The sequence below is a fragment of the Saccostrea echinata genome, unplaced genomic scaffold, assembly GCF_033153115.1.
Source record: "Saccostrea echinata isolate AGI-Se365-2 ecotype Australia unplaced genomic scaffold, CSIRO_AGI_Sech_v1 ptg000057l, whole genome shotgun sequence".
Classification (NCBI taxonomy): Eukaryota; Metazoa; Mollusca; class Bivalvia; order Ostreida; family Ostreidae; genus Saccostrea; species Saccostrea echinata.
In genome coordinates, this window is record NW_026889806.1 from 1,375,001 (window position 1) to 1,487,770 (window position 112,770).

At 33.4% G+C, this 112,770-nt stretch overlaps 4 protein-coding genes across 8 annotated transcripts; 2 read left to right on the forward strand and 2 right to left on the reverse strand.

The window, feature by feature from the left end:
* The first annotated feature begins 3,160 nt into the window (after positions 1-3,160).
* On the forward strand, positions 3,161-18,691 carry LOC133174241 (uncharacterized). Of its 2 annotated transcripts, XR_009719097.1 has the most exons (4): positions 3,161-3,509; positions 14,111-14,261; positions 17,006-17,145; positions 17,598-18,691. XR_009719097.1 is itself a non-coding variant. In XM_061309320.1 (3 exons), exons 1-3 carry the CDS (start codon positions 3,419-3,421, stop codon positions 17,124-17,126), a joined length of 363 nt encoding a protein of 120 aa, XP_061165304.1. In that variant the 5' UTR covers positions 3,161-3,418; the 3' UTR covers positions 17,127-17,261. The 2 variants fall into 2 exon arrangements, 1 of the variants encoding a protein (XP_061165304.1); XM_061309320.1 differs by lacking the exon at positions 17,598-18,691 and having other exon boundaries at positions 17,006-17,261.
* A 44,687-nt stretch (positions 18,692-63,378) lies between these two features.
* On the reverse strand, positions 63,379-72,717 carry LOC133174352 (high-affinity choline transporter 1-like). Its single transcript, XM_061309460.1, has 9 exons — positions 72,536-72,717; positions 71,948-72,055; positions 70,564-70,719; positions 70,064-70,212; positions 68,728-68,853; positions 68,048-68,201; positions 67,764-67,871; positions 67,572-67,678; positions 63,379-67,389 (listed from the first exon to the last, which is right to left on the reverse strand). Exons 1-9 carry the CDS (start codon positions 72,708-72,710, stop codon positions 66,880-66,882), a joined length of 1,593 nt encoding a protein of 530 aa, XP_061165444.1. The 5' UTR covers positions 72,711-72,717; the 3' UTR covers positions 63,379-66,879.
* Positions 72,718-80,431: 7,714 nt separating this feature from the next.
* On the forward strand, positions 80,432-81,748 carry LOC133174394 (histone PARylation factor 1-like). Its single transcript, XM_061309525.1, has one exon. It carries the CDS (start codon positions 80,432-80,434, stop codon positions 81,698-81,700), a length of 1,269 nt encoding a protein of 422 aa, XP_061165509.1. The 3' UTR covers positions 81,701-81,748.
* A 6,130-nt stretch (positions 81,749-87,878) lies between these two features.
* LOC133174382 (acyl-CoA 6-desaturase-like) lies at positions 87,879-111,346 on the reverse strand. 4 transcript variants are annotated; one of them, XM_061309509.1, is made up of 13 exons: positions 111,262-111,284; positions 106,785-107,006; positions 99,176-99,325; positions 98,669-98,815; positions 95,866-95,967; positions 93,762-93,821; positions 93,249-93,314; positions 93,072-93,132; positions 92,079-92,155; positions 91,790-91,887; positions 91,356-91,532; positions 90,445-90,570; positions 87,879-88,401 (listed from the first exon to the last, which is right to left on the reverse strand). In XM_061309509.1, exons 2-13 carry the CDS (start codon positions 106,962-106,964, stop codon positions 88,341-88,343), a joined length of 1,305 nt encoding a protein of 434 aa, XP_061165493.1. In that variant the 5' UTR covers positions 106,965-107,006; positions 111,262-111,284; the 3' UTR covers positions 87,879-88,340. The 4 variants fall into 4 exon arrangements, with proteins under 4 accessions (XP_061165493.1, XP_061165492.1, XP_061165494.1 ...); XM_061309508.1 differs by lacking the exon at positions 95,866-95,967 and adding an exon at positions 95,233-95,334 and having other exon boundaries at positions 111,262-111,283; XM_061309510.1 differs by lacking the exons at positions 95,866-95,967; positions 111,262-111,284 and adding exons at positions 95,233-95,334; positions 110,850-110,905.
* Between the last annotated feature and the right edge of the window lie 1,424 nt (positions 111,347-112,770).

Below are 112,770 nucleotides of genomic sequence, written 5' to 3' on the forward strand. Positions count from 1 at the left end.
GTTAAATTCCTTATTGCACATAATGCATTTAATGGATTTAGAAATTAATAATATTTCTTCCAATCGATGAAAAAAAAAAGAAATAAATCTTTCTCATTTGTTGATATTTTCCACTCTTTTGTCAAGGTGCGTATTTTGCAAAATTTCTTAATTATTTTACTAAATGTATCGTGCTTAATATGAATCTAGTAAATAAAAATATTTCTTCCAATCCTTGTTGTCTATCGTAATTATGCAAATAGTACAATAGTTAAATGTTCATGAGTAAAAAGGAAGTGATGGGGTTTAACATGTCAAAAAGTAGCCCAACAGTAAACTCTTAGTGCAGGAAATGTGTATTTCGTAATTTGGTAGACTATATATTATGAAGCCCAATATTATGAAGCAGAAAGGTTTTCTATCAAGGTTCAGAAGCAAAGAAGATTTTTAAAGTTTGCTTTTAATCAAGAGAATCTATTTCTATCCCAAAAGTCTTCAGGTTTAAGTAATTAAATTTAAACATTTTTTTCTTATTAGAAGAAAAAAACTAAAATAAAATGATCAAAAGGTCTACAAACAACGATTGATGCTGAATAACATTTGCTAATAGATAACAATACAATTGGTTAAGGGCATTTATTGGAAATATTGGATGTCAGTTTAAACATGAAAGGGAGTACTGAGGAATTATAAATCTTTTTTAAATCACTAAATCAACAGCATCAATACACTTATTCTTGGTGTATTCCAAATTGTAACTGTCATCAAATGGCATTATATGCGTTGTTTAAAGCTTTACTATTTGACATTCAACTTGTAAACATGTAACCTTACCTTCATCATTGATTGATACATGTAAATGATAATGCCAATGATATGAACATTTGTTTGGGAACTTTTACCCAACTTTGTATTTTGTTACCTGTTGGTATCTGGTATTAATCAGGATTTCAGATATCCAAAAGGGGGGGGGGGTATTTTTATTTTTATTTTAATTTCTCTTATGATATTACTTTTTGTTGAATTTAAAAAAAGATGGTTTACCCCCAACATCTCGGTTTTGTGTACAGTGAGAATAAAGGGGCTACTAAACAAATGTCAATGAGTACTGGTCTCATATGAAAATCGTTCTGCCTCGAAAAACTTCCACCTTGAAGATTAACTATTAGGTGAAACTTTCAACCCAATAACATACTTTACAGAAACTTATCTCCAGACGATTTACCTTATTTAAATAAAGGGATGGTTTTCAAAAAAAAAAAATAAAGGATTTCTCTGACATAGAAAGTCATTGCCCCTTTAAAGAGTTTTTATATAGAATTTTTTATAATTATTTTAAAATTTAATCTGCACAGCTTAATGGTTATACCAGCTTTGATGTTCAGGGGGTTTTTTCAATATTTGTTTTGTTTTCATGATATAGGAGATTTATCACAGTTCGCTATCTTAACCTTACAATTCTGTAAATATGATAAAGCCGTTAATCAAGCAACATATTTTTCGGGAATCTAGGAACATTTAAAGTATACTTTTAATAATATCACTAATGCATTTTTTTGTATACCTCATTTTGAAAAGAAAAGCAATGCATCTATGGGTGATTTAAAAAAAAAATACAGAAAAGATCGTTTATTTAGTTATTATTTATTTACTGTTTAAAGTTATTTTTCTTTTATATTGTCTGTGTTATTTCATATTTACCAATCATCATATAAGAATGATCCATTAAATTATATAAATCATATAATAAATAATTAAATAAATTTAAGATTATAATTATATAATACAAGATAAAAATCGATTCCTTTTCAACTAGACTGTGTACAAGTTATGTCCTAGAGATATAATATAAAAAAAAACTTTCAAAACACGGTTGATACCCCAGTTTGTTATATTTATTTTAAAATTCGATACCAAAACAATTACGATAGTGTAGCTCCAAATTTCACATTTGTCACATCCAGGAACACAAAGTTATTATAATGAATTATTGGATGTATGCATTTATTACATTTTCAACAGTGCAATTCTGAAATTAAATCCATTGAATAAAGAGGTGATGTTTTTGAAAGTGTTAACGCAAAACACTTCTTGTTGTAAGATAGCCAGATTAAATAAATTCTAAAACTATTGTTTCTCCAAGTTGTTGTCAATATCTATGCTTACAATTTTCAACCTCACATTCGCTAGGCTATCACGTCTCGAAAAAGTTAAATTATGACGTCACGTCCTACGACACTGCGTTGAAAAAATCGGAGAGGCAAAGGAAATCAAAGAAAATGTTATTAACAAAAAAATCAAATAACTGTAGTTGAATATTGAATTTATTTCACAAGTCGGACAGGATTTTTTTTTAAATATCTTAACGAGTGCTTCGCCACTTGTGAAGTTATTTTAAAAATATCCTGTTTTACAGGTGAAATAAATTTCATATCAAACTATAAAATATTGGATATTCTCTATTTATGGTTCTTTCTATAATTATCAAGGTATGGTGCACACAACATGCACCTATATCAAAAGACTTTTGTGAAAAGGTTAAAAAGTTTCTTTGATAGTCTCCTGTAAAAGGATATTAGTTGAATATATTAATATGACTACATAAAAAACGGATTGCAGAGATGAAGGAAGGTTTTGCATACGAAAAAAAAAGTAAATGGAAAACCTCTTTACCCTGGAAAAGAAAATCTTCCGGGAAACTTTCCTTTGGGAAAGGTGTACTATATGGCATTAAAAGTTAAGCTTTCTGCAATAGATTGGAATGTGCATAAAAAGCTGTTTAATTACACTCGCACGTTTATATGGCTGGTTTGAAATTATTTTCTTTCCTGATCCCTTTGTGCAATTTTCTGTAAAAAAAAAACATATAATTCAAATGGTAGACCATTTCAAAGAGATATGGGTTCTACAAAATCTGTTCATGCTACCGAATCGGTTCACAGAAGAAATATTTAAAGCGTCAATTATTTTTATTCTATGCAAAGAGAGTTTGAAGATATATTACAAGCTATATTTCATTATTTCAGCATCGATAATCCAATGAAAATTTTATTACCAAAATCGTCAACAATATACTATGTTATCGTTGATGGCATTAGCTGACAACATTTATCACACAAACATCTGCTCGTTCCTAATTTGCTAGAATCAACGAAGCGTATTACGCTCTTTGATCAGTGAACTTGTTTATGAAGTGAAAGTAGTAGGAGATCCAGAGAGAGGCTGGTTAAATATACAGCGACATTAAAATAATATCTGAAGTAATTTACTTATCTCTTTCTGGATTAAGTACGACACTTCTCCCTTCTGTATTTAATCATTCTGTCAAGCCCGCTCTCCACTAGACCCAGAGAATGTTCATTACTCCATTCCTAAAGATTCTCTTGCTAACCAGATATCAAATGTCCTGCAGCAGCCTTTTGTATATCGAAGGATTATCATGCATGTTTTGATCTTGATGTTGGTGTGCCTAGACATTTCGGTGTGGATTGTATACAGTAGTCACCAGAATCCCTATTACAGACATAGAGGTGAGTGGATTTCAAAAGTCTGTTTTCATCGTTTTGATGCCAAAAGATTGTAATCAAAGCCATTCTCAAATTAAATTGAAGAATTGTTTCGAAAATATACCTTTAATAATCGATATTTTTCTTTAAACAATTATTTTCATCTTAATAAAATCGAAGGAATATTTATTGAAAACTTTTTTAAAGACCAGTTTGAAAAACTTCTTACAAATTGCGTAATTAATTAGTAATCACCAAACACCTGTGGCTTTATTAACATGGACATAACTAATTAGTGAAATGAATGTATACCGATAATCAGAAATGCATGTTCAGAAATTCTTCAAACAAATATGAATACCTGATTCCAAATGCATACACCCTATTTTACATTATTACACAAAATATACGGTCAATATACGTAAAAAGGTAAACTGTATATTATCTATTAAAATCTTGTAGAAGTGTTGAGTAACATTTTTTGGATATTAAATATTATTGATATTCTTATCCTTAGACATCATGTAAAACTTCATTGTTTTAAAAATTCATTTGTTAGCTTAATTCAAAACAAATTTATATATTTTTAATTGCTTTCAAACATTACGACCTACAGTGCAGTCCCTATGTTTTCCATACGTAGTTGATTCAGTGTGTTTTTGACAATAATGGACTTCTCTAATATCAAATTAGACACATTAGATTTCTAAAAAGGATCCCTGTGTATTCCGAGCAAATTATTTTAATGTCTTCTTTTGACGAGAATTGCTAAATGCTTTTCTTTCTTCACAACATGCGTGATGAATTCGAAATAAAACTAGCTGACAGCACCAAAGAATGGCGTTGATAGTCATTTCTAACAAAACAAAAGCATTAACAAACTGGAGTTTTACCTAAAATTGTCAGAGTTAATGCCTTAGTTTATGTCTATACATCAGTTAGTTAAAAAGTATGCCTATGTTAGGATACAATACAAAGTTTTTGTTGTCAAAGTGTTGGATTATAGATGAATTTAAACTCCAGGGTGCCACTGGAAAAAATATGCTTTATTTTTAAGTTAAGGAACAAAAATAGCAAACAAATAAAATTTGGTACTCTTGTCATCGATTATATAATTGTGTATTTTACAAATATAATCTGAAATTGTTATTCATTGGCATAATGTAGATGACTGAATTATTATATTATTGAGTTGGTGATTATATTATTTTATTATAGATTCAAATTGACAACATTGCTCTTCCTCTCTACTTTAAATCATGTGTGAGTTGTCGACATGCATAAAATATTTCATTTATTTAACCGGCAGATATGTTCTACATAATTTGTAGAATTTCGTTACCATGAGATCACTTCTTTATATATTTATCTGACAGACAAAACTTTTTTCTACTGTAGAGGCATTTCATAAGACAAAGCGTGTTAAGCCACAAAGTCCTTTTTTTCTTAACATTTTACTTCATTTACAAAGAATAAATTTGATAAGTTCCTATTTCTAATAATAAAAATCAGTATAAAGGAAGAAAAAAGCACTAAATTCTTTTGGCATTTTTTCACGACTTACTTTGCATGTAATTTTTTACTAAGGTTTCAGGAAATAAAGATACATTTTCTGGAGTTGTAATATCTTCTGGAATATTTCTTCTTCTGTGAACTAGAAAACGCTGACTATTCGTTATGAATCCTTATATATTACCATTTTTATCATGCATGAGTCAATAAGGTGCTGAAATTTATGTACATTGCATATCAAATTAATTGAATATTTAGCCAACGAAAAGGATCAAGTTCTTTATTTACTTTTTATTTTGAAAATCAACATTATATTGATCGAATTGATAAAACTAAGTATGTGTTAAGGTCACCGGCTAAAGATATATAATGCAAGACATACAGAATGCATATTTCGGTTAAACACGCTTACTTTATAGTGTATTTTTTTGTGGAAAAACTTTGTATACGACATAACTTGATTGGATTTGCATTTAATTTTCAATTGAATACTTCTGGAATCATTATACGGATTTTTTTTTATTTTGGATAATCAGTAATAAGAAGCTCGATAATGCAATTAAAATAAAACAACATTTATGTATTGTTCTTAATTTGCTGTAACATAGGCACAATGAGCGACAACTCAAAATTTTGTAATTTTTCGTTTGTTTGTTTGTTGTTGTTGTTGTTGTTTTGTTTTTTTTTTGTTTGTTTGTTTGTTTGTTTGTTTGTTTGTTTGTTGTTGTTGTTTTTTTTTTTTGTTTTTTTTTTTTGGGGGGGGGGGGGCTGAAATAATTCACGTGTACATCAGACGTACTGAGAAACTTTGCTAAAATAATTTGACGCATACCTTGTATTTGTTTGCAGGTAATAATTATGCTACAAATATCCTAAACGCCATACATATATTAAGAAATATATACTTATATTAAGAAATATATCACACATACCACGCGTTTATTTTTGGGTGATTTTCAACCGATCCAATCATTTGTCTATGACGGATTTAATACATGAATATTTTCGTTCTCCAAATTGACGCAAAAAGGCGAAATTTATTTTTGCCAAAAAAAAAAAACAATTGTAAGGTATATTAGGATTTAGTTTTTTATGTATGACATCGAAGAGATGTGAACGACCATCAACGACATAAAGTGTAACTTGCAAAGGTGGATAAAAATCACTTCATAAAAATAAAATCCAGGATACAGATAGAAAAAGCATGCTTCTTCCTGCTGCATTCTTTAAGAAAAACTTGGTCTTATCCTAATCCTTACTCCTATTTGTCTTCTATAATGTGATAGAACTTAAACTTTTCATTATTTTCATATAGATTATATATTTTTCTTTAAATTATTACAAAACATATGGTCTTTTTGCATATTTAATGAAAATATTAATTACTGTTAAAGACAAATTTCAGACACGTACTGTCCTACAGCATATTCTAGAAGTTATGTAAATCAGATGTAAATTCTCAAAAATTACAAAGAACTTTAAAACAATTTATACTCCAATTTCTCAGAAGTCAGTTACATCAAAACGACCGACTTTTCTACACTTTATACAACCATTCCTTACGATAAATTAAAAAGTTGACTTTTTGAAATTATAGATAATTGCTTCTTTAATAAAAATGGGACTCAGAATTTTCCTACCTTGTGATTGGTCGTCAATAAAATCACTTCTACAAACAAGTACTTTGAAGTTGATATATGAAGGATTCTGGAGTTCCTTATTGACAACATTTACTGAATATGTAGTCTTAGGAGACCAGATCTTCCAACAAACTGTTAGAATTTTGATGGGCAGTAAGTGTTCTCCTTTATTAGGCGACCTGTTTCTATATTTATATGAAGCAGAATTTATTCAGAAACTTCTACCTGAGAAGAAAAAAACAATTGCTTGTGGCCTTCAACTCGACATATATATATATATATATATATATATATATATATATATATATATATATATATATATATATATATATATATATATATATATATATATATATATATATATATATATATATACATATATATATATATATATATTATCGACGACGTATCATCAATAAAAATTAGTTACTTTCATTCATATGTCAACTTGAAATAAACGACACCACAGAGTCTGCCACATCTGTTTCATATTTGGGTGATTTACTGACAACAGACGATAAGGGCGAACTAACAACTAAATTGTGTGACAAACAAGTTGATTTCAACTTTCCGATCGTCAACTTTCCTTATTTATGCAGTAATATCCCGCCATCACCTGCATATTGTGTTTACATCTCCCAGCTTATTCGATACTTAAGAGCATGCTCCGAGTACGATCAATTTTTAAACCGAGGTAGGCTACTGACAGATAAGTTGATGTTACCGGGATTTCAAAAACCTCGTTTAAAGTCAACATTTCGTATATTTTATGGTCGTTATAATGACCTTGTTAGCAAATATAACCTATCATTGAGTCGTTTTGGCCGACTAATTATATAATATATATAATCATACTAATTGTTAGGCCTTTCTTTTTATACCGAATTTGACTACGAAATGTTCCGTCTACCTGATCAATACACAGGGCCCAAGGCGGATGTGACCCGTCAACAGGGGGTGCTTCCTCCTCCTAGGCACCTGATCCCACCTTTGGAATTTCCATGGGTCCGTGTTTTATGCCCTCTTCAAAGAATTGTATTGTTTATAGATTTTTTGAGATTGATTACTATTCGTTATATTCACATTTTCATCTTAAGGTAATATTTAAAGGGCATCATTACACAGTCGTATTGTCACTTTGTACACTGTACCTTTAAAATCATATAAGAAATAAATACACTGAATAAACCAAATATTTTTATCAAATTAACTTAACAAATATAATCTTTATTCAATATAGTGTGTGTGATCGTCTTTAGATGTTATCTCAAGTAATAGCTACTATCTTTAAGAAATTAAAACTAACAGAATGACTGTAAGAAATGTCTTTTTTTTTTGTTGTAGTTTTAAAAAATGAGAACACATTAAAATGGAAATGGCTTCCGTATACACTCGACAATTGGGACTCTTAATAAATACACAAAGTTTTAAAAATCCACATCAATCACAGGCTATTTATAGCATGACTTTTCTTTCAACCTTATGCGCTACTCATTTATTTCCTATTTAAGCACGCTTTCCTCTTTAGTGTTCTAATAGACTTACTACATTTTATTATATTATCCATTTATTCTTCTTTAAATTTGCATTTATTCTTTTGCTGATCTTTTTATATATTACATTTTGCCTGCAATGGAAATCTCAATAAATAAGAATAATTCTTTTAGGATTTGTATTTGTTATTTGTTTTTGTAATTAATCTCATAGAATAATAGCATACGGGTAAATTCCATGGCTGTGCATCATATATTTCTTGTGGAAACATACTTTATAACGTTATCGAAAGTTGCCTTATTTGACATTTAAACTAAACAAGGATCTATTGTACTTAATTACAAGTGAATAACGTGCAAAACGTTGATTGCAAATTCAAATCCTAGAGAAATGAAATGTGTAGATAACGAACGGTAATCATGCTGAAAAGTCCAATTAAACAATACAAAGTGTTAGCGGAGCAAACATGGACCTCTTAAAATAATCAGAGTAATGAGAGAAGTAAGCATCCAATGTCGACCGGTTACACCCGCAGTGTGCTTCTTATCATGATCGGGTAAACGGGGAAGTCCGACTATTCAGCTTGAAAATAATGGCTTCATAATTGAATCTGCATAATTTTGACTTTAAACCAGATTTTCAATACCCTTGTATCATCAGCTAATTTGTCAGTTGCCTGCTTCGTTTTAGATATTGTTTGTACATAGCACATCGAATCAGCTGGGAGACATCAACCCCATATGCAGGTGATAATTGTATTTTACTGCTTGAACACAGGAAGCTGGGGACAGAAAAGTTGAAGTCATTCCGTTTATCATGAAGTTTAGTTCTTAGTTTACCATCAATGTCTTTTTCTAACAAGGTACAGAAAAAGCACACTTGTAACGAAGTGCCAGGAGTGAACGATTTTCTTAATTCGTAATTCGCTTTATCTGTTAAGTTCATAATATATCTCAGGAAGCCACAGGAAATTAAATCGTCAATTCATTATAAACGTGTTCGCTATGAGCAATTTTTACTGTATTGAAAAGTGTAACAGATGTGCCAGGTTTTGCGATTTATCTGACTTCGACTTCAACGGTATATTTCGTATTAACGTAAGAAGATAAGGAATATTGTTAATTGATAAATACCTAAATGTCGAAATTGAAGTCTACAAGAAAAGATTTCTTCTTGTAAATGAATTCTGCTTCATAAAAATATACAAGAAAAGATCTGCTGATAATGTGGCTCAATAAGTTCCAATTGGAATTCCAACAGCTTGTTGAAAGACCTGGTCTACAAAGACTACGTAGATACAGTGTACTGTCAATAAGAAACTTCAGCATCTTTCTAACATCAAAGTATATGTGTGTGTAGGATCAGAATGATTTTGTACAAAGTAAGTTTGTAGATGACCAATAACAAGAAAGGAAAAATTGCAGGTTTTATTTATATATTTATTTATTGATTTATTTTTGAAGCAGTTGTGTCTGATGTCAAAAAGTCTGTTTTTTTAATTAATCGTTGGGAATGCTTATATGAAGTGTTGAAAAATGATACATTTTGATGCTATTGATTTCGGCAAAATTTTGTTATTTCTAATTTTCGAAAATTTCTATGGAGTTTTTTTTTTTGGTATCCATATTTAATTAACACCACTTCTCGAATATGTTTTTTTTTACTTTCATCCATAAAGGGTTTTCTAGAAACCAGCGCCTCACGAAAATTTCGCTTATGTGCTACCTGATATCTATTAGACGTAACAGTTTGCTAGCAAATAAAGTGCAGGATCCAATAATCTGCAGTTCCAAACGCTTCCTGCCAGCATGGACTGCACGTAAGTCTGGCTTCATCAATAACCTGTATCTCCTACACATTCATTTGAACATTCATATCCAAGTCATACCCAACTTTAATCATAAATCGACTGCTATGAAATTAACAATTTTTTTGTTTAATAAAGTAAGTACCTGTATAGAATGCAATACAACATACACGTACAAGTGTACACGTTGGCCATTACGTCTAGTACAAATATTTGGAAAATATTTTATTTAAAAAAATATTCATTTACATACTGCCATCACAGAAAAGTTGCATTAGTCTTTCATTTTTTTCTGGAGCTAATTACTACATTTTTTATTGTTTACAAAGTCGGTAAAAAGCACTAACTCTCCATTTTGACAATGCAACAATTAACCTTCAAAACGTTCATTGGTTGCCGGGGATGGTACCGAACTAGAAAGTATATAAATACAGGTACTGCATTTGTCATAGTCTTGTTAAGTCCTGTCGACACTTCCTAATTTGTTTAACAAGTAGAATATAAAACACTACAAGAACAACATGTTAAACATGCCCTGAATTTTGTGTTCCATTAGTCGTATCTGTGTTAGATATATGTACTTACAAAAATAGCTAACCATAAACGACTTTTAATTACATAATTATTTATTCACATTACATGTCTGTCACATACATCACTCACTAAATAAATGATAATTATTCAACTTGTATAGTTCTTCTCAGCTTCTACTTTCTACCACTAAATCGCATAATTTTGTGAAATTTGTAAGCGACCGTTTTATGTTTTGCCGTACCTAAGGTGTTAAAGGATAATTTCGGCAAAATTAACGCCAACAAAGAAGAGTCAAATGCAACATTAGGGATGAAGTTTAGTCAATGTATTAGTTATATGCATATTAGAAAAGAAAACAGAAACGAACATGTATAGTAAGATATATCAATCTTGAAAAGGAATCAAGGTTATCATAACCTCAGGAAAACATATAAAAAACAAGTGTACTTTATGTGCAGTATATGTAGGAGTTATCTCTGTAGATAAATAATTCATGCCATTACAGTTTGGACAAATGAACTGCATACTTTCCTGAACAATAGTTTATTAGTTATTTAATAACAATTTCGTTACGTAATGTATTTTCTTAATATTTGCACAAGACAGTATTTGTTAATTCAATGCCAGGAGGACTTAAAGACTTTTATCATTCTTTGTCTATAAAGACGATTTCAAAACTCAATCTGCTACCCCATTCGTTGCTGTTTGTAGCATGAAATATGAAGATAACGAGCAATATTCAATCTCGAAAGTCCAATGAAAGCATACAAATTTGGAACAGAGCAAACACGGACCTCCAAATTTGGATCAGGTGCCATGGAGGAGTGAACATCCCTGCCGACCGGTCACATGAATAAGTATGTAAATAAATATCAATGTAGAAGAAGGCAGACCATTATGAGTAAATTTAGGACGAAACATCCAAAAACGAAACAGAAAAGAACCTACATTTGTGGTCGAGATATTTCTGGAATATCAATAAGAGCTCGATTTCAGGATGGTGTGTTCAGTTTTTTTTTTATTGTTCTTGAATATTGTGATTATAATTAAAACCGATAATGCTGATGCATCCATGTTTTTAGTAACGTTCTTCCATGTTCTGTAATGAAGTGAAATGACAACACTCTTCTTCATATTGAATTTTTTGGGGAACCTCCAGTCACATAATTTTAATCAATACCTAAACCTTTCTGCCAATATCGAAAAGACCTGTCTTTGAAAATGATTAAATAAACATGCCGTTTGAAACAAGTAATGGAACAAACCCTCGATACCTAGCACCGGTTATTGTAAGCAAACTAGTGGATTATTACCATATATATTGAGAGGTGTTTCAAATCTGCACGGATAGTCTAGCATGGACTGGCGTTTTGTACAATTTTTACCTTGGAGCTCTCAAGACTCTCGAAGTATATTAAGAACACCTCAGATGATATCATGAGGGCTGTTTTACAACCGTTGTTTTTTATAACCTTTCAAAAGTGTCAAGAACGTTTCGATTCATTTCCATTTGAATTGAATGTGCGAATCGGTAGACGACAGGCAATATTATTCATTCAATCATTTACTTGCATTAAGAACACGAGTCAATTTACAGATCCTATTTTCTACGTCAAACGTCAGTAACTCTGTTTGTTTAAGGTGATACGTATATCAGTTCCAAAGATATAAGGTGTGAAAGACGGTTAGAAAGACATCCCAGCAAAGTAATCCCTAAGTTTCCTTCTGCATTGCAAGCGACAAAAAGAAGGGAAGCCTCAGATTTTAGGCATTTAAATTCCTAGAGTACTGCATTTGTAAAGTAGTTTTGGAGTATTCAATCTTATTGATGTATGACACTATAATTTCACTACATGAAATGTGAAAATAACGAACAGCAATATTGCTCAAAAGTCCAATTAATTAATACAAATTTAAAGCAAAATAAACATGAACCCTTGAAAACATCAGATATAGGATCAGGTGCCATGAAGAGTAATCATCCCCGTCGACCGGTCATATCGTATTATGATTGGGTAAAATCCTTAACCAGTTCAGTATAATAATAAATAAGGTCATATCAATTTGAAGGAAAAGTTAGTAAACATTCGACCTAATGACAGATTGTATTTGCAAACAAGGTCATTGTATTAACCACAAAATTTGCGAATATTTAACAAGATCAACTTATTTGTAAGTGGGGACATCCCATGCGTACTACATGTTTAATTATATGTAGAAAACAATAACCCACAGACAAAAATCACAATGCCTCCAACAATTAAGCTTAATTCATGGAGTGATAAGAGTTTGATTTGGATTCATTTATTTGGTTTAATTTCAATCGGGATTGGTGCAAATTAGAAAATAACAAATTTTTCTTTAACTTCCCAATTTCATTTCGATTTCTTTCAAAATATAATTGTTCAACAATCATTTTCTATAAATAAAATGGCTCTTGAAGATTTTGAGCTGAGCTTGAGATAAAAGCTACAACAGAGTCTGACACATCTGTTTCATATTTAGATATTTTATTAGAAAAAGACGTTAATGGTAATCTAACAACAAAGCTTTATGATAAACGTGATGTCTTTAACTTTTCAATCGTCAACTTCCCTTACCTATTCAGCAATATACCCCTATCACTCAGTTGATTCGATACGCCAGAGCATGCTCTACGTATGAACAATTTCTATAACGAGGTAAGTTATTGACAAACAAATTGATGAAACAAGAATATCAGCAGTCTCGTTTAAAGTCATCATTTTGTAAGTTCTATGGTCGATACAATGACCTTGTCAGCAAATACAATCTTTCATTAAGTCAAATGCTGACTGACTTTTTTCATACTAATTGTTAGGCCATTATTTACACACTGAATTGTCGACGGATTTTTCCGTTATTTCCCGATCAAGACAAGGAGCACATGGCGTGTGTGACCAGTCGGCAGGGGATGCTCACTCCTCCATGGCACCTGATCCCACCTCTGATATCTTAAAGGTCCGTGTTTGCTCTGCTCCTATTTTGTAATGTTTAATGGACTTCTGACCTCGAAAACTGTTCGTAATCTCCACATATTTCATCCACAGATTTAAAAAATATATCAAAAGATGTTGATTTTCATATTCATAAATATATATTTATATATTGAAATTCATAAAATGGCTACCTGTCTCTCCTTGCCATAATTCATTAGTTTTTACCATGCATTGATTAAACGCAAATTGTAAGTTCTAAATTGTCTTATTTGCAGCAAAAATATTTTCGTCATTTTTTTTAAATACCAAATAATTCATTTAAAATGATTAAAATATCATGTTGGTCTTATTTAATGCTGAAATTATATGTCAACACAGATACTTTAAACATCCATAAAATAAACTTTTGGTGTGCTACTGTAGCATACCTCCTTAATAAAGTGAAGCGTTTCTTCTAAAATCTGTTATTCATGTCTGATACGAAAAGAATTATACATTTGCCTTATTCGACTGTCACAAACTGAGCAGTTCTATACCCTAAAATAATGGTAAAATTTTAAACACATTGAAGTTTCTAGTTAAAAGATTTGCAAAGGTATTGAGTCGTTTGGGCCGGGCCAGTAAAAGTCATAACTACAAATAATTACACTTTTAACTCTCTCATGTTGTTCTATTTTTCAGAGCCACCCATTTTCCGGGGCATTTCAAACCTAACACAGCACTTTCTTCATCAAAGGACCTTATCCACTATTAGTCCAACAGTCATCAGACCTTCCAGTAAAAAAGATACCATCACTAGACCTACAACGGCAAAAACGAAAATAAACGGCATGTAAGTAATATAATTAAATCAAAATCAGTATTTTACATAGCAAAGAAAACATACCATCGCTAGACCCACAACGGCAAAAACAAAAATAAACGGCATGTAAGTAATATCATAATTAAATCAAAACCAGTATCTTACACATAGCATAGAAAACAAAGTTATATTTTTCAATGTCCACATCTGTCCGAACAGTATGACGTCAAAATTTAATATTAATACTATATTCAATTCTTTAAACTTTTATTTTTGACCAATCCTTTATATAGTTTTCAGTGAAAACTTGCAAATCTTGGATATTTTGTGTCACTTATTACTCATTTTTGTACAACACCCCAAAATTCCAATGCTTATGATCCATCCGGTGAAATGACGTAAGTAAAACACCAGAATTTTCATGGTCTGTATTGATAATAATTGTTTTTGATGCCTGAAAAATAGCAGTAGCCCCAAAACTATATGTTACACAAGTACAGACCGACTCGATGGGCATATGTCCAAGCCCAGGTTCAGCAATTACCTTCTTTACATGCATTGTAAATGTCTCAAGCCAATTACCGGTACTTTACCGAGTTCCAGCTTAAATTTAACCATGAATGTGTTTGTGGTCGTCATTAGAAACAATTTCTTGGTAATTTAACAAAATATACCTTACCACACAAATGAAATGGTACCAGTTCGTACGACTTTGGCTCTAATAAATGTATATAAAATGTATCTTTTCTGTCATTCTAAGAATGTACTATAAACATTTATATTTAAAATAATTTACTTAAATAAAGTTAAGTCTGTTGAAGCTGAAATGTGTTAAATTGTTATTTCTGCATGGTTTACTGCATTATTACACCAAATTTTAGCTAATAATTAAAACGAAGCACAAATTATATATATTTGGCATATCTGGTTTAAATCTTAAGCTATCTGCCATATGAATTAAAATATCATTTATCAAAAAATTAAATCTTACTTGCATTAAAACAATAACAGACATAAAGTTTAACAAATCAATTTTTTGTAGGTTAACTATTAGTAAATGAAAACAAGTTATGTACACGTGTTGGCTTTTGAAGGAATGCGATTATTTGCCGAAGTAATATTTAAGTAATATACACGTTATTTAAAGCAAAAAGCTTATTTTGGTAACAAAGGCAATAATCACGGACAAATCATGCCATGTCACAAATCATGTCAAACCAAATTTGAAAACGACATTTAACAAGTTTGCTAAATTCAAAAAAACATGTCTATTTTATCAAAACTTAATACATGTATTTATCTGGTAAAATAACCCAAAAGTTCCCATTCCTATTCGGTGACTTTCTGAGATGTTATATCATATGATACACGAGGAACACGCCTAGAAAAAGACACTAATAGAAGTCTGCTTTTGTTGTTGCTATGGAACAATAGCGTTCTCATAAGACATACGTAAGAAAAGAAATAATCATGGAGATGAATAATGCGTTAAACTTGACAGTTCATTATGAGAAATTAATACTTAAAGACCTTAAGAACTTTGTTAAAATACACCCTATGTTAACTTTCTTTAGTGTCCACGTCTCCTTATTTCAAGAAATTCATAAAGTACATATAAAAATGAATACTACTACTTATATATATATATATAGAGAGAGAGAGAGAGAGGTGGTTTTATTAAATTCGAGATGGACAGAAAAAAAACAATTTATATTCAACAGAAAAAATAAATGGGAGTAATCAGTGGTTAAAAATTAAAGACTTTCAGAAGAAAATATCAGTTGGAGGGGAAAAACCGGGTCTTGAAATGGTTACACAGTTAAAGAGATGCAAATGTGAATACAAAGACGTTTCGTTCACAAGCTAAATTAAGAGTGCATAATTGTATTATTAGGTACGTTCTTCATCAGTAATTACACTTGACACGTACATAAGATTGTTATTCACTATGCATATATACGTATAAGTACTCCCACGCCTTAAAAGTGGGTGAATATAACAATTATTTCTTCTTCACTTTGTCCTTTTCAAATGCACAAGTCTACCTTGCCTTTTGTTATTTTATGCACTCCCAATTTTTATTGATCCCCCCCCCCAAGATGTGCTTCCATGGGTTGTGCCTTATGACTTTTTTCAAGGATAAATACAATTTCAAGTCTCATTTAAACCCCCAAAAAAGACAAAAGATCATTTTTCATCATGAAAAATAATTATTAAAAAAACGTGCTGCAGCACAGTGATATATGACAAGAATGACAGGTGTATAAGATACATTAAGCAGCCCTCATTATGAACCTTAAATAAACTTCTAATTGAAAAGAAAAGTAAATTAATTGTAATTAAACAGCCATATGTATGATTTAAACATTAAATGCTAGACTTAAAATTATATTACCATAAGCTTCCATGACTTGGTTTTGTATTTCCGTGCATGCCTTTTAATTCATTTAATTTTAATTAGCATATCTTTGGGGTCTTCATGTCAGGTTCCATTGGAATGAATCTCCCTTCTAATAAAAAGACATTGGATAAAGCAGCAAATTAAAACATAGGAAGTAACTTTTTAAAAGGAGTTAATATAATAATTATAAGTTTATTTTAAATGACGACGGAATGTTTCAGTGCGATTTCTTTAAAGTGTTATTCATGTTTGATTTTCTGCTCTTTTTTTCTCCATGACGTTTCATTCTAAAAAAAAAAATACTTCTTATATTTGTAACAGTTTGGGGAAAAGTTATTTGTTTTACAAATGATATCATTTTTGACTATTTCAGCATAGTGCGAAACAAGAAGGACATCCTCATAATAAAAATGTGCCAATATTTTCAACATAAAAAGACAATCACCTGGTTTTACAGATACTTCTGTATTCGAGATTTTATACCTATTTGGTGACATTAACCTTGAATTAGAGGTAATCATTTCATTTAAGGTACGTTGCAAATATGTTCCATTTAACCTTGATTATGATGTTTTATTGTGAATAACAATTTTTGCTTGTGTGACTTTACCTAATTTTTCCGGGATGAGATATAGGTTTTAATACTTATCATAACTATAACTATTTATAGACTTCGTTCATGTGACATCGGTAAAAAAGGGCGGGTAACGTCGTCTTATTGCAGATTTATTTGTCAAGTAAAAGAGTGATTATTACAAAATTTATTTTCACAAAAGCAGACATTTTAAAGCTTGAATGACTTTCAGAATCGTAAGTGATAATGTGTATTACAAGATAAATAAGAAAAATGATAAACAAATAAACACATAATTACAGGTATGTGTTTTACCTAATGAGGAAATAATTATATTAATGAAGGGGCATCTCGCTCAAAGTATTTTATTGTTAAAATTCCTCTTTTTCAGATTCTTTTGGCTGTATAAATCACGATTTTCCAGCAAAAGTCCTGTTAATTACTGCACGAGGCGGAGTAATAAAAGTATGTACCATGTACAGAGACATTAGTAATTCACAGTGTGATATTTGGTTACAGCAGTGTACCATTGCATGTATGCATAACTGCAGCAATATGAAAATATTGAAGGTGTGGTGTTTATTACTTTTGACATTGTTATACCTCTGTGAAATCATCCAGCTATTATAAAACAATTTCTGACTATAAAGGTACCTTTCAATGGTTGTTTATTTACAAACTTTCATTACTAATTCATTGTCCAAATATATTTGGATGCATTATTTATTTCGGGGTGTGAATAAATGCTTTACACAGCAGACTGGATTTACATACTTTGCGCATATCACGTTTTAATAAATTATTGACACGTTTCTTCAGAATGATTGCATAGCACGGATGTTTGTGTTATTATATAACTATTTGCATAGGCAATGCATTCAATGATATTTTATTATGTTTTTTTTTTTTCAAAATAATGCAAAAACCGTCTGTGAAAATAATCTTTATGCACAATTGCAGTATCACGAATGAATTAAGTCTTTATTGTCTATCAATTATCATAAGCAAGGAAAAGGTCAGAAGAACACTGTATAATGCCATTTCCTTTTCTTCTCAATGTGATTTTTAAGACGCCTTGTAAACATTCATGCTCAGTGTGACTGCACGATTCTTGTCCATTTTTTTTATTTATTGTGAAATATTTAATTTAATGATATTCATGATTTGAAAAAGAGTGTCAACAAAGACTATGAATTTTCAGAAAGAAAGTGAGATGGAAGGAAAGATTTCTATTCTGTCTCAAACATTTTTCGTATTAGCAACGAATGTCTATGTTGAAAATACTTATCAAGCAGAGATATTTTTAAAGAAATTTCTGGGCTCTTGTAAAATAAAACTTTCCCCTTTAACTTTATACTTACATGTATATGCATGACAGAGGTTAGAAGGCTTTTTTATAAAGTTCCTTTGTTTAGGCTATAAACTTTTGTTTTTTGTATTTTCTAATTTAAAAAATTGTTGATAAGCTACTATATGTTACTAATAAGTCCCTGAAAATTGTGTGATTTACGAAAACGTGACTTTTCATGAGTCACGTTTCAGATAGAATTGTTTTTGTCATCATAGATAACTGAATAAATGATTTTTAAAATTTGGATACAATTTTGTTTCGTTCCATGGTAATGTTAGGAAAACAGAAGAAATCTTCATCATTCTTGATTATTTTGATTTGATTTCGACATTTTACTCTATCAGTCTTTTGCACAATCCTGTGGTGTAGTTGATATAGGTCTATATTCAGTGGTACATGTATGATGATTAAAAGGCACAATCAGAATATTGAGCTGACTCAACTATTCACAAAGTTCTGGACGATAGCAAACCCAAAACATCGTATCTTATGCTTTCTTACGACTAGCGAGATAGTTTGTTTTCAATACAGGATGATGTTGAATGTGTTTCGCGTGTTTACACTCCGTCTAATTATTCTTAATCCCTAAGAGCTCACTATCTATTCATGGATTCCATGATTTAGTATTCAAGAATGCACAAGTTTTTAGAACTTGTCTCTAGTCCTTTGGACTTACAAATCACAATAAAATACATGTTTAAACTAAACCGAACCAATGTACCTCCATCTTTGGAAACAATAGAAACATTTTTTTTAATTTTTTAACCTTTTTTATCTTTAGTAGTTTTGCTACATATAATTAATACAACCATTTTTGTTATAAATGTACAAGTGTTTAGAACTCATGTCCAAAACCTTTGGACTTAGAAATTACAGCAAGAAGCACATGTTCCACAACACTCACATGTCATCTTAACCCTATTTTTCTTCATAAATTTTTTTTAAAGATTCATTCCAGGCTTTTAAATCCATCAAGTGTTACGGAAGAAAATAAATACTTAAGTTCCCTTAACATTTTCCCTTTTTTCCCATTCATAAATTTTGACCTCATATTGTGGCCCCAACTTAGCCCCAAAGGGTAATGATTCAACACACAACATTGGGAAGCTCCACTATCCATGACAAACGGGCCTTGCTGTTCTGGATTATGTAAAATTCAATCCCCGATTTTAGTTCAACACTAACTCAGGATCGATAATTTGAAAACGAAAAAATCACACAATTTAGGAATGTTTGCAAATCAATTAATGTGGCCCTTCTAGTGTAAATTTTGTTTTCAATTGCAGTTTCCTAAATATTCATATGTAAAACCTGATCCCCTGTTGGAGCCCTACCCTATACCCGGGGCCGTGATTTGAACAAACTTTTATCTGCCCTACCTGAGAATGAATATGACTAATATTGGTGCTGCTGTCTTAAAAAATACTTATAAACGTTTGATCCCCTATTGTTTTTCTATTTATCCGCCAGGGGACATGTTTTCAAAAACTAAAATCTATAAAACCCTAGGAAACTCGCATTTCAATATGACTGATAATGGTGCTGTTGTTCTTGGGAAGATTTTATAAGATTTGAACAAACTTGAATAGATACTCTGCCAAAAGTTATCACTTAAGTTTCACCTTTATTGTCCTGTGGTTCTTGAGAAGATATTTTTGAAAAGACCAATCCCGTTTTTGCCTTTTTCTGATTATCTCCCTCTTTCAAGAGGGATTGACCCTTTATTTAATCACAAGGATGTTTTGTGTCATGTTAAATGTTGAAAATGGTCCAAGGGCGTGGAAGAAAATATTGAAAATGTCAAAAGTAAATGGACAGACAGTCAGAAAAACTACGACAATTGACAAAATTTTGATTGAAAAAACTCACTTGAGCCTTTAGCTCAGCTGTGCTAAATAAAACATGTTTAAACCAAACCAAATTGCTCATGTTTGGTAGTTTTGTACAATATTACACAAATTATCAAGTAATTTTTTTCATAAAGATAAAAAAAAATTTTAATCGATACGGAATTGTTACTATTGCATTTGTAGTTAGAACTTCTTTCTCATTTGTCTTAAAAATTGCAAAAAAATATGTTTAAGCTAGACTGAACCAAAGCCAATTTTTGCTCATTATACAAATATTTTACAAAAAATCCCCAATTTTAATTCTTTTTATGGGTTAGTTAAGATACACAAGATTATTGCCTTTATAGTCTTGTATTCATCCACATTCCAAGTTCAAAACTTGTATTTCTTACAAATATTCATCCATTGTTGCTTTTTTTTTACTCTTTAATCACTTAAAAAAACCTCCTCATTGCCAAGATATTGCTCATCAAAAACGAAATATTCCTGTCGATGTTCATCTTCCCCTTTCAGTTATAAAAACCTTAAATCACTCATTTTTAAATTTTGGGGCACCCCTTTCTTCCGTTGGCGACAAAATTTCATAAAGATAAAAAAAAATTGTGTAGAAAATTATAACGGATGGTTGGTCAAATATGAAGAAAACTTTGACATTTGTTAGAAAGCATAAAAGTAAAAGGTGGATATTGTAATTCTGTATTAAACAGTTGAGTGAAAAATGTGCACCATCTGTCCGTCTCCAGTAATTCAGAAGTGAGAAAAGAATTAGATAGATTATATTATCAGTATGTACTAGTTCTGACTGACAAAGCCTATAAGAACAGAGTCTTTGTCTGTAAGACTGGCGAGGAACTTAGATTTTATTTTATAACTGGTTATCAAACATATTTACATGTATAGTTCCCTTTCAAAGGAAGAGTGAAGATTCCCCGAAATCATATGTCAGTTTTAAATATTTTTGATATTCCTAGCAACTTTTTATACGATTCTGGATTCAAAGACTTAAATATCAGTGAAGGAGAAACTTTAACAGTATCGTGTAAAATCATGTTTGAGAAGTGCTGTTACAGTATTCAAAAACTTAAGCAGTTTTAGCAAATTCGAAATCACAAAACTTTTATCAAAATTAGCAAAATCAAGATATGACTTTTCAGCACTTTATACAACAACTCCGTATGATGAATTGAAAAAGATACTTTCAAATGATAAATAATTGCTTTTTACTGCTTCTTAAATAGTCTTAGATATCTCCTGTATTTTAATGATTTTGCCAAAATATGCTTCTTTCTTTTATATAACATTTTTTGTCCCTGTATGACCACATGAAAATTATTTCTGTCATTACAAAGTATAATTTCTAATTTGTCGATAATGATTGAGGCTTTTTATTGAACAACATGATGGGTATTCTTATATACTATGTATTAGAACAACCTAAAAGGAAATGAACTATCAGTACAAATTTGGTCAAAGCCGTTAGTAACGTCATGGAAAGAAATGCTCATTTCACATTTGCAGAACTATTGAAAGCAGAGTTACGCGGTAAAAAAAGTGAAGATATTGACGATTTACATGTATCTTGATACTTGAAAAATTGTTAGCAAACTAAGTAAAAAGTGGTATAGAAACTTTTTAAACAAATGGATAAGGCGCCAAAGACTCCGTGTGAAATGAAGAGGCGGTGTATTTTTGAGAAATTGTCATTTGTCTTTAAGTTGATAAGAGTACTCCGAAGTGACAAAACATGTTGCTTTTAAAATAATGTAACATGAGTTTATAAAATAAAATAAACCTACACACTTAAAATTATTATTTAAAAAAATATTTTTTTTTTTTTTTTTTTTTTTTTTTTTACATATGACATTGTGTTAATCTTAAATTTCTTACAAATAATATGACAAAGAACAACATTTCATACGTCTTTTTGAATGACTCTTGTATGCTAATAGACCTTTACAAAGAAAGGTATATCCCTTTAAATTTAATAACCTAGCAACTAGTGGATTTTCCCTTATAAACTATTACTAAAACCTTTTCTTTATTATATGGTTACATTTCAACTTATTATAACTTTTTTTAATGTAGGAATAAATGTATTGCTTTTCAATACTTTGTTCTTTGTTTCTATGGTGAATACCTGCATACACAAACATTTTCTCATCAGAATAAGATTTCGAGTCTTCGACTTTCGGTAACAGTCACCTTCATTTATATATATTGTTGCTTATTTAGAAGTGGGGCTTTAAACAAATTCCAAAATGATATTTTTCAACCTTTGGAGCATGTAACCATGGTAACCAAGACACATAACAACCCAATTTCTTTCCTGATGTAAGCTTATGGTGTAAAATATTTTTATCAGAGAGAGAGTTCGAAGAAAATTCGTGACTATGCGTGCCATGGCTCAAGCATTGAGAGTTATAGTCATTACAGAAAATGGCTCTTAAAATTAATTCAGTCAAGGGTTCCAAAGTTTTATCCCTGATTATGCAGAAATGATTTTTTATTCATATGAAGCAGGATTTATTCAAGAACTTTACATTAAAAAGAAGAAGTCTCATGCAGAGGCCATCAATTCGATATTTATATCGACAACGTTTTATCTGTTAATAATATTCAGTTTGATTATGCGTTAATTTGATATGTCCACCTGAAGTCGATATAAAAGACACCACAGAATCTGACAAATGTGTTTCATACTTGGATATTTCACTAAAGATTGATTGCAAATTGACAACTAAACCTTATGACAAACGTGGTGACCTTTTTTATTGTCAACTTCCCTTATTAATGTAGCAAAACACAATTATCACCTGCAAATGGAGTTTATGTCTCCCAGTTGATTCGATATTGTTCGCATTGTTCAATGTATGAGCAATTTCTACGAGGCAGGCTATTGACAAATAAGTTAATGATAAAAAGATGTCAACAATCCCGTTTAAAGTTAACAATTAGCAAAATCTATGGTCGATACAATGGCATTGTTGGCAAGAATCTGTCGTTAAGTCGAATGTTGACTGAAGTCTTCCATAAGAATTGCTTAAGGGGGCCGACTGGGGTTTTCATTGCGCAATGCTTCGCGCAGCATAGTAAAATAAAGCGTATCTACCCTTTTAACGCAACTATTTTTACCTAATTTATAAAAATTTACAAGTTTAGGAAATCTCAAATCAAAAAATTTAATTACGTTTTAAATAACTGCTTTTTGACGATTTTTCAAATGATGGGTAGATAGACGTCGTAAGAATGTGTTTTTGACGTTATGAATACTTGGAGTTCTTTCAGCGGGATCATTAATTATGCCATAAAATAAAAAGTATAAAATATATGCTCTTGAAATTTTAAACACAAGAAATTGAGAATCTAACAATCATTTTTATCATTTTTATGTAAATCTGTGGTATCTGTCATGTTTTGTTGTACTCCATAAAAACAGGAAAATGTCATGAATTTTGAGATGCCCCCTCTGGAAACCAGACGGTAGAATTTTGTGTTTCTTGCACAAAATGTTCAATTTAATATTACCCATCTTACAATGTAATTTGAGCAAAAAGTCTGCAGTAGCATTTGTATAATTTGCTCCGAAGTGCGAAAAATGGTATTTTCCTTTATAATTCTATAGTAAATGTACCTGTAGTTTGAGATGGTCCCTAAAAAATAACCAGACGGTAGATTTTCAGTAAACTTGGCATGTATACTGAAGTCAATGTAAGGTACATATGCTATAAAAATAAAGAGTCTCTCTATAGTAGTTTTCACACAATAAAACCCAGTCGGCTCCCTTAAGGAATTTTCCCTTTTATCTGATCCTGACAAAGAGCACACGACGAGTGTGACCAGTCGAAAGGGGATGCTTACTCCTCCGTGACAATTGATCTTACCTCTGTTTTCAGAGGTCCGTGTTGAATCTGCTCATAACTTGTTTTGTTTAAATGGACTTTTGAGAATGATCACTGTTTGTTTTCTTCAATTGCAAATTTCATTTTTAACCACCGAATAAGTATCCCTGCTGATAGACAGTATGTCCTCGAGGATACTTGTCGTTTAGTATTTATGCAATTGTGAGTAGCACACAGAATACTATTAACTAAAATATACTGGCTGAGGCATCACCCAGTATAAAAAGGCGTTACTCTTTGGGGTCTATAAGAGACACAGACTCTAAAAGTTCGGCTGGTGTCCCTCGGATCGTCCTTGAGATATTGAACATATGTCCTATGTGCAGTCGACAGATAACCAGTTTCGGTATTAATCCAATAATCCATCAGGGCTCTAATGAAATTTTTATTGGTGTCTAAAATTACTTTATAAGTCGACAAATTGGCGACCATTTTAAATTGAAAATCAATATTTTTACCAATGTTTTTTTCTGAACAGGCGAAGATATTAAAAGTGGAGAGAATCATTTTTTTTTAGCAATTGACATGTCTTAAATTGTGTTTTCTTTGTCACGTTTGTTTTTTTTTCAGCAAACGCACGTGCGAAAGAAATTTCGCGTTGCGCTAGTGCACACAGAGCTCAGGTAGACCAGATAAGAAAATAGCTGCCCCAAGTAATTTTTGGCTCCAGAAAATAGACAATTGTGAAATGTAGTAAATTCGAGATGATGTGGTGAATAGTTTATCAAGTTTAAAATTCTCGCTCATTAAAGATATCGTTTACACATTGGAGTTAGGTCGTAATGTATCCGTACGGGTGAATATTAAATCTTGAAGTAAATTATGTTAATATTGGTACTAAATATTATTATAGTTTAATAGTTTATTTCATGAGATGCAAGTTAAGTAAAAAGAAATATTTTACTAGAAAAAGACGTTAATGGTAATCTAACAACCAAGCTTTCTGATACACGTGAATTTTCAATCGTCATCTTCCCTTAATTATGCAGCAATATACACTCATCACCTCAGTATAGGGTTTATATCTCTCAGTTGATTCGATACGCAAGAGCATGCTCTACGTATGAACAATTTCTAAAACGAGGTAATTGATTGACAAACAAGTTGATGAAACAAGAATATAAACAGTCTCGTTTAAAATCATCATTTCGTCAGTTCTATGGTCGATACCATGACCTTTTCAGCAAATACAACCTATCATTAAGTCAAATGCTGACTGACGTTTTTCATACTAATTGTTGGGCCATTATTACACAAGGAGTACACGGCGGGTGTGACCGATCGGCAGGGGATGCTCACTCCTCCATGGCACCTGATCCCACTTCAGATGTTTTAGAGGTCCATGTATGCTCTGCTCCTGATTTGTATATTTTGAATGGACTTTTGAGCTTGAATACTGTTCGTTACCTCTATATATTTCATCTACATAACTATAACTATACATGACCGGGGGAGGGGGCACAGATACCTTTTGTCCTTCCACTTTCAAAAGTACAGTCAAACCTCGTTATCTCAAACTCGAAGGGACCGAGAAAATACTTCGAGATAACCAAGCTCAGAATTCGAGATATCCAGGGTAAAATACTTAAGGAATGAGCAGTTGGGACTTGAAAATGACTTCGACATATCCATGGTATTCGAGATATCCGTGTTCGAGATACCGAAGTTCACCTGTAGAAGGGTCACTAGACACCCCCTCGCGTGACTACCACCATGGGCCCGTATTTTGATTGGCTCTTAAAGTTGGCGTCTAGGAAAAATTCGCCTGACCACTAAAAATTTGCATTGGTGGCTATTTTTTTTTACTTGCAACCAGCTTGTGTCTAAATTTTAGAGGTCAAATAGAGGCCTGTCCATATGTCCTTACAAAAAATTGAATGATTGTAAAGTTTTAGTTAGAGATTTATTTGATGAATCCTTTTGAATATTCTGCAAAAAACTGCAAAATGTGATATTTTCATTACAAATTGTTCATCTATATGTCATTTCACTGGACAAAGTTGGACAAACCTTAGGAACAGCTGAACTGCCAATCTTCTAATGTTGTCTGTAGAATTTACTCTATTGTTTTGTGTATGTCAATGAAACCAAGAGTTCACTAAACAAAAGAATATCTGGGCAGGGATTTCAAATTAACAACCGATGTCAACAGCTTCTTTACAAACATTTTGATTCCCCTTACTATTCCGTTTTGTCGATGAAAGAATTCTTGAAAAAAATGTCACACAATAAAAGCTCATCCTTACCCACACTTTTCCGCAGACAATGATACTACTGGATAAGGAAACTAGGCACTGTTTTTCCATATGGTAACAATGTCTATATGTTGACAATGTAGGGAAACGTTGCAATGTGAATTAAACAAAACACACAGATTAATAGTGGTCATGGACATCGGTCTTACAATAAATCTAATATACCTAACGTCTCTTTTGAAACATAAACATGAAAAGGCTTAAAAAAAAGTCCATACTTGGATTCTTAAATACCAGAATACAACTAGATTCTATGATTATGGATATTGCCAATCATAATCCCCGTTCTCAAGAATTAGCAAGAAATCCGCCTGTTCCTGTAAATTACATTTGCCAATAAAGGAATTGTAAAATTCCACTATATTTCATGTTAAAGTCCACATCTTATATTTTTTATCAATATTCATTGACTATTGCTTCCAGATTTTTTAATCACAAAAAACACTACAGTGCTTAGATATCGGACATTTCCTTCTTCTCCCTACAACTATAGTCCTACTGGTTATGTCATTAATAGTGACGTGAATAAAGTTTACAATGAGGACCTTAATGCATTTATTTTTAAAGGGCCAAAATTTAGGCAATCCCGATCATTCAGCTGGCGACATTTCATAAATTTCACGAATTCTGTCGAAGATTACGCCTGACAATTGGTCAAATATAAAAGAAAAAGACCTTCACATTTTGTCAGATTGGAATAAGTTTATTCACGTCACTATTAATGACGTGTCTTGATTTTTATCTTATAAAATAAATATTGAAATTTCGTTGCGGAGCAATATTAAATCTATCTATCTCTTAATCTTCAGAAGTGAAAACAGAATTAGATAGATAACTGGATCAATATGCACTGGTCCAGGCTGACAAAGTAGGTAAAACATAGTCTTTCTGTAAAACTTTTTTATCACAACTGCATTTTAGAAGATTAACTGGGACTTAATTCTACAAGTAGTAATCCAAAGAATAGTAATAGCTACCTTTCCAAGTAGGAAATTCCTCAAAACCTTATGTCAGATTTGAATATTTTAGATATTCCCAACAACCAAATTGAATTTAAAATACAATATCTCCGTATTTCATATCTATACTGGATTCCTAAACTTCATAAGTATCCTTACAAACAAACATACATAGCGGGTTCTAGTGAATGTTATATCAAGCATCTTTCCCTTCTCCTCACGAAAATATCAACAGCTGTGAAGGAGCAATTTCAGAAGTACCACACAACAACATATTCGAGAAATAGTATTAATCAGATGCGGATACTTAAAAACTCCGCGAGGAACTTTCAGAAAATTTAAAATCACAATTTTTTCCCAAGATCAATAGCATCAATACGCACGATTTTCTACGCGTTATACGACCATTCCCCACAATACTTAAAAGACCTGGCTTTTTGACATTATAAAGAACTGCTTCTTCAATTAAAATAGAACGCGTAAAATCTACATACCTTGTCATTAAGCATCTGCAAACTTTGTTAAAAACATTTTAATTCTATACACAAGTACTCCAAGGTTGATATTGTAAAGATGCCTGAGTTTTTCATTAACAATATCTTATTATCATTCATAATATATATGTAGTTTCTGGAGACCAGTCTTCAAAAAATCTGTTGGAATTCCCGTGTGTACTAATGTGTACCATTAGCAGACCTGTTTGTGTATTCATACGAAGCAAGATTTATTCAAGAACTTTTACATAAAAAGAAGAAGGTTCATGCTGTGACCTTCAATTCGACTTTGGAGTTTAAGTTCCCAGTTCTTTCGATATGCAAGAGCATTTTCTACGTACGGCAATTTCTGAAACGAAATCGAGACAGGCTACGACAAATAAATTGATGATACAAGGATATCAACAATCTCGTTTAAAGTCAACATTTCACAAATTCTATGGTTGACACAATGACCTTGTTTGCAAATACAATCTTTTTGTTATGTCGAATTTTGACTCATGTCTTTCATACAAATTGTTAGGCCATTTTGTCACACAGAATTGTCTACGGATTTTCCCTATACACGACAAGTAGCACACGGCGGGTGTGACCGATCAGCAGTGGATGCTTACTCCTCAATGGCATCTGATCCTACCTCTGTCCATGTTGACTCTGCTCATAATTTGTGTTGTTTAAATGTACTTTTGAGAATAATCACTATTTTTTCTCTCTTCGCAGTTCGTTTTAAAATGAATAGCCTGTCTCGGTTTTCGGTTTATAAATTGCTCGTACTCTCAGAACATGCTCTTGCGTATTGAATCGACTTAGAGACATAGAAACCATGTACATTTGATGACGGTTTATTGCTGCATAACAAAGGGAATTTGACAATAAAAAGTTGAAGTTATCATAAAGTTTAGTAAGTTGTTAGTTTGCCATCATAACTACTAATTTTCAAGTATTTCATAAATAAGCCAATTCAGTAACTTTAAATTTTATAACTGAAGAAGACAGACTATGAAATCAAGCTTTAAAAAATGCAATCATATTCAATGCAAAATATTCAAATGTTTTTATTTAACGTTTTTCTAATGTTATAGTAATGTGATGGAAAGTGTTTATTGCGCATCTTTCATCCATTGCAAAGAAAATTTGTGTTCTTGGTTACTTATGAAAATAACATCAACAAGTGAATATGCGATGCACAAAAAATTAGGTACCGGTGATACATGTTCACTGCCAATGGCATCTTAACAGTGCAAACTCCTTCATTAACACATATAAACATACTGAGTAAAAATAGTCGTGTTCCATAGAAGTGTCATTTCATCCCAAACTCATTTCCATTTGTCCTTCTCATCCTGACATGGCCATATATTTTCCAGGAACTGACATATGATATATCATTTAAAGAATGTACATGTACATTTTGACTTACCGTATAAACCTTAACATTAATTAGGAACAAAATAAAATCTTGCCATGGAGTTCAACAGGTTTGAGTCGTCTTAACATTTTCGTTAAGATCCAAGGTTTTCTCGAAGAATGTAACTGAATTGTTGTGATATATCTGTTTAGTTCCTTTTTTTAAGGAAATAAGATAATCAAATATTCTGTTACACAAATCTGTAGAGTTTGTGCAGGCTTAATTATTGCTAAAACAATATTTTTAAGGAAATTTCCTTATCAAACCAGTCTTACTTTTTTTCATCCTCTCCAAATCTAAATAAATAAATCCAAAAACATGGGAAAAAAATGAAATTTCCCAAAATAAATACACATTTCCTCAAATTTTACCATGGAACAAATTCATTTGAACCTGAAATTGGCAAAAATTAAGATATGATCAAATCCCTACCTTTCACTGATTTGGGGTATCCCATGAAATCAGAAGAGGGGAGTGTTTTTATAATTAAGAGTTCATTTTCAGAATGCTTCCTTAGAGCTTTTATCAGCCATGGCGGGCTATTTACTGCAAACTTAAATTGTCAGCAAATGAGACAAGTTAACATAAGAATTATTTCATGGTGATATACAAATCAGGGATTGGGCCTGATTCTATGTCACTATATAACGTTCCAAAAACAGCTTCAATGTCCATGAGTCACAAAGTCACCTTCTCCTTGAATACACACGTTTACATATCATGTTATGGGTTGGCACATTGTTTAATGTTTAAAAGTTAGATAGTTCCTTCTGTTTATTCATATATTTAAACAGTAAATCAAATTCAGTAGTCAAGTATGCTTTCTAGAATATTTTCCTAAATCATATCATTAAAACTAGAGCCGAGCTCGTTGCAAAGCAACGAGTAGGTCTTCCGTTGGAGCAGTGACCTTGAGTCAAGGTCATGTCATATCATAAGGTTATAAGCAATCTTGTAAGAGGTATCAACTAACAATGTTTCACTCTGTAGTAAAAAGGCGATAAAGAAATGTATGTGACCTTGAACTTGTCCAAATGACCTTGCGAAAGCCATGACACACTCTGGTTATGAGCAAACCCCATCTGTGTATTACTGACTTCTCAAATTCACACATGTTCATACAGTCTATACATCCAGTCAAAATATCTTATCCTTAGTGACCTTGAACTTGAGTTTAGGCCATGTCACACTCTGCATGATACCAACAATGTTTCACTAGAAAAAGACGGTAACGAATTTATAGTTTTTCATTCAAACTCATCCAAATGACCTTTCATAAAGACCTTAATACACACTGATTAAGAAAAATCCCAATCTGTGAGTTATTGACTGGGTAAGGTCAGCCATGTTCTTTCAGACCATAGATCGAGTCAAATAATTTATCAGGTTCCACACAATGATTTAAGGATTCATTGTGAATGTTTTTGTCCAGTTTGGATATTGAACAAGACGTGTTTGTGAAACACTGATGCCCCGGTATTGCAGCTTATGGCAAAGGTTTAAGTTTCTCAAATCCGTATCCAACTCCAAGGTCAAAGTCAAGAGATAAAAAATTATGTTACCCAAAGGAAGATCTCGTCTCAGTGAATATAACTGTGAAATATGAAAACGCTAAGACTAACTATTGAAAAGTATGGCAAAGATTAATTTTTTTTTCATACTCAAGTCAAATGTTAAGGTCAAGGATAGATTAACAGTGTCCAAAGGAATGCCTTGTCACAAGAAATACACATTGAAATATGAAAGCCCTAGCATTAATTATTCAAAAGTTATGGCAAAGGTCAACGGTTTTTTTTTTAAAGTAGGTCATATCCCAAGGTCAAGGACAAAAGTCAAAACTGTCGGTACTCAAGGGAGGGTCTTGTCACAAGAAACACACATAAAATATGAAAACCCTAACACCAACCGTTGAAAAGTTATGAATGAGATTAAAATGTTTCAAAGGTAGGTCAAACTCTAAGGTCAAAGGTAAAAAGTCAAAACGTTTAATTTTTTTTAAAGTACGTCAAACTCCAAGGTCAAGGTCAAATAGTAAAAATTGTTGATATCCAATGAACGCCGTTGTCACAAGGAATACACCTGTGAATGTGAAAACACTAGTCCCAACCGTTCAAAAGGTATTGCCAAGCTTAGATTTTATAAAAAGTGGGTCAAACTCCAAGGTGAAGGTCACAAGGTCGAAAATATTTATTCCAAAGGAAAGGTCTTGTCACAAAGAATTTCGGATGTGAAGTATGAAAGCCCTAACGCCAACTGTTCCAAAGGCTAAATTTTGCATAGTTGGTCAAACTAAAAGGCTGTAGAAAGGATAAGAGAGACTCCGAGATATTCAATCAAGTAAACTTATGATATTGCAGATCAAATAAAGCATGAGCTATAAGAGCAGGCACGTAACATCAGCCCCCCCCCCCTTTTCAGACCTAACTTTTTACTTTAGTAATGTTCATTGAAAGTCCTGTTGGCCCCACTTTTTGTTGCAGTATAGTCCCGTTGCCCCCACCCCCTTCCGCCGGGAAATAGGATTCTGGGCAATTTTCCTTTTTTGGTTTTGGTTGTGAAGTCTTTTCAGGTAAGTTAATTTTTTTTCTCTGGCTCCCCCCCTTTCAAAAACGACGCTACGTCCCTGAAAAGTAACATGTAGAGATGTCTGTCCTGGCATATATAGAGAGATTGTCTATCAAATGGCATGTTCAACGCAATAGCAGCAATAAGAAACTCGCCGACAGTTTTTTTTAAATTCCAAATTGCTTTTTAATTTCTACAGATATTTATAATCCTTTCAATGTATGTTCGTGGATTATAGATGGAATAATTTTAGTTACATGTCAAGTTTAATTTTATGGTGTTTGTGCTTTGTAGGAAGGATTTGCTAAATACTTATAATTTTCTATGATTGTACTGCAAAGTAGATACATGTTTTAAAGCAGAGCTGCCGCTCAAGAATTATTTCTGTCGTGTAGATCTAGAGGTCTTTGTGTATATATCATAGGTAAAAGTACCAATACCGAAGATCACATCCCTTCAAAGCTATATTATTCTTGTTTATTACGCCCCTTGCAGTAGCGGATCCAGGAATTTCATAATGGGGGGGGGGGAAGCAGAAGGCAGGGGAGGGGTCGGGGGCTGCATTGAAGCCCCCAGTGGGTCTATGACAAAGCCCTGGTTGGGATCCAGGGGCGAAGCCCCCAGAAGTTGACAAATTCTTACAAATAAGAGATGTTTTTTCCTTGATTTTAGGATAATGGACATATAAGTTCTACATACAAAAAATTCAAACGGAAAGGGGGGGGGGGGGGACGTGCACCCAGCGCGCCGGCCCTGGATCCGCCTTTGCTTTTTTTATTTTATACAATGTAGTTATGCACCCCACCAACCCTGCTTGTGTTCAAGATGCTTCAGTCGTTTGTTTGCATTATAACTTAACAAGAAGTCCGTGATTTTTTGTGTGAAGTTTAGTTTTTAAAAATCTGAAAATGACAGGCTAAAAGGATATGTATTATTGATGAAAATAATGAAATTGGTAATCAAAGTTCAAAATACATGTGCGGTGGCGATATTCAAAATTTACAGGAAGTCGTTTGGCTTTTTAATACACTTAAAGATGTGGTCAACAGGAAAGATTTTGAATGGTTTGATAAATACACACCGTGCATCACAGAGTTGACCAATATGAATGCATTATGATCAGGTCACGTGGTAAGTACCTCTATCACAATAATTGACACGTGGAGCACCTGAATGGATTTCTTATAATTAATTTAAAAATTTATTTTTAAAAAAATGAAGATATTAGTTAATAAAACTGTAATGGTTTGGGTCGTGGATATCGGCCTGGGTAGCTCAGTCGGTACAGCACCTGACTAGTGATGCAGGGGTCCCGAAGAAAATTAAAGAATATTTGTTAAAGGTACATGTTTAGTCAATCAGATTAGAAATACAGCGACTATCAGAATTTCGGGCCGTAAAAAAGATCTGACTTTGATTAGATTTTAGGTGTAGGCGAATGGTGTGTACTGAAGGGGTTAGTTAATTCATTCAAGATTTATTACATTGTTCGTTTGGACGAAGGCTTCATAAAAATGTACACACTGCCTGTACAGGTACACATCAATGAATGTTCGGATTAATTCAAAAATCGGCGGACATTAATTTATTTTAGTTATCTAAAGGCAGTGTTATTTCCAGAGACATTTATATTTTCTGTTTTTTATGTCTCGGATTTTTCTTTTTTGTGATTTACCGGTTTACAAAGGCCTGTGTTTTAACAGCTGTTCATAAACGCTGTCAATTAATATATGATCAGAGAAAACGAGACATCTCCCGGTAATTCATTTCTTATGGAAAATATATGGATTGACATCTTAGTATTTACCTGTGTAATTACGATGTTACAAACCGTGACGATGACTGGCCAGGAGGACTACCCGTTATAAAAACAACTCATGATCAACTCAGCGGACCTATAATTCACTTTAATATATGCTGTAAAGCAATAAAGTCATTTCAGTTTAACCGATATTTTATTGCAAAGATAATGGGGAAAAAAAAGACTTGGGATTTAGAATTTTTCTGTATTTCAAACGCTCGATATGCATATATTTGGGGCGCTCTTGCATATGCACTTATACAACGTGCATGTTCTGTACTTGCATGCTTGTACATTGTATGTGTCCGTTAAACCTTAAGAGAGCTGATAAATGTGTTCTGATTTTCAGAAAAAATAATGGGAACCTATAAATAATTACATGTTCATCATTTTGTTCGCATACAATAACAAGTTTAGTAGAAAAAAATAATTTGTTCAGGGTTAGGTGTCTAATAAATTTGTTATATTCAAATACAGTTACGCATGTATGTCTCATTCTACATATTTTGGAGGCGCGTGTGAATGTGGGATTTTGTATTTCCATGTATACTTATAAAACGCTCGATATGCGTATATTTGGGGCGCTCTTGCAAATGTATATATACAGTTGTACATTTTAAGGGCGTCGACAAAAAAACGTATATTGGATTACATACATGTACATTTAAGTTTCAAAAGTTCCATTACTAGTAGGAATTAATTAAGGTAACATATTTTGAATTTTATTTTAAATAAAACAGACAATTACCTCTATATAGAGAAATAAATTGTTTATAAAAATAACTATGCAACTTTCCTGTAATTCAGCGAATAAAATATTAAATAAAATGCACTAGCGATTTAATCAAAGATATGAAATAATCTGAAAGATTCAACATATTTTTCCGCTCATGACTTAGTTTACAAAATGAATTTGGAATGGCCATTCTATGATTTGTTTTGTGTATGACTAGGTCTCTGGATCACACGCCGATTGATCCCCGGTGACCTCCTTTGCCACGCGCTATCGAGGGAGGTGTTACATAATTGTAAACACACAAGGTGAATGTAAAAGGCAGGCACTTAATGGCTGTGAATAGTCTATGCTTCAAAGTTATGTTTTATTTTCTCACTATATTGCTTGTTTTTATACGATAAGAAGAAAAGGTTATCTTTTTTCCCTTTTTTTTATTAGACTGGTTTATTCGACTTTGAAAAAAATGAAATAAAAGGAAAAGTTGTCAAAAAATAACTTGGAAATAAAGCACAAAACACTTCAAAAACCTTATTCTAAAGAATATTAGCATCTAATGTAGCCGGATTTATTATTTATAGTAAGTTTATTTTAGTTACACGCATGAAGAGCTCTCGTTTACTTGCTGAATGAAAACAGTAACCTGTATATGGGTCAAGCTTCTGGCGCATTTAAAACACAAGACTCGAACAAAATAACAATTTCATGAGATCAATAAGATGTTAAAGAACAACTTTTTTACCGACAGCCATTTCGAAATATTTACCGTTTTTGAGTTATAAAGCAAAAATTTTAAAGGGCTCCAGATCCCTAGTTTTAGGGGCCAGCCCCTTTTTAGTGATGTCAAATGAAAGGCCTTAAAATTGTGCACAACTTTTATTCTACATGTCTTATCAAAATATTTTTAGTTTTAAAGATACAAAGGAAAATATGTGTAAATTTTCGCTCTTTTAGGCGTTCTAATATTTGACTCCTATATAGCGCCATTTTGAATACAGAAATCGAAAAACAAAACCCGATGTGCACAACTTCAATCCTTCTATTATTTAAATTCGGTAGAATTTCTGCTCCAGCTTTTGTAGTCTCGGAGCCTTTGTCTGGAAATGAAGACAAGTAATTTTTCATTTAAAGGGAAATAACTCAAAAGCGGAAGTGACTTTTTGACATGTTTGACAGCATTCCGATAGAGTTTTGTAACGTCTATAAACCCTGCAAATTTGAGCAAAATCCGTTGAGAAATGAGCGAGATATGAGGTCTCAAAGTTGGCGTCTAGGAAAAAGAAGAAGAAAAAAAAGAATAACTAGAGCGAGCTCGTTGCAAAGCAACGAATAGGTCTTCCGTTGGAGCTGCGGAAGGAAGAAGTGACCTTGAGTCAAGGTCATGCCACATTCTAAAGTTATACATGTAAGCAATCTTGTAAGGGGAAGCAACTTACAATATTTCGCTAGGAAAAACTGTAAAGGAATGTACGTGACCTTGAACATTCCAAATGCCTTGCGTCAAACCATGACACACTCTCGTCATAAAACCCAATCTGTGTGTTACCGACTTGAAAAGTTGAAAAGTTCACAGTGACACGTCATGTTCTTTTAGTCCATACATACAGTCAAAACATCTTATCCTTAGTGACCTTGAACTTGAGTCAAGGTCATGTCACACTCTGCAAGATACCAGCAATATTTCACTAGTACAAATACGGTAGCGAAATTACAGTTTCTCTGTCAGTGACCTTGACTCGACCAAATGACCTTGCATCAAGGCCATAACACACACTGGTTAAAAGCAATCCCAGGCTGTGAGTTTCTGAATGGATAAGTTCAGCCATGTTTTTTCAGATCATACAGCGAGTCGGAATAATTTGTTAGGTTCAACATAATGATTACAAAATTCATTGAGAATGTTTTATGCCCAGTTTGGATAAGTAGTAAAACGTGGAGATTGGTCCTTTGGATGAGACCGTATAAGGTCTCGTGTCGGGGTAAGTGCTAGCATGAATAGGATCTCTCATGCTATAAATATTGAATTTACCCGCGGGTGGCAGTATATACTGACAACCGGTAAGTTCAAAATTTACAACATGACAGATCCATGGCACTTGATTCTACCTCTGATTTCAAAAGATTTGCACTGTTCCTGATTTGTATTGTTTGAATGGTCTTTTAAGCTTGAATGCTGCACAGGTGCTTGTGGACAGGACACCCCCCCCCCCATATACACCCCGGGGTCCAAGAATATTTTTATTCGTCTTTTTCCATAAATTAATCTTCTAGTACACATTTACAATGTATTCCATATGAAAAATCCATAAAAATAATGTAGAATTAACGTTTTATTAAAAAATCATACCCGCGGTATTATGAAATAGAGAAGGTAAGTCTCTTCCATTTGTTAACACCGGACCCCTCTTGGATATCGGGTCTAAAATATCATATACCTACCACATGTCACCAAAATATGTTATTATATCTTGTTTCGGTAGATATTTTTGTCTTTAATCGTCCTATTTAAACGGAAGACCTTAAATAGTGTCTGTGGCTGTCACTATTTCGGTGTTTTTCAGAAACTTGATCGTAGAATTAGTCAAAGTCCACAACTGGACAATAAACTGATAAATCGGCTACAGTATATTATCTGTTCACAGAAACGACATATTGAAACTGGGGAAAAAAAATAATCCAGAAGCAATTCATTTCATTGAAATTCTATCATGAATATTTTGTTTTAATCGATGGACTCGATAAATCAATAAACTGACCGAAGGAAAAACGTTGCACGTGCTGTAACATTCTGTACGTTTTTTTTTTTTATTTTACATTCTACTTGCATAATACATGTACATGTACATGTACATATATATTAAACAGAAACATAAATACCAAACCCGTCGGCATTTAAAAAAAAGTAATAAAACATAATTTAATTTGATCTATTTTATTTCATTTAAACTCTATTAATTTGTTTTAAAAGTTGATTGATCTTTCTCCTTTTAATATACACTCAGGGTAAAAAAAAAAGTATATATTGACTCGCATAACTTTCATGGTTGTAGTTACATTTGAAAATGAAGAAATAATGAAATAATGAAACGTTGAAGGGACTGGTGTGTTGTATGGCTAGACAACGCCTTGCACATGCAGAGAAATTTACCACAGGTTCTCTAGGACAGGTGTGTGCATGAAACCCCTAGGGCATACCGTTTCCTGCTCTTGCTCTGCTAATCCCTATACACAGGAAATGATCGCGACTAATACTTAATACACAAAGAAACAGAATATATTCAAGTAAACTTGGCATTGATTTTTTTCTTGAGTATTATTGAGAATAATAAGTTTTAGTGATATACCCCCCCCCCCGTTTTAATTGTTTTGTGAAGTTCATCACCATGCACATTCCATCTTCTGTAATTGGAGAAATGTTTAAATTAAAAACAAACCACTGTTTACAAAAGAAGTAAATATCGAGGGGAAAAAAATTGTTATATTTTATTGATATCTTTTATAACGTTCACGCGCCCACTCACTGCAAACGCTCACGATGGAATATTACAGCTTTCCGGTCATTCGACAATTTCAGGGAAATGCTTGCACATTAATACAGTAAAGTGAAATTATTTAAATGAATTATATTGTTCTAAACTTGGTAAAAAAAAAAAAAAAAAAAAAAAAAAACATGAACAGTATATAGATATATTTTTTTCCTCATAGGAATGCTGGAAACTGTTAATCGGAACTCGCACTGACTATTGTTTAGCACGTGTATGTAACATTGCAGTTCGCATATAATTTGAAAAGAGTAGTTATTAGAACTTATATTTCCGACATTAAAATTTGTCACGTTAAACTCTCAAATGACTCAGCTTATAAATAGTTTTCTTGATACTATTCAAAAAAAGATGTCGCTTTAGTATTAATATATAACTTAACAAAATTAATAATAATAAATAAAATAAAATAAAAAACGATTAAATATATTCTGCTTTACAATTTAAATTTTTTTTGTTCATTCATTATTTTCACCTTTTGCGAAATAAAAGAAAATACTTTCATAAATGTACATACACTGCGGGATTTTAATTTGTTTTTTTTAAAGAGGGAATTTCGCAAAATTCCTGTTCGGGGAGATAACTCCCGTTTGTTTACGATACTAGTTGATCGATGATTTAACCGCGGCGGGGACAGGTAGGTGATGAATTTCCCGCGGAGGGAACGCGGTTTACCTGTCTCACCTGGTCAAATGTGTTTATACCGCGACGGGGCGCGGGAAATACGGGATCCGCGTTGCCTGTACTGCACATGTATAGTCAATCAGATTAGAAATACAGCGACTATCAGAATTTCGGGCCGTAAAAAAGATCTGATTTTGATTAGATTTCAGGTGTAGGCGTATGTGTGTGTACTGATGGGTTAGTTAATTCATTCAAGATTTATTATTATAATATTGTTCGTTTGGACGAAGGCTTCATAAAAAAATATACACACTGCTTGTACAGGTACACATCAATGAATGTTCAGATTAATTCAAAAATCGGCGGACATTAGTTTATTTTAGTTATCTAAAGGCAATTAATGTTATTTCCAGAGACATTTTTATTTTCTGTTTTTTGTCTCGAATTTTTCTTTTTTGTGATTTACTGGTATACAAAGGCCTGTGTTTTAACAGCTGTTCATAAACGCTGTCAATTAATATATGATCAGAGAAAACGAGACATCTCCCGGTAATTCATTTCTTATGGAAAATATATGGATTGACATCTTAGTATTTACCTGTGTTATTACGATGTTACAAACCGTGATGATGACTGGCCAGGAGGACCACCCGTTATGAAAACAACTCATGATCAACTCAGCGGACCTATAATTGACTTTAATATATGCTGTAAATCAATAAAATCATTTCAGTTTAACCGATATTTTATTGCAAAGATAATGGGAAAAAAGACTTGGGATTTAGAATTTTTCTGAATTTCAAACGCTCGATATGCATATATTTGGGGCGCTCTTGCATATGCACTTATAAAACGTGCATGTTCTGTACTTGCATGCGTGTACATTGTATGTATCCGTAAAACCTTAAGAGAGCTGATAAATGTGTTCTGATTTTCAGAAAAAATAACGGGAACCTATAAATAATTACATGTTTATCATTTTGTTCGCATACAATAACAAGTTTAGTAGAAAAAAAAAATTGTTCAAGGTTAGGTGTCTAATAAATTTGTAATATTCAAATACAGTTACGCATGTATGTCTCATTCTACATATTTTGGAGGCGCGTGTGAATGTGGGATTTTGTATTTCCATACGCTCGATATGCATATATTTGGGGCGCTCTGTATATATACAGTTGTACATTTTAAGGGCGTCGACAAAAGAACGTATATTAGATTACATACATGTACATTTCAGTTTCAAAAGTTCCATTACTAGTAGGAATTAATTAAGGTTACATATTTTGAATTTTATTATGAATAAAACAGACAATTAACTCGATATCGAAAAATAAATTGTTTATAAAAATAACTATGCAACTTTCCTGTAATTCAGCGAATAAAATATTAAATAAAATGCACTAGCGATTTAATCAAAGATATTATGAAATAATCTGAAAGATTCAACATATTTGTCCACTCATGACTTAGTTTACAAAATGAATTTGGAATGGCCATTCTATGATTTGTTTTGTGTATGACTACATGTAGGTCGCTGGATCACACACGCCGATTGATCCCCGGTGACCTCCTTTGCCACGCGCTATCGAGGGAGGTGTTACATAATTGTAAACACACAAGGTGTATCTTAATGGCTGTAAATAGTCTATGCTTCAAAGTTATGTTTTATTTTCTCAGTATATTGTTTGTTTTTATATGATAAGAAGAAAAGGTTATCTTTTTTCCCCTTTTTTTAGTAGACTGGTTTATTCGACTTTGAAAAAAATGAAATAAAACGAAAAGTTGTCAAAAAATAACTTGGAAATGAAGCACAAAACACTTCAAGAACCTTATTCTAAAGAATATTAGCATCTAATGTAGCCAGATTTATTATTTATAGTAAGTTTATTTTAATTACACGCATGAAGAGCTCTCGTTTACTTGCTGAATTAAAACAGTTACCTGTATATGGGTCAAGCTTCTGGCGCATTTAAAACACAAGACTCGAACAAAATAACATTTTCATGAAATCAATAAGATGTTAAAGAACAACTTTTTTAACGACAGCCATTTCGAAATATTTACCGTTTTTGAGTTATAAAGCAAAAATTTTAAAGGGCTCCAGATCCCTAGTTTGAGGGGCCAGCCCCTTTTTAGTGGTGTCAAATGAAAGGCCTAGAAATTGTGCACAACTTTTATTCTACATGTCTTATCAAAATATTTTTAGTTTTAAAGATACAAAGGAAAATATGTCTAAATTTTCGCTCTTTTAGGCGTTCTAAATTTTGACCCCTAATTAGCGCCATTTTGAATACAGAAATCGAAAAACAAAAACCGATGTGCACAACTTCAATCCCTCTATTATCTAAATTCGGTAGAATGTCTGCTCCACCCTTTGTAGTCTCGGAGCCTTTGTCTGGAAATGAAGCCTAATAAATTTTCATTTAAAGGGCAATAACTCAAAAGCGGAAGTGACTTTCTGAATTGTTTGACAGCATTCTGATAGAGTTTTGTAACGTCTATAAACTCTGCAAATTTTAGCAAAATCCGTTGAGAAATGAGCGAGATATGAGGTCTCAAAGTTGGCGTCTAGGAAAAAGAAGAAAAAACTAGAGCCGAGCTCGTTGCAATGCAACGAATAGGTCTTCCGTCGGAGCTCCGGACAGGACAGAGCGACCTTGAGTCAAGGTCATGCAACATTTTAAGGTTATAAACAATCCTGTAAGGGGCATCAACTTTCAATGTTTCAACAGTAGAAAGACAGTAAAGGAATGTAAAATTCCCCTGTCAGTGAACTTGAACTGTCCAAATAACTTTGCGTCAAGCCATGACACATTCTGCAGCTGGTTAAGAGCAAACACCATCTTTATGTCACCGACATAAAAAAAAAATCACAGTCACGTATTCTTTCAGACTATTCATCCAAAACATCATATTCTAAGTGACCTCGAATTTAAGTCAAGGCCATTACACACTCTGGATGATATATTTATCATCTTTTCAGTGAAATGCAAATGCATGCAGGTTTTTCTATTACAAAAGTATAGACCTTTTTGTTTATTTGTTTGTATGTTGTTTAACGTCCCTTTCGAGAATTTTTCAATCAAATGGAGACGCCACCATTTGCCGATGGAGATCTGCAAATTTTGACCTATACTCGGCACACATGGCCATTTAGCAGTGAGGGATCTTTCTCGTGCCAGCACCTACTGCCAGACGGGACCTCAGTTTGTACGGTCTCATCCGAAGGATCAGTCTCTGCGTCCCACAGTGGGATTCGAACCTGCGACGTAAGGATCAACTCCATAATCCACGACTCTAGAGCAGACACTTTTACCACTGCGCCACTTGGGCGACTAGACCTTTTTGAATTTTACACTTATTATATCAGTGACCTTGAACTTGCCTAAATGACCTATGTTAAGGTAAAAAACAACCTTTGAACAAATTATGAGCTTCCAGTGATACCCAATGACAAAGATATACCTGAAAAAGAATATTGCACTTTTCTGTCAGTGACCTTGAACTTGCCAGAAAGACCTTGGATCAAGGTCAAAACACATTCTTGGATCATAAGCAATCTCTGTATCAAGTAAAAGCTTCCAGTGATTTTATATAACAAAGTTATAGTATGTGGGAAAAAAATAATATTTATCTGCCAGTGACCTTGAACTTGCCGAAAAAACCTTTGTTCAAGGTCAGGAAAACCCATCTCAAGCAATCTGAGAAAAAGTTTCCTGTGTTCCTCCCACCCCTTATAAATTTATAATCCAGGCACGAATTTTGCCACTTCTTCTGCCAGTCTAGTACTATGTTATCTCAAACCGGTGGATCATAAGCAATCTTTGTTCCAAGTATGAGCTTCAAAAGTTATAACACATACAGTAATCTTACAGTTTTCTCTCAGTGACCTTGAACTTACTGGAATGACCTTGGATGAAAGTCATGTCAAACCCTTTAATTTTGTCATAAGCAATTTCTGTATCAAGTATGATACTTGCTATTTTTTTCCAATGACCTTGAACTTGCTGGAATGATGTTGGATCAAAACCATGACACACCTTCGGATCATTAGTAATCTTTGTACCAAGTATGACCTTCCAGTTTCTTCATAACAAAGTTATAATATCCTTGGCGAACTATCACGTACAGACGGACTGCTAGGCAGACGGACATTGTGATTCCAAAAGACTCAAAACACCCCAACCCCAAACCCACACACTTCGTTTGGGAGGATATATAAATTCCTTTGTTAAATTATGAACACTCTTTCCGGCCCAAACCTTCTCCCTGGAATCAATATTTGAAAAAAAAAATGAATGTATGCTATGTTGGAAATTTTCTCATTCTAGTCCAGGGATTCTTGAGAATACTATTTTCAAATGACCCCATGCGCGGATCTAGAGGGGGTTGGGGGCAGTTAAATGTATATACTAAACAAGAGGCCCATGGGCCACATCGCTCACCTGAGTAACTTTGGCCATGCTGTTCATTACCAGACTTCCCCCCTTGTAATACCTATCGTGGCCCCACCCTACCCCCAGGGGCCATGATTTTAACAATTTAGAATCTACACTACCCCAGGATGCTTCCACATAAATTTCAGTTTTTCTGGTCCAGTGGTTTTTGAGAAGATTTTTAAAGATTTTTCCTATATATTTCAATGTTAAACTTGAGATTCCCCCTATTGTGGCCCCGCCCTATCCCCGGGGTCATGATTTGAACAATTTAGAGTCTACACTACCCCAGGATGCTTCCACATAAGTTTCAGCTTTTCTGGCTCAGTGGTTCTTGAGAAGAAGATTTTTAAAGATTTTTCCTATATATTTCAATGTAAAACTTGTATTCCCTATTGTGGCCTCGCCCTACCCCCGGGGGTCATGATTTGAACAATTTAGAATCTACACTACCCCAGGATGCTTCCACATAAGGTTCAGCTTTTCTGGCTCAGTGGTTCTTGAGAAGAAGATTTTTAAAGATTTTTCCTATATATTTCAATGTAAAACTTGTATTTCCTATTGTGGCCACGCCCTACCCCCGGGGGTCATGATTTGAACAATTTAGAATCTACACTACCCCAGGATGCTTCCAAAAAAAGTTTCAGCTTTTCTGGCTCAGTGGTTCTTGAGAAGAAGATTTTTAAAGATTTTTCCTATATATTTCTAAGTAAAACTTGTATTTCCTATTGTGGCCCAGCCCTGTCCCTGGGGGTCATGATTTGAACAATTTAGAATCTACACTACCCCAGGATGCTTCCACTTAAGTTTCAGCTTTTCTGGCTCAGTGGTTCTTGAGAAGAAGATTTTTAAAGATTTTTCCTATATATTTCAATGTAAAACTTGGATTCCCTATTGTGGCCCCGCCCTACCCCCTGGGGTCATGACTTTAACAATTTAGAATTTTCACTATCCCAGGATGCTTCCACGTAAGTTTCAGCTTTTTTGGCCCAGTGGTTCTTGAGAAGAAGATTTTTTAATGACCCTACCCTATTTTTGTCTTTTCTTGATTATCTCCCCTTGTAAGGGGACTTGGTCCTTTATTTTAAAAATTTAAACTCCCCTTCCCCCAAGGATACTTTGTACCAAGTTTGGTTAAAATTGGCCCAGTGGTTCTTGAGAAGAAGTTGAAAATGTGAAAAGTTTACAGACGGACGGACGGACAGACGGACGACGGACAACGGGTGATCAGAAAAGCTCACTTGAGCTTTCAGCTCAGGTGAGCTAACAAGTAAAACTGACCATGCCCCCCCCCATTAGAAAACACGGACCCTTCCTCGAAAACGCGGATCTGTGTTAAAATGGTATGAAAAGTCTTAGGTATGAAGCTTTAAAAGTCAACGACCCCCCCCCCTCCCCCATACACACACACAAACACACACAAGAAATAGGTTTTTCACGTTTGGGAAAAGAGTTGTTTTTTTTTTTGGCTCGTCAAGAAATTTCTGGGTTGAAATATTTTTTATTGGGATCCCCTCCCCTCCCCTCCCCTCCCCCCCCCCCCCCTCCGTGGAAAAAAATTCCTTGATCTGCGCCTGCACCCCATCTAATTTTTTCTACATGTATCCGTTAAAAGAGGATGTGACCCTTCATTTGAACAAAACTTTACCAAAAATATTCTGTGTTAATTTTCGTTGTTATGGTCCAGTGGTTCTTGATAAGATAAAAATGAGAAAAAGGATGTATTCACTATTACAAAAGAATTGACCTATAGGAGAGAAAAATTTCCCGGAAAAAGTGACATTTAAAAATCAATCTTTATTTGTTGTTTTCTACCGTATATATGTCTAAATTTTTCAAATTTGAATTTTACAACTAAAATTTATTATTTACAACTTCAGAATAAACCTCCAAAGTTGGCCGAAACACCATTTTGTCCGTTAAAGCGTTGATTTTTGCATAAATTTTGGCCTAGAAGTCCTTCAGGGCAGGCCTGCCCCTAAATAAAATTGTGAAATTTTGATAGGTTGGGATGTAAGGAATAATTTAAGATAGGATTTTTTTAGGGGCACCCTGCCCTAGGGTCGAAATTCACAAAAAACCTACAAAAAATAAGTAAACTTGATTTTGACAATCTGCTTCAAATTTATACCGTTCAATTTTGTAGTCACAATAGCTCATTTGATATATGCGCTGCGCTGACTTTTTTATATCGTGGGTACTTTATTTTTAAAGTCGGGGGTTCGAATCCACCTGTTGCCACACTTTTATAGTTTTAAATTTTTGCCTTTTCAAAGACTATTTTAATTTTTTTATAGGCTTGTGTATGTTTCTTCAATTATCTATCCTTTATGCATTCCCATTTTTTGATATAAGAAACACTAGAGAGAGATCAAATCGTAACAGTCCAATATACAGTTGTCAGTCAGGCGGAACAAGTCTCAGTATAGCACACATTCCCCGAGGACAAGAAAAACTCACTCTGTGTTACTCGATACAGGTATTCTCGGCAGCATTGAGCTGCGATGAATTTCAATTGTATCTATATTCCTTAGAATTTAATCACATTGCTTTTATTCTGTCTGTGCTACTAGTGCTTGTCTGGGTTACATGTAGTACAAGAATGTTACGTATTGCTTGAATTATTTGAGCTTAATATATTTAGAATAACATACATGTACTTTTGTTTTCAGTCAATGTTTTAAGATCTTAAGTTTTGAAACAGTAGGGCTACATATATCAGTAACTGTACTCCCTTGGATTTCATTTAGGCCCATATGATTTGCACACATTAATTGCATGTTTTTATTATATCCAACGGAAATGTGTTGTAAAATAAATAGCCTAGACATAAAAAACAGAGTTTCAGAGACAGTAGACATTACCATTATGTACAATGAGAAGTAAAGAAAAATATCATTCAATTGTTACATTTGGAGATAACAAACTCAGAATATCAATGCTCCTCCTACCTCTACTCACTAAAATAAAGATTTATGAAAAACAAATTGTTACATGTATTCAGCCTAATGTCATTAATCGGAACGGAAATCGACAAGCTTTTTGTTGAGAAAAAAAACCAAGCCCGGGACTATAGGTCAGATCCCTATTTATATAGAAGTGATCCTTTACGAGTAGCTTTAGAACAACAACGACGATAATGCTTATATACACCATTATAGCAAACAAAGATGAAGAATTATGAACAGCAAAAGCTTACTTGGGTTTTTGGCTTGGGAGATGAGATACTTATTAAAAATTGAAATTATTTTGTCTTTTCTTTTTTTTTTACAATCGACGGGCCTGCATTTCAAAGAGAGAGAGAGAGAGAGAATTTCTAGCTAGGTCTTTGAATAACAGTGAGATCGGTTCAGAAAACCAGGTCCCTAAGAATGTACATGTATATAAAATAGGCAGTGCCTTTCTCTCGGAATTCATCACCTGCTTCTATAAAGCTCCATCCTCACCTGTACTGACATGTACCTGGTAAAACCAACCGACTGCGAAGGAAAACATTCTATTTATTTCGAGGATGGGGGTTTACGTATAGTGATGAGAGGAAATTTATTCACCTATACGTTCATTAAAAATGACAGATTGCTTCTGAGTATTTGTATACGATCGCACGACTTTCGTGTTAATTTATAAAAAGTTAGATTATGAAAGCAAAGAACTAAACTAACATTTGTAGATGAATTAAATAATTAATTAGCCGTTTATAAGGTTTTTTATACATCTGTAAGAACCACTTTATTTTAAAAAAACAAATAATCGTCCTATTATTGGCGCCCATGATATATTAGACTACATGTATGTGTTTAAATAAAACATAATTCAGATATCGACATCCAAGAGAACAACACATTCTTTTTCAGTGGCGGAAACAGGAATCTTGAAAAGGGGGCCCGACCAGTTTTGTGTCAGATTTATTAAATCTTGTGTATATTTTGGATACAAAAGGGGGCCATGGGCGGATATAGGATTTGTGATGGGGGGCGTGGATAACTTCGTTCAGGCAGGGGGTCTGGGGGCCGCGTTAAGGCCCCCAGTGGGTCCAGGGCGAAGCCCTGGTGGTGGTCCAGGGCGCGAAGCCCCCGGAAGCTCCTGGGTTTTCGTGAATTTTAAGAGTCAGTAAAACCAGACACAAAAATAGTTGTATTGATTACTTCCTTTACACAAAAGCCTATAAGATATGAATTAAGTTTGTAACTTACAATACTCTAAAGTCTTTGTAGGAATTTCACGTCTGCTTAAGAATAATGTACAAATTTATTAATCATTTGAGAATTTTTATTTCAAATTTACTCTTGAGAAAGCAGAAACTTTGTGTATCTCGGAACTTCGTGAATCTACGAACTTCTTGTATGTCACAAGTCGCTCTGAATCATTATTATTTCAGCAAGGATGCTAGTCAATCTGATATTTGTATGTAACTCTAATGTTATTCCAAAGAGTGTTGTTTTTTTTTTTTTTAAATTCCATTCACTGACCTACACATGTATCTCCACCGCAGCCAACGAAACAATATAAACAAACACGCTGTAACGTGCAGTTCCCTTTATAGCAGTATGAAATAAACGAAGCACAATGATACACAAAGAATATCTGAATATTGAAAAATTAAATATTGCAACGTTTGTTTTTATAAGTATTATACATATATGACAGATACACTGTAGGGTAGGGTGGTGTAATTTCGACCGATTATTTTTTTATATTTAGATTTGTTCAAGTATGTCACTGCCTATTACATGTATTACGCTCAACATTTACTGGATTATTTTTCCTTCGGAATACCTTTTATTGTTCAGATTACATTGTGTTATATGTATTATTCGTCATGATATAAAATAAATGTGTTCGATTTACAAGATATGTGTGTTGGGTAACTTCAACTGCACACGGGGTATTTTCGATCGATGTGCAAATATAAATGAAATTATTCGCGTCATCTCTAATTAAAAAAAAAATACATATTCTGTTGTAAAACATAAAAGATTGTGAAAAAATGCTGACAAAAAGAAAAAAAAGCAATTTTCAAAATGTACCTAATTTGAAGACATTAAGTGCACCAGGTGCCTAGAGACAAATTTACCGATTAATCAAGGCATGCTACAAATATATATATGCGCAGGCATCTAAACCGCATGTAAACAAAACAGATGATTTTTTCACGGTTATAGAACTAGTTTCTACGGAGTATTCTTGTACATAATATTAACCTAATACTTTTTTATACGGATGGTGGTCATGATTTTTTTCTGGTAACAAATAGCATTGCGTCATTTTCATTGGTCGAACTGAGTTACCTGCTGACGCCGTATTCATGCAAAGGGTAACTTCGGCCGATTTCTGTTCAGCTGATTTGCATTTTATTTGTAAAAACTAAATACTATAAATTTAAAAGGTATGAATTTAAGTTGCAAATTTAAACATAGTTGATAAAGTTCACGCCAGGAATATCCACTGTGTCTTTCTGTATATACAAGATATTTTTAGAGGTGATAAACTGATAATTCCCCGCAATGGTTTAAAAATACTCGTCCGTAATTTTTCGGGCGATAAAGTTTCTTCTTGGATGTAATTTTCCAGTAAAGAAATAAATTTCGCCTATTATTATCAACATTGATTTGTATATGAAAAATGCATTTTCTTTCTGCATAAAATAGATGTGTGTACACTATAATGGGTTATAAACAAATTATTTTAAGGTATTTATGAACAGTCGAAATTAACCAGGTGGTCGAAGTTACACTCGTCTGTGACCATCCTAACCTATATCCTGACGTTAAAAAAAAGTCTTGTATCTATGTAAGTAAATTACTGCATAGTTACACCATTTGATAAATAAATACATCAATCAGTGGATAGGTTTGTAACGTAGACCTTCTGATTTTAAATTCATTTATTTACCTCACTCGGCACACCTCGGCCGATTCGTACCGCATCTGCATGGATGAAGGTGACGGAATCAGCCGAGGTTTCCCGAATGTTATTTACCTTCGACCAGCCTTTAAATATTGCAGTATTTTTCTTTGCATCATCATAGGAAATTGACAAGTGCTGTCTACCCTTCAAACGAAATCGGGAGACGTTTTCCGCTTTGAATAATTATGAGATAATATTCATAGCCTAGGGAATGCAAGGTTTTCAGACTTGATTTTTAAGAAAACTGATACTTGGTCATAAAATAAAATTACCATTTTTTAATTGACCATTTTTTATAAAACCAAAGTATGGCATTATTAATATTAGTCATGTCATATTTTGAAAATTTTAGGGGGGGGGGGGGCGTGCGCCCCCAAGCCCCACTTAAATCCGCCAGTGGGGGCAGGCCCCCTGAACTTCCTCTAAATCTGTCAGTGTTTTCTTTCATTATACGGACTTGCAGAATAAGCGAAATACTCCAGACATTTAATAAAAATCTCAAACCCGATCTAAAACGCGTTGACAAAGTCAAACCAGACGGTTTTAGTTTTCACGGCATTTTTACAGTGATATGAGAAAAGTCGGATAATTGCTTTTAATTTTAAGAAATAAAGTTCGGCATTTTTCAACCTCGTTCGGTATAATATAATTTACAGATAATTTTTTCCGTTAAGGAGGAACACATGGACGAAGGATAAAAAAAGAGGTATTCTGCATGTACATGTACACATCATTGCTATAATTGTGTACTCGGGATTAAACCCAAAATCCTTCGTTACATTGTATTTGGGTATAATTTTCACATGTTCTCAGGCGGATAATCATTTATTTTTATCTGTCTAAAGACAATAATTTCAGTTAATAGAGAAATGTTTTTATTTCGTCGTTTTTTTCCCATCCTTTGGGTTTACACGTTTGGTTTGTACACAAAAGCGTGTGTTCATATACCGCTGTTTCTACACGCTATCGATGTGATCAGGGAGAACATGATATCCTCCAGCAATTTACTTCTTATGAAAACACTCAACGAAAACATATTAGGTGAAAATATATACACCCATTAGTATCTTAGTACCTTAGTATCGACCTGTTTAATTGCAATGTCACCAACCGTAACGATCGCTGGCCAGGACTTGAATATAATTTATTACCGTTATTAAAACAACTCGTCAGCTGAGCGGACCTATGATTTAAACAGTAAAATAGGGAAATTCCAGAGTTCGAAGTGTATTTATTTTGGGCGCTCTTCCGCATAAACAAATTAAATCGCATTTACGCGTACTTACATGCACGTACCAATAATTTGTGTCATGGGTAAATTCAATTTATTAGATGAAATAAAACAAATGCATAAGATTAACCTTCCTAAACAACACGTTTTTAAAACAATCTATCTGATATAACTGACGGTATAAAATAACAAAGAAAATAAAGGGTTTGTGTTTGTATTTAATTTAAAATGAGAACAAATCTTAACCTGTCAAATAACTTATAAAACATACTTCGTTTTCCAGACACTAATTGCCATGCGTAATCTTCACATGCACTGACCAAGAGGTCACAAGTTTGAAATGTATGGCTTCTCATTGCGTGAGTTTTGTCAACACATGTCGGAGTAGACTATCTAAGCCAATTGATTCCCAAAGAAAACTGCATAGGAAGGGTTCTTTTTTGGTACACTTTTTAACGGGTAAAATTCATTCGACGCTCGATAGAATTTTCAAATACAAGTGAAATATTGAGGCGGTTAAGTTACATGCATCCGACCTAGTATTTTGTATGCAATAATATTTTAAGTTAGGAAGAAAATAATACAAACTCAAAAGTACTTAATTTTATTTTCGATTTTCCTGACAATTAAAAATGTGACCTCTACATACAATTATCATTTTTAATTATATACATCCTGTTTAATGTTCATGAAAGAAATAGCAACTCGTTAAATAATAACATTAGAGAGATAAATAAACTGTTTCTTTAATACGCAAAGAAAGTGGTCTTTTCGGCATTCAAAATGCATTGAATTTGAAGTGAATAAGTGAAGGGCACTTAAGACTAGCTGATTAAAACGAGCGAGTGATAATTAAACAGTAAGACGGAATCATATGAAAGATTCGAAATGATTTTAAAGTAATTTTCCACAAAGCGCAATTATCTCAACAATGCAATGTTTATAAGAATAAATATGCAACTTTCTTGTAATTGAGCGAATAAAATATAAATCGAAATGTACTAGCGACTTAATCAAAGATATGAAATAATCTGAAAGATTCAACATATTTATCCACTCATCACTTAGTTAAAATGTATTTGGAATGGCCATTCTATGGTTTGTTTTGTGTATGACCTTAGGTCGCTGGTTCACACGCCGATTGATCCTCGGTGACCTCCTTTGCCACGCGCTATCGAGGGAGGGGTTACATAATTGTAAACACACGAGGTGAATGTAAAAGGCGTGTACTTAATGGCTGTGAATAGTCTATGTTTAAAGTTTTGTTTTATTTTCTGACTTAATTGTTTGTTTTTATATGATAAGAAGAAAAGGTTATCTTCTTTTCCCTGTTTAGTAGACTGGTTTATCCAAATTTGAAAACAAACGAAATAAAAGGGAAAGTTGTCAGTAAATAATTTGGAAATAAAGCACAAAATACTTCAAAAACCTGATTCTAAAGAATATTAGCATCTAATATAGCAAGGTTTATTATTTATAGTAAGTTTATTTTAATTACACGCATGAAGAGCTCTTGTTTACTTGCTGAATGAAAACACTTACCTGTATATGTGTTATGCTTCTAGCTCATTTAGAACACAAGACTCAAACAAAATAACATTTTCTTGAGATCAATAAGATGTTAAATAACAACTTTAATTACGGTAGCTATTTCGAAATATCTACCGTTTTTGAGTTATAAAGCAAAAACTTTAAAGGGCCCCAGATCCCTAATTTTAGGGGCCAGACCCTTTTTAGTGGTCTCAAATGAAAGGCCTTAAAATTGTGCACAACTTTTATTCTACATGTTTTATCAAAATATTTTTAGTTTAGAAGATAAAAAGGAAAATATGTGTAAATTTTCGCTCTTTTTGGCGTTCTAATTTTTGACCCCTCTCTAGCGCCATTTTGAATACAGAAATTGAAAAACAAAAAACGATGTGCACAACTTCAGTGCTTCTATCATTTAAATTTGGTAGAATTTCTACTCCAGCTTCAGTAGTCTCTGAGCCTTTGTCTGGAAATGAAGCCCCCTAAATTTTCATTTAAAGGGAGATAACCCAAAAGCGGAAGTGGGTTTTTGAAATGTTTGACAGCATTCTGATAGAATTTTGTAACGTCTTTAAACCCTGCAAATTTGAGCAAAATCCGTTGAGAAATGAGCAAGATATGAGGTCTCAAAGTTGGCGTCTAGGAAAAAAAAAAAGAATAATAAGAACTAGAGCAGAGCTCGTTGCAAAGCAACGAGTAGGTCTTCCGTTGGAGCTGCGAACAGGAAGAAGTGACCTTGAGTCAAGGTCATGCCACATTCTAAGGTTATAAGCAATCTTGTAAGGGGTATCAACTTGCAATGTCTCACCAGTAGAAAGACAGTTAAGGAATGTTGTTTCTCCGTTGATGACCTTGAACTCGTTCAAATGACCTTGCATCAAACCATGACACATTCTGGTTATAAGCAAACCCCATCTATGTGTTACCGACTCGACAAGTTAACACATGTTCTTTCAGACCATTCATCCAGTCAAAACATTCTTTCCTTAGTGACCCTAAATTTAATCAACATAGCCGTAGGAACCGAGGGAGGGGGGGGGGGGCGTGCCCCCCAATAATTTTGCCGATATATAGATTACTCTAGTAGACATAGGTACTATAGCTTGTGCCACCTCAATAGAAACGTCTGATAACCTTCTTTTTTTTTTTTTTGCTTGTCAAAGAATTTTTGGTAGTTGGTGACCTTTTTTTGCTTGTCAGGAAATTTATGGTAGTAGTGCCCCCTCAACTGTCAACTGAAAATGTATGGCTGTGCCCCCCCCCCCCAAAAAAAACCCTGAATTTGCTTCCTATGGGCCTGATCAAGGCAATGATACACTCTGTATGATATCAGCGATACCCTTTTGTGTGTTTCGCAGTTGACAAGTTCACAGTTTGCATTTATTGCATGATAGTGAGGGAGACATGAAGATTTCTTCGCCCATAAAAAATCATATTCCCCGAGGGCAACTTGAAGATTTCTTCGCCCATGAAAAATCATACTCCCCGAAGGCAACGCCCGAGAGAAATATGATTTTTCATTTGCGAAGAAATCTTTATGTCTCCCTCACTATTATGCAATAAATTGTTTATAATACCGAATTAACCAAAATGCAGGAATTACAAAGGAGATCCAATGAATAAAGCAAACATGCATTTGATGAGAACGATATGAAAGAGATGTAAGTTACAGGTACACCAATAGCCTCGTTTCATTAAAAAAAAAAATCCTACGTGACAAGTTTGTGTGATCACACCAGTAACATTCAAACACCATTACATTTTTACACATTTAAATCGACACAATCAATCAACGATAATATGCTGACGGTGCGACCGTTGGGCGAGTGCATTGTTCACTTAATTTTAAGATCCGCCTCTTCAAACAGCACGAGACATTTGGAACGTCTAGACTGTGACGTCTCATGACGTATGTTAGCTGTATTTCCATAAACGAATTTTGAAAAGTGCAAACATTTTAATAAAGAACGTTTAATCTAATATCTGTATGCAATTCCATTAATTAAGGTGATTTTTTGGGGTGAATTTTAAGTTGTTGTTACCGCGCGAACGAAGTTAGCAGCGTCGCTATAAACAATCTAACTCCTCACTCGTTTAATTGTGACGTCACAATCGTGAAACACGACGTTTTGTTGCAGGGCAAACATGATGGACACGTGACTTTCTCGGCCAATCAAATTCTATTTTACTAGTGATTTTTCACTTGTAAGCTAGTTTTCACAGAGGTATAATAAACGTTTTTTTTAGACCATACATCGAAATAAATTATCATAATTTCTATAGTCGTAATTTATTAGGTTCAACTCACTGCTTTAAAGGATCATTGTAAATGTTTTATGCCCAATTTGGATACTGAACCCCATGTGATTTTTGAAACACTGATGCCCCCATATGGCATCTTATGGCAAAAGTTAAAAGTTTCTCAAATGCAAGTCAAACTCCATGGTCAAGATCAAAAGATAAAAAAAAATGTTATTACCCAAATAAAGGTCTTGAACAAAGAATATACTGTGAAATATATACTTGTATGAAAGCCACAGCAGCAACAGTTTAAAAGTTATGGCCAAGGGTTAATTTCTTTAAAAGGTCAAACTCCAAGGTCAAGGGAACATAATTGTTTGTACTTGAGGGAAGGTCTTAATTGTTACAAGGAATACACATGTGGTATTAAAAAAGCCTTAGCACCAACTGTTCAAAAGTTAAAACCAAGGTTAAAGTTTTTCAAAAGTAGGACATAATCAAAGGTCAAGGTAAAATGGTCAAAATTAAAGGTATACAATGACAGGACTTGTCACAAGAAAATTACCTATGTAATATAAAAGCCCTAGTACTAGTCATTCAAAAGTTATTGTCAAGGCTAAAGTTGTTTAAAAGTTGGTCAAACTCCAAGGTCAAGGTCAAATGGTCAAACATATTTATACCCAAGGAGGAGACTTATCACAAGGGATACAGATGTGAAGTATAAAAGCCATAGCACCAACTGTTCAAAAGTTTTGGCCAAGGTTATAGTTTGGTAAAATTTTGCGAAAGAGGATCAAACTCCAAGTTCAAGGTCAAGAGGTCAAATATGTTGGTACCTGAAGGAAGTCCTTGTTACTAGGAATACACATAAGAAATATGAAAGCAGTAGTTCCAACCAATCAAATTTTATGGGCATAGTTAAAGTTTTTGCGCACAAAGAGGCTAACACAGTCTAACAGACAAATAGACAGGTGGACAGGACAAAAACTGTATGCCCCCCGGATCTTCGATTACAGTAGCATAATAAAATGTCGGAGTCTTTGGGTTTTCGCATTGGCCTTAAATCTGAAAATCCAACGGATTACAAGGTGCATTACGATACGCTTTCACATCATGTTCTATAACCCAGAGCATATTGTCTGCAAAGATAAATATTTAATTCAGTATTTAATTAGCTATGCATAATTACCTATGTTGTTTTAAAAAGGAAATATAAAAAAAAATATTTGTTTTATATTTTTCGATGTAGAGATATACAGAAAATGTTTTCCAATTTTAAGTCCTATCGCAATACACATTTAAAAAAAAGTGTGTGTTGGAGGGGGGGGGGGGGTCATTACATTTTTGCTGGGATTCGCCTATGTATGATCGTAGAGAAACAAAGAGTGGGGAGGGTGCAAGCAGCAACTAAATCAAAATTTACATATTAAAACTACAACAAAAGACTATTTTCAGAAGGTCTGCCCCCCCCCCCCGTACAATCCGTACAACGGACCTGTGAGAAAAATACTGATCCTACATTCAGAGTCCCAGGGCACCAGGAAAGAGTGGCAAAAAGAGAATATCGGTTTATTTCAGTCTATAAGTCGAATCAAAATATCTTTTCCTCAAGAGTCTTCTTTCTTTGAGTTCTTCCCAGTGATCGTGGGGGGGGGGGGGGATCCTGTCCACAAGTACCTGTGGAAATTTCTTGATACATAAACAGAATTTAAAAGCATGTATTAGACATCTTTTGAAAGGGAGAGGGCACGGCCGTAATTAAAAGTTATATAGAGACTAGGAAGGAATGAACTTTCATTAAATTTTGGTTAAGAACTATTACCTAAACTCTTCACTTTAATTCACATTTTCAATTACAGATTCTTGTTTTTAAAAAGCTATACATGTACATTTATATGTATCTATTAGATGCATAAATTATGTTATTAATCATTTTATCTTAAAGGAAAAGTAAAAATCTCAATCAAACTTGTTCCGCATATTATGCTCTCTGATTCATTACTCAACAGATGCTTCATATACATGTAAGAAGGGAAGACTGCAGGTGTGATAAATTCACAGCATGCAGCTCCAGCCTTAATTCCAACTTTGTTCCAAAATATTATTATTCAACGCGAAAAATTAGAATTAGCCGATAGAATTTTGAATCACTTCGGAAATGCTGCCGTAACACCAGACTGAGTTCACAATATCGAGAGATTTTGATTGACAGGTGTAGCGCCGTTGTGCATGGATTTCGTGTAACTATACATGTACTGCAGATTGTGGTTGAAAATAATAAACAAACAGATCTAAAGAAAAGATATTGTATACTGTACATGTATTTGTTAAGAACCAGTTCATTCATGAAACGAATTTAGTCGTATTATGTGGGCCCATGTTAGATTTGGCAGGTTGATTTACTAGTAGAAATTCAATGGACCACCGTCATTTAGGGTATTCCGAATCACCCCGCACATCGCGACTCTCGGTAATTTACCTTACCGCTGTACCTCGCACGACACATGCACAGGTGTGACAACCAAACAGTCATTATTAGTAAGGTCTATACTTATTGCATACAACAAATAAAGAGGTAAACATAATGCGTTAACTAAAAGAATTAATTATTTTAATTCATTAACTTCCTATCCTTTTCGAAGAAAATGCCCGTCTAGAAACGTATTTCTCATCGATGTCGTGGCGTTGTTGGTGGATGAAACATGGCATATAAGGTATCGATAGAACGGCAATTTTATAAGCTTTTGTGAGTATTATTTGTTTTTTATAACACCTCAAAAATATACTAGTTATGGCCGCATTTGTAGCCCCCTACAGTTTCGAACCACGTGTGTACATGCCCCTAGCCAAATAAATTGCACACGCTACATGTATACTTGTTATATGTCAGATTATTATTTTTTTATAACATTGTTTTTCTTAAATGCAAGGGGTATGAAAGTAATGATTTGACAAAGCAAGAGCTATAATAAGACTATCCCGGGTCCCGGTATACACTTGATCAGTGTTGATCAATGTTCATATGTACGAGTACACGTATGCAAATAATTCGATAGCTTTTGAAGATTTCAACATACATTTTTGTAACACGCATATTTGTAATAACCACTTTATATACAAAACAAAATTTCATTCTCTTATATGGTAATATGGACGTCGTAATAGATCTGACTGAATGCTTGACATGCCTGTTTCAAAAACGTTTCCTAAGTTATCTTAAGATATGCCTAAGTTATAACTTTAGAAGTTCCTAAGATTTATCACAGCTGTATCGCGAAACAATCTTATCTAAAAAAAAATTTATAAGTCATTTCTTAAGTTTTGCCTTTAAGGACTAATAAAATAACATTCCCGCTATATACAACTCTCAGTATGGTATATATTTTTAGATTCAAAAAGGAAGGGTGCGAGGATTAGGGATTGCCCCCACTTTTAAAGGATTTGGACACAAGTATGCTTAACTTTGCGAAGTGTTTTGCTAGATCTAAGCATTCACAGACACACCCTTTCAAGCCATCTTCCCTTCCGAGCACACGATATTTGTATTTTAATTTTTAAACATTGTTCTAGGCGTTATACATTTACTTTATTTTGTTCTTATAAGGTATCTACATGTAAATAAAATTTTAAAATGAATGCTTCGTAGCGAACACATGCGAGTTTATATTTTTCAAACAATCTTTGCCAATTACTACACTGCATGTACACGCTAGTTGTTTGTGCGGTGTAGAGCAACAATGTATTTCAACATCGAGGTGCCCGCGGCTCTCTGTGGCCACATGTATGTAAACGAGGACTGGACTACAACACTTAAAGACACAAAGCGGCAGAGACGGATGAAACTGTTTGCTATATTACAAAGACTTGAATTATAGTACATGTATATTTGAAGGAATTTTTATTTATGTTAATGTTTATTTAATTCTATAAATAATAAATGGACATTCACAAGAGTGGTGGTAAAAATAATATGTGCGTAGAATGCGTAGTAATTACAATTATTTACCGAAGCCCCCATTCAATTACAATTGCAGATGAATTAAAATACAACAACACGGGATAGAGCAATACTTTTTTTAAATGTATTGTTGCGTGAACAGACAAAAACAGCGATTAAAATTCAAAATGATTTTTATGCACCAGTGTTTGGAATTAAGATTATAAAAGATCGGTAAAGTAATCTTACTGATTCGATATAATTAAAAACATAACTTTCCATTAATTAATAGCTCTTTGTACAAAATTGACATTATACGCGATCACAAATACTAGCTTTGTTTATGGCCACAGGTGGCTAGTACACTGGTGACCTCGATCAACAGCGTGGGAATCGCGCGTTGGGTTACATAACTAAACATCGAGCTGAACATGGAGACCTAATATGCATACAGCTAATGATCGTGAATTATTCAATGCATACAGTTTAAAATCGCTTACAAAGTTTGTTGTAATAATAAACGTAGAAAGATAGATTTAATATTCTCCGTTTTTGAACACTATTAATCTAATTTAAAAAAGAAGAAAAGAAAGACTAGTTGTAATAAATAATTTAATAGTGAACCATAAACCACGTTTTAAACCTTATTAAAAAGAAAATTAACATTAAATACCGCAGGGTATATTATTGATAGCAAGTCTGTTTAAGTTATACACATGAAGAGGTCTGATTTCCTTGCCGAATGAAAAATGTTACCTGTTTACCTGGCCTGCTTTCTAATACGTATTACGCAATACCCATGGTATACTCGAACAAAACAACATTTTCATTAGATCAAAAAGGTGTAAAAGAACAATTTTGTTCCCAAGATCCAGATCGAAATGTTTACCGTTTTTGAGTTATAAAGCAAAAACTTTTAAGGGCCCAAGATCCCTAATCATAGGGGCCAGCCCCTTTTAAATAGTATAATATGAAAGCCCTTGCAATTATGCACAACTTTTGTTCTACATGTCTTAACAAAATATTTCTAGTTTTCAAGATATAAAGGGAAATATGTCAAATTTTTTGCTGTTTTCCGCGTTCTAACTTTTGACCCCTCTCTAGCGCCATTTTTAATGCAAAAATCAAAAAACAAAAACCGATGTGCACAACTTCAATGCTTCCTCTTTTCAATTTCAAAGGGTTTTGTGCTCCAATTATAACCATTTCTGAGCCTTTGTCTGGAAATGGGAGGCATGCGAAATTCAATCAAAGGGGAATAACTCGTGAACAGAAGGTAATTTCTGAATTGTATTACGGTATTCTGACAGTGTTTTGTAAAGTCTAAAAGCTCTGAAAATTTGAACAAAATCTGTTTAAAAATGAGGAAGATATGAAGCGTCAAAGTTGGCGTCTAGGAAAAAAAAAAAAAAAGAATAATCTTAATCATCACAATCAGTAGAAGGTCTTCCGTTGGAAACGGAAGACCTTAATAATCTTAACCATCAGAATCAGTAGAAGGTCTTCCGCCTGGAGCGGAAGACCTTAAAAAAAGAATAATAATCTTAACCATCAGAATCAGTAGAAGGTCTTCCGTTGGAACGGAAGACCTTAATAATCTTAACCATCAGAATCAGTAGAAGGTCTTCCGTTGGAAACGGAAGACCTTAAAAAAAATCAGAGATCATATCTTGCCTGGAAACTTCATCTAGCATATAAATGCATGAATGTTCATAAAAATACTTGTTGCCTTCTCTTTCTTGATCGTTTTGCTGCTCATAAATCCTTTAATTCATTTAAACTTACTTCAAGACCACATATGGATCAAAGATTTTATCTGAAAAACACATTAGTTCTTAAATTAATAGTCATCCTTTATATTTTTATACATATGTATTTTTCTAGGTTTTCTATTTATTTCTTTTGCAGAATTCCCAGAATTCCTTATCCCAAATTCATACTTCAAACAGTAGTATTTAATACCAATTTAAGTACTCTATTCTTGGGATTTCTCTGCCCATTTTTTTTTTTTTTTTTTTGTTTGACAGTTGCGGATTATGTTGTTAAGACTTATATAATGATTTCATACGAAATTCTGGATATTAAGTGTTAGGGCTTAAGGATCGCACTATGGCAAAAATAAGTTTTTAATTGATGCAATTGTAACTTTATTACTAAGATAACTGTCTTTCATTAATTAACAATTTTCAATTGCCAATGAGTACAGTCATGTTAATTAGTGAAAGACATAGTGTAAGACAGAAAGAGAAGTTGAAGGCATTTGGCTTATGTCCAATTATTTTTATGTTGAGCTCAGGATATGAATTCAAAGTTAAGATTAAGATAGCCATCGTTAGATCTAACTCTTCAGTTTTGATAAGTTTATGGAAAAAAATTTCCAACTGTTAGAATATAAGTCAAAGTGGGGCGTTGGTTCAGTTATTTAATTCAATTGCAAATCCTTTACATTATCAAACATTACCATGTTTGCATATAGTCGAAATATTTAATTATAAAGAAGAACGAAACAAGTGCACTGCCAAATTATATACAAAACAAATATATATGCAATTCCATTAAATTAGTTTTTCACAAGATGTCAAATTTTTTCCATCTACGCATAAAATAAAGCTCAGAAAATTGCACAACTGTTTTGTGTATTTGACTTTTACAGGATTGAGAAATTTATGTTTTAGGACAGTATTGTTTTATTTTATATACATGTAATTACATGCATAGTTTACATATTTCTTTGGGAATCAGTGCTTAATAGAGTATGCCTGCTTCTATCAATTATCGAATGGGTCCCAACTTTCAACTCTATATTGGTCTTAATTTCATTTCTCATATAGAAAGAGTATATATATAGTTGATGTCACTTAACTGTATTTTGTTTTTCTCTTTAGATCTGTGGTGTCAAATGTTGCAATTTTCAGATTCACCAGAACTTTATGTAAGAAGTAAAAATACAGTTGAACATATGTGAGTATGATTCTAGATACTTATATGTCTATGACTAGTAAGCCATTACACGTGTTTTCTTTCTTTAGCATCCACCTATCCTTCCTACAGGTCTACTACCTATTAACAAAAAACACAGAACAGACTTTATAGTCATAAAACATAAAAACGACATCATTCAACAGAATTCGTTCCAGTTTTTATTTTACTCAAAGAAAGATATATATTCATTTTGAATATATTCCAGTAGGATGAATTCATCATGATTGGGCCATTAAGCGGATTTAGAGCATCAAAAAAAAAAAATCATTTTTTTCCGCGAAAATATTTTTTTATTCGGTAGATCAAAAAGTTTTGTTTATTTGATCGAATCGAAATTCACACAGAAGAGGTCTAATGGAGTACGAATTTGAAATGACAATTTAAAGAAAAATACTTTTTTTTTTTTAGATTATAAATAGTCCTGGACATACTTCATTTTTCACTCATATTCATATATCACCTATTTTACAACACAGAAAATTATTATGGTTTTGGGACTCTCTATTTAGAGACAGCCCTCTCTCAACAATGACCCATTTTCACCATGGCTTAGACTCAGTTTCACCATGCATCAAACTGTAAAGCATAAACGCTGGAGCCGACTTCAAAAAAAAAAGTTTCACAGGGGGTGGGTGGGTATGGGATACCCTTTTAGAAAAATTAGACCCATGCAGAAGAAAAACAAAACTTGTATGTACAGTACTTGAACCACAACGCTTGTCATAGGGATAAAAGAATTAACTTTACCTACTAGTATATTCCAGTGTTCCTTTTTATGCCCCCACATCGAAGATTCGGGGGTATATAGTATTTGCCCTGTCCGTCCGTCCGTCTGTCTGTTTGTCCGCAAAAAACTTTAACATTCCCATCCCATAACTTTTGATTGGTTGGAGCTATGGCTTTCATTTTTCACATGGGTATTCCTTGTGAAAAGACCTTTCCTTGGGTACCACCATATTTGCCCTTTTGAACTTGGAGTTTGACCAAGTTTTGCAAAGTTTTACCAAACTTTAACCTTGGCCATAACTTTTAAACGGTTGGTGCTAGGGCTTTCATACTTCAAGTGTGTAATCCTTGTGTCAAGACCAACAACTTTGACCCTTGACCTAGGAGACCTACTTTTGAAAAACTTTAACCTTGACCATAACATTTGAATGGTTGGTGCTAGGGCTTTCATACTTCACAAATATAATCTTTGTGACAGGACCTTCCTTTGGATACCAACAACTTTGGCCTTTGAGTTTGACCTATTTTTGGAAAACTTTTAACCTTGGCCATGACTTTTGAACAGTTGGTGCTAGGGCTTTCATACTTCACATATGTAAACCTTGTGACAAGACCTTCCTTTGGATACCAACAATTTTGACCCTTTGATGTAGCATTTTGACCTACTTCTGAAAAACTTTTACCTTGGTCACAACTTTTGAATGATTGGTGCTTCAACTTTCATATTTCACAAGTCTATTCCTTGTGAGAAGGCCTTTCCTTTGGCACCATTAATTTGACCTTGATGTTTGACTTACTTTTAAAAAACTTTAACCTTTTCCATATCTATTTAATTTTGCTGCTAGGGTTTTACAAATTTCACAAGTATATTCCTCGAGACAAGACCTTACTTTAGGTACCAACATATTTGATTTGCATTTGAGAAAGTTTAACCTTTCCTATAAGCTGCCATATGGGGGAATCAGTGTTTCACATACACATCTTGTTTAAACTTGCTCTCTCACCTACCTTTTAATTAAGTATGTGTGATCTGAACAAACCTGAATCTTTATTACAAATGAATGCTTGCAATGATATATACACTGTACATACGACATAACGTTGACTTTTATTGGCATCCCACAAGAATAGACTTGTATCTGTAATACACTATATGTATTTTGACTTTTGTATTCTCTTTCTGTGGCTACAATTCAGGAAATGGAATTTTAAAAGACTTGAAATTACACCTGGGCAGGATGAAAATACTTGTATACAAGGAAATAATCACACCCTTCTTATCTTCGCCCATGTCACCGGATCGGTTGATTAAGTGGGTTAATTTAAAAGGGGCGAATTCGAAGAAAACAGAATGATCTCTGTAACATAACTGTGTATAAATGAATTTAAGACTGGGCAAAATTGTTTGCAGGTGTGCAAGGACAAAAAAAAAACACTGGGTGAAAATATCCTTGTAGACAGTACAAAGAACACCACTGAGTGAAAACATTCCTGTATATAGTACAAATCAGTAACCTTCTTTGCTTTCTTGCTATTAAATTGTGTTGTTCCTTGCAAAAGCAGAACTGTAGAACTACCATCAATTCATAATTTTATTATAAAATTTCACACCTGTATGTAAAACATAGTAGTTACAAATGAATAAAAAATAACACATAAATATACATATTAACATGTACAAGCCAATAAATATGCCTGTACATGTTTACTTTTTTTTTAAATGCAAACCAAAGACTAGGTCTTTAAAAAAATTAAATCAAGTCCACAAAAAATAACAATAATTCAAATTCTGTAAAAAGAAAATAATAATAATGTCCTGTAACTTAATAAAATTCTGTATCAAAAAATAATGTACCATAATTTGGCAGTATTTCTTCTTTGACTCACAAACAGCTCTAAATCTGCAATTTCACTGCATCAATAAACAAGAGGCATCGGGCCTTGACAGTCACCTGAGTATCATGAGATTCTTAAGTTATGACTTCTTAAGCCCATCTGGAAATTTGGTCTCATGTGAAAAAAGAAACAGTTTGGTGAAGACTGCAATCATTATCCTACTCATTCAGCTTGTCTCCTCGATGTACAGGAGTAAAGAAAATAAATAATAAATTTCTTATATTACTTACTTAGTCCTAAACTGGGCTTTGATCCCTAATCCTAGGGAAACTGAATTTTATAGATTTGTAGACGACTAGTTGCTCACTTAAACTTGCAAACAATCTGCCTGCTAGATTCCATGAGTAAAGAAGATTTTCAAAGGAGTAATGTAATCTAATACAAGAAGAACTTGGTCCAATCTCCCCAGGAAGGCAGAGACTTGAAATTCAAATTATTAGTTCCCTTTTATCCATAGATGCTATATACCAAAGGGTCAAAATTGGTTCGTTCATTCCTCTTCCTCTAAAGAGATTCAGGGAATGTTCAAAAGTTTATGGACAATGCACATTGATCAACAAAAAAAGATAGCAATAGGTCACCTGATTGACTCAGGTGAGCTAAAAATTCAAAAATAGATATGTATACTCTTCATTCTGTGACACTAAGAACCAAATTTAACAATTTTCTCTAATACTTATTTACCACTGATTTCCTTACTTCTACGACTTTAATGATGTCAATGTAGTCACTAAGCTGTCAAATGACAATCTTCACTGAATTCATTCCTAAAGAGTTGCAATATGCTTGTATTATCAGAATCAACAGGGAAAATGTTATATTTTTTAAAGGTAATTTCAGCCAATCACATTGCAGAAAAGTATTTGTTGTACAAGATTTTTAGACTAAATATATAACAATATATAACTTGATGCTAGTATCCTTTTTAACTACATGAAACACCCCTGTAATAAATCCTAGAAATTAAGTGACACTGAGAACACTAAGAAACAATAAAAATACAAAATCTTAATCCTCCCTGATATGTATTTTTCTAGATAAATAAGTTACCTGTATCACTTAATAGTTTTCAAAAGTTTACATTACATCATAACATGACTACAATTGCTGCATTGTTAAATAAAAATAACTAAATAACTGGCATATAATAATTGCAAAAACAGAACACATTGTTGTCCACATTATACATATTAGGCTTATACAATGTACATAAAATAGCCTGACACAAAATTTAAGCTTCCACTTTCTATTTAAAGTAAAATAACAAAATAAAATAAGTTATCTAAAACCTGATCTTGTCTAAATGATGATATCCTATGAGCATAATTGACTATTAGGCCAAGTCTGATCTTCAAAAGTTACTCAGTTATAAATTGTGGTATGGACAAGAATTATACACTGCAATTCCAGTGACCATGACTTTGGCAAAGTGACCGTATTGCAAGATTGTCAGTGTTACACAGCCTCTGGTCACAAACAACTCTTTTTCTAAGCTTAATCTTAAGCTACAGAGCTACAGCCAAGGCAGACTTCTAAAACTTTTGATTTTGACCTTTTAAAAAATTCCCGAGTCAGGGTCAAGACACAAGAGATCTTTATTTCAAGTACATGTATATGTTTTTCTATTACTGTTTTATCCATTTCAGTGTTGAACAATAGTTTAATATGCTTGTGCCCAGTGACCTTGAACTCATCCAAATGACCTTGGTCAAGAGACACCTCTGGTCACAAGCTACCTTTTCATTATTAATGAGCTTCTAAAGTTTCACTGATCTGAAAGTTAAGTCATCCCTTAAATCAGACCAAACAAACCAAAAATGCTGCAGTAGATGCTAGCAAGATCCCTGATTGCTTAATGGCCATAGGTGTCTCATAAAGGTCTAAATGTTCAGTCTTCCACTGGTTATTGTTGGCACCCAGACATAAGTGAAATATTCTCAGATGGATATACAGCAAACAAAGAAAACAAATCAAGTGACTTAAACAAGAGGCCCATGGGCCACAACGCTAACCTGAGTCAATATGGCCTTGTTGTTCTTTGTAAGCAGATTTTCCTCCTATATATTCATATGTAAAGTTTTGATTGTCTGTCATGATTTCACCAAACTTGAACCTACACTACCTGAGGATGATTCCATATCAATATGACTAATTGTGGCTTTGTTGTTCTTGAGAAGATTTTTAAAGATTTTTCCTATATATTCCTATGTAAAACTTTGATCCCCCATTGTGGCCCCACCCTACCCTAGGGGATCATGATTTGAGCAAACTTGAATCTACACTACCTGAGGATGATTCCATATCAATATGACTAATGGTGGCTTTGTTGTTCTTGAGAAGAAGATTTTTAAAGATTTTTCATATATATTCCTATGTAAAACTTTGATCCCCCATTGTGGCCCAACCCTACCCCAGGGGGTCATGATTTGAACAAACTTGAATCTACACTATGTAATGAAGGTTTCAAATAAGTTTCAATTTTTCTAGCCCAATGGTTCTTGAGAAGAAGATTTTTAAAAGATGACACCAAATGTTCACCAATTCTTAATTATCTCCCCTTGGAAGAGGGTGTGGCCCTTCATTTGAACAAACTTGAACCCCCTTCACCTAAGGATGCTTTGTGTCAAGTTTGGTTGAAATTGGCCCAGTGGTTCTGGAGAAGAAGTTGAAAATGTGAAAAGTTTATAGACAGACGGACGGACGGACAGACAGACAGCCGGACAGATGGACTACAGACAAAATGTGATCAGAAAAGCTCACTTGAGCTTTCAGCTCAGGTGAGCTAAAAACTATAGGTGTCTTTTTCTGGCGATACTCCACTATGTATTGCAGTAAGTATAAAAGCTGTACTTTGAAAGTTACTCAAGCTATCCAATCACATAAAAGTGTTGACAGACTCACAGATGGACAGCTCAATAGATAGGCAGGCAGGCAGACAGACAACTAGACAGACAGATAGACACAGTGATTACTACCGAGCCTGCTATCTTGATTCATATCTTTAATGAGTACCCATCTTTTATACAGTCTCAGAAGTACCAAGACTACTACTTATTTACCATGTTTACCACAAAAGTGGTATTGTATACAGGGGAAATTTTTTTATTTTTGCCCCTTTTGCCCTAGACACAAGTGGGCGAATTTATGACGGGGCGAATTCAAAGAAGACAGTATAATTACTTAAACAGAACTGTGACTGGGCAAATTTAAAATGAGGCAAAATTGTTTGCAAGTGTGAAAGGGCAAAAATAACAGAGGGAAAAAATATTCCTGTATACAGTAACCATTTTTATCTACCGAGTACACTCAGCTGGGCAATGAGATGAGTGGGTGGCTGGAGGTACAACTTCCTCCTACATGGTGAGTGTGTGAGTTACCTTCCCCTTCCACTTGTACTGTGTACTTATTATCCTGAGACTTCTTACACAAATACTTTCTTATTAGGTCTGCCAATAAAGACACTATTACCACAGTAATCAAGGAAACAATCATGGCAAACGTTCTAAATGGAAACTGTTGTCCTGAGTTCACATTGTAGAATGGGTACTCTATAAATGGCTGCCAGTCTAACAAGACTTCCCCTGCTCCCATTCTAAGAATAGTTCCTAAAAGGAATCCAGTGATGGATCCATAAACATTGGTCCACTTAATGAAAACAGCACAGAACAGCTGAGGTAGAACAATCACAAACACAATGTCTGCTGCTAGAACAAATAATCCGTAAACAATGGGTACAAACAGAGACACCAGCGTAGCAAGGGATCCCACGAAGAAGATGGAGATGGTCTGTACCCAGAGTGTTTCTGTGTCATGGGCCTAAAACACAACAGAGGTATTGTAAACAGCATCAAAAGTCATGCAATATAAATATTTGTACAACTAACGGGACATAACTCCACTCACAACATTAACACATATCTTTTATATAAAATAAGAATTTAGAATAGATTGTATATTTGACTGTTGATAATGATAATCATCCCTCCATCATATCTGACCTTTTTCCTGATTATTCTTTTGTAAATGTTGTTAGTGAACATAGAACTGGAGCCCAGAATGGAGCTGTCCATGGAGGACATAACAGCAGCCGAGATGGCTCCCAAGCCTGGAAATGAAAACTCGTTAAATTCAGCTATGTTACTTAAAAATAAATCTCGAAACAATGATTCCCGTTGTAAAGGAAACTATACCTAGGACAGCCACCCATCTTGGTGTGAATTCATGCAGAACATATGGCAGTGTCATGCTGGATTGGTTCATTGTCATAGGAGAGGCTCCTAGACTGGTGTTGGTCCAATCTACAAAAAACATGAATTTGAAACACATGGTGGTTCATGTGATGTTCAATACCCATTCATACATTCAACATTTTATCAGTAACTACAGTGTAAAAATCTACCATACAATGACAATATACATTTAAGCTCATTTTGCCTCTGTCTATATTCTTGCTCACATCAATCATGTGGCCTACCTGCACTGGTTGCCACTGCCCCTATGAGAACAGAAGGAATTGCTAGGACAACTGCACTGAAGGCGCCAGCTACAGAGAGAATCTGAGCTTGTCTACTACTGCGGACAGACAGGACTCGCTGGAAGTAAGCCTGCCATGGAATGGTTCCAAAAATCTAAGAAAATCAGAGAGAAATCTGCCAATACATGTATATAATCTTGCTTTCTCAGTGAAGTTTGTATGCTTTACTTTGATCTCAAACTCAATGACATCACAAATATAACTGAGTTGAATCTAGAGCCCAATGTTATTTATGTCCAGTGTCTACAGTCAGTCACACTTGAAATATATATATGCATACAGGTGGAAATTGTACTATTTATGTCTATATCCATGCCTACAGATTAATTAATATAAAATTGTAGAAATTATTTCTTAACCAATATCAAATAAATAAAGGTTATTAATTTTAAATACATAGTTGAATATCATACAAATGATAAGAAAGTTCAAATGAGCTCTTTGCTTATATTTACTGAGCAAGTAAAAAATTCTCAATATTTTCTCTTCCAGTATTCACAAAATGTCAAAATCAACATCTACATCTAATCAACAATCAACATGTACATTTAAATCTCATTCCATGATTTTCCTGTGAAAATATCTTTCTGTAAGTGACATGTAACACAAAAATGACTTACCATGGCAATGAACAAGTCAATCCAAGGACTGGTCATATCGACATCAAACTGTCCAATCCAGGTGTCTGTAGTGTCAGTGATGCTTCCTACATTCTCATTGGTCAGAACAAAAGGTAAACTTAAACCCTACAAAACAATGTAAATTTTAATGGCTTCCTAAATATGCTGAAAGATCCATGTAAATAGGGTGGTGAAAATAAATGCTACATCACTGTTAAGTCAACATAAAATCACATCATGTTGACGGTGCAACCGTAAGGGCGAGTGCAGATACCTTTCAGTTTTAATTTAGATCAGGCTCATCAAACCGCAATTGACATTTGCTACGTCTGGACTCTGACGTCATATGACGTCGATTGTATGTTGCATTACCAAAACGAAGTCTGACCAGTGCTAATTTTAATCAAGAATGTTTGATCTATTATTATCTGCTATATATCCATTAAGTCAAGGTGATTTTATTTTTTTGGCGAATTTTTTATGCTACCACGAGAACGTAGTTTGCAGCGTGATGCAATTCGCTAAGCATTATGGGACCACAGGTAACTGCGGAAAAAAATTTATTTTGATCAATGTGTAAAGTCCGAATTTTCTCTTCGCCCAGGCGTTGCTTTAAGAGCTCGCAGTAACGAGCAGCGCTTTGCGCCGCTCGCTGCGCTCGCTATTATATAATACTCAGAATACAACTGTGTATTACAACACAGATTTAGATTTAATGTAAAATTCAATATATAGAGGATATTCAATGTTTTGTAGATGAATATGGAATTTATTTCACAAGTGGGACAGGATTTTTTTTATATTTTTATGAGTGCAAAGCATGAGTGAAACTATAAAAAGATCCTGATTCACGAGTAAAATAAATTGCATATTCATCTACAAAACATTGAATTTTCTGTTTATTACATTTCTTAGATTTTCCCTTTGCCTCTGTCTTTTCGTAACACAGTGTCATAGGCTGTGATGTCATAGTTGAGAGGTTGAGATGTCATAGCTAAGCAATTGCAAGATTGAAAAACGTTGTAAACATGGATTTTTAACAACATATTTGAAAAAACTTTGGTAGTATAACTATTAGTCCCTGTTAGGATGGTTCATAACTCTATCTTATAACAGGCCAGGGATTTTTTTAAAAAAAACACTTTTCGTGAAGGGAAAGAAATTTGTAAGTTTTGCCACACTTCTGATATTCTCACAGTGTGAGAATACCATTTTGATATCCTTTCACACTATGTCAGAATATCACTTTTATTTGATAAATAAAATACAGTATTTCCCTGTTCAAAATGTAATAAAAATTTTAAACCAGATAACTCCATATTTCCTGCACACATACCAAGCCAGTGATGATGAAGATAAGCTGAACGATATCTGTGTAGGCTACAGAGATCATCTGACCAAACATAGTGTAACAAACAGTGGCAGCTGAGGAGCTCAGAATGGCTAGACTGAGGGGAATGTTCACAATCACACTCAGGCTTGTACCTGTCAACACAATAAAGGCACTTATTAAATAAGGGTCAAAAAACAAATTAGAAAACATTCTCTCTCTCATTGAACTTGTTCATTTGTAACAAAGATAACATAAGAGTTAACACATCTTATCACTGCATATATACAGTAAAACTTGTCTAATCCAGACACCAATGGTTCCAAAGAAACTGGCCGATTAGAAAACATTCTGGATTAGACAATATTTTAAACAACTGAATTTACTACAAGGGACTTTAAGTTTACACTGTATTAGGCAAGATTTCAGAACACACAATATTCGGGTTAGACAAGTTTCACTGTATTTGCTAGCACATGTTTCACCATTTTTATGATGACACCTACCCAGAGCTACAAGGATGGAAGCAGTCCAAAACACATCACCACACAGCGTGGCAAAATACACCAGAACCACCACTACATCTCCAGATTTCTCCTGAATAGGGTCCAGCATGGTCAGATATTGATGTTCTCGCATTGGACGAGCAAATATTATTCCACCTACATGTATCAGAGATATTTAATTAAAATTACAAAGACATTACAATGTGCATGGCAACAAATTAATAAACAAGGGCACCATAAAGCAGAGCAACCCCTTACAAAAGAGCATGCTGATCCTGATATAAATTATCACCCAAGTGTGAAACTTTCGTTACAAACACTCACTCACCCACAAACACACAAGTGCGGTACTCTATCTCCTCCAACTTTGATGTGAGGAAACAAAAATGTTTTTCATTTATCTATCTTGTTATATATAAAAAATACACCAATGAGCCTGATTATAAACTGTACATTGGCAAATAATCAAGATGGTTTTAATTTCGAGATTCATCATTTTTCCGCGAATTTAAACCCATAGTGAAAGCAATCATTAGTTTTTAAAAACGTTTAAATGCTTTAAATTAATTTCTTGCAGCGTGAAATTAAAACCATCGCAATTGGTACTTTTTGAGAAATCGTGAAATTTCAACACCATGGAATTAAAACGACTTACAGATGTTCAGATGAGTTAGATATTTCTCCAGTCTTCACATGGCTCTAAGCCTGGTAAAGAATCTGTAGCTTACTAGAATCATACAACATAAGGATGCCCTATGTAATATTTGACTATTTGTAGCCTTGCTGTTTTGAAGAAAAAACACTTTGATAGACTTCCTTTATAATATTCTACCAGTATATAAAGCTTGACTCCTTATTGTCACACAATTCCACCACCCACAATGTGGGGGTCAAGATTTAATCAGACTTAAGCTACACAACATGGAGATACTTGTAAATGACCCTAATTATAATCCCATCTTTTTGAGAAGAATATTTTTTTTCCTTCATATTCCTTCTGTGGCCCCAACCTTGCACTTAGGGCATAATTTGAACAAATTAAATCTCTGCTACATTGAGAAGCCTTAATCTTAATAAGCATTGTTTTCTTCAGGTCTTATTAGTATTTTCTTAAAGAATAATGTTATAAAATCCCACACCATTTCTACTTTTCTATTTTTATTTATTAATAACTTGAATATGCTTTACCTACGAATACTCTATGGCATGTTTATTTTGAAATTGACTCAGTGTTTCTTGAGAAGAAGAGGAAAATGTTTGAAGTTAAGACACTGATGACAAACAGATCAAACAGAAGGAATGAAGACAGACAAACTTGGATCACTAAATCTTTCTGAAGCCTTTGGTTCAGATTAATTAATATCAGTAAGTTATACTTAATTACCTGTGATTAGTCCGAGGAAGATCCCAAAAGGCGCCAGGGTCCACACCATGCCTGATGATGCAATAGACTCCGCTGTTCCATTAATGTACCCACCTCCTACTGTTGTGGCTGTTAAAGCACAATAAAGTACAATAAAGATTGTGTTTCACAATGAATTGTCTGTTATGTTGCCAATCTAGAATCTAGTCAATGCAACAATACAACTTCCACAGTATCAGGCAGCAACTTTTTCTGGAATAAATCTATTTACATCATTAAAAATTCCAATGATGTGCAATAAATTGAATCAATATTCCATGAAGAATTCTGTAAATTAACTAGCTAACTTAAGACTGGCTGGCCTTTAGGTTGTTTCCAAATTACATGTATTTCAGTTTAAAAACATGGACCTTCTTTGTAACCCAATCAATATCCTGTGATTTTTAATTTGGACATATGTTTAATATCTGTATAATTATACACTGCAAAAAGATGACTGCATAGTAATTTGTCAAAATCTGGCCACACAGTGATGAGGGATTCAAATTTTACATAGAGAGGAAAAATCTTTAAAAATCTTAAAAAAATGTTTGTATTATTATTTTATACCTGTCATGGTAAAAATTCCTACAATTACATTAATATCTCTCCCAGCTACAATAGCTTCCTCCATTCTAGACGTCCCTGTGGCCTTCTTTTTTAGTCTAGCCGCCAAAATTCCAACAGTTATAATGATCAGGTAGAATAATAAGAGTACCACCAAACCCACCACATTCACTGCCATGTTTCTAGTTCTGCAAATAAAATAGAAGAAAACAAGGTGTGTTTGTAAAACACTGATGCCCCCATATGGCAGCTCACGACGAAGGTTAAAGTTTACCAAATACAATCTGCCATTAAGTCATATGCTGACTGACGTTTTTCATACTAATCGTTGGGCCATTATTTACACACTGAATTGTCAACAGATTTTTCCGTTGTTTCCCAGTCATAACATGGAGCACACGGTGGCTGTGATCGGTCGGCAGGGGATGCTCACTCCTCAATGGCACCTGATCTAACCTCTGATGTTTTTGGAGGTCCATGTTTGCTCTGCTCTAGATTTGTATTATTTTAATGGACTTTAAGCTTGAAAACTGTTCATTATCTCCATAGTTCATGCAAGTCAAACTCCCAAGGTCAAGGTAAACAAATCAACATTGTTGGTACCAGGGATGGGGTCAATTACTTTAAAAAGTAATTAATTAAATTACAATTACTTTGACTTTTTCTTCAATTAAATTACAATTAAATTACAGGCTTTCTAAGACATGTAATTAATTAAATTACAATTACTTTGCAAAAGTAATTAATTAAATTACAAATTACATTTTTAATTTTTTGAAAATTTTTATAATCCTTGTCAGTGAATATACAGAACATCATTTATTTGTATATAACCTCAGCCTCTGCACAAACAGTACAAGAAATTATATGCTATAGGCATTGTGTATCTTTCTGGTTTAATTAAATTTTATAACATTATTTACAAAACGATAAGAATCTCCTTAAAGAACTATCCGAGATCAGTTTGATGCAGTTTCCACCACACAAAACCTACATGTACACAAATTGCATGGCTTATGATATTTGATTAAAAGTGAGTATTTTAATAGAGTGAAATGAGTCGAAACTGTAACCCCTCAAATTAAATATTTCCTTTGAAGGTAACCTTAACATCCTAAATTGCTATTTATGTTGAACAATTTTACTTCATAAATCAGAATTGGACGGATGGAAAATTCATTCATAAAAATCTGTTTAGATGTTAAAATAATTATCAAATTGAAAGGTTTTTTTTTTCTAAAGCTAGCAGAGCATTTTAAATTGAAATAATTATCTTCATTGGCTTTGTCTTCTAAATCATGGAATGAATATCTCTTTAGAGGAGTTGATTTGTTTTGATTGCAATTTAAAGCTGTGATCTGGAGGGCAATTATCTCTTCCCAACAAGAGAGAACTTAATTAATGACACACACCTTCTTTTTCTTTATTATTGATCAAACAACAAAGATTGAAATATAATAAATGTGTGTTTCATAGCTGAATAGACCTAAGATAAGTGGTTCAAAATTCATATTTATAAACATCTTGGTACCCAATGGAAGGTCTTGTAACAAGGAATACACACGTGAAATATGAAAGCCCTAGAACCAACTGTTCAAGAGTTATTGCAAAAGTTAAAGTTTTACAAAAGTAGGTTAAACTCCAAGGTCAAAATATTATAAATGTTGGTGCCCAAGGGAAGGTCTTGTCACAAAGAATAAACATGTAAAATATGAAAGCCCTAGTATCAACCATTCAAGCATTGTGGCCAAGGTTAAAGTTTTTCAAAAGTAAGTCAAATGCAAAGATCAAGATCAAATGGTCAAAATTGTTGGTACCCTAGATAAGGCCTTATCACAATGAATATATGTGTGAAATATGAAAGCCCTAGCACCAACCATTCAAAAGTTATGGCCAAGGTTTAAGTTTTTGTAAAGTGGGTCAAACTCTAAGGTCAAGGTCAAGAGGTCAAAAATATTTGTATCCAAGGAAAGGTTCTTGTCACAAGGAAAGCACACGTGAAGCATGAAAGCCCTAGTGCCAACCATTCAAAAGTTATGGCTAAGGTTAAAGCGTGGTAAAATTTTGCAAAAGTGGGTCAAACTCCAAGGTCAAGAGGTCATATATGTTGGAACCTAAAGAAAGATCTTGTCACAAGGAATACACATGTGAAATTTGAAAGCCACAGCTCCAACCAATCAAAAGTTTTGGCCAAGGTTAAAGTTTTTACAGACAAACATAAAGACAGATACACTGACAGACAACTAGACAGACAAATAGACAGGGCAGAAAATATATGCTTCCAAATCTTTGATTACAGGGGCATAAAAATGTGAATGACAATATCTGACTGTTCCACAGAGTAACTTTTATGCATGTAGCAGGAAATTGTTTTTGTTCACAGTCTGATCTTTTAGTATGTGTCCTAGCTTCATTTGTTTGGACAGTAACTGTTGTTGACATGTACATAGAGTATTTATAAATAAAGTGTTAATTTTAGGCATATTGTCAAAATATTCAATGCTTTCCTACTCAAGTTCAATTGGTTGAGCTGCACAATGTTTTATCACACAACTAAGTTTGCATATGTAACAAAACAAGCTATAATTCTGAGAATTTGTGTCCCTTGCTTAAGGAAAAAGAAGAGAGTGAAATAATTGGAAAAATTTTGCAAGTGGAAAAAGAAACCTTGACCTTTCAGCTTTTGGCCTTACAGTCAATATGATTCTTTTTAAAGTTAAAGAAATTCATGACAAAAAGTTTCATTGCACAAGCTTACAGAAAAACTAAAATTATTATCTGAAAATATATTTCTGACCTTGACCTTGGACCTTTGGGTTTTTATAAGGCCATGGGGAGTTGTGATATAAAATTTCACTGCAAAATCTCAAAGTATTTTTAATACAGAGTGTAATATTTTGGAAAAAAGTGTTACACAAGTGTATGAATTTATGACCTTGATCTCTGACCTTTTGACCTCAAAATCCATAGGATTCTTCTTTAGGCCATAAGGAGTTGTGATATATAATATAATTTCATTGCAAAAGCTCAAAAACTTTTTAAGATATTGTCCAGAAATGAAAGTGTTTCACACAAACAGAATGTATGAATTTAAGATCTTTTGACCTCAAAATCTAGAGGAGACTACTTTACAACATAGGGAGTTAAAATATTAAATTTTATTGTAGAAAACTCAAAGAAAACTAAAATTATCATCTAAAAACTGTGATTTGTAATGTTACTAATGTATGATTTTTAACCTTGACCTTTGACCTTTTGACTTTAGAAACAAAAGCGATCTTCTTTCAACCATAAGGTGTTGTGATTTAAAATTTCATTACAAAAGCTCTGTTAAAGACTTTAAAAGATATTGCTTGTGGACTAAAGTGTAACACACAAACAGAATGCAGGGATTTTTTTACCCCTTGATTCCAGGGGTCGGGGCCGTCAAGATTGGGAAAAATAGCGATATTTGGTTGAAATTGGGAAAAATATCTTCATACAAATAAATAAGAAAAAACAAAAATCAAATATTTAATCATTCTTCTTATTTTTTATAGTATGAAGCTGGCTTAAACCAGCTTTAGTGATATGAAATAATAGCGGCTGTTGAAGTTCAGAAGCTAAAAAATGGCAAAGCCGCAGGGTATGTAAATGAACATATTTATACGTTGTCATCTTTTTTACCTTTATGTAAGAAGTTCTTTAAAATAACATTTGATAGTGGGTTTGTTCCAAATGAGTGGTTAATCGGTATTGTTTGACCAATTTATAAGAATAGGAGCGATTCAACCCAGCCAGAAAATTACCGTCCTAGGCAAACTGGAGAGACTGACATGATGAACGTTTATTTTTTAGACAACGATCCTGACTTTAATTTTTAAACATCGATCCCGCTTTAAAAAGTACGCATGCAAACATCCATAGTATTCCGAGTAACTTCTCGGAAGTCCTCGGATGGCTCGTAGATCGCACACAGAGAACATAAACACCTTTTTGTCATTGTTTTATTTAATAATTTACAACTTAATACTTTTTTTTTCATATTGGGAATTTTTAGGTATGATTTTGGGAAAAACATGCACTTTTCAGCATTGGGAATGGGGCCGAATTTCGGCCCCGGAGAGACCCTAAAAAAATCCCTGGAATGAATGAATTTATGACTTGACCTTGAACCTTTTGACCTAAATATCAATAGGTGTCTTCTTTACGCCATAGAGAGTGTTGATATAAAATTTCATTGCAAAAGCTTCTTGAGATGTCATCCAGAAACAAAAGTGTTATACACAGACAGAATGTATGAATTTATTACCTTAACCTTTGACCTTTTGACCTAAAGAATGAATAGGGGTCTTTTAAAGGTCATAGGGAGTGGTGATATTAAATTTCATTGCAAAAGCTTAAAGGCTTCTCAAGATATCACATGGAAACAAGTGTCACACTATGTGTGAATTTATGACCTTGACCTTTGACCTTTTGACTTCAAAATCAATTGGGGTGTTCTTTAGACCATGAGGAATATTTCATTGCAAAAACTCGAAGTATTCTTGAGATATCGCCTGAAAATGAAAGTTACATACAGAAATGCAGCTAGATAGACAGACAAATGGACACACAGACCCAAATATACCCCCCACTTTCAGTGAAAGCTGGGGACAAAAATCTATAAAACCAAACACTTACCAGTGAAATTATTTCATCAGATAAAAAGGCACAGAGATTGATAAATGCTCCCATCTCATGTATATCTCATGTACATTATACTCATGTAAAGATTATTTAGCACTGCCTTCACTGTACAGGTAAATAATTCAAACTCCTGGGAGCAAGCCCTTCAGCTAAGGCCATTGTCCTCATATTTAGAGCTTAGTTTCAAGGTTAAAAACATCCAATAAAAAAGCATTAAATATACAAGAGGTAGTAAATTTAAGATACAGAAAGAAAACATTTAAAAATTTTAAGAGGCCCATGGACCACAACACTCACCTGACTCACTATGCCCTGCTGTTTTTCTCCCTAAAAATTCCTATGTAAAACTTTGATCACCAATTGTGGTCCCACCCTATCCCCCCCCCCTTAGGGGTCATGATTTGAAACTTGAATCTACACTACTTGAGGATGCTTCCATATAAATAAGACTAGACATGGCTCCACTGTTCTTGAAAATATTTTTACATTGTTTTAAAGATTTTTTGCCCCTATATATTCCTATGTAAAACTTTGATCCCTAATTGTGGCCCTCCCTAGCTCCTGGGGGTCAAGGTTTGAACAAACTTGAATTTACACTATGTTATGAGGCTTTCACATCAATCTGATTAAAATCGGATCCTTTGATCCGCTCACATAGACACAAGGATCTGTAGAAACCCCATTCAGGGTCATTTCCTGGTGACCTTTCAATTATCCAATCAAATGTTTGCTTCAAAGAATTTAGAAGTATCTCGGAATTCAGATACAGAAGTAAAAGCCCCGATGATACACGAACGGAAAATGGATGACCTGGTTTCCGTAGCCTGTCAAAAAAACGACCACAGTCTTTTCTGTACAGAAATATATTTAGTATTTGCTTTTACCTTGTTATTTAGCTCTTTGTTTTGTACAAAACGATAAGATCTTCTCTACAGCTACTTTCACTTCTACATTCATTTTCCCGAATGTCGCTTAAGTACGATCTCTCTGATTAGTCAAAATTTTAATGAATATTTTTATTATCTATGTGAGCGGATCAAAGGATCTGATTTTAATCAGATTGCTTTCACATCAGTTTCATCTTTTTTTTTTCTTTATTATCTTAATGTTACCTGAAGATCAATTATCTTTGAAAAATAATTCAAATTTTATTATGTACATGAACTGAGGATCTAATATTAACTATAGTAAAATTGGTCTTTTTCCCTTCTGGTTAATTGACCCTGTACAACAATTTTACTTATGGAGGGATTCTTGTCTGGTTTTTGACTAGATGAAATATTCAAAGAATATTTTCTTATATGTCTTATAACAGATGTAAGGAATTACACATATTTTTTCTTTCCTCAACATAATTGTACAACTTTAAATAGAAATTGAGTTTGAAATTTAGCAGGGACTATATTATTGGAGGAATGGCCGTGTATGAAAATATCTCCTCTTCTGCTTCGATCTCAAAATTACCATAGAACAATGAATTTAGATCAAACTTTTAAACAACTCAGAGACTTAAAGAAAAATTCAAATTTAGGTAAAATTAAATAAATACTAATAATGGACTTACATTTTAAAATATATCAAATAAATATGATTTTCCAAACAAACTACAATTTGGTTAGCTTTTAAAAGCTTCCAATCTAAGTATAGATTTGAGTAAACTATCAATTAAAAGTGGTTTTTTTTTTTCTCTCTCTCTCTTAGTAAATTATGGTGAAAACTTGTTTTTGTATCATTTTGTGTCTTTATATGACTACTTTACCATATGTGAAAATAAGAAAAATTTAAATATACGACTCATACAAAGATAACTAATATATCCTAAAAATTTAAGAAAATAGAGGAAATTCGAATTTAGCCAATATCTTTTTTTGTCAATTTGGTAGTATCATCTGATAGACCCAATATGAAAATATCTTTATATGCAAAAAGAAAACATTTAATCTTCTGAAATAGAAGTAGGCAGCACATGATTGTCAACAGTAATTTTTATTCTTAATGTCGAGGAAAAAGATAATGACCTTGACCCTGACCTTGCTTCAAAAATAGAACGGTCAAATTTAATCTAATTGATACCATCACTTAGTTCTAATGTCTTCTAACTTGAATCTATGAAAATTTCATTAATTTTTTTAAATACAAGAAATATGAGAAGAACCCTTCTATCAAACTCTGACCTCTTCCAAAATGGCCTGATGGAAGCTATTATATGATACATTTTTTTGTAAAGGTCTAAGCAACTTCCATGATAAATGAGTTATTTTAAAAACATTTTAACATAAGAGTGAAAATAGCTTCTCTTATCAACGACCTTGACCTTGAATAAATGACCCTGACGAATGATGCTTATAATATCAACTGAACAACTTTTGAGTTCCTTGAAGTTTTTTTTTTATTTATCTATTTTATTGTTTTATCGAATTTGTCATAAATTCACGATCTACAGACTACATTATCAAAGAATTTTTAAAATTGACAAAACCTGTACACACTTTTTATGCAAAGCAGTCTGTATTTGTCAGGTACTTCTGCCAAGTATTGCCCACAATCATCATACTGATTATATTGGCAAGTGTGGTGCACATGATATGCCGAAATTGAAACTTTAGAAGGTTTAAATGGCCTACAATGTAATAGTTCTCCTATAGCATGTTTAGGGTAAGAAGGCGGTCACCTGAGACCTAAAGGTGTCAGGTGTTTTCGGTGAGACAATGGTATGCCAGCCTTAACAACGTACAAATAGCAGAATACCTGTAAATGGCATTAGACGGGAAGAAAAACACCGACTCTTTTTCCACCGTCCACGTGTTGTTCAGCTGTTTACAATACAGTAGTCAATGCATTTTTAAATCACTAAAAACCGAAAAGACAAGCTTCATCGCAATGATCAATGCCCTCGAAGTATAAGTATCTCCTTATTAAAAACGTTTAAAAGTTGGAACAAATATGGGGTCGCCATATGACAAACATTCTTACATAAATAAATATAATTTCTATTCTGATTTTTTTTAATTCTTAAAGACGATTTGACTTTGAACCACGCCCGATCAAAATACTGAATTTGCATTTCAAATAAAAATTAAGGTTATAGTGAATAAGAAATAATTGCAAATTAGGAAAAAAAATATGTTTACGTTTTTATTTCCAATATCACTTTTTAAGAATAAATTCACCGTACAGAATGAACATCACGCATTTTGGCGTCCAAACGGGTAATGAGACATTCCATTGAATATGGCGTCAAAGAAGCCGTGCAAATATGGAGGGAAATGTTACAGGAGAAATCCTCAGCATTTACGGGAATATAGTCATCCGAGTGATGAGCAACAGTCTGAACAAGAAAACATCAAAAGGAAAAAAGTGACTGACGAGAATGACACAGAGTCAGAGCCGAAGAAAACAAAAGGCAATGATACAAAAACTGTTGTTCAACAATCTGACCCGCTCTCGTCAGAGAAAAGTACACACGAAGAAGAGCAAAAAGTAGTAAATGAAACAACTGACAGTTCTAGCGGAATTGACAGTGAAGAAGGGGAAGAGGAAGATATTCCCTCTCCTGCTAATGTCAGGGATAACATCAAACAAAAATACCTCATGGATATGCCTGAAGATTTCTACCAGTTTTGGGAATTCTGCAAAAAGCAAAATGGATCTCACCCGGAGAATGCTATGAAATCTCTGCTAGGTTGGACACTGGTTGGACCATATGATATTTTGGCAGGGAAACACAAAGGAGTTAACAAAAACAAGAAAGGGAGACGACCAAAGTTTCTATTACATTACCGTTATTACTATGATCCACCAGAATTTATGACAGTTGTCAAAGGAGATAAAGATACGCAGTTCCATATAGGATATTTCAGAGATGAACCATCAGAAATGCCAGTTTTTGTTGCAGTGAACCAGGCAAAAGACTCCTGTAAAATTACCCCAAAAGGAGAGAACATCTTTGGTGCTGTTAAAAACATCATAGATGAAGAACTGAAATCTGCTGATCAAGACCAAAAGAAAAAACTAAAAGATTTTCAGAACCAATTAATTGACTTTGCCAAGTCCAGAAAACTTTGTTTGGACCTTCAGAGTAATGAAATGAAAAAGCGAAACAAAAAGGTTGTTTGTAAAACATTTCATGGAGCTGGAATAGTAGTTCCTGTAGACAAAAATGAGGTTGGGTATCGACCAGTTCCAGAAACACCTGCTGACTTGAAAAAAATGTTTAAGAAAGTTGTTGAAAGCAAAAGCAAGGAAGAAAGAGACAAGAATATGGACCCAATCCAGGAACTCATCACTTTAGTACAGTTTGCAAATGATGAATGTGATTATGGAGAAGGCCTTGAGCTTGGCATGGATCTATTCTCATTCGGAGGTGAAGTTCTGCATCCCCTTATCCAGCATTTACTTCCCCTTGCATATCAGCTTCTTGGACGGTTTGAATTCAAAGACATAATTGAACTGCATTTGAAAAACAGGTCACATAATGTAAATAATGAATTAGAGATGTGAGATAGGTCTATATTGTTGTAAATGTTCTGTATTCTATAGTTAATAAATTTTGAGCAAGTTCAAAGTTGTAACTTTTATTGGTTAAAAGGGTTCATAAAGTACTGAACAGGTGGAATAGAGAGTCAGTTTAGTGAACATTTGAAATGTATGCATGCCAAGGTAAAGTTCGAGAAATACGGAGACATGGATGATAAAAATTTTAAATGAACTTCTCTAGAACTTCTTATGAGTAAAAACTGGCTTTAATGAACTATGGTGCTTCTGCCTGCTCCTCATTCAGCAGATGCCTTACTCTGGCTTTGGGGACCCTAATCAATTTGATTCCAGAGTATTTAATTATTTCTTTGCAAAATTTGTAAGTTACTAGGGATAGGTATCGCCAAAAATTTTGTATTGCAATATATCGCAATTTTTCTCAAAAATATCATATTTTTACACATGAATTTTACTTTTGATTTTTAATTAATTTTCATTATTTTTCTAACAAATATAGTGTGAAAACATAACTTCACTTTTTTCATTTTTATCTATATATAATTTAATTCTGGTTATAACATGGTATTTGATTGGATAAAAAATTTACTTTATATCGTATAAATTGGGCTGCCTACGTCACAATGACTTGCGTCAAGAACGTTTCGATCTGCCTGACGTTACTTTTAAATTATGTACAATTTGAAGTCATTTTTAAGGCCAATCATCTTTTTTTTTCTTACACTAAATGAATGAAAATTAAATTATAAGGAATGAAATTAATAGCTACCCAATTTATAAACGGCTTCGTGGTTTATAAAGCGTAAACTTCCCAACCCACTTTTAATATACCATATAAATTGGGTAGCTATTAAATTCATTCCTTAAATATATTAATAAAGCATGTTTGGATGCTATGATGCCTTTGTTTTACTGTTTTACAACATTTTTTATAATTCCTGTAACTGTACTTAGAAAGTTTGAACAAACAAGAGGCCCATGGGCCACAACGCTCACCTGAGTAACTGGTCTTGCTGTGTTTCACCTGATTTTCCAACTTGTAGTACCTATTGTGGCCCCACCCTATCCCCAGGGGTCATGATTTAAATAATATAGAATCTACACTACCCCAGGATGCTTCCACATAAGTTTCTGCTTTTCTGGGCCAGTGGTTCTTGAAAAGAAGATTTTTAAAGATTTTTATGCCCCCGGATCGAAAGATCCCGGGGGTATATTGTTTTTGTCCTGTCTGTCTGTTTGTCTGTTTATCTGTTTGTTTGTCTGTTTGTCCGTTTGTCTGTCTGTCTGTTGTCAACTTTAACCTTGCCCATAACTTTTGATTGGTTGGAGCTATGACTTTCATATTTCACATGTGTATTCCTTGTGACAAGACCTTTCTTTGGGTACCATCATATTTGACCTTTTGACCTTGACCTTGGAGTTTGACCCACTTTTGCAAAATTTTATGAGACTTTAACCTTGGCCATAACTTCTGAACAGTTGGAGCTTGGGGTTTCAATCTTCATATGTGTATTCTTTGTGACAAGGCCTCCTTTTGGATACCAACAACTTTGACCTTTTGACCTTGACCTTGGACTTGACCTACTTTTGAAAAACTTTAACCTTGGCCACAACCTTTGAACAGTTGGTGCTTAGGGTTTCAAACTTCACATGTGTATTTCTTGTGACAAGACCTTCCTCTGGATATCAACCACTTTGACCCTTTTGACCTTGACCTAGGAGTTTGACTTACTTTTGAAAAACTTTAACCTTGGCTATAACTTTTGAATGGTTGGAGCTAGGGCTTTCATACTTCACATATGTAATCCTTGTGACAAGACCTTCCTTTGAATACCAACGACTTTGACCTTTTGACCTTGACCTAGGAGTTTGACCTACTTTTGAAAAACTTTAACCTTGGCCATAACTTTTGAATGGTTGATGCTAGGGCTTTCATACTTCACATATGTAATCCTTGTGACAAGACCTTCCTTTGGATACCAACCACTTTGACCCTTTGACCTTGACCTAGGAGTTTGACCTACTTTTGAAAAACTTTAACCTTGGCCATAACTTTTGAATGGTTGGTGCTAGGGCTTTCATACTTCACATATGTAATCCTTGTGACAAGATCTGCCTTTGGATACCAACCACTTTGACCTTGACCTTGACATTTGACTTTTATTTTAAAAACTTTAACCTTCACCATAACTTTTGAACAGTTGTATCTAGGTCTTTCAAATTTCACAGGTGTTTTCCTCGAGACAAGATCTTTCTTTGGGTATCAACATTTTTTATCTTTTGGCCTGGATTTTGACTTGCATTTGAGAAACTTTAACCTTCGACATAAGCTGCCATACGGGGGCATCAGTGTTTCACAAACACATCTTGTTTCTACATATTTCAATGTAAAATTTGGATTCCCTATTGTGGCCCCGCCCTACCCCTGGGGGTCACGATTTGAACAATTTAGAATCTACACTACCCCAGTATGCTTCCACATAAGTTTCTGCTTTTCTGGCCCAGTGGTTCTTGAGAAGAAATTTTTTAAAGATTGTTCCAATATATTTCAATGTAAAACATGGATTCCCTATTGTGGCCCCACACTACTCCCGGGGTCATGATTTGAACAATTTAGAATCTACACTACCCCAGGATGCTCCCACTTAAGTTTCTGCTTTTCTGGCCCAGTGGTTCTTGAAAAGAAGATTTTTAAAGATTTTTTCTACATATTTCAATGTAAAAACTTGGATTCCCTATTATAGGCCAGCCCTACCCCCAGGGGTCATGATTTGAATAATTTAGAATCTACACTACCCCAGGATGCTTCCACATAAGTTTCAGCTTTTCTGGCCCAGTGGTTCTTGAGAAGAAGACTTTTTAAAGATTGTTCCTATATATTTCAATGTAAAACTTGGATTCCCCATTGTGGCCCCGCCCTACCCCTGGGGGTCATGATTTGAATAATTTAGAATCTACACTACCCCAGGATGCCTCCAAATAAGTTTCAGCTTTCTGGCCCAGTGGTTCTTGAGAAGATTTTTTAATGACCCCACCCTATTTTTGTCTTTTCTTGATTATCTCCCCTTGGAAGGAGGCTTGGCCCTTCATTTTAAAAATTTAAACTCCCCTTCACCAAAGGATGCTTTGTACCAAGTTTGGTTAAAATTGGCCCAGTGGTTCTTCAGAAGAATCTGAAAATGTGAAAAGTTTATAGACGGACGGACGGACAACAGGTGATCAGAAAAGCTCACTTGAGCTTTCAGCTCATGCAGGTGAGCTTAAAAATTAATTAAGTACATTAAGAATTAAAAAGTACATACTAAATACCGGTATTTTAGTCTCTGTATCATGATACATATCGCGCAAATAAAAAATCACGATATACTGGTATATCGATAAATCGCACATTCCTACAAGTTACATTCCCAATTGTGTTTGAGTACATTTTTGAACATATACTTATAAGTAGGGATGTCAATTTTGTCAATAATTCATATTCGAATATTCAATGAAAGTATTCGAATATGTTCGAATATTCGATAAAATAAAAAAAATCTGTTTTATTTTAAATATGCATCATCCTACTTTAATGAAAGGTTTAGCGTAGGTATAGTTATATTGTAAATAAAATTGTATGAAGACTTATTTAGGTGTACAATAAGAAATTCCATTTGATATTTGTCAATGTTTAAAATAAATAATTGATTTAAATGTAGAGAGGTATAATTTTAACGAATGAAACTGTATATATAGTAGCTCCAACTGAGGAACCAGTCGTCTTACCAAAGGCAAGGTAGTCGTAACGACATACTGTTCAGATTTCAATACTCGTAATAAATTACAATTATTTGCCTAATAAGAGATATGATTATAAGAAGGTTTTCATTTTGTTGTCCTCTATTCTAGATCCGATCGTATTTAACTTATGAAAACTATGAAAGTACGTTTTGTATTATACATAAAGCATCATTGTACATTGTAAGTTATAAGTATATATGTACAAATGATGTTTGCTACATGTATTCAATCTGATATTTGGAAGACTGACTGGGCACATGAATGTATATTTCCAGGTACTTTAATAATGTACATCATTTATTTAGGGGAGAAACTCTACTCATCAGCAATGATGTTTTTCAGTTCAGATTGAAAACAATAGAATAAACTTTAGTAGTAAATAAACATGCATGCCCTTTTCTCCCACTTTATATTATTGTCAAGTTAAAATGCCATTTCTGTCACCCCCAACCACCCCAAGGGTATGCATTTTAATTGTAAATTAAGTTTCTTTTTGAAAATCATAAGCTTTAAAGCAACATTTTGTAAAGAGTAAACAGGGATTGTGAACCCAATCATTTTTTTCTGAATTGCCAACATTGTGATAGAGGGCTCTTTGTTATAGTCATACATACCATACTAGTATGTGAATTGCCAACATTGTGATAGAGGGCTCTTTGTTATCGTCATACAAACCATATAGTATGTCACATTTTTTGAGTAGGAAAAACTTCATAACTTGAGGGAATGGGGTAATTCCATTACGACTCGCTCATGGCCATATACAATTGTACACTAATATAATACTATAATGTTTTCTGGTATATTTCTGAAGATTTCTCTCTCTCTCTTCCTTTTTTCTCAAGTTAAAAGGGAATTTATTAAAGTTTGAACTTTTCCCCTCACTTTTTTAAATACGTGTACCTGGTGGCTGTGGCAATATGTCACTGAAAATGAAAATCATAATTACATGTACGTCAACTGACACTTAGTCACTTGGACAGATATATCTTCTTTGAGTATATCATCAGTAGGGCTGTGTATTGAGAAAAATATTTCAGTACGATACGATATTTTATACAGCGATATGCGATATATTGGATTCTTTAACAAGTCTATCAAAAAAGTCTTGTAAATCATTTATTGCATAAATTTGATAAAAACTGAGTGTTTTATTACCAAATTGGAAGTTCATGTCTCACTGTCTTTACAAAGTACACTTCAAATTCAAACTTATAATGACTGTGAAACTAACATGTTAAAATAATGTTGTCTTTGTATTTTTAATAGTTATTTAAGATGTGCTATCTCCTTAATGTTTATTTCATTATTGATTAGTTTTAATTCAAAACAGTTAAATATAACCTTTGGTAACTGAAATTTCCAACTTTTTCACAGAATTGTAAGAAAAACTGCCTGCCCGATACGTATTGGAAGTTATTTTTTCGATACATTCCAGAATATCGATACGTATCGATTAATCGATATATTGACACAGCCCTAATCATCAGTACTTGATTCGCATTCCATGTAAATTGTTTAATTACTGTATCATAAACAGATGAGTGTGCATGTAATAAAATCATGTCAACCTTAGTACAAAGACGTTAGTGTCTTCGCCATTCCTAAATGTTTGATGAACGGTACATTTCCTACGCTGATTGATCAGATATACTCTAATTTTACAGAAATGATTAAGACAGTCTGCTTACACTTACATGTAACTCATTAATTAATCTTCAACTAGACGATTTAATTTGACTCTCATCAAAATACCCTTGCATGTCCAACTGAATTCCCTTGGGACAAGAGGATTTTCTCATTATCGAGTATTATTTGATACCCAAAGCTGTACAATAAATAAAAAAAATGTGTCTTTTCTTGATGCAACATTTTTGAATAAGATTATTGCCATACTCTTGCATACATATCTACGGATTACTTTTTTTAAGTTTTCTTTTTTCTTAAATATTAATAACCTTAATAAAAAGTCACAGTGACCTTAATGTAGGATGTAACACACCTTCTACCTAACAGGCATTGATTGAATAAAGTTTTATGATTCCACGTCTAATAGTTTTCCACTTGTGAGCCAGACATGGTTTTGGTATATTTGGCCATATCTTAATTAAAGGTCACCTGTTTTCAATGTGTAACACACATTCTACCCAAGATGTATCAGCTTACATAGTGTGATTATTCTACCCTAGTAGTAATTAAGTTACATGCAAACAAAAAAGCTAACGGATGGACACGAATACCATACCATAATTCATCCCATAACAATACATGTATCACATTTTAGACCCTGGAGATGGCTCACATTATGTCATCATAGTTATCCTTCCAACTCTGGCTTTTGTTTCTGCTACAGACAAATCATACTGCTCTGCTCAGTATACATATAAATAAAACAAGACTCGTGTAATAGAAAGCATTTCTATTTAGTAAATCATAATAATGATAATAATTATGCATCATACAAAAACTACGAATTTCATCTGCTCAAAATTGAGGATATAACAAGCCTAAAGATGCCAGTAGAAAATACAAAAAGAGAACAAAAATTTAAATCACTAGTAAAATATATCAAAACAGACTGAAGTCTCACACAAAGGAAGGGCTATTATCATATTCCAATCAACGTTAACTGTTCTTGTGCACAGTCAAATGCCAGACATTGTTATTTGGTGTATTGCTTGCAGAACACTTAGAGCTGTTTCATGTTGTAACTCCTTCATTTTCCATGTTGGTATTTTCATATTTTCTTTAAAATAAATTATTTTACCAACCCAGAAAGTATGGAGGTACAGCATGGTACATTTGACAAAAGTGTATATTAAATTTGTTTAAAAGTTATAGGCACTTCTAGCAGTTCTCATTCCAATCAAGATACGTGGTGGGCATGCAGTGTTGCCTCCCAAAGTTCTCCAGAATGCTTCAGTGATCTACAAGAAAAAGTACACAGGTACAATACAAGGGCAAATAACTGAGCTAACCTGGTGAAACATAGCAAATTAGACATTTGTTTTAAAAAAATAACTTAAAACATTGTCTGCATTTATGAAATAAAAGAATTTAGGGGGAAACATACATTTATAACTTTAATGATATGAAATTTCTTTTGAACAAAATTAACAAAATTTTCTTTTCAGCTGCATGACAATGAAGTTACACCAATATTGAAATTTATGTAAAATTAATGTACTATAAAAGGAGCCTGGACACAGTTGAATTGTGTAAATTTAAAATTTCTATGTTTATAAAAAAATAATTTCAGTTTATTAAATTGAACTTGAATGAATATTTTTTTAATTCAATAACGACATTCTTCTATATAATACGTCAAACATCTGAGTTTGTAGAGCACAAGCTCTGTTTTATTTAATATTTACGCTTTACAGGGTGTGTTCAATTTTTTTACTCTGCAATTTTTACTCTGTACTCGTAATACTGGCGAGTTAGATTTCCTTTTCAAACTTCTACTCTGAATTTTCTGGATTATAGTTTTAATATTTTACATTAAAACACAACAGAATTTCTACTTTTCATAAGTATTAAAGATAAAAGTTTACTTGTGAAAGAGCCAGGATGTCATAAAGTCATGTGTAAAGGCCACACTACTGTAACAGATTACAACTTTAAAGCCAACTTTAAAGTTGGAAAAGCCAAATTCAAAATTGGAATTTCCAACTTTAAAGTTGGAATAACCAACTTTAAAAAAAAATATTACGTGGCACTAATATGCTTCCGTAGATACCAGATATTTAACAGGGAGTGTAAACATTTATTGTTATATAAACTTTACTGATTATGAGTTTGTTTAAAATGGCAGTTGTGCCAAAACCAACTGACCGGATACTGTTGAACAAATATGACCTTGATTATGGTTGATTGGGGTTAAATTTGGCAGTAAAGATATCTAAATTAGAAATAGATAAGTTTTTTTTAATATATATATATTTTTTTAATTTTAATTTAAATAATATCATCTAAATGAATATATCTATTTTTATAACTGTTTGTCGATTTATTAAGCGGTGATCTTTGTCATATGTGACATTCGTAGAAGAATGGGGGAATATGTAATAAACTTAAAATGTGATAACAGTGAAAATCAGTCTTAAGAGTGAAGAAAAAAGGTCCAGAAAAAAGGGGGTTGAAATTAGTTCCTATGTAATACACATACTCAACTTTTGAACAATTTCCTGATGAAAAAAAAGTGCATTCAATACAAGTTAATTTAGAGAAATGAATAACATCTGGAGGTCTGCACAGTACAACACCAGCACCAAGCTGAAGCTTTACCAGAGCTGTGTTGTATTAACTTTCCTATATGGATCGAAATGCTGGAGAATAACAGAGACGGATCTTAGCAAATTACGATCCTTCCATACCACATGCCTCCGCCGAATACTCAGGATTTTCTGGCCCGAGAAGATTACAAATGAAGACCTGCTGAGCAGATGCAAACAAGAGGACATGGGTACCATCATTACCAAACACCGATGGAGATGGATACGACATGTTCTCCGAAAAGACCCCCAGTCAACAACAAGAACAGCACTGCATTGGACCCCAGAAGGCAAAAGAAAGAGGGGGAGGCCTAGAACATCATGGCGAAGGACAGTTGAAAGCGAGATGAAAGCTATGCACCAGACCGGAGGCTGGCCCAGGATAGACAAGAGTGGAGGAAGTTTGTTGCTGCCCTACACACCACAGGGTGTAAAGGACAATGATGAATACAAGTAACTTCATGGTAAGTGTCAATCAAACACGTCCCGGATTGGTAGTTTTAATAATCTTCAGATAAAAGAAGATTCTAAACAAGCTTTTATTATATTTCAGCTTGAAATGCTCTAGCAACAAATAAGTCATAATATTTTACTGAAAATTTTACAAAATATAATATTAACTTTAAATCTGTGTCCAAGCCCCTTTCAAGCAAGATGAAACATAATGAATATTTTATATATGTATTCAGTACTTACTTCACAATGTCAACAAAGGACTGAGAGAGGGTTTTCATTTGGTATGGAATTCCATGCTTTTTACAGAGGGACTGAACAATTGGTTGGATTTTGTATAGATTGTGTCTTGGCATGGTAGGGAAAAGGCTAAAATAAATTAACATGCATATATATGTTATATATCTCACATGCTTATAAATATTTGCAACAAATTTAGTGTAATTCAATTCCATAAATTCATTCATTCACATGCACTTTAATACGGTAGATTTCAATACTTCAGGTGTTATAAGTAGAGTAGAACTTTATCTCGATCATCAGAATCTTTAACACAAGGGATTTGTAGAAGTGCCCTGGCAGCCCCATTTTTCTTTATATGTTTTACACTCGTTATCTCATATCCTCCAATATCTTTAAGTTTAATCTTAGTCCCATTGAGTTTGGGATAACAAGGTTTGGCAGTATGTTTCTATTTGTTTTGTTTAGCTCATACTACCAGGCAGGAATTTCAGTTCATGAAAATATCAAATGGGCCTACAGTATTGTATGAATTGATTTTTTTTTTTTGACAGGCATTCCGTTTACACCTGTTTACACCAGCCCTGTGTATTTTTTTTAATAAAATAAATGATTTTTTTTACACTATTTCACAGCATGCAAAGTGTAGTTCTGATGGTTCAGGTGAAATGTGTGGTTTAAAAATGCACAACGGATATCAGATACAAATATGCATGTATTTCCGAATGTAAGGAAAAGAGTTTCTGAAATGAAATAATTTGTGTTGGATTTATTTTCTTATTTTTTCTAGACACAAAAGTAACAAAATTTTAATCAAAGATGAAATTCAGTAATTTACAGTATTCATCTTAACTAAATTTGCATTTAAGTAAATTGCACTGTATTTTCTGTATTGCTAAGCTTTGTTTTCTTACTGGTGTTCTATCTGGAAATTGAGGTGCCCTGTGAACCAATCATTGAAAAATGACTGCTCAATATCACAAGTGGCCTTCAGCTGGAGTCGAATCCACGGCTCAGCGGTGTCCTCATCAATGTCCATGGGGATGTGGTTCGACTGACTCACCCAGGTAAACCAATGGCTCTCTAGCACTCTGCATAGAAAACATTTAAAATGGTGGGGTTTTCAAAAGTGGTCACTATTTCTTAATTGATTCAGAAATAATTTTTTTTTCATAGGTTTTATTATAAAGGTCTTAAATAAGTGCATGTATAACAAATATTTCTTCTTTTAATATTCTGTAAGTAAATATGATATATTTACTGTAAATATCAACATATTGATCTCAACAACTTTTTTCAGCAATGAGAACAAAATCATGACACCTTTTTTTTTCCTTCCAGGTCTTACCTCATTATTTCATAGTAAACAAATACCCATCCAACTCCGAGCAGTGGTGTATAAAGGTAGAAAAACTTCACATAAAAAGCCATGACTACTATGAAATCCTGAAGAATACAAAATATAATACAAATAAATGTCCATATCTCAAATATTATGCCAAATATACCTGAAAAACATCTAGTGAGTTTATGGTCCAGATTATAGTGAATTTGAATTTTGATATCTCAAACTCTTCTAATATACAGTATAAAGAAATAATTACATGTTCTAGCGTTAAGACTCTGTATTGATTTACCTTCCATAATCTTCTGGTGAAAATATGTCTAAACAACATAAACTGGAAATACACGGGGAACAGAAGAGGGGGTCCAACTGTAAATATTAAAAAAAAAATCAAACAGTTCATTAATTTATTTTAAAAAAATTAAATTATTATAGTGCATTAATTTCTTTATCATAAAAAAGGGGTGTGAGTGGTTGGTGGGGGTGGAGGTACAAAATCTTAAGAGTGAAGAAGAATTCCATTTGTCTTTATAAATCATATTAATGTATATCATATTTTAACTGGTTTAGTGAGATCTTTTACAAAATACCAGATACAGCTTGAACTAGAAAACTGATGTCAACAGTCATTTAAGATGTTATCTTTCATAAACTGAATGAACGAATGTTTTTACAAAGCATACAAGATATTACTTTGAATTAAAAAGAAGCACACTGCTAAAACTTCAAAAACCACAGTTTGTTTTTTTTTTCTATATCAAACAAATTACATGTACATAAAATAAAGATGAAGTTTAATAATTTTATTACTGGTATTCACATTTACTAAGCCTAATTATAATTTTGATTGTATCCAAAAACAGAAACTCATGAAAATAACTGAATAGTACCTTTTACTCTTACCAAATCTTCAAAAAAAATTCCATCTGCAGAATATTACCATTCAAATTGTATTTCCTGGAGGTTTTAAAATTTTTTTAAACTCAAATTACAAAACATTTACCTTTACTTCTAGTTCTAATGTGGTTACATCTGGAATCAAGATTTGAACAAACTTGATTCTTCACTCAATAATGAAGCTTTAATTCATACAAGTTCTGCATATTTGGCTCAGTGGTTCTACATAAGAAATTTTAAATGACCCACCCCATTTTAACTATTTTTTAATTATCAGGCAATAATGACACACAAACTTTGAGGAGAAAAACTCATTAAAGCTTTCTACTCTGGTGAGCTAAAACAGGGAATGAATTCCTCGTTTTACATAATATAGAAATTGACTTACTTATAAAGAAGTACTTGTGCTGCAGATTGTAGGGCATACTGGATTTGTTGGATTCAGCAACCTAAAAATTATCAATCAGGACTTTTATAGCAAAAACAGCAGAATTTTAGTCATTAGACTTCTGAGAAAAGATAAGTTTAATTTAGAGCCAGAAACACACTGAACTACAATGCATACCTTAACAGGCATTTTCTCTCCAACAACGAACAGTTGATCTACTCTGACATCAGGATCTTTACCCATCTGTATAAACAAAGGAAAAAATAAATACACAAATCAGGAACCTTACCCATCTGTATAAACAAAGGAAAAAATAAATACGCAAATCAGGGTCCTTACCAATCTGTATAAACAAAGGAAAAAATAAATACGCAAATTAGGACAGGAACAAGTGTTCTAAATGAAGCTTATCAATTCTTTACCAAGAGGCTATTTTTTAATTTTTGCAAATTGATAAGATCATCATTGACAAAATTGAAGGACTAAAAGAAAACTGTCTTATGCATATTTTATTGTCTTTTATCAATATATTCATTAAACACTTGTTTTAAAAGCAGCTCTTTTATTCCTCATTATATATTGTCCATAATAAAAAAAATATATGTTACATGCAAACAGAAAGAGCACTACATGCATTTATACAAACTTTAACAATTATTTGTATAGATCTTCCTTAAAAGGGCCCCTTACCACATTAGGTTTGGCGTGGTGTTGATAATGCATATGGTTCCACCAGCTTGGTGAAGCACCCTACAACAAGAGAACAGCAGTACTTATGAGATAATGACAATTCAAACAGGAAGCAGTACATGAACTTATAAATAATCTTATAATCTGTCCAGAGATTTATTTTTAAATTTAATTATCTATATATCATGCTTTTTGATATAATTATGTGAAAAATTCTTCAACAAATTGAATCTCTCAGAATTATCTCTTTTTTCCAGTAGAACCAAGATATATATATAAATTTATGAAACAGTTAAAACAAAATGCATAAATTTATGTTAAGAGTTCATTGTGCTAGCACTTATTCCATAAATACAAAGATTACTCAAAGATAATTTAAATTCATGAGAATTCTGTTGAAAGCTTGCACATTTTTTCCCCATTTCAATAGGACAGGCATATTTTACATTGAAGTATGAAGAATTTTTTTGTACCAAATCAAATTAAATTTACTTTCAAAGTTTTTAAGAAGTATTTAATAAGTACACTTAATTATTATCAAAGAAAAACTTCACATCTGAATATTAATAACTTGTACAAACAACACCAAATGAAGTAAATGAAGTTAAAACAAAGAAGGACTTGTGAAATTGTTAAAATAATTTGCTGACGTACGTGTGCATTACGTGATGTTTTCCTTTTTTTTACTGACTCAGAGGTAGTATAATATGTGCTTTGATGAAATCCATATCATGCATACAGATGATACAGAGGGTAACATTAATAAGTACTTACTTACACAATGTAAATCTAACGCTAACGTGAAAAAATCATTTAGAGCATTTATAACAAGGGTAGAATGTGTCACAGTAAGACAGGTAAAATATCTTTATCTTCCAATAACATTTGTATAGACCCAATTAACTAAAATATTTGTTTAAGTTATAGTTTTAAGATCTGCAGACTCCAGAGCACCCTCAAAGCTAATTAGCTCTACCCTATAGCAGTATAATGATAAATGTTACTGAATTGAGATCTACTGTTTTATTAAGCAGTATGGTTTATTTAAATGCGTTCTTGAAAAAAAGTTACTTCGACTTCTAAATGACTAAATCAAGACACTTGAATTGTTATTCATAATACTTAATGATTTTAGTAAATATCAGAAATATACTTCTCTTAAAATAGTTGATTAGTACATAATTTCTCACGGACAAACTCAACCAATTAAATACCTACATCATATAATACTCTATAAATTTAAATTAATATTTTCATTAATTAATATCATTTTGTTTGAGATCAATATAACTACATGTATTGCGTTTATCATGTTTATAAAGAAGGAATATCAACTATGCATGTGACATTCATATAGAGGTAGAGTGTATACAATGCATCTAAAAAAGGCTATATTTGCACAGCCCTTGCACACATTTTTCTCTAGACAGAATTTCAGATTCATCGCAAGCTTTCATATCCTATCAAGTACCTTGATACATCCTATTGTTAAAAAATGAAAAACATGGTCGAGCCAGCTGGATTTAAATACAGAGAGATGTCCAAAGTCATGCTGCAACCATCCAATCTGGCTCTGTAAGTAAAGGGTTCACAAGAAGTTTAATCAAACAGTGGTTATAACATAGTTAGAACTGTAGCCACCAAAGTCTACAAGTGGTGCGTCTACTATCCCGATGGTTATGGGCACAAACCCTGTAGAAAAAACTTATTCAATGATTAATATGTAAAATGAAGCACATACACACACATGGATTATATGTGATGGATGCAGCGTGCACTAAGCAGTTAAAGCTATATATCTGTACATTGTTAGCTGAAGTGAGTCATGGAGTCTAGCTGACAATGCCACAGTGAGAACAACAGGTAGGAAGACATTGTTCTGGTAATTACCATTCTGCATCAGAGACAATCTTTAACATGTCATGTCTTTAAAATCCATATTTGTGCCATTATGAATAATATGACCTGTTGCAGCCCAAGTTCTCTTTGCAAAGCAAACTAATTAATGACTTCCTCTTACAGACTGGAATAATCATTAGTTTCTTGTCTCTAATGCAAAAGCAGTACCAGAACAAAGCAATTTCTTTTCTCCAATACCAATTACCTTTGTAAATCCCATAGTAAAGAAATGGACAACATGATCCACAGTTGGATTTTTAAATACTGACAAATGGCCAAAATCATGCTGAAGCCAACCACACTGTGCCTTTAAAACAAACAACAGGCCTTAGGACTCAAAACACTCAGGGGGCAAATATACTTATATTAGAGGCCTATAGGCCACCACTGATAATTAAAAAATGTATGGTAGCAGAGAACTTATCTGGTTGTATGTTTTGTATCTATAGATAAGCATACTAAAAACACTAAATACTCACCTAATGCAACTAGAGGTACTGTGAGTAGGCTAACAAAATACTACCCCTCACTGCATTTTTTTAAAAAGTGCCCATTCAAATTTTGTAAATATGACCTTGAACTTGCCAAAAAAGTCCTTGATTAAAAAAATTGACATATTCTCTGGTCATTAGTAATCTTTATGTGAAATATGGACATGCACTGTTTCTCCATTAAAATCTTATAGTTACAGACCTGTCATGCATTTACACTTAATATACCAGTAATCTTGAACTTGCGGGAATGACCTTGGGTCAAGGTCATGACACACCCTCAGGTCATAAACAATTCGTGTATCCAATCATTCTCCATTGCTAAGATATAATCTGGTCAAGAATTTGATACTTTTTCTGCCAGTGACCTTGAACTTGCCAAAAAGACTTTGGGTCAAGGTCACAACATACCCTCAGGTCATAAACAATTGAGCTTCCAAAGATTCTTCATTACAAGGTGATAGCCTAGACAAGAATTTTATACTTTTTTTGACAGTGACCTTGAACTTCCAGGAATGACCTTGGGTTCAGGTCACAATGAACCCTTGGATCATAAGCAATATCTGTACCAAGTATGACCTTCCAATAATTCTCCATCAAAAAGTTTTAGCACAAAAATTTTATACTTTTCCTGCTGGTGACCTTGAACTTGCCATAATGACCTTGGGTCAAGGTCATGACACTCCCTTGTATCATAAGCAATCTCTGTACTAAGTATGATTTTCAAGAGATTCTCCATTACAAAGTTATAGCCCAGACAAGATTGCATGGACAGGCAGCTAGACTACCATTTGTATAGACTGACAAGGTGACTCCTATATATCCAACAAACTTTGTTTATGGGGGTATAAAAAGATTTAAAGTTTTAAGATAATTCATTAAGAAAATACAATTTTATGAGGAATAATAAGTAGGACACCTAGCTCTGCCAAGATTGGTAACGTAGTTAACACTTAGCGGAAACTCTTAAATTGTCTTGGACTATTAGAAGCCACCAGCTATGAATATTTCACTCATAAAGTAATAACTTGTGTTTTTCCATTGGGGAAGTCACTGTTTCTATTCTCAAATTCTGATGACTATAAAAATAACAATTTTCCAAGACAACTTGGGATTTGGAATTTATTCTGAAGAAAAAAATTCTTGCTAATAAAGAGATATTGTGAAACAAAGGCATTGGAAAGTGGTTAACTTAAAATGCAATATCTGATATTCCATCTCTTTGCATGTGAAGTCTATACCTGATCAAGTTGAATATACAATTTTGTAGTCAAGATTAGCCATTAATATTTAAACTGTATTAAATTTAAAAAGGAAAAAAAATTAATTTCAGGGCATATTTCCTCACTTTCTTCAAATGACAAGTAAACCATATTCGGTCTGCCATTAAGTCCATATTTTGGACTGAAGCCAGAGATTCTGTAATGGTGTCACAGTATTTCCACTGTGACCACATGATAAATCTTTTACCTGCTGAACGATACACATGAGCTGAGTATATTAGTAACAAAAGAAACAGTTATCATTTTCATTATGCACTTGGTACAACTCTGATTACACTGTAGATAACATTGTGTAATGTACATCATCAACAAATGTCAAATAGTTCCATAAATTATACTGTCAAACTGATATTCTTTATATCAATATTGACATTTTCATATATACAAATACATTAATCACAAAACAAACTAAGCGTGCACATCATACTCTGATGCAGGTTTTGACGGAATATAGAATACATTATGACACCCTGATATTGATCACAGCTGCCCAGCCTGCCCTAACATTACGAATCTTAAATCAACCTCTCTACAGAATCTGCCTTAGATACAGATTCTAAATAGAACTTCTTGCAAAAGCAGTGCAAAGCTCCAGCTCAATGTAAAAGCCTGACACAGAGTTGTTAGTTAGTGCCCCCCCCCCCCTCTTTGGACTCTGTCAATTATTTTGATACAAGTCTGTATAAATACAAGTATCTACATGATCTAGGTAACAGTATGTGAAATGTATGTCAATGAAAACTAGAAATCAAAATTCATGACCAATGCAATATATATTTGCTGTACAAGATATCTATGACTAGAATTTAAAAATCTCATCATGTGGTTTGAAACCCTCTCTTGCTCTCTAGAGTTCTCAACAGATATTTCTACAGATTTGTGGAAATCAGAGGAAATCATTGCTAACATGGGAATCAGAAAAGAAAGAAGCAAATCCAAAGGAAATCTAAGGCTGAAAATCAGCAAAATATATAAGGTTAAACACTTTAATACAGATTTTTTAATATAACTCAGTGAGAAAAAGTAATTAATACTGCTCATTTCATACTCAGTCAGACAAACAGACTGTTTAACACTCATTATAAAAAAAATTCAAATTCCACAAAGGTAAATATTACTTAAACAGTTTACTGTGAAAAAAAAAATCAATAGTGATTATCATACTTAGACATTTTTTTTTTTTAAATATTCACAGCTTGATAAACATTTTGAAGTCTAAATTTTGAAAACTTACCTGCACAGTTGCATACAAGCAGACAGAGACAATAAACGGTATCCATCCAGTTCCGAAGTAATATAATGTTAGATATGCCATCACCTCCATGGCCAGAATGTGGGCCAGATGTATAAAGAAGAACCAATAACTAGGTTTGAACAGTCCCTAAAATTATACCCCAAAATTTCTCCTTCAGTGGAAATGGAAACAAATTACTTTTATTTAACATGAAAATTAAGTGTCAGTTTGAATGTATATTACTACTTATCTAGTAAGATTAAGCCTTTTTTCGAAAAAAAAATCTAAAAGGATAATTTACTTGTTTTCTTGCAGTCATATCCTACACTTATCTAAAAAAAAAAATTATAGGAGAAAAAGTATGGAGTGAATTGTATGGATACAAAGGCTCAATTTCAAATGTGAAACATACATCATGTACATGTATATTTCAATTACTCAGCCTCACTGCCAATAAATTGCAATACATACAATATACATATCTTTGACAAAACTTTATTGGTTTACCATCTTTTCAGCAGTTTCTCGTAGCTCTCTGAAATCTTTCTCCAGCGAGTAGTTCTTGTTTACCTCCCCCTTCTGAACACTTCCGATATGAAGAGGTAGTAGATACTTTTGTACTTGGTCTAAATCATTGTGGAAAGCTCGAAAAGCATCCTGAAAATATTCAAAACAATTTATGAGATGCTGTTTGTTTACAACTGACACTTACACAAGCCACAGTCTGACAGAAACTTTGGTAGTTGCCTGCATGTGAATTCATGAAAGTGTATACAAGACACAAGAGGAAACCTTAATTGACAAATAATGAAAGAAAAAGTGAGCAAGCTCACATACCCCACGCTCCCCCAAAACTCGACAATGCAACATGTAATGAATGGCACAGTGCATTTTAAATACACAGTATAATTAAACAAGAGGCCCAAGGGCCTTAACAGTCACCTGAGTACAATACAACAATTTAGAGGATCCATAAACTGATAAATGAAGCTTTGTCGCCCAAAAGCAAGAAAAATAGTATGATAAGCATCAACAAAATAATTGGTATAGAATCCATCTGTCCCCCATTTATCACTATTACCATACAAACTATTAACAAAATGTCTATTTTTACCCCCATATTATTACTTCTCACATTGGTCTCTCTTGGTCTTTGAAGAACATTAAAAAAGATACTAAGTTATTTTTGCCTCACTTTTATTGATCTATTATTTCCAAGTCTACCTGATCATTAAAACTATGAAAGTACTTTTTGTATTAAACAATAAATATTCTTGCATAATTCTCTTATTCTATTAACCTTTCAAATACATTATTTACAGTGATTAATTATCAGAGGTGAATGGCAAAGGGGAATAACTTTGCTCAGCAGAATACAAGTTCAAAGAGCCCTGGCCAGGACCAGAATACTTGACTAAATAATCCAGGTGTTCAAAATTCTGGTAAAAATACCCTTGCATATTAAAACTTTTACTCTGTTTTCCTTGAATATGCCCAGAAGAATAGAAGATTTTCAAAGAAATGCATGTTCACTATGTTATTAAATAAATAAAGCCCCCCCCCCCTTACACCAGAACATCTTACCCAGGGGCCATGAACTAATAATTCTGGAAGAAGCACTTTGCTCATCATAACAATACACTTGTTTCTTTGCTTTATTACCAGTAGTAGAAAAAAAATTTTGAAAGAAATTATGCATTTTCACTATAAAATCAATAGACCCCCCCCCCCCCTTCACCAGAACCCTGACCAAGGGGCCATGAATTTCACAATTTTGGAAGAGGCATTCTTCCTTATCATAACCATGCACTTCCTTTGTTTGAACAATACCAAGGAGCAGAGAAGAAGATTTTGAAAGAATTAATGCATTTATGCATTTTCCTTATATATCAATAGAGTCCCGACCTAACACCAGAACCCTTCACCCAGGGGTCACGAAATTCACAATTTCTGAGGAGGCAGCCATGCTCATCATAACTATGTTCTTAGTTTATTTAATATCCAGGAGAGAGAAGATTTTCAAAGAAATAATGCATTTTCACTATATATATCAATTGAGCCCCACCCTGACACCAGAACCCCTGACCCAGGGGCCATGAAATTCACAATTTTGGAAGAGGCAACCATGCTCATCATAACTATGCACTAAGTTAGTTTATTTAATACCCAGGAGTAGAGAAGAAGATTTTCAAAGAATTAATGCAAATAATCAAGAGCCCCCCCCCCCAACACCTGAACCCCTGACCCAGGGGCCATGAAATTCACAATTTCTGAAAAGGCAGCCATGCTCATCATATCTATGTTCTTAGTTAGTTTATTTAACATCCAGGAGCAGAGAAGAAGATTTTCAAAGAATTAATGCATTTTCACTATATAGTCAATAGAGCCCCCCCCCCCTTTACACCAGAACCCCTGACCCTGGGGCCATGAAATTCACAATTTTAGAAGAGGCACTCTTGCTCATCATAACTATGTACTTAGTTACTTTATTTAATACCAAGGAGCAGAGAAGAAGATTTTCGAAGAATTAATGCATTTTCACTATATAGTCAATAGAGCCCCCCCCCCCCCTTAACACCAGAACCCCTGACCCTGGGGCCATGAAATTCACAATTTTGGAAGAGGCACTCTTGCTCATCATAACTATGTACTTTGTTAGTTTATTTAATACCCTGGAGTATAGAAGAAGATTTTCAAAGAATTAATGCATTTTCACTATAAAATCAGTAGAGTCCCGCCTAACATCAGAACCCCTGACCCTGGGGCCATGAAATTCAAAATTTTGGAAGAGGCACTCTTGCTCTTCATAACTATGTACTTAATTAGTTTATTTGATGCCCAGGAGCAGAGAAGAAGATTTTCAAAGAAATAATGCACTTTCACTATATGATCTATATAGCCCCGCCCTAGCACAAGAACCCCTGATCCTGGGGCCATGAATTTCACAATTTTGGTAGAGGGCTCAATGCTTATTACAATGATGCCAACAGTTTGACTGCTTGAGGTCCAGGAGTAAAGAAGAAGATTTTTAAAGATTGCATTAATTTTGGTGGTTTTAGCCCCACCCCTCAGGCCCCAGGGGGGCAGGGACCATGAAATTCACAATTTTTGTTCCTCTTCACCCATAGATGATATATACCAAATTTGGTTGAAATTGGTTGAGGGGTTTCAGAGAAGAAGCTAAAAATGTTCAAATGTTAACGCACAACGACTGACAAAAACGGATAGCAATAGGTCACCTGAGTGACTCAGGTGACCTAAAAAGGGGCATTACTTTCAAAAAATCATCACATCAAAACTTCTTGCATATATTATAAGGACATTCAAATCTTTGTATGTTACAAATTTAATTGTGCTGAAGTTTCTAGATAAATAATGGAATCAAATTTTCTTGGTAATATACAAATCTATACATTATGTCTGAAATACCTACAAAGTTTCAGGAAATTCAGTGCAGGAGTTATGCTGATAAACTGTTATTTAAATTCCTCAGTGACTTCAATTTGTTAATGAGTGTAAGTCCATGTCCAACACATGACAATTTACACATCTAAATAATTGATGGAAACAAAATTATGATGTAGTCATACATGTATGAATTTGTTTATATACTGTACTTATGAAATTATTTAAGGCAAAGCACCAATTTGAGTGTGTGTGTGTGTGTGTGTGTGGGGGGGGGGGGGGGGGGGTGAGAACTATCCAAGATTTTGTGTGTGTGTGTGTTAAATCATTAATATTTTGGTCTCAAAATCAATAGGGGTCTTTTAAGGTCATAAAACATTTCACATAAATTTCATTACAAAAGTTGATTCCAGTGGATTTCCTTATTACCAAGCTGGAAAGTATCTTCAATAATAGGCAAAAGTCTTAGGGCAAAAATAATGGAATCAGAATTTCCTGGTAATATGCACATACACATCACTGTGTACTAAATATCTGCAAAGTTTGACCAAATTCTGTGCAGCGGTTTAAGAGGAGTTGTGCTGAAAATCTGTTCATCTCTATATTCAAGATATGGCCAAAAATCTAAGTTGAAAAGTGCTGAAATTCCAAGAAAAATAACGGAATCGGAATTTCCTGGTAATATGCACATCTACACATTGTGTACTAAATATCTGTAAAGTTTGACCAAATACTGTGCAGCGGTTTAAGAGGAGTTGTGCTGATAAATTTCATCTCTATGTTCAAGATATGGCCAAAAATCTAAGTTGAAAAGTGCTGAAATTCCCAGAAAAATAATGGAATCGGAATTTCCTGGTAATATGCACATCTACACATTGTGTCCTTAATATCTGCAAAGTTTGACCAAATTCTGTGCAGGGGTTTAAGAGGAGTTGTGCTGACAAACTGTTCATCTCTATTTCAAGATTGGCCAAAAATCTAATTTGAAAAGTGCCGAAATTCCCAGAAAAATAATGGAATCAGAATTTCGTGGTAGTATGCACATCTACACATTGTGTCCTAAATATCTGTAAGGTTTGACCAAATTCTGTGCAGCAGTTTAAGAGGAGTTGCACTGACAAACTGTTCTCCTCTATATTCAAGATATGGCCAAAAATCTAAGTTGAAAAGTGCTGAAATTCTCAGAAAAAAGAAAGGAATTGGAATTTCCTGGTAATATGCACATCTACACATTGTGTCCTAAATATCTGCAAAGTTTGATGAAATTCTGTGCAGCGGTTTATGAGGAGTTGCGCTGACAAAAAAACAGGACTGACGGACGGGTCAAAACATTATACCCCCCGCAACTTGTTGCGTGGGGTATAAATATACTGTATAGCGGGTTTCTTTAGCAGGTGTAAAATTTGGCATTTTGCTTTCTCAAAGGTATGCCAATAATTTTGGCGGAGCTTTTTTTGGCAGACACATAGTTTAATGACTTTGCAAAAGAGAGGAAATTCACATTTTAGATGAAAACAGGCTGGTAAAAGTTAATTTTTCTTATGTTCAGTAGTTATAAGCAAGGGTGCAAATTCAGCGATTAAAATTTTAGCGGGCTACTACAAAGCCACTAAAATAAACCAAAGTTAGCACCCCGCTAAAACATCCCGCTATGCCGTAAATACATGTGTATGTGACCTTGACCTCTTACCTCTACTTTTAGAAAGTATCATAAATCAAATTACATTGTTGATAGAGAGATAAAAAGAGGCTCAAGGACCACAATGCTCGTCTGAGTCACCTAACCTTTCCTACACAAATAAAGATGCAGACAGAAAGATACGCCTTGCTGTAAAGATCCACTCATCAATCATAATTTCAGCAATTTCAGTTAAATATTCAGTGGACTGAAGTCAAACTTAGAAACTGTAGCCTTGTTGTTCTTATATTTTGTGTAAAACATAGACCCCATATTGTGGCCTCACCCTGATCCTAAGGATCTTAATTTCAACTAACCTGAATCTCTACTACATGGCTTGTATGAATATTCATATAAATCAACTTATCATTTCTGTTCTTGAGATTTTTTTTAGTGATTCTAGTGTCAAACGCTGACCCCCTATTGTGGCCCCATCCTAGGCATAAGGGCCATGATTCAGTTACATGTGAATCTAAACTCAATATAGAAGCATTGCTTTGAGTTCATTCATTTCTGGCCCAGAGATTCTTGTCAATGAGGGAAAAAACTTTAAAAACCAACATATTTTCAATATTTCTGTTATACTATACGTGTACATAAATTGGCGTATTCAAAATTTAACGCAATCACTGGGTATTGAGTTGTTGGCATATTCATGAATTAGCGCTTAGCACACAAATGAGCTATACTGTATTTATATATGATTTATTAACGGTATTCATGAATTAGCACATCGTTGTCCACGCCAAAGCTGCTAAAATATGAAGTACATGCACATACACTATTTTAAGTACACATACAGTATTTGCCCTTGAAAAGAGCATGGCCTTTCATCTAAGGGGAAGAAGGACCTTGAGATGAAAAAAATACTTGTCATTCAATTTTTTTCATATTTTGTATATTTCTAGCTAAGTATGTCCCACATATCTTAAAGCAGTTATATCATTAGGTTTCTTAACTTATTTTAGAGATATTGATTGACAAATTCTATACCCTACAGTATCTAAGTGGAGTTTTAATTCTCCATATTTCCGGGCTCATTACTCTGTCCATAATGGAATTTTTTAAGCATATATAAAAACATGCAAATGGACATGTATCTTTTAAAATATTTCAGAGTATGAATAGGGTTTTAAATTCGAAAAATCAATTTTCTTCCATCACACTGCATCTGGATAGGGAAAATTACGTACTTTTTAAGACCACTTAAACAACAAAAAACGTAATTCACAAAAAATTCTATCATTCAATATTTTTAAATTTACGTTGAAATGCAAGTCCTTCATATTATTGATTAACTGTAAAAATTTTCGAATGGTGAAACTGACCTCAATATTGCACAGGACATCGTTAAAGAAGACATAAGCACGACAAAAACGGATCATGTGTACATTTCTCAAGTAGGGAAAAACCAACTATGACGTCACACGTAAGCTAAATAAGCGAAATAGATATACCTATATAAGATTCCCGTCATCAGCTATGAAAAAATAATTTTTTGTGTTCCCTGTTTTTCAAAATATTTCATCATATTCTGATTATGACCTGTTATAAATAATAATACCACGCCTGCATTCACCGAGTATGATCTAGCCTGCTGTACTAACAGATCGTGTGTGACGTCACCCTCTTGCTGGACGCGCAGTTTAGGAAAACAGAGGAGTGGATTAATCTTCTTCATAATTTTTTAATGTTTACAAGAATGTAAAAACTTTTTATTTTTTTTTAATATTAGATGGTGATTAAAGAAAAAAATTGTCAAAGAAATGTACAAGAACTGATGCACACAAGATCACATTTTATAAAGTTATAAAGATATGTACACAAATGTACATAAAGGTTCTAGCTGCACTGAAGTATTTGGAATTCAAACTAAATGTTTATACTTTTGCAACAACACAAACTTAGAAAAAAGAATATACCCAGTACACACATACATGTGGTGCAACCCAGCAGCCACACAACATGCACAACTTGTTTGCACATTTGGGTAGAAATTTATTTTTATATCAAATGAAAGAATCACTTGTAATATATATCAAATGAAAGAATCACTTGTAATATATATCAAATGAAAGAATCACTTGTAAGGCCTTGGAAATACCAAGTTAACCTCATTACATCTGTACAGTTCTTCTATCAATATGGAATTATGAGAGATCGATTGACCTTGGAGTACCAAACATGCACGAATCATGTACTTGTGTAACAAGGGGTCACTAGTTCAGGCATGTCTTTTAAAAACCCTGTTATAATACATGAAAAATTTAAAATCAGATCAGTGGAATAAGTTAAATAATTGGTTTCAAAACTCTCTGTAGATTTAAAGGTCAACATTCTCAATGGTATAGTGTTACAAGGTACTCTCTATAAGACAAACAAAATGGTCATACTGTGAACTTAAAATATTTCATAAAATTATTACAGTGATATTAACCAGATAATCCTCTGCTAACATTTGATCCATTGTGAAATATACAGTAATGTCATTGTTAAACAGTTAGCACGGTTAGCTGTGAATATAAGTGCTTTCTTAAATCCTAACTATCAATGACTTTGTAATATCTCTTTGACGGATATATTTCATATACATAGGTGCACACTATAGTTATATATCTTCATATTTCATTTCAGTCCCATTTCGAAGACAGCACGTTCAGAAGGACACATAACAACATACTTTGGTGACCAAGAACTCGTTTCTCTGTAATGTGGTATGCATGTAAGATTGAGCGATAACATAAAGTAACACCCCCACTATAAGATGTACAGGTGTACGTGAAATAATGCACTAAACTTGGATACCTGTCCTCATTTCCAACCTCAATGTCTTCTATTCTGCTCATTTACCATCAATATTACTCAATAATTACACTATCACCCATCTTCTCTCATAACTCTCAATAAGCCATACACATGTATATCTAATAAACTAAGTCATCATCGTAATGTATCAAAAATACCTGCCCTTTTTCTGGCAGCCTTTACATAAGGTCAATGCTAATTTCTAGGATTACCCAGTCATTTACTTACGGTGGCGTCTTGTCCTGCATAATGTCCAATGACCTTGGAGCCTCCAGGGTGGCGCTTGGACCACTCTGTGATGTTATAGACTTCATTATTGATGATGATCCATCGATCATCCCGCTTGTCATGTTTGGCCACTTCCTGACAGGAATAGCTGCCTAGCTGCTTCCTACCTCCTTTCCCCATTTTGGTGCCTTTCTCCTAACTTACAAAGCTACCAGCAAATACCTGGAATAATTAGAGTTAAAAATTACATACTAAGACTTGCAATCTAGATGAAGTTACGAACTCGTAGTATGGGATGTGACCTGGAGAAAAGATTAGATTTAGTTAATTAAATCTATGAATTGATTTCACCTGATTCAAGTTGGACAAGTCTTTTTCAGCTGCATTCAAAATTTAGGTCATAACTAGAGTTTTCATTCTTTTAATATAATTTGAAAGACTACAAATATCCTGATCAATCAATACACAAGTCCAAAATAAGAATTACAATGTCCTAATGCATTACCTTTCACACTGGAACTTGTCCAGTGAAGGGAATTTACTAAACAAAAAGACAAATATTATCTACATAATCCCCTTTTTTCATGAAAAAAAAAGTTTGGGTTAAATTTTTTTTTTTAATCTTCCATTTGGTAAGTTTTGACATCTTTGGCTCTGTGGTTCTTGAGTCAGAGAAGAAGTTTTAAATCATCCCCATGGCTACTCTATTTCTACTACTTTTTTATTATCTCATTCTCTCCTTTGAAAGGGGCCTAGACCTTCAATTGAACAAAATCCCATCACCCTTGGATGCTACCTTGGAAATTTGGTTGAAATTGAGCCAGTTTTCTGGAGGAAATGTCAATAATGTAAAAAGTTAATGCACCATGCACAGTGACAGAGGAATTTTAATCAGAAAGCAATGTATACTAAGATCACCTCAATGACACAAGTTACCTAAAAAGTCCGTTTTATTTCACCTTCACACCTTGCATAATCGAGTACACCAAACAATTCATGCTCCTTTGACTTCTGGATTGTCTAATTTCAAAATCTCGGCATGATCGCTCACACATAAAATATTTCTGATTATGATGATCACACATGTTTATATATATGTCGGATGAGAATTTCACTATAAACAACACTTACATCTATAACTATAAATTTTCCATGATTTGACAACTTCAGAGAATTTCGAGTGAGAAATATTTTGTTAGCATGTCCTTACTTTTTTCTTCTTAATAAAAGCAATAAAATATGCATACATCATGTACATATGCTACTATAGTAACTTTAAAGGGCATCAGATTTCTTGCAAAAGGTCACTCTAGAATTTAGAATATATACCACAGTTGCTTAAAATGCTGAATTAAAAGATACACTGCTTACATGTGTATGACAAATTTTAATGTATAACAATTTAAAATTGTGACTCTATAGTGTTTTCTTCTGATTGTTCAAAGGGACTATACATGCATTTTGAAAATTAAATCAGCTAGGATATAAACTGGCCATCTCTTCTTTTCTGAGCAAGGGAATTAATGCTTATTGTAAAACAAGAAGCTCTGAAACATTTTATACGATAAAAATATGTTCAAATCAAATCAAAAAGAAAGTTCACACTGCATGGCCTTGAAACTTGTGTTCCTTTCACTAAACAAACACCACATGTTAGCCTGGCTTGTGATGCATAATATTCTACAATATAAAGTCCACATAAGGCAGTGTTCCAGATCATCTAACCGGTAATCATAGTAGACATTAACTGATTAACAGAAGGTTTAAATTACAGATTACTAATCAGATTTACAATTGTTTTATTTCCCCTTAATGCAAATGATGTGACAATCTCTTATCTATAACCCCACGCCCCAAAAGGAAATTTAGAAAAATAGAACATGACAACTTGGTAAACATGGGTTATTATGCACATTTACATATAGTAAACTTGTCTAACAATTTTATATGTATTAATTATTAATATTTCACAAACCACCTAAGTATATTAATATAAATATTTATCTCAATTTGTAATTACATAAAGTAAAGTTGTCAAAATCTCTGTATTCGGTGATTATAGTTCAAATACAGTTTAGTATTCTTCACTATTAACATAATTAATGCCCTAAAGAATGACAAACACATTTTCCTTTCAAAACTTATGGTATATGATGTATCAGATAAAAATGCCATTTTTTTTCTTTTCTTGCCTATATAAATTAACAGCTGTAAACATGTATTTCAGAATTTAATGCATACTTGAGATACTGTATAAACAAGTCAATACACCCATGGATTGAAAATTTAAGGATATGACTTTTCATTTTGTTACCATTATAGTTACATGTATCTACATATAATCATGACATTAGAACAAGAAAAGCATTGAACCAGGGTATAATTTGTGTACATGTATTACATTCTATCTTGTCAGTTACACGTACATCTACAATTACCACTGGAAAAGATTTAATATATTCATGGTACTTGATCGAGAATTTTTTTCAACTCTTGTCAAAAAAAAAAAAAATGAAAATGATTTTCCCTTGAGAGATAGATTCTATATATTGTTAAGCCAATGAAAAAAAAAATTTCAAAACCTGCACTGATTGTATCCATGCAGGAATCCCATATCCAGACTCTATAAGAAGACTTAGCAAAATGTTTAATGCATCTCTCATATTCAATTTTTTCAATTTTATTTTTTGACAACACCACCAAAGTCATAGAAAATTCTTCTTTTTTTCATAATTATTGCATCAAGACAACAGAAGGAAAAAATTAATTTTTTTTCCTGGTTTCCTGCAGTAGACCAGTGCATTATTTTCTTAGGACTGTTCTGTAATAATCCCATTTCAACAATTTTAAACAAGAATTACTGGCCATTCTTTTTACTGTTACATGTCCAGAAAAAATCATGTGTATAATAAATCAATGAGACATAGTACTTTTATGCAAATTTATGATATATTCTACAACAGTTATTGCAAAAATCAAAGAAATGCTGAAATGCTGCGGCCACTATTCTCCAATAAATCACAAACATCATCAACAAATTATCAGTAACTTTAACAAGTTTAATTGGTTTCCTCTAATTTTGACTGCTCTTACTAGGAAAAGAATCTAGGCTTCCTTGGATTGTGATACAAATTAGTCGTGGAAAAGTTCACTTTTAATTCGGATTACCTCATACTTTTTTTAATGTATGAAGTGCAAGTGAACAAGAAGTAACATTCAGTTGTGATGTAATAAGGCACCTATGTTGATATCGAAATCTAGTTTCTCTATATCAGAGTTTAAAAATTTGTGGTTGCAGAATAAAATAATACCCTTGTCGTCGGAATTGTTGGAGAATACACCCTTCAATCTCGAAATTTTGTTGGCAAATAAAAAACCTCATCCTTTTATTGGACTCAGTTTTTATTTGCCAACAAAATCTCTCGACTATCTGGATATATTCCCCATCAATTCCTCCGATGCAGAAATTATTCCTTAAAGTATCATGATGTATAACAATACAGTCAATTTTAGTTGCCAATAAGTATCTTATGTTACATGTAGCCTGTTGATTATAATTCATTTCATTCAGGCATTTATCACCATTTATATGATAATGAGGAAAATCGAAAGGGACATTTCAATGCAGTGGATCTTATGATTATCTTTGTAATGCAATACTTTTTAAAAAAATATTTGACCATTTCTGCCGATAAAAGTGTCAATATTAGTTTGTTGTTAAGGGCGTTCTTCATCTACATTATTCTTTATAATTCACGTCTGATCCATTAAAAATGTAGCATTCATACTTACAAGTTCGTATTGAGTCCAGGTGATCATAAAATACAGAAACAAAAATCACACTTTACTTTATACAGATATTACAAAATCACTCCACTGTGGCCTGATCAGGACACATGCACCCGGAATCCAATCAAATTTATGCAACACCGTGACAACCGCACGGTTTCTCTTGAAGTTGATTTTAAAAACACTAGTACCTCGATTCTGAGTTTAATAGTGTAAATGTGTTGTCTTTACCAATCAAGTCCAACAGAAAAGATCGCATGCTCCTCTTTCACTTACCCATTTATCTGTCAACCCACTCTCACACACCGGTACTCTCGGCACACTCATGCGCACCTGCGTTAGAACAACACCGAACCCGATCGAAACTCTTTTTTATGACTTAGCAATCTTCCCAAATGACCCCCCCCCCCCCCTTATTAGATATCTAATAAAGTGCTTCTCTCAGAGCACTGTCCTTCCTCCTAAAGCAAAATGTCTCAGCTGATTTAAGTACTTAATTTGATTTTTAAATAATTAAAAAATATTAATAAAATAACTCTCTGCGTGAATTCATCTGACTTATGATTTAGTTGGTATCATCATTGTAATGGGACCATAGTTTGAAACAAAAACAATTCTGGTCGAAGGGATTGTGATTGATTGATTGATTGTTGCTTAACGACCATTCGAGATTTTTTTCTATACTCACACTTTAGGTGAAACGCCACAAAAATTTTTATGCATGGTGCTTACGCCCGAAGCTGCAAGAAAGAGTTCTTTATCAAGCCAACGCCTACCGTGACACGGGACCTTGGTGTTTTTGGTCTCATCTGAAAGACCTTTCACTTATAATACCAGACCAGATAATCCATTTAAGCTATTGGCTGCACTCTTCAAGGCCCTGCGTTGGAAAAGATCCTTGTAATAGTTTTAAAACAATAGGGCATTCAGGATAATCACATGCTCCATCCGTTAACCTTGGAAATTTTAGTATACAAGCTTAGCTATTACTTCGTGTTATACAGTAGATATATTTTTTTAATACAGTTAATAATATATTGTCTTTAAACTACATACATGTATTACTTAGCCTTAAATTATATTTGTTATATCTTTAAAAATTGTTTCCTATATAAATCTATGCTAAAAAAGTCTTACATTTCCAATGTTTTACTGAGCGGTCATAAAAAATCGATGTTTGACCGCAGAGTGCGATATTGAACTTGTCGATGAGATATACGCCCGCTTACGTCACACTATGGAAGGGATCAGCTAAATTTTTTTTTTACATTTGTTAGTCTTCTACAGTGGGAGAATTGACCGAGTTTTACCGCAATGCGGGTAAAGGAAATTTACATAGCGTTTTGTCGACCCATCGAACCAAACTGTTTGCCTTCGGCCTAACGGCCTCAGGCAGACAGTTTGGTTCTTGGGTCCGACAAAACGCATGTTGCCCTCAAACCCAGTCAATAAATGTATAATGTTCGCCCACTGCACATGAATTCATTACAGTATATATATGGTGCACACGTGTGTAAAACGTAATTTTAAGATTTTTATGCAAAATCTTGTGACTCATATTCTTGTGATTTATATTCGAAAAAAAATATTGTTCATATTCGTATTCAATTCCCATGAAACATCCAAGTGCTGTTTGCCACTGCGAACTGTTTAATTACTACCATTAACAACTGCTTACTACCAATGATTATAAACGAATTATCACTTGTGTTAACTTTAAAACTCAAGCTTGAATGCAATAATTGAATTTAATTACAACGAAAAAAAGTCCAAAATTTACCGACATGCAAGACGACCCACAAACTATTATGACGGGGGTGGTTAGCTACACATTAATCTATTAATATGATAGTAGAAAAAATGGGGTAGAGGGAGAAAGAAAATTCAATTTTGTTTATCTATAGGGAATGCCATTCACAACAGGGTGGGGTCACATAGATTAAAACTACATAAATATATCAAAAATGTTACGGAAAACAATGAATACATTTGCCAAGGGTAAAATGTATGCAAAATGTGTTTTATATTTCAATTTATTCATATTCAAAATCAGTGCTATTTATTTGTGATTCAAATTCGTTATATTGCATATACATACATGTTAATCACAAGATTATCGCACACATGTACGCATCGCACGATTAGCGCATACTAGTACATATAAATCGCAAGATTATCGCATATAAATCACAAGATT

What these genes read in the sequence shown, in the direction of transcription:
- LOC133174241 (XM_061309320.1), top strand. Translation starts at nt 3,419, where the DNA reads ATGCATGTTTTGATCTTGATGTTGGTGTGCCTAGACATTTCGGTGTGG. An exon ending in TCCCTATTACAGACATAGAG is followed by an intron (nt 3,510 to 14,110) that starts GTGAGTGGATTT and finishes TCTATTTTTCAG; the next exon opens with AGCCACCCATTTTCCGGGGC. An exon ending in AAAACGAAAATAAACGGCAT is followed by an intron (nt 14,262 to 17,005) that starts GTAAGTAATATA and finishes TGACTATTTCAG; the next exon opens with CATAGTGCGAAACAAGAAGG.
- LOC133174352 (XM_061309460.1), bottom strand. Translation starts at nt 72,710, where the DNA reads ATGGCAGTGAATGTGGTGGGTTTGGTGGTACTCTTATTATTCTACCTG. An exon ending in GGCAGTGGCAACCAGTGCAG is followed by an intron (nt 67,872 to 68,047) that starts GTAGGCCACATG and finishes TGTTTTTTGTAG; the next exon opens with ATTGGACCAACACCAGTCTA. An exon ending in AAGATGGGTGGCTGTCCTAG is followed by an intron (nt 67,679 to 67,763) that starts GTATAGTTTCCT and finishes TTTCATTTCCAG; the next exon opens with GCTTGGGAGCCATCTCGGCT.
- LOC133174394 (XM_061309525.1), top strand. Translation starts at nt 80,432, where the DNA reads ATGGCGTCAAAGAAGCCGTGCAAATATGGAGGGAAATGTTACAGGAGA.
- LOC133174382 (XM_061309509.1), bottom strand. Translation starts at nt 106,964, where the DNA reads ATGGGGAAAGGAGGTAGGAAGCAGCTAGGCAGCTATTCCTGTCAGGAA. An exon ending in ACCACGCCAAACCTAATGTG is followed by an intron (nt 93,315 to 93,761) that starts GTAAGGGGCCCT and finishes TTGTTTATACAG; the next exon opens with ATGGGTAAAGATCCTGATGT. An exon ending in TCACCAGAAGATTATGGAAG is followed by an intron (nt 91,888 to 92,078) that starts GTAAATCAATAC and finishes TGTATTCTTCAG; the next exon opens with GATTTCATAGTAGTCATGGC.